Consider the following 127,485-nt stretch of genomic DNA (forward strand, 5'->3'; position numbering starts at 1 on the left):
ATATGTATTTAAGAATATATGTATATATTTTATTTTATTTCTGTTGATGTGTTTTGAACATTAGTATTGGAAAATATGAACGTGTCTGCTTTTAGGTAACAGCAAGTACTGTTTAGAATGTAACAGCAAATACTGTTTAGAAAGATGCCACCACTAGAACTTATGGATATTTATTTGTTGACCTGAAAGCACAAACATCAGAAGAGCTCCATCTCCGGTCAGAGCTGTTTCCAAAAGAAAATCCGTTTGTGTATGTTCCGAAGAAAAAAAAAAACAAACCTTAAAGTATTGAAAAAAAAAGTCTATTTGAGTGAAAAAACCCTCACATTGTGTATGTTCCGAAGAAAGAAAAAAAAAACTCATTCATTATACCAGTCTCCACCCCAAAGGAGAAATTACGTGATGCACCCCAGATCTCACACTGAGCATATGTGAACTATAGCTTTAAATGTGCTCAGAGGGAACATGCAATTGACAACAAAACAGTACTGGGTTTAAAAAACAGATAAAATGGATTGAACTATTTGCAGATAAAAGAACATCTGCTCTTGCATCTGCTGAGCATCTGTTCTGAAAAAGAGGAAAGCTCTTAATCAATTTGGAGGAGTACCCATTCCTTTTATAAGCAGCTTAATTACATCCAGTAACAATGGAGACTGCAGAGGAAATCTATTTAGTCCCTCAACATCAGCTTGATAAACTTAGAAACATCACCGCAGAGAATGAAAGCTTAAGAAAGACTGTTGAAAACATCTTAGATGAGGCAATACAGTGCATTTTGTCAAGGACTGATCTGAATGATTATGAGAAGGCAAAATTCTACACATCAGCCCTGGAAAAATTTTTAAACTTGGTTAAACTAGGGGATCAGGAAACTGCTCAACTGACCCTGTCCCTACCTAAAATCCCAGAAAGCAAAACAGAAGCAGCGGTGATCGGTCCACAACCTCCCAAAGACAAAATCGTACAAGAGGTGCTTGCTAACATTTCTGCGAGGAACAAAAGAAATGCTTCGTACATTATGGAAAAAAATTCTAAATCCAGCAAAGTTACTTTGTGACAGTGAATTTATTTTTAAAGGAAACACTATCAAAGGATCTCACATGGTGGATTTGATTAAGAATCTCATGGCTCCTCATAAAGTATCTGATGATTAGAGACCTTTAGGATGGAAAGAATTATTACAGACAGTAGCTAGCCTAAATACACCCTTTTCAGCAATACCTAATGTGGGTGTTTGATGCAAAATATCTGACATAAAAAGATCTAAAGATCCATATCCTCTGACATACCCCTCTCAACTTGTTTCCCCTTCTTCACCTCCTAAAAGAGAAGGCTATGGTTGTTTTACCCATGAGCCCATTTTTAAATCTCCCACTCTTAGCTGTTCTGTGTGGTCTGATATTTGAAATAACTGATGAGGGACTACGATTGCTGTGTTGTATTTTGTTACCATATATTTCAGTTAAATAACATTGTATCATTAGTTATCTTGTGAAGCATTGTAATTAACTTTCCACTACACATGCAATTGAAACATATCTAGAGACTTAAACACATTGGACACAAGTAACTGATTGCTTTTTATTTACTCTAGGGATTTTTTTTTAAACAAAAGACACAACCACATTATCATTTCTAGTTAAATCTTTGCTATACATAGACATAATTATAGTTAAACAAATAACCTTTAGCTCTGTGACACAGATAAAACTCATTGTGTTGACCGCAGCAAACTGAAGTAAAATTTTGACCTTGTAAAGGGTTATATTTTATTTTGCAACAGTTCTTTGTCAAAAAATAATTAATTGAGTGAGGAAAGAGTTTGTAGTCTGGTGAGCTATATGAGTCAAAAAAACTCTCCGGAGGTTTCGTCAATAAGATTCAAGATTCAAAGTGTTTATTGTCATGTGCACAGTGAGGAAAACCAAGTTTCCCTGTACAATGAAATTCTTTCTTTGCTGTCCACATTGAATGCCAGGACAAATGCAAACTATGTTAAAAAATAAAAACAGACATACGCATACATACAAACAAACATAATAAAGTATAGCTATGTTGCAGAAGTAGAAATATAGATTATGTATATAGAAATATAGACTATGTACATCTGTGTGTGTGTGCAATACTGACTTGTGCAAAACAATAGTATAGTAACATGTGCAATATTGACATGTGCAAAACAATATTACAGTACATGTAGTAACAGTAATGTGAACACATTAGTCTCTATGTATTAATAAGTCTCTATGTGCAATATTGACTTATGTACAAAACAATAACATTAACAAATACAAAAACAATAGTACAGTAGCCTGTAGCAAAATGTGTGCAACTACACAACAATAATAGCAGCTGTCACATTTAACAATGTGCAAATTGAAAAGAAGCTACTTGATAAGAAATAGCAGCAGTAACATTTACAAATGTGCAAACTGAGCTGTAGCAGTTCAGTCCACCTATTCTATGAGATATGTGAGACTAGTCTGTGTCTACTGGCCACCTATTTAAAAGTCTAATGGCTGAGGGGAAGAAGGAGTTCCTTAGTCTGGAAGTCCTGCATTTCACACTCCTGTACCTCCGTCTTGAGGGTAGAAGTATGAACAGTCCATATTGTGGGTGGGTTGGGTCCTTAAGGATGGAAGCAGCTCTCCTGTAGACTCTGCGGTGGTAAATAGTCTGCAGAGAGGGCAGTGGAGTCCTGATAATCTTCTCAGCAGTCTTCACCACTCTCTGCAGACGTTTGCGATCCCTCACTGTAGTGCTGCCATACAGTGATGCACGCACAGTAAGGCATAAATCTAACCAGTGCTCGACTGGCATGTGTCTTGGATATGTATTCACAATGAACAAAGAAGGAAACTGTCTCACTGTATTCATAGGTAGCAGCATCCATGAGATATTTCATGGTATGGTTGCAGCATCCATGAGATATTTCATGGCATGGTATCACACCATGAAATATTTTAATCTATTTCAGGACAACTTTTCATAACCTCCATTAGTTGTCTGGTATCCATGTGTTACTGGTAATCAATGAGCATGGACCAAATTACCAGACTGAAAAACAGGTTGAAACTGGTTTGCAGGATATTAAGTACCATCCACATAGAATACAATAAACTCTGCATCGTAATGTTTAAAATTAAAAGGGTTTTTATTGTATAATCCACTGAAGACATCGTTGTCTACTACCCCAAAGATAATGGTTTTAGGTAACGGTCCGAGGAAAAGATTCTCTTGTGAACAAATGCAGCTCCCTGCAGCTAGACTGAGGACAGAGTGCTTGCGCATGACTGAGTTTTAGTGATGGAGAGACGGTTATTTTCTTTGCGAAAAGAGAATCGTTGAGCATTTTCAGAATGAAATTTGCGTTTCTGGCCCTTTGTTTAAGACCTTCATTTCAACCTTCTGGATCAGTGGCATCCATATGCCCTGCTTTGTAGAACAGCCCAGTCAAAATTATGTTTCCAGGGTCTCTTTTCCACAGTTGAGAAGACATTCAAAGGTAGCTTGGTACAGGTATGTACTGCTAGATTGAGAAATAAGGTGATCCCTGAGCATCACATCCGTTTGTGAAAAAACTTATGCTATAGGATAGTTAATGACCCCCATCTTTGCCTCATTGCATCATGTTAGAACCATTAGTGTTCATGATTTTAAATGCTAGATGTAAAAAAAAAAAAAAGTGTTGTTCAAGTCGAGGTAATCCTCACTGTTTCCAGCCACGTAGAACTCCGGGGGCCCATCAGAGCAAAAAGTGGAGGTATTTTGATATATGTGTATTTTTCCATACTCGTTTGGGTATAAGGTAATGAGAAAATATTCAATTCCGACTTAGTACACTCTGAGGATAGACTGTGTAAGAAAGCCAAGACGTTGGAAAATGTTCAGCTGCTTTCCTTTGTGAGAGACTGGGGGATGTTTGTCGCCTATCTGCTTGGTCTTTTTCACACTGGTCTTGATTTTAGTTACCTTATGTGTTTTATTTGGAATCATGTGTTGATGCCCTGGGGGTCCTTTTTTTTTTTTTTTTACATGTAATCAATGTAAGACTTGATCTGTCTTGATTCTGAGTCTTGGTCTTGGTCATAAAGTTACTCACTATGTCACTTACAATACCTTTGACCTTTTTTTTTTTTTTTTTTACATGTAATCAATGTAAGACTTGATCTGTCTTGATTCTGAGTCTTGGTCTTAGTCATAAAGTTACTCACTATGTCACTTACAATACCTCTGCCCGGTATTTTTAAATGAGGCTTTGCTATAGCAAAACCCCTTTTGATGAATGGAAATGCCATTCTAAAAAGACCCTTGAACTGTGATAACTTGGAAGATCATTTCCAGCATGGTGAAAATAATAATCTACATAGGACTGCAGATCAGTGTACCCCCATCAATCATTTTTTATAGACAGAACAAATATTTAGCAGGTCTAAAGTGTAGTTTAGCTATAAATTTCCCATAACTAAAGGGTATAAGCTTGTTATAATCCGATTTGACTCCAAATACTATATGAGTAATGTGGTTCTTGGTGAGAGGTACGTAATGTGGCTTATCATAAGTTGTAGTGATGACTTTGTTGTTTTCCCCCATCATATGTACGCATCTCAGTAAAGGGATAAAGCTGTCACCAACCCTTTGATACTCAATAATGTCTGTATCATACATACATTGTGTAAAAGCCTGCATGAATATCAGCAGGATTAGGCTCTTCTAGTTCGTGGTACATTAACAGACCATTAGCATATATGCTAAGTTTCCATTAACCTTGAGCGTATAAGTTTTTTGAGTCAGCATGCGTATTTTATTTTTCATAGGGTTATAGGTTATCTCCATTTCAATATCCAGTTTTTTCATTGCTTTGTTTTCACTAACCAGTTTTTGAATACTTTTTCAAAACTTTATAATATCCTTGAGTGAGTTGACAGAGGTAGTATTCTTTTCTGTTAACACCATCCATCAGACTCAAGTGAAATATACATTCATGCTGGGTTAATGAGTAACAACTATGCACATATTGGACCTCTGAACGGGAAACTTCCCATTCTCCTTTCAAATCGATTGGTTTGGCAAATTTAGTAGTATAGTTCTCAATCTTAATCACCAGATAAACTTTTTTCCAGTTTCGGATCTTTTCAGACAAGATTTTCTCTATTTTGAATGCTACGATGGTGAAAAATTTCAGGGAACAGTTTATGAACCTGAGCTACAAAAGATTATTATTGGGAAGGACCCAATAATACCCATTGTCCTTCCCAATAATAATCTTTTGTAGCTCAGGTTCATAAACTGTTCCCTGAAATTTTTCACCATCGTACTCTTGCAATTTATATACTGGAGGATCTCTTAGTATCTGCTCAGAAATTGTAAAATATTCATCCATAAAGTTTTGCTTGTAGTCTTTTTCAAACTGTCTTTTTAAACTGAAAATTCTAACAATATCACAGACTATAAACTTGAATTTTAGATTCTTTATTTTAGGTGAAAATAGTCCACAGAAGATTTTTAAATACTACTTGGCTTCGTTGACCTCAACAGGCTTCATTTTGATGCTGGAATGGTAATTGTGATTGTACACTTGAACCAAATCCTGTTCTATATCAGTGTATTTTCTCATGTTAAAAGCCTTAAAATATCTCCACATCCTGGTCTTTAGCGTTCTGTTGAACCTTTCACACACAATGCTTTTTGCCCTGTACCCGCAGCAAAGTGAACAATGTCATGTTTTTTCATTAAAGTTTGAAAATCTTTGTAAAAACCCTTTCCCTTGGTCAGTTTGTACTTTGTTGGGGACTCTACCTTCCTTTAGAATGGAATCAAAAGCTTTAGTTACCTCAGTTACAGTCTTGTTTTGTAACACATGTACCCAGGCATATTTGGAAAAATACCTATACACGTTAACATAAATTTCTTGTTCCTTGTCACTGTCATCTCTGATTTTTCTGTGTTCAGGCAAACAATAGTGGTGGCTGTGAACCACCACCCCTGGGGCCATCTCAATATCGTACTCTCTGAGATTAGTGTGACCAGAAAGAGGCGAAAACACATCGGAAAATTCTGTTTGCAACTTGGCAACCTCCATGATTTTGGACGGTGAGAGGCAGTCTCCACAAGGGACTGGGGTGGATTGAGCTGCCCATTTTAGATTCACCTCTGGTCCTAACTCCTATCTCTCTGGAACAACCATCGCCAAATCCATGGGGACCACCTCTCTGCATGGTTTAATAAGATTGGCATATGTGCATATTGGTATACGTAGTGGTATATGTGCTGCGCCCCACCTCTATCTGTTTACTTTACCTCATAGTCGTAGTCCCCGACTCACCATGTGACCTTGAAGGGCCCTTGCCACTTGGCGAGCACTTTATCTCCCTGTAGCAAATTCTCCTTTGTTAATTGCCCCAATGTGTGGAGTTTTTTCTCAGGTCAAGAATGTATTGCATTTCTCTCTTGCTCTCTGAAGGTCCGACCTCCAAATTTTCTCTGATCACATATAAGATGCCACGAAGCTTGCGCCCATATAGTAAATCAAATAGAGAACCCTGTGGAGGCTTGCAGGACCTCTTGTACTGCGAATACTAGGGTTTCGAGCCACTTATCCCAATTCTGAGTGTCCTCATGTACGAACTTCCAAATCATATTTTTAAGGGTTTGATTAAACCGCTCAACCAGGCCATCCGGCTGGTACAAATTGATTTAATCCCTAAGAGTTTGTATAGTTCTTAAAGGTGTGTGAAATAAACATGGTGCTTGGATCAGTCAGGATCTCTTTTGGGACCCCAACCCGGGAGATAATAATGCCATCATGCAGCATTGGTCCTGGAAATGCCCAGGTTCCCCGCAACGCCAGCACACCAACCTAGGTCTTACACCTGTGGCCCCGGTGTCACTGATGTGAGGGGGGAAAGACAGAAACAGGAGAGAGAGAGGGGTCTGAGCTTGAAGAAGGGCGCAGAAGTGCTGCTTTTGCTCCGTGCACAGCTCGAGGAGGGCCTGATGTTGCGTTTGGTGGATGTCGGCAAGGGTCTTGATGATCTTGGCAAGTGGCGAGGACTCCATGGTGGCGGATCTTCCTCTTCCTATACATATGTATGTGTGTGTGTATATATATATATATATATATATATATATATATATATATATATATATACATATATATACACACACACACACACACACACGCGCGCGCACACACACACAGCTCAGTGTTGCTCAGCTCTCTCTTCCTCATAATGCAATCCATTTCTTTGTACATTTGGGTAGTAGACAGAAAAACACCATCTGGAGACGAAAAGTAGGCTTTCTAATTTACAAAACAATAACTGAGCAGATTAAAATGGAGATTTAGAGATATATTAAGGAAAACCTAATATTTTATGCAATGCTCTGAAAGTCATTATATGGGGGAAATCAATAGCTCTTACCACTCAACAAAAGAAACTTAAATGGGCTATTTCTCTTAATCTGACTAAGAATCTAAGAAACTTAGAAACAAAGTATCAAAATAATCACACACAGATTTTACAGCAAATCATGACCATTCAGGGAGAAATAGATACCATTTTAAATAGAGGGGTAGAGAGGACTTTAAGATTTCTAAAACTGACATATTATGAGTCAGGTCCCAAAGCCACCAAGCTACTAGCAAGATGAATAGGTAAACTACAAGCCTCAAGTACAATGCACAAGATCAGAGATCCCTGCACTGGTCAAGATTATTATAAAACTCTCTATACACAGCTACTTGCTTCTGAGCAAGATAGTGTAAGACATTTCCTCAGATCCCTTGACCTACCATCTATCGGATAAACATAAAACAAGAATCTTGTAGTCACTATTATGCCCGAGGAGGTGTCTGAAGCCATATCTATATTGAAGGCTAATAAGTCTCAAGAAAAATTTATAAATTTAAAATTTATTATATCTCTGTAAAGCTGCTTTGTGACAATGTCCATCATTAAAAGCACTATACAAATAAAATTGCACTGAACTGAATTGAAGTCTCCAGGTGATGATGGTTTCCCAGCAGAATGGTAAAGGACCTTTAAAGAAGAATTAACTCCCCTACTTATTTCATCTTTTAACTGGACCCATAAGGACGGACAGTTACTCCCTTCATGGAACAATGCAATAATATCACTAATTCCCAAAGATGGCAAAGACCTAGAACACTGTAGTAATTATCATCCTATATCAGTACTCAGTGTAGATTATATGACACTAAATACACCCTTATTGGAGATATAGTCAGGTCATTAAGTATTTGGAGGGTAACACAATGTTTGTAATTTTGCCTCTGTACACCACCACATTGGATTTGAAATGAAGCAATTAAGATGTGACCGAAGTGTAGACTTTAAGCTTTAATTCAAGGGGTTTAACAATAATATTTAGGAATTACAGCCATTTTTTACACAGTCCCTCCATTTTCACAGGCTCAAAAGTAATTGGACAATTGACTGATCATGGCCAGGTCTGGCCTGTTTCCTCCTTATTTCATGACAAATTAAGGAGAAAAAAGGTCTGGAGTTGATTCCAAGTGTTGAATTTGCATTTGGTAGCTGTTCATAGGAACTGTCAATATATGGTCCAAAGAGGTGTTGATGCAAATGAAGGAGGCCATTATTAGGCTGAAAACAGAACAGCCCTGTCAGAGAGATAGCAGAAACTTTAGGAATGGTCAAATCACTCCTAAAAAGAAGGACTGTAATGGTGAGCTCAACAACACCAAGTTCAAGTTGAGTTTTTTGTCATTTCAGCCACATACAAGTACATAGTGAAACGAAACAACATTTCTCCAGGACCAAGGTGCTACATAAGATGACACAGAACAACACAGAACTACAAGGAACTACATAATTTATACATAAAGTGCACAAATGTAAACATGTGCAGACAGCACAAGACAGTACAATGACTACTGGGACAGACAATGGGCATAGTAAGTCCCAGTGAGTGTAGTGCCGACCAGTACACAGTTCTGTTTAAAAGTGAACCTAGTGACAATAGTGCAAAGAGAACAAGAGTACAATACAAGTAGCTGAAATAGTGTAAACATAAGTGTAAACATAAGAGTAGCCTACATAGAGTAATAAGTATTGTAGCAGCATAAACATGTGCAAAAAAACTGGAAAAAAAAATTTCACAGAGGATGGAGGATGCTCAGTTGTGTGTGTGTGTTCCTTCAGTCCAGTTTCTGAGTACTGAGGAGTCTAATGGCATGGGGGAAGAAACTATTGCACAGTCTGGTCGTGAGGGCCTGAATGCTTCAGTACCGTTTGCCAGACGGCAGGAGGGTAAAGAGTGTGTGAGAGGGGTGTGTGGGGTCATCCACAACGCTGGTGGCTTTGCGGATGCAGCGTGAGGTGTAAATGTCTGTGATGGAGGGAAGAGAGACCCTGATGATCTTCTCAGCTGTCCTCACTATCCGCTGCAGGGAAGACCTGGAAGACAACTAAATGGGATGATCGCAGAATTCTTTCCTTGGTCAAGAAAAACATCTTTACAACATCTAAACAAGTCAACAGCACTCTCGATGAGGTAGGCATATCATTGTCACAGTCTACACTCAAGAGATGCCTTCATGAATGTAAATACGGAGGGTTTACCTCAAGATGCAAACCACTTGTAACACTCAAGAACAGAAAGGCCAGATTAGACTTTGCTTGAATTAGAAAACATAAAAAAAAAAACCTGCCCATTTCTGGAACAAGATACTTTGGACAGATGAAACCAAGATTAACTTGTACCAGAATAATGGGAAGAGAAGAGTATGGAGAAGGAAAGGAAGGGCTCATGATCCAAAGCATATCACATCATCTGTCAAACATGGTGGAGGAAGTGTTACGGCACAGGCATGTATCCTATGGAACTGGGTCACTGATTAATGTCACTGCTGAAATAGTATCAGGATGAATTCTTAAGTGTATAGAGCTATACCTTCTGCTCAGATTCAGTCAAATGCTGCACAACTGACAGGACATTGCTTCACAATACAGATGGACGATGATCCAAAACATACCACAAAAGCAAGCCAAGAGCTTCTTAAGGCAAAGAAATTGAAAGTTCTTAAATGGCCAAGTCAGTCACCTGACCTCAACTCAACTGAGCAGGCTTTTCACTTAAAGACAAAACTGAAGGCAGAAAGACCCAAAAACAAGAAGCAACTGATAATAAAGGACTGGCAAAGCATCTCAAGGGAGGAAACACAGCATTTGGTAATGTCCTTTGCGTTCCAGACTTGAGGCAGTCATTGACTGAAAAAGATCTTCATCCAAGTATTAAAAATAATCCTCATATTTATAATTAGGTTAGTTTGTCCAACTACTTTTGAGCCTGTGGAAATGGAGGGACTATGTAAAAAAAAATGGCTGTAATTCCTAAACGTTTAATGCAATATATATTTCTTAAAAACTTTTAATTAAAGCTGAACGTCTACACTTCAATCACATCTTGATTTCTTCATTTCAAATCCATTGTGGTAGTGTACAAAGGCAAAATTACAAAAATTGTGTCACAGTCCAAGTTCTTATGGACCCGACTGTATAGCAGTTTCATGCCAGAATTAATTGATAAAGATCAAACATGTTTCATCATAACACAAGACAACACAACACAAGATCAAACATGTTTCATCATAACACAAGACAATATTAGGAGAACTCTACGTTACAAACACAGAACAAAAGAAATTTACAAGCTTTATTTTGATTAGTCTGGATGCAGATAAGGCTTTTGATGGTGTGAATTGGAAATGCTTATATTTAGTGTTGAGAGATTCAGTTTTAATATTCAATTACTTGTATCAACTTGTATCAACTTGTATCAAAACTATAAAATATCTGGGGGTAACTTTAACAAAGCAACTATTAGTTAAACTTTACAATACAAACTATAATTGGATCCATTCACAGATTAAAAGAGACATTGAGAACTGGTCTTCGTTACCATTGGATTTTAGCTCAAAAATTGAAGTCATTAAAATGAAAGTTGTCCCTAGACTTATGTGCCAGTTTCATTCTCATCCTATTAAAATACCTCAAGAAAGGTTCCAAACATGGGACAAGATGATTTTCCAATTCATATGGAGTGGTAGGAAACCAAGAATTTAGTACTCTCCAGTTATCCAAAAACACTGGTGGGACGTCACTGCCAAACCTGAAAGATTACTTCCAGGCAGCTCAACTAGGGCCAATTAAATGGTGTGATGAAAAGTATAGTGCAATGTGGAAAGACACTGAGAAGACAGTAGAAGTTCCAATTCAATCCCTTATTTGCAATATAATTCAATCAATTCAATTTTATTTGTATAGCGCTTTTAACAATGAACATTGTCACAATGTCCTAGTTCACCAAAACACTCATGTGAGCCCTCCAGATCTGCTCCTTCACCTAAGAAAAAAACTATTAACAAAAGGCTTGAATAAACAAATATGTTTTTCAGCCTAGACTTAAACACTGAGTCTGTGTCTGAGTCCCACTAATTAGAAGGCTGTTCCATAACTGTGGGGCTTTGTAAGTGAAAGCTCTGCCCACCTGTTTGAGGTACCAGCCTGCACCTTTTGATTGAAGTAGGCATGGTGGATCATAATAGACCAGAAGTTTGCGCAGGTAATGTGGTGCAAGACCAGTCAGTGCTTTAAGGGACAATAGTAGTATTTTATAATCAATGCGATATTTGATTGGGATCCAATGCAGTGTAGATAAGAGAGGGGTGATGTGGTCATCTTCTGGGTCTAGTAAGGACTCTGTCAGGATATACTGGACTTTGAACGCCACTACCAAGGACAATATAATTAGAACACGATGGGAGACTACATTTGGGGACTACTCTTCTGTTTGTTATAGGCCTTCTGGGATAGGTCCTGTAGCGGGTGGATGGTCATTGTGCAAGGGCAGGCCAAGACACCTAGGTGATGGCTTACACCAGGATGTAGATTACTTAGGAAGAGGGTTTTGAACTTCATGTCCTCTTCAAGTTCAGGTTCATTATGTGCCCCAAAGTAGGCTCGTCGGAGCCGGTTGTAGTAGGCTTGGGGATTCTCCTGCTGATCCTGTTTGGTTTTCAGGGCAGCTAACAGTCCAGGTTCAGACTCTGGGTCTGCAAACTCTTTAATCAGGAGTAGCTGATAATCCAACTTGATGTGGATGGGCTGTCGGTCAAGGAAACTTTGCACCTCAAGACTGGATGTTGTTCTGATCAAATAGTCTGTCCCTGTTGGTCGTGTGAGGCCTCATTTCCAAGTGAAAGTCAATGTCTTGCAGGTAGGCCTGTACATTGTAGCGTCTGGTGGCATTCAGAGTGAATTTGTTAATGTTCCTGGCCAGAGTATATTTCTTATACACTTGAGATTCAGTTAAGGGAAACAACAAAACAAACAAACAAACAAAAAAAAACAAATAAAAATGACAGCAGCTATAATGACAATAACTCTCAGGTAAGAGATCCAGTGACACACCTAATCAATCTCAATCAACTGTCCTTGATGGAATTGACTGAATAAAACAGGAACTTAGCTCAGTTCAGTATCCACCATACTCCTGTTTTATTGCTCAGTCATAGAACACAGATACTGCATGCAACTTAGATAGTGGAAAATGTAGTTCTTGTCCACAGTTGGGATAATATCCAAAACAAAAACAACAAAAAAAATAAATTCTATACATGTGGTCCTACCACTTAAATGGTTATGAGTTGCTGTCCAAGTTCATTAATTACAATAAATTCCTATTTAAACATCCTTAACATTTCAAATGATCATTTTCAACATAATGAAGCCTTTTTTCCCCAAAATACACCAATACACATTTACAAGCACTTATTTCCCTCTTTAACACATTTCCTTAACAGAAACTAAAATAATGAAGAATAACTTCTTCAGTTAACCTGTGTGCACTCGATTAGTGTATAGCTCATAGCACGTGAGATTGCATGGTTAGCTACGCTCCAGCAGTTTTCCAAGCTCTTGTCAATGATGTACTCTGGGACTTCCCAAACCGCTTTGTCTTTGTTTACCTGGACAACATCCTGATTTTCTCCTGAACTCACCCACCATCTTCATCAAGTCCTACAGTGACTCCTGGAGAACCGCCTGTTCGTCAAAGCAGAAAAATGTGAGTTCCATGCCTGCTCAGTCACTTACCTGGGATGCGTCATTGACAGCAGATGAGTCAAGGCCGATCCTGAGAATAACCGTGCCATGGTCGAGTGGCCCAGACCAGTAGGTCTGGGCCACTCGACCATGGCACGGATATTCAGTCGCACCCTGAAGAAGCAAATTTCTACTGCTGCTGAAGAAGCAAATTTCTACCGCCGCTTCATCCGGGACTACAGCCCTTCCCACAAGGCTCACTTCCACTTCCTTCGTGTGGACCCCTGAGGCAGAGACCACCATCACTAAGCTCAAAGAGCTATTCACCTCCGCCCCTGTACTTGTTCAGCTGGATCCCTCGCTGCAATTCAGGGGGTGGACGCCTCCGATTTGGGTGTGGGTACGGTGCTCTCCCAGTGTTCAGTCCCTGACCAGAAACTTCACCCCTGCGCCTTCTTTTCTCATCACCTATCCCCTGTGGAATGCAAACTATGATGTGGGGAATCATGAGTTGCTTTCGTGAAACTGGAGGCATTGCCTTGAGGGGAATGAGCAGCCTTTTATCATCTGGACCAATCACAAAAAACTGGCCTACATCCAGACCGCCAGGCACCTCAACTCTCGCCAGGCTCGCTGGGCCCTGTTCTTTGGGCAGTTTAACTTCACCTACTATCCCAGCTCCAAGAACACTAAGCCCTCTCCCGCCAATTCGCCCCAGATGAAGACACCTTGGACCCTGATACCATCCTCCCTCCTGCCTGTGTCATGAGTCTGTGGTCCGGAGCGCTCAATGCACCCAACCTGACCCAGGTAATGGGCCTCCAATCGCTTGTTCATCCCCGAATCTGTGCATTCCCAGGTCCTACAGTGGGCTCACTGTTCCCGATTCGCCTGTCACCCCAGCTTCAGTCGCACCCTAGGCCTGTTGAAGTGGCATTTCTGGTGGCCGAAGGTGGACACTGACACCTGGGCCTTTGTTGCTGCCTGTACCGTGTGCACCCGAAGTAAGGCCTCTCACTGCGGACCCCTGCCTGTTCCTAGCCCTGGTCACACATCTCCTTGGACTTCGTCACCGGTCTACCCCCTCACAAGGTAACACCTGACTGTTGTTGACTGCTTTTCCAATGCTATATGTTTGTGGCCCTTCCCAAACTCCCCACAGCCTGCGAAACTGCCAACCACCTAGTCAGCCATGTCTTCCAGCTGCACAGGATCCCCCAAGACATTGTCTCTGACCTCAGTTTATTTCCCAGGTGTGGAAATCACTTTGTAATTCTCTTGGGGCCACAGTGAGTGCCCCAAGCTATCAACCTCTGGGTTTCACCCCCAGATCAATGGTCAGGTGGAGCAGGCCAATCAGGAGTTGGAAGCAGCACTGTGGTGTGTCATGGCCAACAACCCCTCCACCTAGAGGACCCTGTTCTTTGGGTTATCAGCCTCCCTTGTTCTTGATCCAGGAAGCATTGCAGTCCCCTAAATGCAAGCCCACCTCCGCCTTTGCCGCAAGGTATGGAGAGAGGCCCGTTCCACCCTGCTCCATTCCACCAATTACAACCATCACCTGGCTGACTGTCATTGGATTCCAGCAACCAACTATCAGCTGGGTCAAAAGGTGTGCCTTTCAGCCAAAGACATTCTACTGAAGACTAAGCCAAGAAACTCTCCCTGGTACCCAGGCCTCTTCACCATAAAAAGCATTATCAATCTCTCTGTTGTCAAGCTCAAACTCCCCAGATCCTTACACATCCACCTGTCCTTCCATGTCTCCCAACTAATACCTGGCAGGTCACCTGGAGGCTCCTGTTGAGTGCTACTGTCATGGTCTGGGCCGGTGCTCCTGTGTAATTTCCAGTGTTTCCCTGTTTTTCCCCTTCCTTGTCTTTCCAGTGTTTTCTCTCCCTCGTTTCTGTTTGTGTGTATGTGTGTGTCTAAGTGTAGCACTCCACTTCACGCATCGCCTGATCACACCTGTTCCTCATAGATTCACCCAATCTGCCGCATATATAAACCCTGGTTCTTCAGCCACTTATCGCCAGAGCGTTCGGGATTCCAGTGCGGTACACTTCCAGCTTTTCTTGCATTTTCTTTATATGTTATTGTCTAGTGGTTTTCCCGTTGCATTATGCCCTGTTCACTCTCTGCTCTCTCCTCATGTTCCAGGTTCACTGCTCACCCACCCTGTCAGCACTCTGTCTGCTCACGTCCTGCTACACCCAGCCCTGCCTTGCCTTCCTTGTGGTGCTTTGACGGAGCATCCGCCTCTCATGCGGGCACCCTGAGTTTGAATCCTGATCTTGTCTGAGACAAATTCCATGCTCCTTTCTCACCTCTTCAAGCTATCAATAAAACCTGTTTAACCTGCTTCTGGGTCCCCTGTTCCATAACAATGATATTTTTTTTATATTTTTATTTTAATCTTTGTTGTTCTTTTTTAAAAGAAAAATAATCGAAATTCTATAAGTCTTTGACTGTAGACAAATGTATTATGATAACATCTACTATTGCTATCAACTACAGCAAATAGATTTTAAAAACTCAGTTTTTAATTTTTTTATTTAAATTTTTTTTGTTCTTTTTTAAAAGAAAAATAATCAAAATTCAATATTTTTTACTGTAGGAGTCACATATGTAAAACCAAATACAATATGACACCATTCATTGTTGTTATAAACTACAGTAAACAGATTTTAAAAACTCATTTTTTTGTTTCTTTTATTTTCTTAAAGAATAATCAAAATTAAATAACATTTTGAATTTAGAAGTTACACATGTGAAGCTAAATGCACTATGATACAGTCTGTTATTGTTATCAACTACAGCAAATAGATTTTAAAAGCTGTTTTTTTTTATTTTTATTTTTGTTTTTTTATTTTGCAAAAAAGAAAAAACAATTAAAATTCAATAACTTTTATCTTCTAGGTGTTATACATAAACTAAATGCACTACAATACAATTTATTATTGCTACCAACTACATCAAATTGATTTTTAAAACTCAGTCTTTTATTTTTTATTTTAATTTTTTTAAAGAAAAATAATCAAAATTCAATAAATCTTTGAGTGTAGGAGTTACACATGTAAAACCAAATGCGCAATATCATTCATTATTGCTACCAACTACAGCAAATAGATTTTAAAAATTCAGTAAATTCAATAAAAAGTTATTGAATTTTGATTATTTTTCTTTTAAAAAAGAACAACAAAAATTAAAATAAAAAAAATAAAAAAAACTGAGTTATTAAAATCTATTTGCTGTAGTCAGATTAGCTGAAAGTTTAGATTCAGTGAGCTTTAACGGGAGAAAATATAAGAATATATTCAGTTGTACTTGGTTGTCCACTCTAGAGTAAGAAAATACCCTTTTTGTTTGTTTATTTCTTGAGAAATAGAAGAGACAACTTTGAATGTGCAGCGAATGTCCAACCGCGTACTCTCAAAGGTATCAATGCCGTCTGACTTGCTCAGTGCACATGCCAATTTTAATGTCACAGGTCAAGCACCACATCAATGTGACTTCCCCAAATGTGACTGTAAATATGAGCAACAAGGTGTGTTTTCATTTTATTATTTTTTTTCCCGATTTTTGTTTTTATTTCTTTTTACAAAAACATTTAACAGAAATGTTTTCACTTTTAATATGATAAATATAAATGAATAAATAATAACAATAAAAAAAAATATCAAAGTTACAGGGCTAGGCCTGGTGGAGGGGCATGGCCCGCAAAAAAGCTCACTCATCGGTTCCCAGCATCGGCGACGCGGACATGTCCGAGTCCGAGACAGTACTCAGTTCAGTGTACCGGTGACTCGAGAACTGTTGCAGCCATTGGGTGTAACCGACTCTTGACTCGAGAACTACTGTCACAGTATCGGTGTACTGTTGACTCGAGACCTACTGCCACTGGATCACTGCTACGTGAGCTGGACCAAACACTGACAAAGTGTAATCAAGCTATAAATATATTTTTAGTACGTTTTATTAGTTGTACTTTCTGCTCTTCAGCAAAAGACATCAGAAACATAGCTACAAAATCTTCAAATGGCATCCTGGGGTTGGTTGCAAAATCTTCAAATGGCATCCTGGGGTTGGTCAGGCCCTCAGCAGAGTATGCGTCAAAGACTTTCTTGGAGCAGTAGAAGTATTTAACGTCACCAGCCTGATAAAAGAAATGCACAGAGGAGCCATCACCTAGGTAACGAGACTTTGGCTGGCCACAAGCTAAACAGGATCTAATTTGTTTTTTTTGTGTCTGCTGTTGTTGTTGCAGTGCTGCCTGGTGCTTCTCTAGGATGTCTTTAACCATCTTCTCAACTGCTGCCTGGGTCAGAGGGACATCTTCAGGAGTGCTCTTTGCAGGTGGATTGAATGGAACAGGTGGCAGTATTGTCACTGGGACACTGATGGTTTCGCTGCCTGAGTTAAGACGCTTCCATAACTGTTGTGTCTCTAGGAGCTTTTCTGGGCTGGTGTTGAGAGAGGCATTTGTGTTGTTGTTGTTGTTTTTTTTTTAGCAAGGTGTTTTATGTACATGCTTATGTGTTGTTTTGTGATTGAGTGCAGGAGGCTGTTGGGGTCAGTGCAGGCACTCTGTACCATAGCAGCATAATCAGCATCCACCCTTTTAAGGAGATCCTTGCTCCCGTGGTGCTTGGCCAGGAGACCATCAATGGCATTTTTCATTGGATCCGTCCATCTGTTGTGTTCCAAGACAAAGACTCGACCACCTGTCTTAATGGGTCCAATGCGAGCTGCACGGGGAGAAGCAGCTATAGGCAGTGGTGGGGTGCTCAGCAGTTCTAAAGGAGATTCACAAAATTACTAAAGTATTTGTGCCTTTGTATGCATATATGAGACAGACAGGTTACACACATTAGTGTCTGTATTAATAATTTAATTACCTGCATCTAACAGAAATTCCTCAGACCTTTGTTCCTTTACTGTCACAGGACTTGGAGTGGAAACCTGGTGAAACAAGACAATCTGTGGGGTGGCCTCTGTTTCTGCAGCAAGAGGGGTCTCAGCAGAAGAGTAATCATCTAACCATTCCTGAAATTGAGCAAAATGAGTGCATGCAAGTGAGGAAAAACTATCAGTTATGAAGTGATACAAATCTTTTTCTATATTATCAAATAAAAACAAAATGTAAAGGAGTACCTTAGATGGAATTGAGGACTCAAAGCCAGATGAAGACTCCTCTTCAATCTCCACATCTCCTAGGACAGACTTCTTGCACTTATGTTTGTCAAAGTCAAGAGGCACTGGTCGACAGCCTGGCTCCACATACTGTAGGCCAAACCTCTCTCCTGTGTCCCTGTTGCAGATATGCAAGGCTGGATATTTGGGCTGCCCTGTCACTCTCACAGAGGCCCTGTTTAACTCTATCATTAACACAGGGCCAAACACTGCAGGCAGGATGACCCCCGGCTGCTTCAGGTCCACCAGCCACTGATAATTACAGCGTGACACCTCAATCATTCCCTGTGCCTGGAACAGCTCAGGAGAGACACGTTTGCCTGTTACCCACTGAGTTGGGTGGAAATGAAACCCCTCCTGCTGTGAGGTGCCTCTGACAGGGATCCAAATGGGCACACCAGCTCCTTCACCCTTTACATGATTGAGCTGTAAGGTTCCCCCATATCTGTAGAGGATTCCTCCCTCCACTTCAGGGTCACTAAGACAGCCTCATGTGTATATGCTGAATCCACCAGACCTTTAGCATTGAGGGTTTAAAAAGGAGGATGTTGTTGGGATCCTTTGCCAGATGGAAATGTTGAAGCACCTCTTCCACCTCTCTGGACCAGTTCTCTGGGATGTCTTTTGTCCTGCAGTGCTCTCTGATATGCTGCTTGGTGGGATTAGCAGGCTCAATACCACAGAATTTGTATGCATTTTTCAATTTCTCCAGGTCACTCTGATCCACTACAGAGAAGGCAGCAGAGAGGAGAAGGCAGAAGGAGCTATACAGAGGATGGTGCTCTGACACACACTCCCCGGTGAACCGCCGCATACAGTGAAATAAGTCCAGTTTAACAATGATGTCCTCATTGTACTTCAGGCAAGAGGCACATAAATTCTTGAGGTTCCCTGCAGTAACCTCTGCCACGATAGCTTCAGTGGTCCTCCAGGCATCCCACTGCAGGTGCTCATAAGGTGCTGGGTCCATGACTCTGAAAGCAGCACAGCAGCCCCTAAGTACACAAAAGGGAAATAAAAAATTTCAGTTAAATATAATTCATTACCTTCAGCTACACTACTTGATGTGATGTGTGATGTGATGTGATGATTCATACCTGTCTACCCACTGGTACTTGGCCTTGGGGATACCAGCAGCACTATAGCGATTGGCCAGCCCACAGTACATTGACACTAAGGACTGCTCACTCTCAGACTGCAGCATCACCCAGGACAGGATCAACCAGTTCTCATTAATCACAGTGTAGGATGACATTGTGCCAGATGAGACATGTGTGATCAGACCTGAACACCTGTCCAAAGGTGCGTTGTAGGACCTGAGTGAGAGCTGCCTCCTGCCGCTGATATTCTTGAAGAAGGCACTCCACCAGATAGTGTGCAGTCACAGACACCCCATGCCACCAATCAGTGTCCTCGTAACCCCCAAACGGTGCTGGTGTGTCATTCTTCCTCAGTGCTCCAGTGATAGTCCTCTGTCCATACAGCCCTGCCTCAACATCCCTGATGTTCTGCACGCTGAGCAGGTAGGCTAGGTAGGCCTTCTTATGGGTGAGGAAGGCTGGCAAGAGGTTACGGAAATGCTTTGGCAGCATGTCTAGCCACTGGGGTTTATCAGTGAACCAGTATTTTTTGCATGCTTTACAGCACAGTCAAGAGGAAAAGATGTAATATTACCCGCTGGGACCAAGAATCACTCTTTCTACACCAGAGTAAACAACCTAAGGGTTTGGACAGCTGTAGAGACAAGGCAGGATGTAATTGTTTCTGAGCCTTTCCATTATACTGTGCTCCAGTTTCCAGATGAAGAAGGGATGGAGCTGAAAGTATTTTGCTGATGGCAGGCCTGTGTTGGTTTCTACAAGCTCAGGCTGAGGAGGATAATGCCACAAGGAAACCATGTTCATAGGATGTCTCACTGGTCGTGATCGTGGCCAGAGCCCCACGGCTTCCATCTCTGTTTTCATCCAGATTTTTTGATGGCAGGAGCAGTTCCAGTGGCTAATATCTTGCATGTCACTGTACACAGGGGCTCCTGTCTGTATGGAGGGCACTGGTGCATGTTCAGCAGGTACTGACTGCACAGCTGGTAAGAGGTGCTGCGGGTACTGACTGCACAGCTGGTGGTGGTACTCCGGACAGTGATGCAGGGGCTTTACACTGAGACGAAGTGCTAGGCACACGAGGTGGTGGTATGTGAGGATGGCAGACCGTATGTGGTGTTGGTGGTGGCTGCGGCAGAACTGCATGGAACAACAAGTTAAAAAATGTATGAAACATTCATGTAAATGACATGTATGAGACATCTTTACCTGTCTTTTCTGTCAACTAGAAGTTATATCAATAGAATATTTATTTAAAAATTCCATTAATGCAAGTTCTAATAATGTTCACTTATATGACTGAGATGTACAGACTATTCAAACACTTAAAATGACCACCAATTGATCCTAATTTGAAAGTGTAAAATAAAATAAAAAAAACAAAAAAACAAACAAACAAAAAAAAAACAGGTAAAGCCCAATTTTGAGGAGACCCTACACACATTAAACAGCATGCATACAATTCATGAAGTGCACTCACCCTCATCACCAGTATGTTCAACCTTTAACATTAGTTAGTAGAACAAAAGAACACAATGTTTAGAGCAGGCAAGAACACTGCCAAAACAATAAATAAAACTGTGGATAATAGAATAAGCCTGCAAAACTGATGTGGAAAGTAATCTCCTGCTGCAGAGAAGACTGGACACCCAGTGACTGCAGGTGACCCTGAAATATACAATATAATTTGATTAGTATCACTCTAGTATGTGCAATTTAATATGACATAAACAGGGTGAACTTGATAATTCTGGACATAACAAACATGACATTAATCCAGACTCTTGGTTCACATACTCTGCTGTGTAGGACATTTGGGTGGAGACAGACTCAGCATCATCTTCTCCAGTTCCTCATCCTCCTCCATTACTGTGAAATGAAACAAATGTCTCAGTAGACTGTAAGAATCAATATAAATGTTGTTTATCAGAGGAAAGGCATGGATGATCAGAGGAAAGGCATAAAGTGGAAGGTGCAGAGGGAGTTGATGGTGAGGGTGAAGGTGTAGCAGAAGGGGCTGTGGTCACCTGTCTTTGCTACTTTGAAAGATATTGCTGCAAGCGGTACATTTTACTTCCTGGAAACAGCTCTACCCCATTATAAAGGCAGCATACCCATCAGCCCTGGTATTCCAGATCTTCCCCCAGGTGTCTTGTGCTCGTGCCCCAAATCCAACAACACTGTCATCTCTGACAAAACTGGTACTGGGTCTGGCCTCTCTGAAAGGTATTGTCGGAGATCCTCAATTTCCTTAAAGCATCTTGAGTATTCAAGAAAGGAAAGGAGGCTATCCTTGCAAGGACCCTCTAGGTTGAAATGCCCAGCGTGTTCTTCCTCCTCAACCTTACTGGACAAGTACACCAATAGCACTGGAAGGACTTCCCTTTGTACTTCCCAAACTGAAGAATGTATTCTCCTAACACTTCTTGCTTGTCTGAAACATCCCATCCCCTCTGTAATACAATGGAACAGGCATTGTTCCTGACCACATCTTCTCTTTGAGGTCTTGACTTGTCTTGCAAAGAAGGATTGTCTTTAATCCTTCTTGCCTCTTCAGATGTGTCCTGACGTAAATGACCCGATCGGCCACTCCTGAAGGACACTTTGATTCTCCCAGGGAAAATAAAAATGGTTTCTTCATGCTGATAGCCTGAGTAGTACCCATAGATATGCAAAATTTACATAAATAAATACATAAAGCATTTGCATAATTATGCATAATGTTCTGTAAAGTAAAAATAGGGTAATTGATTCTTTAAGAATGATTAGATAAATTTCATGTTAAAGATGACCTAACATATAATTATGCAACTATTGAAAAGATGATACGTATCTAGTTAAATCTAATCTAATTGTGTGATGTGCTCACTTGTTGCCAAAAGACCTTATTTTACTTTGTGTTTGACTACTGAACAAACAATTGACACGATTTGTCACTCAGTTTGGCTTACAAACTCATCATAATGCTTTTACATTGATGAGTAAGCCAAACTGAGTGACAAATCGTGTCAATTGTTTGTTCAGTAGTCAAACAGTTATCTTTACAAACCATTCAAATGATATTCATAATATGTTGATGTTTTGTACCATTTTTCTTTTCGATAAATAAGTATAGTTTACTTTATGTGTTGCGTTTGCCGCCTTATCGTGGTTTTTCAGGTTAAATGACGGAGGTTACCCGGGGCCAGTAGTCAAACAGTTATCTTTACAAACCATTCAAATGATATTCATAATATATTGATGTTTTGTACCATTTTTCTTTTCGATAAATAAGTGTAGTTTACTTTATGTGTTGCGTTTGCCGCCTTATCGCGGTTTTTCAGGTTAAATGACGGAGGTTACCCGGGGCCACCCGACGTCTGACAAAAATAAACAAATAAATAAATAAATAAATAAGAAGGATCAAAGGCAATACAATAATAATTGATTGATAACTCACCTAGATGGTAGGCAGCTGAGGCAATTCAAAATGTATGTTTTAAAAACAAAACAAATCTCGGAACAGCGCTATGGAATCTTTCTTTCTTTGTTTTTTGGGTTTTATCGCGGGTGGCAAACCAGCTTTTGGTGCATCGTCAACAATCAACGTGTGGCCAAAAATATATTACATCATATACTACATCATATATATTACATATATTACATATTACAGTAGTGGTAAGAACTACCATTGAGAATGAACGGGAAAAGGTAAGGGAAGTTAAGATTAACTATATTCCCCGTGCGAATAGCTGGCAGGCAGTGCCAGCCAATCAAACTGAAGCTTTTCTCCTGTTGTACCAGGCGCTGAAATGATGTCACAGCCAATCAGATTTTTTCACATTATATTTTAATGTTTGTCTGGACCGGGGTTCGAATCCTACTCATTGAGACTCTGAAACATTGTTTCACACAAATTTGTGCATTATAATCACAAAGACAGACATGTACTACACAATTCTGAAATAATAACAATGCATTAGTATTGCAGTGTGGTTTAAAATGTTTTCTGTGTTTGATGGCCAATGTATTATAGATATATATACAATGCATATAGAGTTATAAATAATTATTCATCAAACGTGCAACGAAGAATAAATCTTTGACCACATTGTCAACATTGACCCATTACAAATATCACAACAGTTTTATACTGTTATTACTTCTTCATTTTTACAAAATGTCAATAAGTGAAATAAAACATTAGTAAAAATAAGAAAATAATTGTATACTATTATTACTATGTTGTATCTGCAATGTAAATGATAAAATTAAATGAGGTTTTATTCTAATATAATAAATTCCACTGTTGAATGCATATGGTTTATTGAGCGAAGGGACTCTTAAGTTAACATACCAGTGAAAAGTGTGCAATATAACAGAGTAAATAATGAATCCTGCAAACAGAGACACACTACACCAAGCAATTAGTGTTTACCTTTTTTTCTATTATTATTTGCATTTTAAATAGTTCAATAGAGCAGTGAATACCAAAAGCAATAACAGTGAAGAAACACATACACACACAAGTATATACATATTAATGTAAACATAAGGGCTGATGCGCCTGAATGTGATTGAAATAAAACGACAAGAGAGTAAAGATTTTCTAATTACAGCTACAGACATGGACTACGATCATCACTCTTGCCTGGTAACAAAGCCACAAATTAATCATTCTTACTTTGACCTGTCTGTTGCAGAGGCGGTGGGCTGCACACTGAAGAACCAAGGGGAGAATGGCTCTGGAAATACACAGACAAATTATAACTAAAAAGCTGTTTTAAAGTCTTGATAAGAAAAGACATTAAACAACTACATTCATGATACAGATAAGTGCACAACTACAACCTTACCATGTGATGCCTCAGCTATGCGTGGGACACTATGTGAAGTGGTCTCTGAAAATGAGAGATTTTCTAAAAAGATGGATAAACAATCCATTCTAAAATTAGAACAGATTCAACACAACATAATGCTTTCATTATTCCAGTCAAGTGCAATACACCCTTACCATCTTTGCCACATTCCCCAAAAGTAAGTGTCCTGCACACTGGAGAGCTGTCTATGATGCTGCTGTCTCCTGAACAGAGTACCATTTCTCTATTAGCAATTATCTATGTAAGAGGTGAGGGATTATATAAATATTAAATGTAATTTTTAATGCTAAACAGTTATGATGCACAATGTAAATTTAGGTGAACATAAAAAACCTGATATAAAACACACCTGTAGTTGAAACCGTTCTCTCAGTGTGTGTGGAACGTGATTGTTCTGGCACAAGAAACATCAGCTCTTTAGGAAGGGGCACAGGCGATTTCAGAGCTGGCAAGACTGGTGTTAAAAGGAAAAGACACAAAAACAAAGAACAAAAAAAACAGTACCACAGTAATCGAGACAGATGTTTGAATAGATGGGCACAATTATAATATATTTACCATCAACTGGTTTCTTTTTAGTGTCAGCAGGTGGTATGGAGAGGGCAGCAGATGGTATTTCAGGATACAAACTCTTGTCATTTGTGTTAATAAAAGGTTCAAATTACCCTACTCTTACTTCACCTGCTTATCTTAGTACTACAAATTAAAAGGATACATTATGCCTGCTCAAGGAATGTCCACAATCATTTCAGACTGAAGCAAGGGATGTTAAAAGGCAAAATGCAAGTACATACATTTCATCATGTGTTAGTAGACAGAAATATTTAAAACTTAACAATAAATATAAAAAATAATAATAATATTAATTAAAAAAAAAGAGTACTTATCCTAATTGTGGCTGGTATCAGTTCATCATGGTTGAGGAATCAATTCATAGGCAACTAATATATTGCCAACGGCACACACATTTGTTAGTGAAACATGGCCAAAACACTGACAAAAGAAAGGATTTTTGTTCAGACTTGGAGAACATGTCATCTCAGAATTCAATAGAACTGTGCTCCAGTGCTGAGCTTAATGCGTAAAAACCTTTTCCTGTTTCCGTAGACTGTCTCAGTTCAGCAGCTTAGGATGATGATGGTGGTGATGGTGGAGCTAGTTGGAACACACAAAACATAAAAAAATGCAAAACGTATGACAGAAAATGATTTGGAACACAATCAATTCCCTACCTGCAGTCAGTACAGACAGAAATACTTACACTGCTCCCGTAGCTTGGAGGGGGAGATGTTCAGCATTGCACTCTCCAATTCATCATCTTCATCCATCTCTGTGTTGGTGAAAGACAAGAATTAATGGGTTGTATTTTCACTGTACTTGGATTTCTTAAAATATACCTCTGCGTTAACTGAAGCATAATATACGTGGAAAATAATACAATTGCAAGCTATGTTGTTGTTTATACTAATTGACACAATGGCAAACATTTCCTTCAGAAAAGCAAATGCAAAAAATAAACAACTGACCCTTGGGCTCAGATGTGGCACTTGAGGCAAGCACAGGCAGACGGGCTGACTGCTGCCGATTCCACAGGTACTGCTGCATTTTGTACGTCTGTGTCCCTGGGACACAGGCTGCCCCCGTTATGAAGGAAGCATAACCATCAGCCCAGCTGTTCCAACTCTCCCGCCATGTACTCTTTGCACGAGTTCCGAATCCAACCAGCTGGTCATCCTCCGATGAGGATGTTGGTGCAGCTGGAATTTTGGACACATACCTAACAAGAGACTGGATTTACTCAAAGCTGTGAGCATAATTGACAAAGGACAACAGACTGTTCTTGCTGTGCCCCTCTGCCATGAAGACTCTCGCAGCCTCTTCCTGCTCAAAGTTTTTCATCAGGTAGATGGTACCCCATATCATTTTCAAGGAGCCACCAGAAGGACTTCCCCTTGTATTTGCCAAACTGCAGGATGTATTCACCATAAATTTCTCTCCTGTCCGAGATGTCACCTTCTTTCTGACGGACCACAGTCAGAGCATTTTGTCTGACAAGCTCCTCCTTCACTGGTGCTGACTTGTCCTGCAGACACGGGTTATTTTTGATCAGCCTGGCCTCCTCAGTTGGCTCCTGAAGGAGATCTCCCAGTGGCCCCTTATGGAACACAACCTTAACTGTTCCTGAAAAAAACACAACTTTTTTTTTGTGCATGATGACCTGCAAGACAGAAAAAGCATTATTTATTCGATGTTAGTATGTCTATTTTAACATAAAACATTAGAATAACCAAATTCAATGTGTTTTCTGGAATGCAACTGTACACTTTGTTTTCTGACATTCAGAAAACATTACACATAAACACAGTCATGCAATCAATCAATCAATCAATCAATATACAAAAATCACAGTCATTCATAGTTTAGCTTTTAAATCATCCAACTGTATGTTAGAGAGCAAACACTCCAACAGGGCTGAAACTAATGCAATTTTAGAATAGTGTAATAGATGTAAACTGATAAACACTATAATAAATTAAAACAATGGTCATGTTCATTCACAGTTCAGCTTGAAATTAACCAGCAACATGTTAAAGAGAACAAACAAACACTCTCTCATAGGAGGGGCATTGTATTTAACACAAAAAGCATTACACAAAAACTAAAATTACAGTCATGTTCATTTATACTTTAGCGTTTAAATCACCCAAACATGCGTTAGAGAGAAAAGCTGGTAGGGTAAAGTTTAGTAAAAGTAAGTAATTTCCCGGCGTGTTGGCAGAGAAACTAATATGATTTCAGCATTAATGGAGATAAAACACATGCTGATGTGATATAAAGTAACTTACCTTTGATCGCCGAGCTAAAAAGCGTAGAATAATAATTACAATAATGATGAACAACAGTAATTCAGCAACCTGCGATCTCTCTCCTACTCGGATGGAAGTAAAATAGCGATTTCTAATTTACCGGCGGCGCAAAAGCTCGGAACAGCGCCACAAAGCGTCAGTGGCCAAAAGTATATCGCATCCGTAGTGGTTTAGCACTACCATAGGAAATGAATGGGAATCGGTTTAGGGCCGTTTAGCAAAACAATCGGTACACGCATGCTCAGTTTCAGCAGCTCGTCAGTTCTCAGCGTGCCGCGCGTTCTCCGAAAGAGACTGTTCTCAGGTCAGTTAGTGTACTGTTGGAGTAACTGGAGGGCTGCTACGAAGAGTTGGCAAAATCCGACATTATTATTAGGCATCACAGGATCATATACTCCGGGATATTGGCTCATTTCGAGTCGGAGTGACTATCAGGCACGTCGGAAAGTGAGTTTTGATTGAGTAACTCGTGGATCAGTGTTGACTCGAGACGCGAACTGTTTCAAATGATTCAGTCCGGTTTGGTTAACTGCTTCAACCACTTCACTAAAAAGAACCGGTTCAAAAGAACGATTCATTCACGAACCGGACATCACTACTTGTTTCCTCCCTATGAGTGTCGCACAATCTGAAACGTCAAATCCATGCGACAATGTTATTTAGCTAAGTAGCTAGATAAGAGAAAGTGTTTAATGGTCGCACTACGATAAATTGCGGAAATAATGTAAGTAACAGTAATATGTTGAGTTGCATATAAGATTATTTTTCTCAAACTCGTTTAATGTATCGTCTCTGGGCATTCTGTTCTGTCGCATTTGAATGAACTCACGTACTTAAGAGAGCTTATGCATGTGTGTAACCATGTTGTCGTTTGTAATAAATGAAGGGCTGACTACTGGAAATCCCAACCCAAAAAATTCTGCCAATATTGCAAGTGCTGGATTGCAGACAACAAGCCTGTGAGTAGTCCATATACCTGATGCCAATTCCCCAAATCTAGAAATAGTATTAGTAGTATTGTTGTTGCTGCTGTAACGTAGTTGTTGTTCTGTCTTAACATATTTAATAAGTTTCTTTTTGTTGTATCGAAACAGAGTATAGAATTTCACGAGAGAGGAAAAAATCACAAACAAAATGTTGAAGCCAAAATCGAAGAGGTAAGTTTCAAAGCCTTTTGGCACATTGAAGAAGCCCTAAATAGGCTCTTATACAGCAATAAACCAATAAAAAAAGACAAATTATTCCTTCTAAAGCTATTATAGCTATTATAACTCTTCTCTACATGTAAAGACCTGCAGGGGGTGCTATAATGGGGGGGGGGATTCAGGCAAAAAAAAAAAAAAAATGGTATCATCATAAGCCATGGTTCATTTGTGTAGAGATAAGAGGTGACTGTGTGGTGATCGCGCATATGACCAAATATTTCTCACCCCTCCTCTCATGTTTCATTACAGATTAAAAAGAACAGCACTGACAAAGCCAAGAAGGTAGAAAAAATGTCCAAGGAGTTTGCAGCAATGGAAGAGGCTGCTATGAAAGCATACAAAGAAGACATGAAAAGACTAAAAGCAGAAGCAGGTAACATGTCACTTTACAGTTTTACCCAGTAACAAAAACAATGTTTTATCTTCACATTCCTCTGTTGCTTTTTCTGCTGAGTTATTATAATTTTTGCACCAGTTTAAATTTCTTTGCATCATTTTGCATGTTAATTCTTGACTTAATATTTTTTCCTTGATGTATATTGTCAATTTTTGACTGAGTGGTGAACCCATAAAGTTGTGACAGAAGTTAGGTTATCTGTGTATGTGCACACCTTTTCCACAGTATGCAGAATCCTCAAAGAATTACAGCTTACAACAAATAAATAATTTTTTTATGTTTTATTGGATGTAGAAACTCCAGTTCAGGCTCAGACAAAAGCTCAAATATTTGAGGTTGAAGATACTGCAGAACCTGACAGCAAGAGTGAATCTGATGACTGGGTGCAGGGAACAACTGACAATGGACAAATTTACTACTACAACACAACAACTGGAGGTCAGTTTCTACTTTAAACCTGATGTTTTACTACACAGAATGTTACCAAAACAAGTCAACAGTTGTTGTTCAGATCATTTGTCGTGAAATTTGACATGTGCCTACACACAAATGACTTAAGTATGTCATTGATTTTAGAGTCTCAGTGGGAGAAACCAGAAGGGTTTCAAGGTCAGAGTGAGTCATCAGCTACAGACCAAAATGAGGTGAATATTTTATGCAATACTTTATTCAGCTGTGAAAGTTATATAAATCTTTCACAGTTGAAAAAAATATTCGATAATTCATAAATAATAAATAAGTTAATAATTAATTTTGAATAGTCATTCAAAATTAGCATTTATATACTGGGCACATTTTATTTTTTATACAGACAGGGAGTGTATGGATGGAAGCTATGAGCCCAGAGGGATATATGTACTACTATAACACAGAGACTGGAGGTGAGTTCAGGTTTACATCTAAGACATCATCGTAGACCCCATTTATATCTGGTAGTTTTAATTCATCCTGAGTATCAGAATTTTATCTGGATAAAGATGATCTTCATAAAATAACAGGTATAACTGCACCCAAAACAGGTTTTAATCCAGTTAATATCTGATTGCTTAAACCACTTAAGGAGGGCTGATGTGCATTTGAGCCAAACTATATATACACATAAATGCATTCATCTCTCCATGTCATATCTGACAATCCAAACTTCTAATACATTGTCATAGTGCAAATTTTCAAAACCTATCATCTTTAAAAACAGCCTGCAAAATCGGAGCTTTGAATGTGGCAAATATCTTTTGCAACAACTGGAAATAAGAATAATGACAGAAGGTCAGATATTATTATCTGAGTTTCATATTTTGAGAAATACTGGTGAATTGGACATATTTGACTACCAAGCGTAAATGCTTGTAGATATAACCACATGAAGCAACAGTGTGTAGACTGTTGCTTCATGTGGTTATATCTACATTTGTAGCATTTGTTATTCACAGCACTGTATAATCAAATATATATTTAACTTTTCATGTAAAACTACTAAATAAATTTTGTCTACAGTAGTTTTATTATTATGTCTGTGTATTTGGTTCTTATAATACAAACAATTCTAACACTGAAAGTTTCTTTCTAGAGCTGTTTGTTAGGAGACACAGAGATATGTGTAATTTTTTTGTGTGTTTTCAGAGTCTACATGGGAAAAGCCATCTTTGTTCCCTCCTAAACAGGGAAGCCCATCTGAAACAAACACGGAACACGAGGTTCAACTTATGTCTCAGCCAGAATCCCTCTCTGGCAAAGAGCCTCCAAATTCCAAACAGTCCCGAGCTCCCAAAATTAGCTTCAGGGTAAGAGACAGTATAGGTGTATATATGTTCATTGGATGCACTGTGTTTAGAAGCATCATATATACACAGTTCTTATTAGAAGTAATCATTATCAGAAATAATAATTGTGTGTTGCTTTTTAAGCAATATTTTAACAATTACCTTTGAATTGTTTAGATTACCTTAAATAATTTAATATTTTTAATATAAGTAGCTGGTCAGTAGTGAAATAGTTTCAATTGGAAATTTCAATGGTCAGCATACGTAAAGGGATTTTAGTCTCAAGCCCCAATTCATCTAATGGTCTAGAAACATGCTATGCCCTGATAAAACAGAAATATATTATATAAAAATTAACTGGTTAGAAAATACGTTTACAGCCATTTTCAAACTATTGGCAGTAATGTCTGCATACTAACCAGTCTGTAATGCTTAATGATAATAAAAATAGTGTCTATATAATGGTAGATTTTAGAATAAAGAGTACACTCTTTCCAGAAAAGAAAGGAAGAAGTAGCAGATCTACCAGGGAATGATGAAAAAGAAACTAAAGTGGAAGATTTGCAAGAAGAAGAAGATGAAACGAATGTAAAATCATCTGCACCCACAGAAAAGAAAGAACCTCCTGTAAAGAAACCCAGAAAGGCAAACCCATATGGAGACTGGGAACAGATTCAGGAGGATGAGGACCCATAGTAAGTACATTGTTGCCTTATTTGACACTGAGGCATTGTATGCTACAGCACTGTGCTGTTAAAATATCATTGTACATACCTTATCAAATCTGTAGTGATAACATGTAGAAGATGTGTCATTTGATGTGTCTGGTTGAAAATAAGGATATATCTAAAACTCCCAATGTCCATGAAATATAGTACTATAAATGACATAGTAATTACCTTTTTATCCGATTATTTGTTTGTACTGATAAATTTGTTGCCTCCATCTGCAGTGAAAATGTGGATTTGCAGCTGCCACAGAAAGAAAGTGGCTGTTCTACGTCTACGTCCTCTGATGTCCCCCCAGAGCCCAAAACTAAGTTTAAGGAACGCACCATCACCTCTCTGGGAGATGAAAGTAACTTGGGAGCCATATTCAAAAAGAGGAGGGCAGAGAATGGAAAACCCAGGAGCCTTCGGCAAAGAGAGAAGGATGATTGAGAATTTGATGCCTTGGCATCAGTTCCCACAAATATTTGAATAGACTATGATCAGAACATAATTTAGACTTCTTTACTGCTCTCATCACTTGTGGAAACCTTTTAGATTTTGTATTTGTTACCAGTTTGTGGTATGTTACCAGTTTGTGTTTTTTTCTCAAACTGACAAGCAGAACTTCTGTAGGGATATTTGTATATTCTTTCATAATTCTTTCATCAGTTTTCTTATTCCAGTTCATGAAACCATAGTTAAGTAGTAACATGTTGAAACTACAAACATACTCATAACTGCTTTCACAGTTCCCACACAGGTTTGTACATTTCAAATGGCATATATGTCTTGGAAAGAGATACATTTAAAAAAAAAAAAAGAATGTAACCTGTTTGTGTGTAGGTATGCTGTTTGTATGAGATAGGCTGTGTTTGTGTGTGCATAGTAATAAAGATGTTAGCCACTACTATTGTAATAACATTCATTCTGCAGTGGCACATCATAATGTCAAATAGCTTGTAATTACACTTGTAGTGAAGGAAACAAGCATGCTTGAGGCATGTTAATTTTTTTTCCATTGATCTACTTTATCCTTTAATCTGGAGGCTAAAACCTGCAATTTTCGTCTGCATTTTAATTGTTCTGTTCTACACAAGTAGTAAACATTTCCTGAACTTACAGAATCATTAATCATTAGTATAGTTCAAGACACTTTATAACCCTGAAAGGAAAAAGCCAGCAGATTCTAAAAATGTTTGCTATTCTGTGCCTTAATAGTGGTATAAACTATTTATTGTATGGACATTGATTAAAATGTTTTTTGGCTGTTCAAAGAATTGAGTGTCCAATTTTGCATAAACTCTTCCACAGTATACATTTCACAGGCAAGATGGATGGATGGATGGATGGATAGAGGTCATTTGTAGATAATATATATTTAATATATACAGATTAAAATTGTGCTTCACTTGAGAATGTCGAATGAGTCATTAACTACAATGCCAGAGCAACAACTGATGCAAAGCAGTTAATGCTTAGCTAGTGGAAAATTAACAATTAAAAATAAGCAGGCTTGCAAGTTCACAGAATGCTACATTATTAGGCAAGAAAAGAGGACTATCCCCTACTATTGTACAAAAGATAGAGAAAGAGTCCTCTACATCTTTCTTCAGTTCTGCAAGTGGACAATGTCTCACTGTAAGTCTATCCATTAGCACAACCCGACTCAAAGCTGTTCTTTACCAATGCTGCTTCTCTCTTGGCATTCTCCTGTAGCTCTGATATCAGCTCCTCCAGCTGCTCACCACCCCTTATAAACGCCTAGCAGAGAGAGATATTTAACATTGCCTTTTATGACATGAATTTGTGTCTCAATCCCACATACATGTGGATTTTCGAAATGATACCTTCACCTTTGTCACATAGCCAATCCTGTGATCGGTTACCCTATCCTGAATGAAGTTATAGGTTCGAATTCACTCTGCCCACTTAAAAAGAAAAGCATTTACATGTAAATAAACTGTATAAGGACTCAATATAAACCCCCTCAAAAACAACCACATTTTTGTTTTGCAAAAAAAAAAAAAATCAGTCATAGAATATGTTGTAACTTGTTTATATGCTGTGTGTTTTTTCTCTGGCTGCTGGCCCAAGGTGCTTTGGTATAGCTGTGCTTTAAGGACATGCATTGTAGTGTCACAGTTCTGTAGATGACAGTGTTATTGCTGACATTCTGCTACTGTGCCTGCAACAGGTCAGGAACAACTGCATAATGTCAAAACCTAGTACTTTCTGGGCATGATATTTTCTATATATCTCAGAAATGTGCTGCTCTCCTCTGACTTAGTAAGTTTTAGTTTGTCAGGTCCCAGACAATGAGACAGACAGACTGGCTATACGAACAGTCAGTTGGCTGCCTTGAGAAGTCACAGATCTTCCCACATATAAAGACTGAAATCACTGCCTCTCTCACTCAGACATTATTTACTACATAAACTGTTTTATTTAGAGCACTGTATAAAGCAGCAGTGAGGGAGACACCGGATTGAATTTAGACAACCCTAATGACTGGGTTTTTACAGACCTTATCAAATCTGTAAACATGCCATGCTGTAATTTGACATGTTTAACCCTGCGAAAATACTGTTCTTTTTAACTAACCGTAATGACCTGTTTACCTTTGTCTATTAATTTTTTTTTTTACTATTAACCATTTATAATGGCTAATATTAGCCATTTACAAGATAAGTAGTTACTCTAGACTCTATATAATTGTTTTGATTCTTGTCGTTTAGTGAGAAAATATGATTCTAAGTTAAGATAGCAACAAACGCGACAAAAGCATGATGCTTTGCAGACTGCATATTGCACACCACATGCTTACATAACACATTGCAGATTCTCCACGGATTGAACAGGCTGATCGATTTAGGCTGCTGTTTCAACATCAGCATCCCGTGTTCTGCATGTGCAATAATTGCATTGCAAAGGCTGCCATAGCCAATTTTCACAACAACTAAGAGAAAATATTAAGCTCATGTAAAAACTAAATTTAACAGAAATTTTACTGAGTTTAGTCTAATTGAATGAGTTTATCATTACTGGTTTTGAACCAACTGTGCATGCGCGTTTCACATGCGCTCACATTCATGCACCAGTGTTCGTGAAACGAATCTTTTAAGTGAACGAATCGTTCTCGTTCACTTTCATGTACTGACTCATATTTTTCATTCACTAAAGTCCCGCCCGTGTGATACACGTGACTGCTATGGCAGCTTTTTTCTGCTTTTTAAAGACTGAATTAGAGTGTGGGCTGTGAAGGAGCATGTCATTGGTCGGACGTATTGAACGAATACGCCCCTTACTTTGAGTCTGGACGAGAGTGGTAGACCTACTGATTCTGAGCGAGCTGGTAATTGTCGTTCGTAAACGAAATGAACTAACTACGTGAACAAACGAGGATCTGCTGACTCACTGATGTCGGCTCGGCTGATGTATGTTCGTTCAGTTCGCCACCCTTTCAGCAAAAGGAGAAAAGAGGGCGGAACAGTGTGCGGCACTAAGACAAGCCTTATGTGTTGTTCATAGCTTAATCTGCTATACATGAATGTGTTATTCATAGCATAATTTGCTATAAATGAATGTATAAAAATGACTGATGGCTTTTTTTTATTTTAGCATTGAAAACTACTTCATACACGCATGTCACCAATATCAAACCTCCCCTTTATTTCCAAGGTCCTAGAAAAGGTTGTAGCACAGCAGCTATGCTCATACTTACATAGGAATAACATTCATGAAATGTATCAGTCAGGATTTAGGCCTCATCATAGCACAGAGACAGCACTGGTAAAAGTTGTAAATGACTTACTGCTGGCCTTTGATCAGGGTTGTGTCTCCTTGCTGGTGCTGCTTGACCTTAGTGCAGCTTTTGATACCATTGATCATGCTATTCTCCTCGATGGACTAAAAAATGTAGTAGGCATTAAGGGAATAGCCCTTTCCTGTCTCAGGTCTTATTTGACTGATCGTTATCAGTTTGTAAACATAAACGGTGACTTCTCTTCTCATACTAAGGTAAAGTTTGGTGTCCCGCAAGGCTCTGTTTTAGGCCCACTGCTCTTTTCTCTATATATGCTACCTCTGGGTAAAATTATCCGTAAGCATGGCATTAGCTTCCACCGTTACGCTGATGACACACAGTTGTATGTTTCAGCAAAGCCAGATGACAGACACCAGCTTAATAAAGTTGAGGAATGTGTAAAAGACATTAGAAACTGGATGCTTATTAACTTTCTCTTACTTAATTCTGACAAGACAAAAGTACTTGTACTAGGACCACATGCAGCTAGAAGTAAGCTTTCTGATTACATAATAACTCTGGATGACCTTTCTGTTTCAGCATGTGCAACAGTAAAAGACCTTGGTGTGATTATCGACTCTAGTCTTTCTTCTGAAGCTCATGTAGATAATATAACTAGGATTGCTTTCTTTCATCTCAGAAATATTGCTAAAATAAGAAATATATTGTCACTACATGATGCAGAAAAATTAGTTCATGCTTATGTTACCTCTAGTTTGGATTATTGTAATGCCTTACTGTCTGGATGTTCCAGTAGATGCATAAACAAGCTCCAGTTAGTCCAGAATGCAGCAGCGAGAGTCCTTACTAGAACCAGAAGATATGACCACATCACCCCTATCTTATCCACACTGCATTGGCTCCCAATCAAATTTCATATTGATTATAAAATACTACTATTGACCTATAAAGCACTAAATGGTCTCGCGCCACAGTACCTGAGCGAACTTTTGGTCTTTTATGATCCGTCACACCTACTCAGATCAAAAGGTGCAGGCTATTTGTTGGTACCTCGAATAATGCGGGCTACAGCTGGGGGTAGAGCTTTCTCTTACAAAGCCCCACAGTTATGGAACAGCCTTCCACTTAGTGTTCGGGGCTCAGACACAGTCTCAGTGTTTAAGTCTAGGCTGAAAACATATTTGTTTAGTCAAGCCTTTTGTGAATAGTTTTTTTAGGTACAGGGGCAGGTCTGGAGGGTTTCACAGGCATAGAGTGTTGTGGTGAACTGGGATGTTTGGATGCTGTTGCCCCCCCACTCTCACGCATTCACTCAGGTTTGTCGACAGTGGAGTGGCTGGCTGCCTTATGTCCCAGGGTGCCCTCATGTCTGTGTTAGCTTCTGGCTCTCCCTTTTAGTTATGCTGTCATAGCTAGTCTTGCCGGAGTCCTCTGCAAGCAAAGTACATCATGCTTAACCATTAGAGGACAAAAGCTCACCTAACAATCTCTTCCTTTCTCTCCATCTCTCTCTCTCCCTCACTCTCTGTCGAGCTACACATGCTACTTCTGAGATGCCAGTGATCCTGACCCCTTCTGCTCCTCCTCGCTGCCTGACCCATCCTGATGCCCTACTTCTGGTTGGCGTTCTCATCGGTTGAGTTCGCTCGCTGCTGCTGGGGGTGGCCCCATATGGACGGCCTGAAGAACTGTTTGGTTTGCTGGGGATGGTGCCACCTGGGGGCTGTGGAGATGGCATGGGGATCACATATGGGGAGCTGTATTGTAATGGCTTGGGACTGTGATTGCTATAGTGGCTTTGGGGCTGCAGTTGCCACGAGCAGCTTCGTACTCAGGACTCCATCAGTGGACAGTGGATAGATTTTAACCAGCCAAACTTCTTGCAAAAACTGTGATGAATTTATTGGTTGCACAATAGCACTATTTGTCCATATAGTACACAATAATAGAAGGGATTTATTTATAATCGCACTATCCGTTGCACCCAGATGAGGATGGGTTCCCTTTTGAGCCTGGTTTCTCTCAAGGTTTCTTCCTCATATCATCTCGGGGAGTTTTTCCTTGCCACCGTCGCCACTGGCTTGCTCATTAGGGATAAATTCACAGTGATAAATTCAAATATTTACAATATATTTTTGTGAATCCATTTATTTCTGTAAAGCTGCTTTGTGACAATGTCCATTGTTAAAAGCGCTATACAAATAAAATTGAATTGAATTGAATGTAAAAATATATGTATTTTTTATTTATTTATTTTTTTAATTACATTCATATTCATATAATCATAATCTTAAGCCATGAAAGTAGGCTTTATATAGCGTTCATCACACAGTATATATACACATACGTTGTCTAATATACGGGGCAATTAAATGTTTGCAGTGTAACAATAGGCCTGTAGGTGGCATACTCCCACATTTTTGAAAGTTGTAAGTTAGTAATAATAATAATAATGCATTTTATTTAATGACGCCTTTCAAAACACCAAAGGTCACCTCGCAAGCAGGCAAAAATAAAAACTAAAAATACAAATCACTACACAAGACAAAAGCACACAACAAACACTCCGCATATACAAATAAAATACAGTAAAGACTCAATAAAACATATTATAAAAAAGCCTGAATAAAAAGATATGTCTTAAGATGCTTTTTAAAAGTCCGCAGGCAATTGCTGTTATGAATATCAAGGGGAAGGGAGCTCCATAGGCGAGGGGCAGCATAGCTAAAAGATCTGGCAACCATAGTAGTTAGTCGAATCCGAGGTACCACAAGAGAAATTGGAGATGAGGATCTTAGAGCACGTGGAGGGGTGTAAACATGAAGAAGTTGAGTAAGGTATTGGGGTGCAAGATTATGAAGTGCCTTGTAAGTAAGTAACAGGATCTTGAATTCAACTCGATACCTTACTGGAAGCCAATGCAATTGCTGAAGAACTGGAGAAATGTGCTCAGTAGAAGATGTTCTAGAAAGAACACGAGCTGCAGAATTCTGAACCAACTGAAGCTTATATAGCAATTTAGATGGAACATCAGTGAGAAGGGCATTACAATAGTCTATACGTGATATGACTAGTGCATGAACAAGAACTGCTGTGTTATTGATTGAGAGAAAAGAAGGGAGACGGTTAATATTACGCAGGTGAAAGTATGCAGTCCGTGTGATATTACTAATTTGAGTTTCAAAGGATAGTGTACTATCCAAGATAACACCCAAACTTTTAACCTGTGAGGAAGGACAGATTGCATTATCGTCAATGTACAAGGAAAAACAATTCAATTTAGACAAAACTAATCTAGTGCCAACAAGTAAGGCCTCAGTTTTGTTGCCATTTAGCTTCAGGAAGTTAGCTGAAAGCCAATCTTTAATTTCAGCTAAACAACTGGACAAAAATGGTGGAGGAAAAGAACCAGTGGGTTTGGCAGACAGGTAAAGTTGGGTGTCATCCGCATAACAATGAAAATGAATACCATGCTTCCTCAAAATGTAACCAAGAGGGAGTATATAAATAATGAACAGAAGTGGGCTCAAAACAGAACCCTGGGGAACACCAGTGGTGACTGTAGATGTTCTTGATCTGAAACTTTTCAATTGAATACGCTTGAGTGCGATCAGAAAGATCCGACCTAAACCAAGACAGAGGAGTGCCAGTCATCCCAATAGAAGCTAACCTGTCCAGGAGTATCTTATGTGAGACAGTATCAAAGGCCGTATAACCAAATCTAATGGTTAATAGCCCAGAATCAGCTGCCAGAAACAGATCATTGGTTATTCTAACAAGAGCAGTCTCAGTGCTATGGTGGGGACGAAAACCAGATTGAAATTGTTCAAACAAATTATTATTGGAGAGATGTTCATGAATTTGAATTGCAATACACTTTTCCACGATCTTAGAGATAAACGGTAAATTTGAAATTGGACGAAAATTATCAAAGTTAAATGGATCAGATGCTGGTTTCTTAAGTATGGGAGTAATAATAGCAGATTTAAGAGATGGAGGTACAGAACCAGAAACAAGCGAGGTGTGAACAATTTTAGTAATCAGTGGCAACAGGGCTGGTAAACAAGCTTTCACTAAAGGAGTTGGTAGAGGGTCTAGCTGACAAGTCGAAGATTTAGATTTACTTATCAGACACACTATCTCTGAAGTAGTTGGTAATGTAAAGGTAGAGAAAGCAGAGTGAGGAGGTGCGTGAGAGATAGATTGACAGGGGCCATGGTGAAAAGTACTAATAAGTAATTGCTGATGAACATTTTTAACCTTAGACTCAAAAAATGTTATAAAACAATCACATAAGTCAGTGGAATACATATCAAATCAGGTCGCAAAATATTGTTAACCACTGAGAAAAGAAATCTGGAGTTCCCATTGCTGACTCCAATTATGTTGGAATAATAATCAGATTTAGTTTTGGACAGTGCATTTTTGTAGTATTGAATATGTTCAGCATACATTTCTTTATGAACAGTAAGGCCAGACCTGACATACAAACAATCTAATCTACGGCCTTTAATTAAGTTCACGCAATTCAGGTGTAAACCAAGGAGCTGAATGTACAAATGACACAGTTCCAGTTTTCACAGGTGCAATATCATCTAAATCCATCGTCGTAATATGAAACCAGTTCATCAACAGTAGAGAAATCAGATTTGCTGGAAAAGATGGCAAGTTCATCAGCAAGAGTAGACACAATGTTCTTAATATTCCGAAATGTGATCGGGCGACACGGGTTTACCTTAAAAACTGCCAGTTGGGCACAAAAAGACACCAGCAGATGATCTGATTGGGACAGGTCAGAAACAGTACAATTATAAGGTGTTATACCAGAACAGCAAACAAGATCAAGAATATGCCCCTTGGAATGAGTGGGCAGTGTGTTAAATTGCTGCATACCAAAACAATCCAAGCATGATAAAAATTCACTTGTAAATGCATTACTGACATTGTCTATATGTATGTTAAAATCACCCAGCATAATAACATTTGGAGATATAGAACATAGATAAGTCAAGAATTCAGAAAGTTGTCAATGTTTAATTACATCTTAAAAACAGAAATAAACCAAATTATTAGTCACATCAGTGATGATTAACCCTTAAAAAGACAAGGATGTAAAGAAACCTCAGATTTTTTATTCTAAACTCATCGCTATTTTCCAACATCATTAGGGTCCAAAAAAAGCATATTTTCTTTTTTTTTTCAGTTTTACATATTGTATAGCTAATGAACCTATGACTGAAATAACAGGAACAACTGCTTTGAGGTCTGCTGCTGTATGTGTGTGTTTTTTTGTTTTTTTTTTACCTGCTGCCATGTTACTTAAAGAGATAAACATTGATGAGTTCATTCCAGGGTTTAATACAAATCCACATGACTTCAGTATGTGCCTATTCAATTAGTTTTTGACAGACACACCACATTTATGCTGCTGACACATCTTGTTATGGAGGCTGTCCTCAAAAGTATTGGACTGTAGCTTCAATAGGATGGGTTTTCCAGGGTAGAAATGAGTAGATAATCAAAGACTTCTTCTATCACATCTCTCCCTTTCTTGTTTGTGTTTCTTTTCTGTCTATCTGTCTAGCCAACATTACAGAGAGGCCTGATTTAGCCTTGATGGAAACAGCCCCTCAGTTTGTTCTACATATCGATGCGATTGTAGGGTTTGTTTGGAGCTATGACAGTCTTGCCACTAAGCCAAAAGAACTGGACCCTAAGATAATTGAATAATTGACAGATTATATGTATTTTTAATTATGTTTAGTCAGATGCATTTATGTTTATGTTACTCAATTGCATCTGTGTCCGGGTAAAAAAATTTTGGGTGCCCCTATAAGGTCAAAGGGACAGTGCGATCAAAGGCACCCTCAGGCATTACAGTGATCATAAACTTGAATAACAAAATTATATTGTCGGGGAAAACCATTGGCTGGTCTTAAGAGTACTGTATATATTGTTTGTGACATATTTTTATTCAGGTTTAAAGGTTTGTTCCACAGACAGACTTTTGGGTTAAGGTTTTTAGAAGGCTGACACATTACCATCGATGCTGAGAAATGGAGTGTAAGTGGTAGTTCTGGCATGAAGACCTGTAGTCCATTCATCATTCATCCAAAAAATTCTACCAAATCAATGGGTTGCTTTGGCTTTAAAAGTCCATGAGAGCCTATCATTTCGCTGCATTCATCAAGCTGTAGTGGCAACCTCCACCTCCCCTCCCACACCAGTCTCTCCCCATGCTGCTGCAGGGGGAATTGCCGTCAAATTCTCTCGGCGGGATCTGATGGTTCCCTGGGATTCTATCAATGGGATTCTATCGAGCCATTGTGCAGGAGACACACCAAAGAATCTATACATGTATCCGAGTCTTTCTGGTAGAACTGTGCTACACTGCTACATTCAGTTTCTTCTTCTCCACACAAGAACTTTGGTCAAGCATACTTATTTTATGTTTTAGACAAAAACCAATACAATGGTGAGTCACCCAAAGACTGCTCAGTCAAATGCAAGAAAATTTAACATAATTAAACAACAAATTAATCAAGTCTTTCATTAAAACTATATATGAAAATGTCATTTTATAACATTTGTGCACTCATAAACTTCTACATTATTGATTAAGTACAAAAACTTTTTAGATTTCCAAACATTAGTTTTCCAGCACAAAATTAAATGTTTTATATATATATATATATATATATATATATATATATATATATATATATATATATATATATATATATATATAGTCAACAGTCAGGTCCGGAAGTATTTGGACAATGACAGAGTTTTTGTGATTTTGCCTTTATACACCACCACAATGGATTTGAAATAAAGTTCAAGTTCAAAGATCAAGGTGTGATGAAGTGTGGACTTTGAGCTTTATTTTAAGAGGTTCCACAAAAATATGGCATTTACCATTTTGGAATTACAGCCATCTTCAGCATAGTACCTCCATTTTCAGGGGCTCAAAGGTATTTGGACAATTGACTGACAAGAAGTTATTTGACCAGGCATGGTACATTCCCTCGTTACTTCAAGACAAATGAAGCAGATAAAAGGTCTGGAGTTGATATCAGGTATTGAGTTGGCATTTGGCAGCTGTTTGACTGGAGCTACCAATATGAAGTCCAAGGAGATCTCAATGCAACTGAAGGAGGCCATCATTAGGCTGAAAAAAAAAAAAAATATATATATATATATATATATATGTTATTCTTTAAAAAGAATTTTCCTCTTGTTGAAACTGTTGGATGTATTATTGATGAGAAGGATAGAATAACATATCAGTATTTTGCCATCACTGCTACAGATATTAAGCAAGAAGGAAATTCAGGAGAAACTTTCTAACTCTTCACAGGCAAGTTATCAGTCTGACCTCTCATCATTTTATGATGGAACCCATTTCAAAGAGAATGAATGTTTATCCAAATATGAAGTAACACTGTCTCTGCTTCTCTGTTGATGACTTCGAAATTGGTAGTCCACTTAGAATGTCACACAAAAAACACAAAATCACCGGCGTGTATTGGGTATTAGCAAATATCAAATCACAATTTCATGCTACACTAATGAGTATTTACTTGGCTGTTCTTTTACTTGGCTCTGCAAGGCTAATGATGTCAAGAAGTATGGTTATGGGACAGTGCTTGAGCCATTACTGAAGGACCTTGCAAAATTGGAAGATGAAGAACTTTTTGTTCCTGCATTGGGGAAGAACATTAGACTTACTTCATTTAGTGTGGTAGCAGATAGTTTAGGGGCTCATTCCATTGGAGGCTTTGTGGAAGGTTTTTCAGCATCACATATCTGCAGATTCTGCTTGGGGCATGTTGCAGATATCCAGGTAAAAGAGGTATGAACTGGCTCATTTGAGCCCAGAACAAAAGAGAAGCACTCTGCACATGTTGAAAAAGTTTTGGAAAATCCAAGTCTATGACATTGCTTTGGTGTATAAGATAAAAAAAATAAAAATAAAAAAAAGTGTGCTCTGACAAAATATTTTGTCTGGCTGGATATTTGATGGATATCCACCCTTTTCATAGAGAAGAGACAATTTCGTACATGGATTCCAAGATATCAGACCATAAACACAGGTTCTTGAATATTTTCCCAAATGAATGGCTTATTCCAAAACACCATTACCATTATCATTAGCATTATCCAGAGTTGATAAAATCCTTCGGACCACTTGCAGCTTTGTGGACTATGCGTTTTGAAGCAAAACATCGATTTTTTAAGCTTGTAGTCAGACAAAAACAACATATTCCACAACATTTTACGATCTCTTGCTGTTAAGCATCAGCTGATGCTTGCCTACTGTCTCTGTGGCACAGATATTTTCAAACCTGCCCTCTCGGTCACAAAAGTGACTACAGTTCCCTTGGAAGTATTAAAGGAGGATATAAAAAAAAGCAGTCTTAAAGAAGTATCCAGATCAGACAAGCATTCATTTAGCAAATACAGTGTCCTGTTATGGTACAAATTACTCTGTTGGAATGATCTTACCATATGGGTTCACTAGTGGACTACCCGAATTTGTTGAAATAAGACTGATGATCATTTTGTAGTGCAAACCTGTTTTTGTTGTGAATCGTTTCAATGCATGGTACATTGAGCACCTTAGAGGTTTTGAACTGGAAACCACAGAGATGATTATGGTACATTATGGTACTCGAGCATCAGGTATTGCAAGATCGTCTAGCAGCATACAGTGTTGGGATAAAACGGATGGTAACCCTGAAGCATCACATTGTTTTAACATAAGAGGTATACGCTGACAAGCTGTTCAGAAATAATTTTAATTGAAACACTAGATCAGTGGTTCTCAGTTCCGGTCTTGGGGACCCACTGTCTCATTTTGTATATCTCTTTTATCTTACCCAGTTCACTTAATAGAGCTCTCTGCTAATGAGCTGTTGATTTGGAATCATTTAATCAGTTGTGCCTTTGCACACGAGGGTTTAAATACACAAACTAATCAAAGGGCAAAAGGAAAACAGGTGAGACTAATCGAGAAACGCGAGGGGAGGAGACAGGACATAAACAAAAACAAAACACACGTGGCAAAGTAAACAAAACCCATGATAACATGGAAGCGCCATAGCTTTAATTGGTGATGACAATGCAAATAAATATGAACATGTTTATGGCATATCAGACAAATCTCAGAATTAGCACTTTGTACTTTTAATACTAAACTGTAATACAGTATTTTGCGCGATTCTCTTATTTCTCTTTTCACATGCATGTAAGATTCACTGCTCTACATCTGCCCACAGATAAACTCTATAAACAGCCTACTTTCATGACAAAAATGGTCATGAAATAAATAAATAAATAAATAATAATAATAATAAAGCACGTAATATAAGGCAGGTTTTTATTATAAGAAAAAGTATGATGAATAAATAATTATCATTAATTTATCAATTGCACGTTCATGAGCTGAACCCGTAGGAAATCAGCCAATCAGAACATGACTTCCACATGATTTACATGATTTCCATATAATATATTTCCATGCTGAAGTCATGTGGCCTTGTATTAAACCCTGGAATGAACTCATCAATCTTTATCTCTTTAAGTAACATTGCAGCAGTTTTTTTTTTTCTTTTTTTTTTTCAAACAGCAGCAGCTGACCTCAAAGCAATTGTTCCTGTTATTTCAATTGTAGGTTCATTAGCTATACAATATGTAAAATTGGGGGAAAAAAAATGAAGAAAAACATGACAATTCTTTTTGGGCCCTAATGTGTTGGAAAATAGCGATGAGTTTAGAAAAAAAATCTGAGGTTTCTTTACATCCTTGTCTTTTTAAGGGTTAATCATCACTGATGTGACTAATAATTTGCTTTATTTCTGTTTTTTAAGATGTAATTAGCCTACTTTCATGAAAATAATGGTTTATAAGATTATGATTATATATGATTAAATATCAGTATGTCTAATGACATACATAGTGCAAGTGCAATGGGAAGAGTACTTTACTACGAAACACTGCGTGAACTAATAAGAAACGTCAACAGCACAAGTGTGTTGGATGTGAAGTTCAGGCAGAAGGACATTCATTTCAATGTGAAACGAACAGTTTTGATTTGGCAGCTGCTACCTTTACTCCTAACGCTGTCGTTTCCCAGCTGATTGGATCTGCCATGTTTTTTTTGTTTTGTTTTTCATCCTTTATCCAAACTAATTCAGTTTCTGCTTATTAATTTAAGTTTAGACAACGATTCCATGGACTAATAATAATAATAATAATAATAATAATAAACCAAAAACATGCAAAGTTTGGTGGTTCTAATGAATGAATGAATTAGATTGTTCTGGATGTTCATTTGGACACAGATCCCCACACCTCACTGCATTGTCCGTTCCATTACATGACTCGCGCGCTTACTCTTCGGTCCAAAATAACAGCTACCTTATAGCTAGTCAGACAGCTAACTATGTCCAGCAAGAAAAGATCCTTCAGGTACACAGTAAAACTTTCTATAAGCATCTATAAGCATTACAATTCATAGACAAAACCAAATATTACCAAGACATTAGTTTATTCGTTAAAATAATTATAACTCTGCCCGTTAAATGTACCAGAATTATCTGACCCTAGCTATCTTTAGGTAGCTGCATTTTTTTAAAAGGCAGTCCTTGCTAGCAATTAGCTAATAAGTATGAAGTATTACAGCTTCGTTGCAAACAAGATAAGACACAGATATGCCCTGTAGCTTTTACATCTATTATGCTCATTCACACTCACTCGTTTTTTTTTGTTTTCTCCTTTGACAGTGAGCAGGAGTTCACACTCTGCAGTGCACTTGTAGAGGCTACACAACAGGGGGAGTCTGAAGCTGCAGAGCTAAAGGAGAAACAGCACATCCTAAACTCACTTCAGGTTTCAGCAATTTACCTTTTACTTGTCGGGTTTTTTTGTGAATGAAAATGAGTGCAGGGTCGCTATAAATGGTTCAGAATCTTAAACATTGTTCATTTCTCAAGTTACATTTCATTTTTTTTTGTCATTTGGTAGACAGCAAAGACTACCGAGTGTTATAAATTTGTGTAATAGAATCATAATAGTGTCATAATTTTGCTTCTTGTTAGGTTTCCCTTTTGTCTAAGTTGGTTTTTCGAGCCCTTATTTCATTATGTTGTCTAATACAGGGATTCTCAAACGTTTTACAACCAGTGACCCCTTTAACTGTAAAATAAATATCATGGACCGCTCTGAACGTAATCCAACTATTCAAATATTAGTCTTAAATATGTACATTCGTTGGAGCCAGAAAGCTTTTATTCCTGAACTTTCCATCATCCAGTTGACATTATTATTATTATTATTATTATTATTATTATTATTATTATTATTTATTTTGACTTTATATTATTTATAGGCTTCTCATCAATCTGGAAAAATTCTCCCTAAAGAAACAAAAAGAATAATCTGATTTTCTCAGTTTGGTATATGTATTAAAAATGAAAATCCTGACTATCATATTTACACAAGTTTTCAAGCCCACTGGCAATGATTACAGCCTTAAGTATATTTGAGTATGATGCTACAATCTTGGCACACCTGGATTTGGAGATCTTTTTGTATTCCTCTCTGCAGAACCTCTCAAGCTCTGTCAGGGTGGATAAGAAGCATTGCTGTACTGCTTCAGGAACAATACCTCTGGCCTATATTGTTCACTATTTTTAGCTAACTGAATTGAAGTTAACTGAAAGAACACACCAACAAGGATTCTTGTATGAGATGTTGCGGAGAAATGTGAAATAAGAAGGTTTGGTCTAGGTTTAAAGTAATATTATTTGAGTTATTAAAGCATGAGTCACATGAGTTGTGCTTACTTAAAATGTCACACACAAATTAAGTAATTCAGTCAGATTGAGTTCTTCAAACAGTGTTCAGTTACTGAGTTCTGATAATTCAGATAAGTAAATATGACATTTAAAGAAATTTGAGTAGTGATGATTCATTTCATTTAGTCATTTCCATTGTTAATTTTTACAGTGTGGTTCTGAACTTCTATCATTTAAAAATAATTGAAGCCACTGTGTTCTTTGAGAACCTCAAAGCTGCATAAATATGAAGGTCCTGCAGAAAATGTTTGTCCTCTTCCCTAGATCTCAAAACAATCCTGTCTCAGGGGAGTACAGACACTTTCTTTGGCTTCTTGGATAGTTTTTTTTTTTTTTGACACGCAGTCAGATGTGAGGCTTTATATAAGCAGAAGTATGCCTTTCCTGAAATTAATTACTAGTGTTATAGCAAAGGGTCTCAATACTTATGTGAATGGTTTACATACATATTTATATATATATATGTATGTAAACCAGGATATATATATATTATCGGTATATATATATATATATATATATATATATATATATATATATATATATATATATATACATACATATATATATATATATATATATATATATATATATATATATATATATATATATACCGATCAGCCATAACATTATGACCACCTGCCTAATATTGTGTTGGTCCCCCTTTTGCTGCCAAAACAGCCCTGACCCGTCAAGGCATGGACTCCACACCTCCCTGAAGGTGTGCTGTGGTATCTGGCACAAAGACAGCAACAGCAGATCCTTTAAGTCCTGTAAGTTGCGAAGTGGGGCCTCCATGGATCAGACTTGATGGCCAGCACACCCCACAGATGTTCGACTGGATTGAGATCTGGGGAATTTGGAGGCCAAGTCAACACCTTGAACTCTTTGTCATGTTCCTCAAACCATTCCTGAACAATTTTTACAGTGTGGCAGGGTGCATTATCCTGCCAAAAGAGGTCACTTCCATTAGGGAATACCGTTGCCATGAAGGGGTGTATCTGGTCTGCAACAATGTTTAGGTAGGTGGTATGTGTCAAAAAAGCATACACATAAATCCCACAGTTTCCCAGCAGAACATTGCCCAGAGCATCACACTGTCTCTGGCAGCTTGCGTTCTTCCCATAGTGCATGCTGGTGCCATCACTTCCCCAGGTAAACGATGCACACGCACCCGGCCTTCCACATGATGTAAAAGAAAATGTGATTTAACGGACCAGGCCACATTCTTCCATTGCTCCGTGGTCCAGTTCTGATGCTCACCTGTCCATTGTAGACACTTTTGGCAGTGGACAGGGGTCAGCATGGGCACTCTGACCGGTCTGTGGCTACACAGCCCCATACGCAGCAAGCTGTGATGTACTGTGTGTTCTGACACCATTCTATCATAGCACAAACGTGTGCTACAATAGCTCTTCTGTGGGATCAGACCAGACGGACTAGACCCTGTCGCTAGTTCACCGGTTGTCCTTCCTTGCACCACTTTTGGTAGGTACTAACCACTGCATACTGGGAACACTCCACAAGGCCTGCCATTTTAAAGATGCTCTGACCCAGTCATCTAGCCATCACAATTTGGCCATTGTCAAAGTCTCTCTAATCCTTACGCTTGACCATTTTTCCTGTTTCCAACACATCAACTTTGAGAACCGACTGGTCACTTGCTGCCTAATATATCTCAACCCTTGACAGGTGCTATTGTAATGAGATAATCAATATTATTCACTTCACCTGTCAATGGTCATAATGTTGTGGCTGATCGGTGTGATCTTTGCTTGAAGGCAAAGAAATGGAATCTTCTTCAATGGCCGGGTTAGTCGCCTGATCTCAACCCAATAGAGCATGCTTTTCACTTACTGAAGACAAGACTGAAGGCAGAAAAACCCACAAACAAGCAGCAACTGAAGGTGGCTGCAGTGAAGGCCTGGCAAAGCATCTCCAGGGAGGAAACTCAGTGGAAACTTGGTGATGTCCATGGGCTCCAGACTTCAAGCAGTCACTGACTGCAAATGATTTTCATCCATGTATTAAAATTATGGTTATATTTACAATTATGTCACTTTGTCCAAATACCTTTGAGCCCCTGAAAATGGAAGTACTTTGCTTAAAATGGCTGTAATTCCTAAATGGTAAATGCCATATTTTTGTGGAACGTCTTAAAATAAAGCTGAAAGTCTACACTTTGATCACATCTTGGTGTATAAAGGCAAAATCACAAAAACTCCATCATTGTCCAAATATTTCTGGACCTAACTGTATATATATATATGTATATATATACACATACACAACTTTGTAAAACCCTGATTATGCTTTTTCATTGTGGAGTATTTTTACAGATTGATCAATTTTAAGAATAAAAATGGAATAAGTTTGAATACCTTCAGGAATGCCCTGTATGTGAATGATTTCTGTTACCGAGTGACAGTTATTGTAGATAAAAGAAACATCATGCGAGCCTTCTTGCCTAATAAAACTCATCACTCTTTCCAAATGCACAATTACAGGCATTTTCATCCCTCCCTGCCTTTCTTAAACTGGAAAAAACTTTGATTATCTACCTTGAACCCTGTGTGTGAAATTTTGTGGCCAATGCAACCCTGTCATGGTTGGTTTATCTTACATAGGTTTTTCACAACTCTGCAGGATACACTATCAAAGATAGTAAAGAGCTATGACACTGTTTCCAGTAACATTAAACTGAAGGAGCAACAAATCAGTGGCATCACTAATGAGATTGAACAGATACACAGGCAAAATGAGAGACAGCAAACAGAGATACAGGTGATCCAGTTGGAAAACATGAAACTCAGCTACAGCATTGAAGAGCAGTTGGAGAGCTCACATTTCTTGCTGGCTTGGTACAACACTTACCATAATAAAATGGAGAGCTACAAAATGTCTATCTCTGCACTGGAGAGCCATGCAACTATTCATAAGGAGTTGACTGAAAAAAGGGAAGAGGTGAAGAGACTCAAGGAGTACAGAGATAAACTGAAGGTGGACTTACAGAATCCAGAGGGAAATGCTATACGACAGTCTCAGGTACAGTAACATAAAACTTATTTTTCATGGGTCATTGACGTATAAGGAAGGGAAAATAAAAAAAAAAAATCAAGCATATATCTTGCAATTTTTGAGACATTTGGAATACTGTGTACTAGGGTTGTAAACCTCAGGCTTCCACACAATATGATATGAATTTGATACCAATATGATATTTGACATTACTACCAAATCTGCTATCCAATACAATACAATTCGATTTTGTAGCCTCTGATTGATATGTGACCAACTTTGTTCAGAATCTGGGATAGGCCTACTGTTAATCCATGAATGATGACATAGAGAAGGACTATGTTAAGTATCAAAGTTGCAGGCATATAATCTTGCTAGCCTATTAAATTATTTAAACATCAATTTACACCCCAGTCTGTGCTTTTTTGATAATCAATTTATAATCAATCATAATTGATTTATAATTAGTTATAATCAGTACTAATTGACTTATGATTGTTGTCTCAATTAATTTCAATCTTTTAAACTGATGCATTGATCCAAATCATCCAATTGTTACACCCATACTCTGTATACAATTATTAATATAGAAACATGCAATTATGTGAATTTAGCACTTTTTTATCAAAATGAATTGGCCATGGTGTTTAAAATCATCATGTGGTGCAAACATTATTTACCCTAATAATACACTCACTGACCACTTTATTAGGAAGCAATGATTGTTAAAGTGACCGTGCAGAATGTCCTGGCCAATGAAGTGTCAGCAGGCCCTATTTGTGTTATGGGAGAGAGTCTTATGGCTTTGGTATAGGAGTTGTGTCTGAGTATTGAGGTGCATGTGCTGATGGATCTGAGTCTTTTTTACCTGAGGGCAGAAAGGAGAAAGGTGGATATGCAGGATGGCAGGAGTTGCCTTTCATTATGCGACCTGCCTTTCTGACACAGTGTGTGGAGTAAATGTCTTGTATGGTTGAGAATTGTGTGCTTGTGATTTTTTTTGTGCTGTCTTCACCACCCATTACAGAGCTCTCTGCTGTACCAGGATGTGAGGCCCCTGGTGAGGATGGATTCTACAGCACACCTGTAGAAATTGACAAGAAGTGGACAGCTGAGCTTTCTTCATGCACCTCAGAAAGTGTAGTAATTGGTGGGCCTTTTTAATGGCTGTTGTAGTGTGCTCTGTCTACTTGAGAGTAGAGCTGAGGGTGAACCCAAGAAATTTAAAGCTGTGACACTCTTCACAGCAGCTCTCCTGAAGTAGATGGGTGTGTGCGCTGCTCTCTGTTTACTGTAGTCAGTGATCACGCCCTAAGATTTGCTGACATTGAGAGAGAGGTTGTTGTCCTGGCACCACTCTGCCAGGAGTATCACCTCCTCCCTGTAGGTTGCCTCATCATTATTTGTAATCAGGCCCACTACAGTATTGTGGTCAGTAAATTTTCGCAGTCATCTGTGAAAGGGGGTACAGCAAGGGGCTCAGCACACTGCCCTGCGGGGTACCCGTGTTGAGAGTCAGAGAGCAGTAGGTGTTCTTGCCTATCTGCACATTGGTTGTCTGTCACTGAGGAAGTCTAGAATACAGTTGCATTGAGTGGGAGTCCTAAATCCAGTAGCTTCTGTATCAGTTTGGAATGGTATGGTTTGAATGACCATGTTAAACGCTTTGTATAGTCCACAAATAGCAGTTTCTGTTTTCCATGTGAGCCAGTGTGGTGTTTAGTGTAAAAGATATGGCACTCGCAGTAGACCTACAGTATTTTGGCAGTAGGCAAACTGCAATGGGCTCAGGCTCATTGCTAAGGGAGTTAGAGCTACTGAGTGGTAGTCATTAAGACAGCTGACTTTTTTGGCACAGGGATTATAATGGTCTTTTTAAAACACTTAGGTTCTATTACTACTTTGGTACTATAAACTGCTTAGAGACAGATTAAAAATGTCTGTGAAAACAGCCGCTAGTTAGTCAATACAGATTTTCAATACTCATCCTGAAATTCTGTCTGGCCCAGCAGCTTCCCTTATGTTGATTCTGTTAAAAGACCTCCTCATGTTGTTCAGAGAAACCACAGGTATTCATTATTCTAAGTACTAAAAAAGAGCCTGCACCTTTTGTTCGAAGCAGGCGTGGTGGATAAAAAAAGACCAAAGTTTGTTCACCTAATGGAACAGCCTTGTTTATATGTTTATTCACCAAATGGAACATCCTGACAGCAGTGCATTACAATAGTCTAACCTAAAGGTAACAAAAAAGGTTAAATAAAGAATTTCCTGTCTTAGTAATATTTCTGAGATGAAAATAAGCTATTCTAGTAATATTATCTACATCAGCTTCAAATCAGAGACTGTAGTCAATACCAAAACCAAAGTCTTTCACTGCTGCACATGATGTACCTGAAAGGCCATCCATGGTTACTACATAATCAGAAGGCTTATATCTAGCTACCAGTGGTCCTAGTAGAAGTACTTCTGTCTTGGTTGAAGTGAGTACAAGGAAGTTCTCAGCATCCAGTGTCCTTTAAACATTCCTCAACATTATTAAGCTGGTGTCTGCTGTCTGGCATTGCTGAAACATATACACTATATGGCTGAACATACGTGGACACCTGAACTTCACACCCATATGTAGGCCTTTCCCAAACTGTTGCCACAAGATTTGAAGCACACAATTGTCTAGAATGCTGAAACATTGAGATTTACTTTCCCTGGAACTTAGGGGAAAAATTTGTTCCAGCATGACAATGCCCCTGCCACAAAGTGAGGTCCATAAAGACATGGTTTGCCAAGGTTGGTGTGGAAGAAATCAAGTGGCCTGCACAGAGCCCCAACCCCTTTGAATAACTTTGGGATGAACTGGGACTCTGACTGCTAACCAAGACTTTTTGCCCAACAACAGTGCCCCACCTCAGTAGAAGAGTAGAGGCTATTATAGCAGCAAAGGGATGGGGATGCAATGCCATATTAATGCCCATGGTTTTGGAATGGGATGTTCATGAAGCACATATGGGTGTGATAGTAAGGTGTCCACATACTATTGGCCATAAAGTGTAGCTGTGTCATTGGCATTGCAGTGGAACCTAATACCATGTGTATGAATAATTGTACCCAGATTTAACACATGTAGCGCAAAGTGCAATAGGCCTAGAACAGAACCTTGTGGAACACCAAACCTTGGTATGGAGTTAGGAACTAATAGTGCCACTGAAGAGTAGTGAAACTAGAATACCCAGCATGCATTGTGCAAATACATAATTCACCATAGGTAATCCCTACTTCATCAACCAGTGCAGACCTCTGAGTGAGACACGTCACTCTGGCATGTCACTCTGACACTCTTAAAACAGGAAGAGCCTGCCAAATTTTGATGGCTAGATGACTGGGTCAGAGCATCTCCAAAATGGCAGGTCTTGTGGGGTATTCCCAGTATGCAGTGTTTAGTACCTACCAAAAGTGGTCCAAGAAAGGACAACCAGTGAACCGGCAACAGGATAATAGGTGCCCAATGCTCACTGATGCTCATGGGGAGTGAAGGCTAGCCTGTCTGGTCCAATCCCGCAGAGGTACTGGAGCACAAATTGCTGAAAAAGTTAATGCTAGCTATGATAGAAAAGTGACAGAACTCATTGCATCGCAGCTTGCTGCGTATGGGGTTGCGTAGCCACAGACCGGTCAGAGTGCCCATGGTGACCCCTGTCCACCACCAAAAGTGCCTACAATGGGCACGTAAACATCAGAACACTGATGCTTGCCTACAAAGCCAAAAACAGACCAGCACCCACTTATCTCAAAGTACTTATCACACCTCGCGCGGCACCACGCTCCCTCCGATCCTCTAGCACTGCTCGACTGGTCCCACCATCTCTCAGGGTACAAGAAAGGCATGCATCGAGACTCTTCTCTGTTCTGGCACCAAGGTGGTGGAATGAACTTCCCCTAGATGTCCGAACAGCTGAGTCACTGGCAGTCTTCAAACGACGTCTAAAGACTTACCTCTTCATAAAGTACTTAAGTTAGCACTTACACACACACACACAAAAAACAGAGATTTGGACTGATGGTATTCCTAGTTTGTGACCTAGTGAGCCAATATCAGAATGTATTTTTGATAGACTTCAAAGCACTATTGTAAGTCGCTCTGGATAAGGGCGTCTGCCAAATGCCATAAATGTAAATGTAAATGTAGAACTGGACCATGGAGCAATTGAAGAAAGTGGGCTGGTCTGATGAATCACATTTTCTTTTACATCATGTGGACGGCCCGAGTGCGTGTGTGTCGCTTACCTGGGGAAGAGACGGCACCATGATGCACTATGGGAAGAAGGCAAGCTGGCGGAGGCAGGGTGGTCCAGGTCCTGGCATTCACGTGGATGTTACTTTGATACGTACCACCTACCTAAACATTGTTGCAGACAAAGTACACCCCTTCCTTATGGCAGTGGCCTTTTTCAGCAGGTTAATGCACCCTGCTACACAGCCAAAATTGTTCAGGAATGGTTTGCGGAACATGACAAAGAGTTCAAGGTGTTGACTTGGCCTCCAAATTCCCCAGATCTCAATCCGGTCGAGCATCTGTGGGATGTGCTGGACAAACAAGTCGGATCCATGGAGGCCCCACTTCGCAACTTACAGGACTTAAAGGATCTGCTGCTAACATCTTGTGCTAGATACAACAGCACATGTTCAGAGGTCTTGTGGAGTCTATGCCTCGACAGGTCAGAGCTGTTTTGACAGCAAAAAGGGGACCAACACTATATTAGGCAAGTGGTTTTATTGTTATGGCTGATCAGTGTATATATATTTTTCTACAAACGTGCAGCCAGTGCTTCAAGCTTGAGGAATATAAAAGACATTTGAAAGCGAAGTTATTGGGTATTCCACTGAAGAAGATGCTAAACAGAGATTCTGTCTGTATTTAGTATAACAGAGCAGAGAGAGTTATGTGCACGCTCAACCTGACAAAAGGAGCCAAACTGAGGTAGGACATGTAGTTTATATGCCACTGTATAGGGGAAATTGTACTGTTTATACAGGAAGCACTGGAAATGCAAGGTACATACCAGCAATATAGGTGCTTCACTGTAAATTTAATGAATCAGTCTCATTAAATCAATCGTAATCAGTCTCAGAGAATATCCACTTTTTAAGTTTAGAATTTTATTAGAAATTAAAATTAGCAACCTTTTAATAAGTAAAAACTATTAAAACTTCAATTTTAATTGAAACAATAATAATCAATGACTTTCTGAAGGCTTACTAAATAGTTCGACTTCTTGCGATATCAAGGTAATACCCACACCAAGGCAATAAGATGTTCAATAATGTAATTTATTAAAAAAGAAAAGAATAAACACTAATTAACTATTAATGATGAACCTAATACTAAATAGGGACAGACAAGGAAGAGTTGTATGTGGGAAAGGAATGTGTATATGTAATTAATGGAGATCACTGACTGAGTGAATGTGTTAGTAAGCACAGAGTGAGATCACATGCAAAGATAAAAGAGAGACCAAAGAGAGAAGAATTATTATGCTTATTATGCTTCAAATTACTCAACTCAGTAAAACATTGAAAGAAGTAATAGTGAACATTATCTTTCTTGCCAGGATGTGCAGTCTTACTTGGAGTTGTTTTTCATTCTTCATGAGCACAAGAAGAATGCCGTTCACGCCTTTGAATTAGTGCTGATATGGCTTTTGAAGGTGTTGTCCTTGTGTAGTGTTCACTGTTGATGAATGGCGATGCAGCATGTTTTAGTTTGTCTTTGTGCACGCGTACAATTTGCAGATCGATCTGTCCGTGGATTCACTGCCTGATGAAGTTCAGTTGGCTTAATAACTCATGCCAGTATGGCCATCCTATGCAGTTGAAAGCAGCTGTTTCACTTACTGTTAAAAGTGAGAGAAAACATGCACGATGCTACTGGGTAGCATTGCTTGTTCTTATGCCTTGGGAAGAGGTGAGCATTTCTCTCAGAATGATCTTATGATCTCAGATGAGATCAGATGAGATCGCACATGTCATTCAGTCTAAGAGAGAGCACTTTTATTGTCCATCCGGTTGCCCGTTGGATGCAGAGAGACCAGACAAAGGCTGGTGAAGTCCTTCTGATGGTTCACTGTGTGGGGTATACTTGTTTTACATACTTCTGTCTGCTGTAAAAATACTTCAAAAGTGCACCCCCTATCTGTGGATGCATGGTATCTACACCACCAAAAAATTAGATATTTAAATAGCACTTTAAATCAGAGGACTGTGAAAGGGTTTTGAAAGCAGAATGCTGAATAGCAATTCTGTCTCTATTTAGTACAAAATGGAGAGTAGGGAAGCTCCATGCCCAGAAAAACAGAACCAAATGGTAGAAGAACTAGTTTATGTCTGTTAGCAAATGCTTGTCTTCACCCATGTAACTAGTAGTAAGATGGCTTTTAAGTTTGTTAACCCAAAAGTAAATAATCATGCAATATTTCTAGCTACAATTATGGTAGCAACTTGTGTTGTTGCTTGAGTAGTCCATTCGCTCCAATCGCAATAATTTATTTACAAAGCAAAGTGATAGCTTATTAGCAGTAAGTAGCCAGCTAGATATCTGGCTTCTCTGAATGAACTATTATCTAGTGAGCACTGCTCCCCATTCCCCCCTCTTTCCCCTTTCCCCTCCCACCCAAATATCCACCATAACCATTGTCAAAAGTCTACCAAGACATTGTAATCATTGTAGTCAAACTTGAGCCCACTCCATCAGCGCTTTAAGACGCAAGTACGCATGTTTACAACAGATGTATAAATGGTTAAATTTTAGATTTTGGTTGGCGTATATCTTTAACTCCAGCAAGATTTTCTAGTCTATCTTAAAGGAATATCTGTGGTATCAAAATGCACTAAGGTCAAGCAACACAAGCAAGGAGACACAGCCCTGATTGGAAGCCAACAGTAGGTCATTTACCACTTTAACTAGTGCTGTCTCAGTTGTGTGGTGAGGCCTAAATCCTGACTGAAAGATTTCATGAATATTATTTCTATGCAAGTATCATCCTAACTGATGTGTTACAACTTTTTTGGGGGGATTTTTAATAGAGCACCTATTGCTTTTGGTAGTATCTGTTTGATGAAATGTGTAGGTAAGGGATCTAGTACACAGGTTGACTTGAAACGGAAATTACTGATATTAGTTTGGTCTGTTGGATGGGAGTAAAAGATTCTAATGACATGGTTATATTGTTTTATACATATTAATCATAACTTAATAATCTCAATTGTGCGATAAATATTTTCAGTTTTGTCACTGAACAAATTCATCGCTACTACATACTGTTGGTATTTGTGCTTCTATGGTGGTCTTGTTCCTAGTTTGCTACTGTATTGAATAAGAATGTAGGGTTGTTTTTGCTATCTTCAATTAAGGTGGAGAAATATGTTGATTTAGCAGCACAAAAATTCATACAATTACCCAATCATGTAGCAGCAATGCAATGCATAACTCCATGCAGATACAGGTCAATACCTTCAGGTTATTTTCACCTTAAACTTCAGAATGGTGATCTCAGTGAAAAACATCCAGTGAAGGGTGGCTCTGCAGGTGGATCGCCTTGTCGATGAGAGAGGTCAGAGGAGAATGGCCAGACTGATTCAAGCTGACAGGAAGGCTACAGTAACTCAAACAACCACTATTTACAATGTTGGTGAGCAGAAAAGCATCTCACAACACACGGAACCTTGAGGTGGATCGGTTACAGCAGCAGAAGACAACATCGGGTTCCACTCTTGTCAGCCAAGAAGGCTACAGTGGACACAGGGTCATCAAAACTTGACAGTTTGGAAAAAGACCAGGCAATGTTTTTCTAGTAGATAGAATTTAATTTTCATTGCTTTCTTGAGCTCTACAGGACAACTACATGTAGTGAAAACCTCCTAGATGGTTCCAAGTATCCTTGCTGTATGATTGTTGCTTTTTATCAAATATAATTAAAAGTCTCAAAAAGTCTCAAAATGGTCTTTTCTTGATGATTGTACCAGATTATATTTTGTAAAATGAACAGCTTTGCACAACTTTGTTAGTATTATGAAAGGTATGTACATGCACAGTAATGCAAAACACTAATAAAAAAAGGATTTCAAATAAATTTTCAGAATTGCATGGTCAGACGGTTGCACCACATGATATTTTGACTCTCGTAATTAATGAAAAATGAAAGTGAGTCCATATATATAATTACCTTATACGTATTATGTCTTTTTTGCATTTTATTTATTTTTTATAATACTTTATACAGTATATGTTTACATATATTTGGCCGCTGTGTTAAATATAACAATGGTATGTGTTATGTTGTTTTTAGAAAGAAACTGACAACTTTAAGGCCCAGATACATAACACAAAAGAGCTTGTAAGAAGAAAAGGGATACTATTGGAGAAAGAGAAAAAGAACCATTCACAACTGAGAAAGGATATAGCAGTAAGCTGAACTCAATGCTATTATCTTTAAATTAAAATGAAAGAAATATTTTCTGGAGATATCCTGCCTGAAGGATAAATACTTAATTTGCTTTCATAATAAAATACACCAAGATCATGTGAAGAATTACATAATTGCCACCTAGTCTGGTAAAAGGTGATAAAACATGTGCAAGGCTTGTAACTTTCTAATGTTACAATCAAACCAAAATTGTAAGCTACTGGAGCTGGCTAGAACGTTGACTGGATTTGGAATCTATGGCCATGAGGCCAAAATATAATTAAGCTTCTGCAATGGCAATACCAGTACCAAGACACACTGAAAAGTTGTGGGAAGACTTGGTCTTATTATGTTTTATGTGTTATGGGGGAACAAATAAAATTCAACTTTTACACAAGTAAAGTAAGAAACCATTAAATAAAATATAGTATGTTTATGTTATTCCTCCCACTTATTTTATTATTACATATTAATAATTTTAATAGGAAACAAATATCACATATATGATAAATAATGAGCTTTTGTAACTTTGTATCACTTCAAATCTTTTCTGTACTTGCTTTATGTTTTTATTACTTTATTAACATAAAGTCTCTGTGGTGCGACTCTCCAAATAAGTGGTGGTGCAAAAAAACAAACAAAAAAACAAGATGTTCTAGACATTATTGTAGATTTGAACAATTCATCCAGCACTGGTCACATTTTTTCTTGAGGAAAATTTTAGCAATCTTGATAAGGATGAAAATGACTTGTAATGTAAGGATAAAACACTCTTTTTCTGTGTAGATTCACAACAGAAGATGCGAGGCCAACGTGAAACGGCTTTGCTGCCAGCTGGACAAGGCTCAATCCAGTCACGGAGAGCTGAGCAGTGACATCTTCCATATGGAGAAAGAGGTGGAACATCTCAAGAAGCAGCTAGGTACCTCATACAATGTAGAATGAATCAGTGTGCAAATGCACTCTCTGGTATTAATCCAGTTTGTCCATACAGTGCATGGTACAATATGACAATATGATTTGTGTTCTCTGACAGATTTTCATTCATGATTGTTATTTTGTTTTATTACAATCTGAATAACAAATGATAAATACAAATAGTCTTCCTATCAGTATGTTTATTGCAAACTCATTGTAGTACTTGGTATGTGTGAAGGTGAGTGGGAAAGAGGTGGGAAAGAGACAGGTGGATTTGAGTTCAGGGCTCACTTTATTGTTCCACAAGGCACTTTTCAGCACTCTCTCAACAACTCAACAGGAAAAAACAAAATAAGACACAGTCCCAATATTTTGGGGCTTTCACCTCGGTCCAGCTCACCAACACATTCCAAGCTCACACACCGGGCGTGTGTGTATTATGTGCAAGCTCCAACTGGTCTGTCCCTCTCTCTCAGGTTCACAAAGTTGTCCCTGAAAGGACATACAAATCGCACATACTTAAAAAAAACCCACAGTTCTGGCTGAGGAAAAGGAGCCCTAAAGCATGATGCTGCCACCACCATGCTTCACTGTGGGTATGGTGTTCTTTTGGTGATGTGCTTTTTTTTTTTTTGCACCAAACATACTTTTTGGAATTATGGAATTATTACACCTTTTGGAATTGGTCTCATCAGATCATAACACATTTTGCCACATAGTTTGAGGTGATTTAGTTGAGCTTGGATGTTTTTTTTTGTGCGTGTGAGAAAGGGCTTCCATCTAGCCACCCTACCCCATAGCCTAGACATGTGAAGAATATGAGAGATTGTTGTCACATGCAGAGAGTAATCAGTATTGTCAGATATTCCTGCAGCTCCTTTAATGTTGCTATAGATCTCTTGGCAGCCTCACTACTAAGTTTTTGTCTTGTCCTTTTATAAATTGTGGAGGGATGTCCTGTTCTTGTTGATGTCACTGTGCTGCTCCATTTTCTCCACTTGTTGATCAAGTCAAGTGGCTTTATTGTCATTTCAACCATATACAGCTAATACAGTACAGAGTGAAACGAAACAACGTTCCTCCAGGACCATGGTGCTACATAAAACAACACAGAAATACAAGAGATTACACATTACTACATAAAGTGCATGTGCAAACAGCACAAGACAGTACACTATCTACTAAAACAGGACAATAGACAGAGTAAGAGACAGTGAAGCACCGACCAGTACAAAGTTCTAGTATGAAAGCATCAGATATAACAGGTAGTGCAAAAGAATAACAATATAATAGATTCCTGTGAATGTATACGTAACAACTATGACATAGTATTCAGCAGATAAGCTTATACCATATATCGACATAGCGGTGATTGGGGTAGCAGCCAGGTAGAGAGTATAGTAATGACAAGAATTATATACAGTATTTTATAAATAGAGTAGCAAAAATGCAGGTAGTAAATACAGAAATGTGCAAAAAATGGCAAAGGGAGTGGGATGGTGTTCAGTTGAGTGTGTGTGTGTGTGTGTGTGTGTGTGTGTGTGTGTGTGTTGCACAGTCTGGTTGTGAGGGCCTGAATGCTCCGGTACCTTTTGCCAGAGGGCAGGAGGGTGAAGAGTTTGTGTGAGGGGTGTGTGAGGTCATCCACACTGCTGGTGGCTTTACGGATGCAGCGTGTGGTGTAAATGTCTATGATAGAGGGAAGAGAGACCCTGATGATGATCTAAGCTGTCCTCGCTATCCGTGCAGGGTCTTGTGATCCGAGCCAGTGCAATTTCCAAACCAGGCAGTGATGCAGCCCCTCGGGATGCTCTCGATAGTCCCTCTGTAGAATATGGTGAGGATGGAGGGTGAGGATGGAGGGTGGGAGATGGGCTTTCCTCAGCCTTCACAGAAAGTAGAGACACTGTTGGGCTTTCTTGGTTATGGAGCTGCTGTTGAGGGACAAGGTGAGGTTCTCTGCCAGGTGAACACCAAGGAATTTGGTGCTCTTGACGATCTCCACAGAGGAGCCGTTGATGTTGAGCAGAGACTGGTCGCTCCATGCTTTCCTGAAGTCAACAACCATCTCTAATTTTGTCCACATTCAGAGACAGGTTGTTGGCTCTTCGCCAGTCTGTTAGCCACTGCACTTTCTCTCTGTATGCTAACTCGTTGTTCTTGCTGATGAGACCCACTACGGTCATGTCATCTGTGAACTTGATGATGTGATTTGAGCTGTTGCTACACAGTCGTGAGTCAGCAGAGTGAACAGCAGTGAACTGAGCACACAGCCCTGGGGGGCTCCAGTGCTCAGTGTGGTAGTGTTGGAGATGCTGTTCCTGATCTGGCCCAGTCAGGAAGTCCAGGATCCAGTTGCAGAGGAAGGTGTTCAGGCCCAGCAGGTTCAGCTTTCTAATCAGGTGCTGAGGAATGACTGTGTTGATGCTGAACTGAAGTCTATGAACAGCATTCGAGCGTATGTGTCTTTTTGTCCAGGTGGGTGAGGACCAGATGGATGGCGTCATCTGTTGAGTGGTTGGGATGATACACGAATTGCAGGGGGTCCAGTGAGAGGGGCAGCAGGGTCTTGATGTACCTCATGACGAGCTTCTCAAAGCAGTACATTGTATGGTCCAGCAGCCTTCCATGGGTTTACTCTGTGTGGAGTTTTCCTCACAGTGGTTAGACACAGCACCTGGTTGTTGGGGGGGGTGGTGTTCCTCGCCATTACGTCATTCTGTGCCTCAAACCAAGCATAGAAGTTGTTCAGCGCATCTGGAAGGGAGGCATCATTGCCACAGGCAGGTGATGTTGGTGATGGCCTGGATACTCTGCCACATGCGCCCTGTGTTGCTGCTGTACTTGAAGTGGCTGTGGATTCTCTGGTCGTATGCACACTTTGCCTCTCTGATGGCCCGGGACAGTATGGCCCTCTCTGTTCTTAGGGCCACCTTGTCGCCTGCTTTGAAGTCTCGGGTCCTCAGCAGCACATGCACCTCTGCTGTCATCCACTGCTTCTGATTGGAGTGTGTGGTAATGGTCTTGGAGACAATGACATCATCAAAGCATTTGCTGATGTAGCTGGTCACTGATGCCATGTATTCTTCCAAGTTGGTGCAGTCGCCATCGTTTGCAGACTCCCTGAACATGTGCCAATCAGTGTGCTCAAAACGTCCCGAAGAGCAGAGATACTCCTGCTGGCCAGGTTTTCACCTGCTTCAGAACTGGTTTGGAGTGTCTGACGAGTGGTCTGTATGTGGGATTAGCATAACAGAGATGTGGTCTGAATAGCCGAGGTGGGGGCGGGGCTCTGCCCGGTACGCACCAGGGATATTTGTGTAAAAAAGATCCAGCGCATTCTATCCTCTCATTGCAATCCAGCACATTCTCTCCTCCCATTGCAAAGTCCATATGCTGATGGAATGTAGGGAGCACAGACTTGAGATTTGGATGGTTGAAACCTCCGGCAATAATAACAGTCCGTCAGGGTGTGCGTTCTGCAGTTCGCTCATAGCCCCATACAGTTCACAGTGCGCCTCCTTAGCAGTAGCACTGGGGGAAATGTACACTCCAACTATAAGGACAGTGGTGAATTCCTGTGGTAAATAAAATGGTCTGCATCTAACAGTCACAAGCTCCACCAGCAATGAGCAGTAACTAGAAACTAGCACTGAGTTCTTGCACCATACCATGTTGATGTAAACACACAAGCCACCTCCGCAAGCCTTACCAGACAGGGCAGCATTCTGTCAGCACGAAACAAGGCAAGCCCATCTAGCTAACCTAAATAGCACCCTTCTGGATCTGGAGCATCCGCTGCGTGCTATCGCTGTGCTGCCATCTTTGGCCTTGATGATGGCCTTCATGGTGTTCTATGGTACATCTAATGTTCTGGAAATTTTTTGTACCTTTGTACTTCTCTCCTGATTGATACCTTTCGACAGTGTGACCCTGTACAATAAAAGGGTGTGCACACTTATGCAACCAGGTTATTGTAAGTTTTTTATTTTTCCTATTTTTCCTTAAAATGTTTCTGATGGTTTTTCACTTAATTTTTATACGTTTATAATTTCACATTGAGGGTGGAAAAAGTTCTGACATGATTTATCTTGGTTTCATTTTTTTTACATCACAAAAACCTGCCATTTTAACAGGGATGTGTAGCCTTTTTATATCCACTGTAAGTAAACTCACAGTGATCATACACAGGTGAGAATTATCACATGTTGCCTGATGGTTCAACCCACCGCCTCTATGCCTGCAGCCGCCCACAACCCCCCCGACAGTGGTGATTCCTGAGAGATAGGAGCTGGGACTGGAGGTAACTCTAGTGGTGGTGTTTGTGGGTGGCTTTTTCCACCCTCAATGTGAAATTACAACATATAAAAATTAAGCGAACCATCTTTCACACGTAGTTTGTTTAATAAATAAAAAATGAAATACAATTTAAAAATACAGTCATGGGAAAAAGAAAGTACAACCTCCTTCAATTCTATTTTTTTTTTATTTATCAGGGCCTAAATAACAATTGTGTGGTCTTCACCAACTTCTACAAACAAACAACTAACCTCAGGGGACAAGAAAAAACACAACAGATTTCAATATGTAGTCATTTTTTCCCCAAAGTTCACCAACCAGGTGGGAAAAAATACACAAACAACAATAATTTGAAGTAAACGTTTTCTGTAGGTGTTTATCAGTCTCTCACATTGTTTTGGAGAAATTATGTTCAACTCTTCTTTACAACATTGCTTCAGTTCATTGATGTTTGAGGGCATTTGTTTATGCAACAGCATCCCAGTGGGTTGAGGACTTTGACTTGGCTGTTACAACACCTTGATTTTTTTTCTTCTTTAGCCAGTCACATGTTGATTGGCTGATATACTTGGGATCCTTTTGCATGACCCAATTTCTGAACAGATGGCCTCCCATTTGTTTCAAGAATATTCTGGTATAAAGTGTGTTTGTGATGGTATGCTGTTTGGTTTTTGCCAAACATGGCATTGTGCATGATGACCAGACATCTCCACCGCCATCTCATCAGTCCAAAGGATATAGTTCCAGAACATTTGTGGTTTGTTTAGTTGCAATTTTGCAAGCCTAAGTCATGCTTCCATATACTTTTTGGAAAGAAGGAGCTTTTTCCTAGCCACCCTTCCATCAAAGCCATACTTGTTCAGTCTGTTCCTGATTGTGCTGTCATGAACATAAACATTTAATGTGTTTACAGAGGCCTGAAGTTCACATGTAGTTCTTGGGTTTTTCTTTATATCTGTGAACATTAAATGGTCTGAACTTAGACTGAATTTGCTGGGACGCTCACTTCTGGGAAGATTGGCAACTGCCTTGAAGACTCTCCATTTGTTAAATCCTTCTCACTGCAGAATGGTGAATTTCAAATTGTTTGAAGATGGCCTCATAACACTTCCCAGAGTGATGAGCAGCAACAGTTGCTTGTCTGAGGTCATGGCTGATGTCCTTTCTTCTTGGCATGATGTAGACACACACCTGAGTGCTCCAGAGCACCAAACCCCAAAAATTCCTCTTTTATAGAGGTAGTCACACTTCTTGATGCTTAACTAATCTTGTGCATTTCATTAGTAACACCTGGCTGCTAATTACTCTCTTTCTCTACTGGTTTCTGAATATTGGTTTACTTTTTGGGAAAAATGACTACATATTGAAATCTGTTGTATTTTTTTGTTGTCATTGAGATTATTTGTTTGTATATAGAAGTTGGTGAAGACCACACAAGTGTTATTTGGTCCCTGAAAACTAAAAATATAGAACTGAAGGAGGGTGTACTTTCTTTTCCCATGGATCTCTATATACCTTTTATGACTATAGGTGTGGATTCTATTTCCCCAAGTACATTTAGAAACTCAGCAATTGCATGAAACTTCATAATTTTTGCTGATTTTTCTACTCCTGGTTTTGGAAATGTAATGTACTGCAGTGTGAGCAATATGAATGAAGGTAAGATGTGTTATTATTCAACTCATAGCTGTTGGGAAATGCCAGGACCATCTTTAGTTTCTCTTCAAAATGTACTCATAGCTAAAAACCATAGAATAAAGATCAAATAAAACTTAAACAAAGAGAAAACACTGGGCAAAGGGAATCAACTGATGATCCACTCCTCACTCTCATCATAGAGTTTCCAGTGGTGCTAAAAACACATTCCCTCTGCAAAGCTGCATGAGCCAAATTTTCAAACAAGGCAAAATCGCAATCGAACTTTAAATGTTTCTTTTATGCATTTTTTTTCTTTAGATTCCATCTATCATCTGTCTGCTTCTTGTGAACACTGAAATCTGTAATTATTCTCTCAATTATGCTGATATGAAAGACTGTACGTGATATACAGTAGAAGCTCCGCATAATCAGTTTACCTGCTATTACACTTTTCTACCACTGGGGGTTCTTGCATAAGCATGGTCAGGAGAAATAAAATTATATTCAATATTTCTTTATGCAGAAATAAAGAAAGCCACGTGACAAATTGCTCCAGCACCACCAAATAAAAAACAAACGGGCAGCCAGCCTCGATGTTCAGCTCCTCAGCCAGCACCCACTGCTGACAGGAGTCTTTGAGCTGCTGTGCAAAAACTAATAGGCGGCCGACCCCCGTGAATTTCAGGAACCGGAAACGTTATTGATGTTCCTCCACATACTGGGTTCTACAGTGGTGTTGAAACCCAGGAGGATTTACGGCCTTCCTGGAGCTGGAAGTGTGGCTGTTTGCAGCAGCATCTGGAGCACCTATCTGTTCTCGGCCTGCTCCTGATGGATACCCTCAAATCGCTGCTGTTGTTCATGACATAGGTCAAGGAGAGCCAGATGTTGCATCTGACGAGGAACTTAACAATCTTGCTAAGCAGAGAATTATCAGTGACGGCGTCTGGTACATTCAGCTCTGTCTCAACAACTCAAATGGAAAGAAAAAAAAATACACAGTCCCAATACAGGTTAACCAACACTTTCCAACACTTTTCAGCTCATGACTGCTTACATGAAAATTGAAAGCCATGTACAGGACAAGATTCCAAGTTCATGTGCAAAGTTTGGGGTGTGGTGATACAAAGTAGGCTGGGCTAAGTTAGCCTAAGATAGCTGTTTCTCAGGAACTATCATCATGAAACTTGAATGGAAGGTGTCATGTTATCTAGGGTTTAGCCTCAGCTTTTGCTCAAACTTGAAAACCATCTTTGTCTGATCACTGTGGGTGCTTATCCTAGTTCCTCCTGAATAATGAAGTCTTTTTCTTCAACAGGAGTTTTTATTTTCAGTTAGTTTAGGTTGATAACCTTAAAGGAAATATATGAGTGTGTATAATTATAATATAAATGTATATAAACTAGTATAAATGTTAAAAAAAACACCATTACTCATTCACAATATGTGATATGTTAATAGTCATATATCAGCTTGAATTAACCAAAAGTAAAACATCAAGGTTATTAGTTTCTTACATTTTAGGACCACAGGTTAACAAATAATGGGTCCTTTTAATATTACCATATCCACAAATCATCCAAATTGCAAAATGTGGAGAAATTAATCTCCTACCAGTAGCATTTGCAATCAAAAAAAGTGCTTATGCATCCACTATGCTTCCTCTCATGTGTTTAAGCATGGAGTCTTTGATTTATTGCAAAATCATAGAGTGCAGTCGCCCTCATACGTTGCAGATGCACTCATGAAGAGAAGAAAACTCTCCTTTTCCCACATGCTTCACTTTTTTCCCCACGCTTATCTAACCTGGAACTCTTTTCCCCCCACTGGTCTCGCAATAGGTCAAGGTGACGTTCTCCAGGTAGGTCACAAGTTCAAGTAATTTTTTTTCCTATTCATTCTCCTAGCATTGATTAAAAAAAAAAAAAAAAGCAAAATCAGGTTTCACAGCTTAAAGTCACTTAAATGCATTTTACTTTCATTTTACCAAATTATAATAAGTTTGACTTAACAGTAGTTCAGTAGTTTCAGGTAGGGACCTTCTACTCTCTGATGTGATCTCATTCAAATTGGCCACTGGGGGTGCTATTCATGTTTGTACACACAAAATTCTTTATTAGGGTAATCTGTTTCCTCACACTCTAAAAATTGTTTTTTGGAATATTTAGCTCCACCTACTTAAATCTGTGTTGACATTTGTAAACAATATGGCCACCACATCAATCAGTCCTATTGAAGCTGGGCCTAATTTACTTAAGTAGCTATAAGACAAGCTTATCATTGAAATATTGCCACCAAATTTGGTAGTTAGGTTCGTATCCCACCCCCTACTCAGGGAATCGAAATGACCCATACCCACCAGGAGGGGGTGCTATAATAAACAAATTAACCTTTTGGTTTCTATTTTCACAGCTGTCGGGAATAGAGTAAAACTTGTTATATCACCAAAATTCCTGAGTCCTCCTGCATCTTTTTTCCATATGGTTTAATTACCTTTGGCTGACATCCTTTCTGCTACTTTTAATTTTCTGAAAAACTTTCTTTTTCAACCTAGTCCTAGGCCATTCATCTGATCAGCATAAAATATTAAATGTAGCAAGCAGAGAGAAAAATACTAAAACAATTTGATTGGCCAAACCATTTGGCCACTACAGGTCAATGAAATTTTAAGCCATTGCACGTACGTACTAAAAGAGCCATATCTTCTGAATGCAACAACTTTCTACAAACTTTACAATACATAGTTAGTACAACACTCTCTGGGCACCCCTCAAATTCCATAACAATTTGCCCATAGGGGTGCTATAACTAAAAAGAACGCATGTATCTCCTCAACCAAAAACATACAAAGATGAAATTTGCTCTGCTTTTTATTGGTCAAAATTGAAAACTTGATGTCAAGCTATTTTTTATTGTAATATATTTGAGGAAGAAATATAGCCTACCAAATATACATACTAAGAAATTGGCAGACCTTTGTACCCTGGTGTATGTACATCACCAGGACAAGAGAGAGAGGGGAGTCTACGGACATGCTTGTTCTTAGTAGGACAGAATTTAACAGCCCTGGTTTATATCGATCCTAATCTAGACATTCTCTCTAAAAATCTGTGTCATTTGTATGTAAAGCTATCCAAAATTATGTACATATGTAGAGCAAGGTTTAGGGACATTTTACCTGAATCGATTAATGCCAGTAACCCACTCTGAAAGTCAAATAGGTGTCAACCAGTAACCCACTCTGAAAGTCAAATTTCCTAGATGATTCTAGGAAAAAGAACTGCAAATAGTGCCTATTCCGCATGAGCTTTTAAACCATACCAGTGTTTGAACAAGTTTCAAATTAATTACCCATCTCATGAAATATGATCCTACTGTGATTATTAAACAGACAGGCATGTAATACTGCATCAGATTCTTTTCACAGTCCCAATCATCAGGTGTGTCCTGCCCATGTGTGTTTGAGTCATAATAGACTTCTTAAATACAGTGGTTGTATAAGAAAACACAGTTCATCTTATTGATTTTAATAGGGGGGTGCGATTAGATTCAAATAACTAGTCCAATCAAGTCCAGTCAATTCAAATAACTAGTCCAATCAAGTCCAATCAAGCTAAAATCTGTTGTACTGCGTAGTTGTGCTATCTGTACAAGGATTTTTACTGTTGACTAGGTTACTTTAAAAACATAGCAGCCATCAGCCAATTACATTGCAGCACATACTTCACAGTTTTAGCATTAACCTCCCATCACGAAATTTAGTATGTTCATCTGTGATCTAGCTAACTGTGGAAAAGTTTGCACAATGGTGCTTGGCTGCCGCAGATTGCTGCTTGCAGCTACGTTTAGGGGTCCAAACACGAAGTGCTTGTAATCCATTTGGAACTGTTAGGATTAGGGGTCTGCCTTATTGTTATTGCTAAGATTTTTCTTATTATTAGGGGTCCAAGCACTAAGTGCTGGTAACCCTATTGGAATTATTAGGATTTTTCTTCTTTTTATTATTCTGATTTCTTCACTAAATTACAAAGGGCAGCCCAAACCATAAGTAATAAACTCTATATTGTCACTTGGTGCAAAATTCCCAACAATACTCAGGGAAGTAAAGCATTTACGTTTTGTCCTATATCTCAAGAACCGTAAGTCATACACACAAAACTCTTTTTTTCCTCATATTCCTTGGATTCTGCTGAATTTAGCTAGCCCTATCTACTAATTTCCACCCTAATTTGTATAATATGCAAAACCTTTTTGCAAACTAGTCCTAGGATTTTTGACAGATCTTCACAATCCTTGTCCTAATTTCCACCCTAAAAGATTTTTTGCTAATTTACATAATATGCAAAACCTTTTTGCAAACTAGTCCTAGGATTTTTGACAGATCTTCACAATCCTTGTGCCAAACTATTCAGGAGAGTGTGAAACTCAATAATTATCAAAAACATTGGTAAACAATATGGCCACCACATGTCAATCAATTCTAATGAGGTGGAGCATAATTTACTCAAAGAGCTGTAAATTATGAATGTTTGTGTGCATAAAGACAAAACCTAAAAGGCATATCCATATACACGACAAGATCGTGAGGTCATGTGCAAAGTTTGGGGCGTGGTCATGCACCATGGTAATGCAATGCTCAGGAACCGTAAGTCTGATCGAGCTGAAATTTGGTTATGGTGCAACATTATGCTAATCTGTAGTTTTAATTTTGATGATGACCTAATTACTTAAAAACCATGGCTGCCATCAACCAATTAGGTTTCAGCAGGAATTTGAGAGGGTTAGCACTGAGCTTTTGTCACAGAACTTGAATAGTAGGTTCGATTACTGACCCACTATCTGATGCAGTTGTACTCAAAATGGCCACTGGGAGGGACTGTTTGTTTGTGCACACAAAAACAAGCATATCTCTTGGAAAATAAGGTATACAGTGAATTATCTTTTTTTAAAAAAGCTCAAACTGTCAAAGAATGCCTTTTTGATCATTTAGCTCTGCTAAATAGGTCCTTTTCTTAGTAATGTCACTGTGGTGCCCCATTTTCTCCACTTGTTGATGATGGCCTTCAGTGTGCCATGGTACATCTAATGTTTTGGAAATTCTTTTGTTCCCCTCTCCTGATCAAAACATTTTGACACTGAGATCCAGCATAAGCTTTGGTAGCTCTTGCACCAGGATGTTGTCGAGAAAATCCTACAGAATGAGCTGCTCTTTATTTGGGGTTACTCAGAATCACTTCATTGATGACAAGTGTATGATAATTAGTTGTGAATGTGATTGGTTAATTCTGCGCATAGTCACATGCACCATTATAAAATGGTGTGCACACTTGTGCAACCAAGTTATTGTTTATAAAGTTTTTTCTTCTCCCCCTAAAATGTTTAGTTGATTTTCACTTGAACTTTTTGGTTGCTATAGCACATCAAAGTTGGAAAATGATCCGACATGATTTATCTTGGGTTCCTTTTTTTTACTTCACAAAAAGCTGCAGTTTTAACAGGGGTGTGTAGACTTTTTATAGCCACTGTATACTTGAGTTGGATTGTCCCCATAGTGCTGAAAGATCTTGCTAAGCCCTGAATCTGGCCCAAGCCCCTCAATCTAAACTAGTGGTTCTCAAAGTGGGGTCCTGGGAGTCTGTGGTGGAAATCACAACCCACTATTATTAAAGTTGATATATTTTTTAGTTATAGCCCATTTATAATCATAACCTATTGTCGATTCTACGTTATAGTTATTAGTCTGTTTCGCTTGTCACCAGTATTGCATGGGTTTAATCCAAACCTCAAAAACATTTAGGCCTATAAGTAATATGAACTATGGCCTTTATTCTATAGCAACTGATCCAATAGCCTGAATATTATTGTACACATACATAAATAAATAATGATTTGAATAGTTGGATTGTGTATATAAAATAAATAGGCTATATGCTAGGGAGGTCCATGGAATTTATTTTACAGGTTAAAGTGGTTCCTGGCTGCAAAACCTTTGGGATCCTCTGGCTAAAATAACTTTCTGGTCACAAACACCCAGATCAGATGACAACCAACAAACATTTCAAGAAGCGCAGAAACGGTTCTCACAGTAACCTGTTTCTCATTGATCATATTTCCTATTTTACTGTCCCAACTCTCATTCTTATCCCCCACACATTGCAAAAGTTGTGCCCAAATATTAAAACACTATTTATAAGCTTTGTCGGCTTTAATGCTATAAACTCCTTATAACAATGATGGACAAAACTATTTGTAGTATTGAGTTTCACTTCACTTCACTTTAATCTTTTCACCTTTCTTTTCTTGATTACCAGGCAACAGCTATCCAGCAGCTATACCTCCCACCTATTCAGGAATATGAGCTTTTCTCCTGTAACAGAAAAACCTTTGTTGTTACTGTGCATAATAAAAAGGGCATATTGTGTAAAGTGGGTTTAGCTACTAACTATGATCTGTTAACAAAGAGCTTGAGAAAACCCAGTTTTCTGTTCCATAAACCAAGATAAGAGTGATTCCAGATCACACTACGCAGATATCCATAATACACGGAATTGTGATGAATGCAATGGCATGTAAGATACTACATGGAAAAAAGTTTTTTTTTTTTTTTCTTTTTATTAAACTTGAGGTGCAGCTGTTTAGTGCAATTGTATTGCGTCACATTTTCATGTGGTTTTTCAAGGGAACATGCATGCACATGGAATTCAAGGCAAGATTTGACACTTAAAGGTCATTAACAATTGTGATGACCAAACTGCTTGTATTACATCTAAAGTCCATTACTGTAAGGTAGAAAAAAAATCTCAATGAATCAATGATATTGACTGAAATAACTTAAGGGATCTGTTATCAGGATTTTTAACCTGTGGAAACAGAATACAGTTTTCATCATAGTGTGCAGTGCTCCTTATTTAAGATGTTGGAGGCAAATCTGGTGTGCTCAGTCCAAGCTGCGATATATTCAGTTTGAACTTGATCTGTAAAAAGTGCGGCATTAACAACTCATTTTATTTTAATTTTCCCTGCTACGTATATTACAGTCATTTTACATACACAAACATTTATTTTACAAAAAAATTAATTCAAAAATATTCAGTAACCCTTGGTGGACATCCACCTCTAGGTCTGCATCAGACAAACACCTATGTCCCACTACTGAAACACTTTGTATCCTTGCTTAAGAATACATGAATCACAAGTTTTAAAAGGGCAGAAATGACAAGATTAAAGTCTGAACACTGAGGCATAGCTATTCAATTTAAAGACTGAAAACTACCCAAATGAAAAGGGAATTTACTGTTAAAAATGCAAAAAAAAGATAATTCATCTAAGCCTCACTAATACGCATTAAATCTCCATTCCAGACTTATGAAATGGTCCATTTTTTCCTTTTCTTCGTTCTAGTCACTGTAAAGTGCTTTTTCTTTTTCATTAAAAAAAATGAAAAAGACAAATAAGACAAAAAGAAAAGCATTGGCCACAAAAGAGGGACTATGTTTCAATAACAGCACAATTCCCACTCGCTGCTGATATGAACAATATAAAATAGACTTGAGCATGCGAAGGTGTGATTCATTAGACCCAAATTCCAAAGATCGTTATCCTCCTTCCCCATGATTGGCTTTTCTTAGTCCATTTCAAGTCATTTTTCTCAGTATTGATTGTCTGAAGCATGTAAAGCTCTCTAGGGGTTGGCTTTTAGCAAGCAGCGCGTAGACGTCTTATGACAGTTTACTATGTGCAAATGACAAAAAGTTTAGAAGTTATATCCTCAAGGCTCAGCAACTGTGGCATGTTTAGCAATCTTGCTGCCATTCTTGAAAGTGTTCACAGTATTAACTTCTGTTATATTTTGGTGAGAGTGTAGGTCAGTAAGCCCTCCATTTCTCTATTTGAAGGTAGTTACACTGGAGGACCCAGACCCTGGGTCTGTGAGGTTGGTGGACCTCCCAGAGTTCCTGATTGAGTGCCCAAGGTTGGGGAGGTGCTCTGCACCTGAGCCTGGAACTGAGCTAGCTGCTCAGGACTGGCCAGGTTCTTTAGTAGGTTGTTTTCCTGCTCCAGCTGGGAATTTCTCTCAATCAGCTCTTTTATTTGTTCTTTCAGCACCTCCACTTCTTCACGTACTGCATACATTAGGTGGCTTTTCACCAAGTCCTGAAAGATGGAGAGATAAGAAGTGAGAATGAGAAACTTGTTCAAAACAGAGAATGGTCATCGATAGCACTTTCAGGGTATACAGTTGAGTGCAAGATTTTGCATACCTGTACGTATGACACCAGAACAAAAACAAACAACAAAACATAGTAACAAAAGCTCTATAAATGTACCAAATATCATACACCGCCTTACTCATATCACCCTACGAATTCCTAAACAAAAAATTAAGTGCATGTTTAGTCATTTCTTTCCTAATATTGGTCCCCTTGCCTTAGTAACAGCACCAATTCTGTCAGGTAAGGATGCCACCAGTAGAACAGCATTCCATCATTTTTGTTGAACATTACACAGACATTTGACCCTGTTGTTGTGTTTGGCTTGGAGATAGCACAAAATGGAACCTTAGATTGGACAACTGACAATTTCAGTTTTATGCTAACAATTATGCATGTAAGGAAACCATAGATATTCCACAGCACTGGTATTGCTTGTTATGTAACTATTTTTTTGTCAAGGATCTTGTAAATTAAATCAAAGTCCATACTGTGAAGGATCATCTTTGATGGCCTTAAAACAGAAGGAATAAATGGCACACACAGACCTAAATAACAGAGAACAGATGAGTTAACTACCATGTCCATATACACTATATGGCCAAAGAATGATTTTGTATAATGTAGCATTAAGAGTTCCCTTTCCTTCCCTGAAATTAAGGGGCCTAGTTCCCTTATTCATGTTCCAGTATGACAATGCCCCTGTGCACAAAGAAAGCTCAATAAAAACATGGTTTTCCAAGGTCAGTCCATAAGTGGCCTGCACAGAGCCCTCACCTCACCCCAACTGAGCACTTTTAAGATGAAATGGAACTCTGTGCACCATGCCTTCTTGCCTGACATCAGAGCCTTCCCGTAGTAATGTTCTTGTTGCTGAATGGACACAAATCCCCTTAGCCACATTACAAAATCTAGTAGAAAGCCTTCCCAAGAGAGTGGAGACTGTTATAGTAGCAAAGGTAGGACAGATTGGGGTGTGATAGTCAGGTGTCCACAAACTTCTGGCCATATAGTACATAGGTAGGACTTCTTATTTGCAACTGAACTGTTGCACAGTTCAACAATAAACAAACAAACAAACAAAACAAACAAAAAAACAATAAAAAAAATTACAGGAAATATAGAACAAAACAAAAAACAAACAAAAAACAATAAAAAAAATTACAGGAAATATAGACACATGGTACTCATTCAAAAAAAAAAAAAAAAAAAAAACCCCAAAAACAAGCAGCATTGTGTTTTGACACACTGACATTATGTTATCTGTTTGAAGATTAAACCATAGTCTGTGGCTTGAACAATGGACAGGGTTGTATAGTATATATGATTTATAGTAAATGCTAGAATTTTTGTCACATTTTTATTAGAATGTCACACTTAAAGGAAAAAAACATAGGAGAAAGGAAGTAAGGAAAAAGAAAACAACAATAATAAATATTGCCACAAGTAGCTAACTGTGGGGTCCAAGCAAGCTTCATAAATTTTGTCCCAAGAGGTCAGTTGTTGCAAAGTTACACAGAACAATAGAGAGACCATAGATGACAATACTTATCAAGTTTTGTGATGGTAGCTCAATGCTAATCGTGTGAAACACCTGCTGAAACCTGATGCATGTTGTTGTGTTAATCCACTTACAGATTAACACAAAATTTTGTGTTGTAGTTTCATTGTGATCAGACGTTCCTTAAAAATAAAATAGATTTTTTTAACTTAACTCTTCCCCTATCAATGACCATGCCCCAAACTTTGCAGATCTCCTCAGAGCCTTGTACTGAACAAACCTTTTAAAGATTTGTTCAAAACCATGCAGCCAGTCCTGAGTTACAGCTGTTTAAGTAAATCAAGCGCCACCCCACAGATTGATTGACATGTGGCAGCCATATTGTTAACAAATCTCAATGGGTTTTTGATCATTATTGAGGCTCTTACTCTGATGAGTAATATGACACTAATTTTGAGAAGACACGGCAAACGCTACAGGACTATTTTACAAAAACAGCTTTTGCATATTATGCAAATTACTGTAAATTTGCAAATTGTTATGGTTTGAGCAAGAGAATCAGCAGAAAAATAAAATTTCATTGCACACATTATTCTACAAGTTATTAACTTGTTTTTGTTTGCAAAAACACAAATAGTACTCCCCAGTGGCCAATTTGAGTGAGACTATATTAGTCGCTAGTGGTACTACAGTAACTAATAACATTCCTGATTTGTGACAATAGATTAATGCCTGCTGAAAGCTGATTGGCCAATGGCAGTCATTTTTTTAAGTAATCAGGTCATCATCAAAAATTCACTTACAGATTAGCACAGAGATATAGTCTACCAAATTTCAGCTCAATCAGACTTATGATTACTGAGTAAGTTCTACAGGGCGTCGCAAAAGTCTCCATACATGGAGAAATTAACATTTTTTAGCAAAATGTCTTCCAAAATTTTTCATACTTAGTTTTTTTCATACAGTCTTTAAGAATGCCTTTAACAAAAGAAGAACATATTGAAATCATTCTCATGGTTGGATTAGGAAGCTGTCACAAGGACTTTAACAGGAAACATGGCAAGCACATCACACGGCAAGCACATCACACACTGCCAAACTTATTAACAAATTCAAAAAGACTAGTAGCGTTGTGGACCAACCGAGAAATGGACATCCACGAACATCCATTGACGAAGGCACAACTGACATGGTGCTGGCATACGTAGTCCCCTATGCATGGAGAATTTTGGGACATCCTGTAGACTTTGCTTGCCACTATGTACTACCACACCCCAAACCTTAAAATCTTGCCCTGTATATGCCTTTCAATTTTCTATGCAATTAGCCATTAGTTCCAGCTGTTTGAGTAAATTTGACTCTGCCCTGCTAGAATTGATTGGCATGTGGTGGCCATACTGTTTACAAATGTCAAAATGTTCTTGATAATTATTGAGTTTCAGATTCTGCTAAGTCTTTTCACACCAATTTTGTTAAAATACGGTAAAATTCCCAAGAATTTAGGTTGTCGGACATATGGCTCATGAGATATGGGCCAAAAAGTAAAACCCTGTGCTACAGCTCCACCATTGGGCCAATCTCTCTTGCCTGAGGGAGGGAGTACTTTCCTTGGCCAAGTTTCTCTATGACTTGCCGTTTGGTCAATGTCATTTGTTTTAGGAGAGACAAGGATAACTTGATGCCAACGGCACTGGCGGGGACCCGTATCGTCCTTCTTATTACTAATTTGTATGCCTCAAATAACATTAAAATATACCTCAAATAAAGCTATTGAAGAAAACATCCCAACATCACCAAATGCTGAGTTTCCTCCCTTGAGATGCTTTGCCAGGCCTTTACTGCAGCCGCCCTTCAGTTGCTGCTCGTTTGTGGGTCTTTTTGCCTTCAGTTTTGTCTTCAGTAAGTGAAAAGCATGCTCAGTTGGGCTGAGGTCAGGTGGCTGACTCAGCCATTTAAGAACATTCCATTTCCAAGCTCTTGGGTTGTAAAAACTACTTTTGAGAACTTGTCCTAGGATTTTTGTCCTATCTTCACAATTTTGGCGTAAAACTACTCAGCAATCTATTCAGTGTGAGCCTCAATAATTATCAAAAACATGCTGACATTTGTAAATAATAAATTCTAATTAGGCACAGCCTAATTTTCTTAAACAGCTATAAGACAGGGTTATCATGGAAATATTGCCACCAAATTTGGTAGTTAGGTCTCATATCCCACCCCCTACTCAGGGAAAAGAAATGACCCATACCCACCAGAAGGAGGCACTATAATAAATGTATAAACCTCTTGCTTAATATCTTCACAACTATATATAACCTACTTTTGCAAACTAGTCCTAGGATTTTTGGCCAATCAAAGTTTCTCCCATTCTAAAAAAATGCCTTTTGGACCTTTTAGCCTTGCTCACTGAAATTTGTGATAATTTGCGTAGCATGCAAAACCAACTTTTGGCCCATCTCCACAATTGTGATGTCCAGGGTAAGAAATGAACTTTTTATTAAGGGGCAATATTTGCCCTCTGCAGTTGATTTTCAGGGGCATTTATTATCTTTATGAAGACACTTTTTTCTAACCATATCAAATAGTTTTTGAATGAACCTCAGCATCTATCGTGAGCACTGACTCTACTATGGGCTCCCTGCACTCCTGCCTGTTCCTCAATGCCTCTGTAAAAACACAGGCTCAGTTGTAAATTCACTTTTCTATGACATAAGTAATTATTTGATTAAACTAAAAGATTTAACTTAACAGAGATATGTAACTTGCTACTGCAAGTCTAACTTATCTAGAACAACTTTGTTTGCTAAGTAGCTAAATGCTAATGGTATAGCAGGCTTCTTACCATATGCAACTTTGTGAGATCAACTCTCCAGATGTCTCTCCTTATTTTTTTTTTTGACAGTCACCATGCCCGAGACAAAGCTGCTGAAGCTCAGAGAGAAGTTTTGTGCTTCAACTCTGAGTTTAAAATATTTTACTCTATAAATAAAATAATATACTGTATATATCTCCTTATGGGAGTTTGTTCTGGGAGACCTGTGTTATGGGAGACCTGTAAAGCTTGCACAAGGGGCAAATCTCTAGAATCCTAAAGAAAACTAGAATCTGTGCATGCTGACCTAGGGAAAGAGTATTACAAGGATCCAACAAAGGCAAATCTCAAGGTAGTGTTAGCTACAAGAAGATTTCTTAACTCTCTTCTTCTCATAAAGCTGTACAAAATATTTTTTTTGCTAGACAAAGGCTATATGGATTTGGTAATAAACCCAATACATATCTAGCACAATTAGTTAAAAGGAAAGCAGACTCTCTATTTAACTTTTTAAATTTAATAAAGACTCGAAGGGACATAGTATGAATTAATAAAGTCTTTAAGAATTTCTTTAGGCATCTATATATACAAGTAAGTATCCTTTGGAGATACAGAAATTGCTATGCACATTTTTGTCCAAGCTTAACCTCCCTAAACCTATTGAGGAACAGGAACAAGTTGTTAAAAAAACCAATTATGGAGCAAGAGGTTCTGAAGGCACTACAGTCTTTACAGGCGGGAAAGGCTCCTGTGCCTGACAGCTTTAGCTGTGAGTTCTATAAAGCATTTAGTTAGTTACTTTTAGAGGTTTTAGACCTTTTTTTGGAAATATTTAATGAGTATTATGGACTGGAGTCCTTACTTCCAACCTTTACTAAAGCCAATATAAGCCTAATACATAAAAAAAGGGAAGCCAGCTGAAGAGTGTTCATCATATCCTCCTATAAGTCTTTTAAACTGATTTCATACTACTATCTGAAACATTCCTGAACTGCCTTGAGAAAATCCTGCCTCATATCATCAGTACAGACCAGACAGGATTCATTCTTGGTAGAAACTCTAGCAATAACATAAGCTTATTAACTATAATTCATCTAGTACACCAATAAAAAGTTAAGTAGTATGGTTATAAGTCATGATGTGGAAAGACCAGGTTGAATGGACATTTGGGCTAGAAGATGCATTCAGTACATGGGTTTTATATAATCGACCACTGGCAGCAGTTCAAACAAATGAGACACGCTCCTCATATTGTCCCGAGTAGGGGAAGTAGGCAGGGATGCCCTTTATATTCACTCTTGTTTGCACTGGCCATTGAAACCCTTGCAGAAGCTACAAGAGGCAACCTGCATATTACTGGAGACTTAGTGGGAAGGAAAGATCACAGAATTGCTCTCTATGCTGATGATGTCCTGCTCTTTGTAACAAGGCTGAAGACGTCCATGCTGGCTATTTTTGAGAAATGAATTTAGTAAATTCTCAGGATATAAAATTAATTTTGGCAAATCAGAGGCCATGTCCTTGGGTGATCTTCATTCAAATTGTCAATGAAAGGCTTTACGTATTTGGGTATTGAAGGTAGCCAACTGAAGGTGGCTGCAGTGAAGGCCTGGCAAAACATCTCCAGGGAGGAAACTCAGAATTTGAGTTTTGAGAACATGGGCTCCAGATTTCAGGCAGTCATTGACTGCAAAGGATTTTCATAGAAGTATTAAAATTATGGTTATATTTACAATTATGTCACTTTGTCCAAATACCTTTGAGCCCCTGAAAATGGAGGTAGTTTGCTTAAAATGGCTGAAATTCCTAAATGGTAAATGCCATATTTTTGTGGAACCTCTTAAAATAAAGCTGAAAGTCTACACTTCGATTACATCTTGATTGTTTTATTTCAAATCCATTGTGGTGTATAAAGGCAAAATCACAAAAAACTCTGTCATTGTCCAAATACTTCTGGACCTGACTGTATGTGTGTGTGTGTGTATATATATATATATATATCAAAAATGAGACATGCTCGGATGCAGTGGTGTAAAGCACGCCGCCACATATATACAGTGTATATATATATATATATATATATATATATATATATATATATATATATATATATATATATATATATATATACATACATACACACACACACACACACACACACACATACATACACACATTCATACCAAATTTGAAGAGTATGATATCAAAATATTCATGATGCCACACAAGCAGGAAGTGAGGCACAATTCCACTGTACATGTGTGATGTTCAATGATGAGGCAAAATCACATGTACATGCCAAGAGTGATTCACTGTAGCACCACCAACTGGAAACAAGAAGTAGGGCCTATGAAAAATCTGTTAAATACTCCTCCTAGACAGTTCATGAGATTCACACCAAATCTGGACAGCATGATGTCAACATATCCATGATGTTACATTAATATTTCTGTTTTATATTATTATTATATTAATATTAATACTACATTATGAAGGAATTTAGTACGCCATTGTCATAGTGTTACCAACAAGCAAAGGAAAGTGAAAATCCACAAGTTCTAAATTTTTTTTTAGAACTTGCAACCACCCACTCCCCTCCTCCCCCACCCTGCCCAACCTCCAGAAAAACCTTGTAAAATTATTGCCTATTGTTGACTGGAAAACAAAATTAAATAAAATAAAACAGCATGAAAATAAGTCTCATAATACACCAGTAGCGGGTAGTAAACACAATGAACAGTAGGAAACATAACAGTTCATTTTCCATATAATCCTTTTACAAATTGCTTGTCTAATGTCCCTCCTGGAACCAAGAACTGTCTTATGAGAGGTAAGCAAAGAAACAGCATTTAAATCACTGTCCAATTATAATCACCATTAAAATTATACTTCAAGTGTTACATGCAGTAGATTTGCCTTTGTGGTAGGCCTATTTAGTCGTTCCCACCCCACCCCTAGTCAAAACTTTAGGCTTTTTTTTTTTTTTTTTTTTTTTTTTTTCCCCTCTTTTGGCCCAAAGAATGACAGTGAAGTATTTGACTATTTTTGACCAAAATTTTTAGGTAGCATCCCTAATAAATATTAATGTAAATGTAATTATAAATATTTTATACTGGCTCCCCACCTGCACTTTCTTCACAGTTTGAATACCTCTAATCTAAAGCAACATGCTGGGCTGTTACAAAAAACTAAACTACCCAAAATGTGTAACCCCGCAGTTGGGTTAAAATAATTTTTTGTCTTTTACATTGTTTTCCTACATATATTTAAGGAAGCAAAGCAGAAGACATTTAGTCCACCATACTCAGTACTATTCAAAATATTAGACGTTTTAACATTATGCCTCTTATGTTGAGTTTGTACTGCAGGGTCTGCATTTGTGTTATATTCGTTGGCATGCTAGTTTCATATGATGTTTTTTCCGCAGCTGTTTCAGAGGCTCTCAGACTGTTAAGAGTATGAAAAGGTGACAGCATTGATCCAGAAAAGATGCATGCTAATTTTTGCCAGCTAAAGAATGAACTGCAATTCTTCAGAGGCTCTCAGACTGTTAAGAGTACGGAAAGGTGACAGCACTGAGACAGAAAAGATGCACAGTAATTTTTGCCTGCTAAAGAATGAATTGCAATCAACGTAGAGTGCATGAATGCGTTATATTTTTTTAAACCACAGAAATATAGTTAAACCTTAGTAGCCATATAACATACCATAGTAATCATTTTACTGTTATATCACAAGGTTTACATAGACAAAAAATAAATAAAATAAAATAAAAAAAGATAATGTCTTCATGAGCTAGTCAATTACAATAAATCTTTAAATGGGTGATTTCTCTGCACACACTTCCCATCCCCCATGTGCATAATGGTCATGCAATGATCATTTGTTAATATTTTCTAAGCCACTCTCAAAACAATACATGAATTAGGGTATGAATGACTGATTTATTATGTTCCTGATGTACATTTTTATGATTTTTTTCCACAGCATTTTTATGAGTGGTATTATAGTTGACCCACATTGCATCCTTTCGGTTTCAGTCAAATTGTACAGCACTCACTGATGATACAACCCCTGGCAAAATTTAGGCAACCACCACACTTAGAGGATGTTAACTCATTTTTTTTTCCAGATCAAGCAGAGGAAGAAATTATGAAATCAGTCAATGTTGAAGAAAAAATATGGAAACCCCTTGTAATTTAACATTGCTATTGGCTAATTAAAAGGAAACAAGGCCTGTACAAGAGAGTTGTCATTCATTATTCAATTCATTAATTTCCTCAAAACTCTACAAACAATACCCCATGATGTCAATGTGAAAGAAGTTTGTTTGAAATTTTTGCAAATTTATTAAAAATAAAAAATGAAAAAAATCACATGTACACAAGTATTCACAGCCTTTGCTCAATACTTTGTTGAAGTACCTTTGGCAGCAATTACAGCCTCAAGTCTTTTTGAGTATGATGCTACAAGCTTGACACACCTATTTTTGGGCAGTTTCTCCAATTCTTCTTTGCAGGACCTCTCAAGCTCCATCAGGTTGGATGGGGAGCATCTGTGCACAGCCATTTTCAGATCTCTCCAGAGATGTTCAATCGGGTTCAAGTCTGGGCTTTGGCTGGGCCACTCAAGGACATTCACAGAGTTGTCCCGTAGCCACTCCTTTGTTATCTTGGCTGTGTGCTTAGGGTCATTGTCCTGTTGGAAGATGAACCTTCGCCCCAGTCTGAGGTCCAGAGCGCTCTGGAGCAGGTTTTCATCAAGGATGTCTCTGTGCATTGCTGCATTCATCTTTCCCTCAATCCTGACTAGTCTCCCAGTTCCTGCCACTGAAAAACATCCCCACAGCATGATGCTGCCACCACCATACTTCACTGTAGGGATGGTATTGGCCAGGTGATGAGCGGTGCCTGGTTACCTCCAGACATGACACTTGCTATTCAGGCCAAAGAGTTCAATCTTTGTTTCAGCAGACCAGAGAATTTTGTTTCTCATGGTCTGAGAGTCCTTCAGGTGCCTTTTGGCAAACTCCAGGCGGGCCGTCTTGTGCCTTTTACTGAGGAGTGGCTTCCGTCTGGCCACTCTACCATACAGGCCTGATTGGTGGAGTGCTGCAGAGATGGTTGTTCTTCTGGAAGGTTCTCCTCTCTCCACAGATAAACGCTGAAGCTCTGTCAGAGTGACCATCCGGTTCTTGGTCACTTCCCTGACTAAGGCCCTTCTCCCTCGATCGCTCAGTTTGGCCGGGCGGCCCGTTCTAGGAAGAGTCCTGGTGGTTCCAAACTTCTTCCATTTACGGATGATGGAGGCCACTGTGCTCACTGGGACCTTCAATGCTGCAGAAAGTTTTTTGTACCCTTCCCCAGATCTGTGCCTCGATACAATCCTGTCTTGGAGGTCTACAGACAATTGCTTGGACTTCATGGCTTGGTTTGTGCTCTGACATGCACTGTTAACTGTGGGACCTTATATAGACAGGTGTGTGCCTTTCCAAATCATGTCCAATCAACTGAATTTACCACAAGTGGACTCCAATCAAGTTGTAGAAACATCTCAAGGATGATCAGTAGAAACAGGATGCTCCTGAGCTAAATTTTGAGTGTCATGGCAAAGGCTGTGAATACTTATGTACATGTGATTTTTTTTTATTTTTTATTTTTAATAAATTTGCAAAGATTTCAAACAAACTTCTTTCACATTGTCATTATGGGGTATTGTTTGTAGAATTTTGAGGAAAATAATGAATTTAATCCATTTTGGAATAAGGCTGTAACATAACAAAATGTGGAAAAAGTGAAGCGCTGTGAATACTTTCCGGATGCACTGTACATATAGAAAAGCCAAAAGAAAACCAGCACTAACATCTAAACAGAAGAAAACAAGGTTACAGTGGGTTACAGAGAAGCAGTCACGGAGTATGGAATGCATTGGATGAGTGTGGATGATTGGATGAAAGTGATATTCAGTGATGAATCACAAATCTGCACTGGCCAAGGAGATGATGCTGGAACATTTGTCTGGTGCCATTCTAATGAAAGATATAAAGATGACTACCTGAATATAACAATTAAATTTCCCTACTCATTTATGATATGGGGTTGCATGTCAGGTAAAGGACCAGGAAGATGGCTATCATTACCTCAACAGTCAATGCACAAGTGTACATTGGAATTTTGGACACTTTCTCATTCCATCGATAGAAAATAGGTTTGTGGTGATGAATTCATTTTTCAAAATGATAAGGCATCTTGCCACAGAGCAAAGAATGTTAAAGCTTTTCTTCAGGAAAGGTATGTCAAATCAACGACATGGCCAGCAAACAGTCTGGATCTCAAAAAATTTAGGGTGGGGGGAAAAAAAAAAACAAAAAAAAAAACAATTGGTCCATGACAAGGCTCCATCCTTCAAAGCTGATCTGTCAACCACTCGAGAAAGTTGGAACCAGCTTTATGGAGAATATTCTTTTTCCATTAGTAAAGTCCATGCCTCAAAGAATTCAGGCCATCATAAATCCCAGAGGAGGAGCAACAAAGTACTAATTGTGATTTCTTTTGTTAATGATTCTATAATTTTTCCTCTGCTTGATCTGGAAAAAATGCTATTAATTAATATAATTTATTTTAACTTGAGGTATGTTTCACAAAGCCACAATGTTCAGCTATTAAAGAAATTGATCTGTGTCATATCTATGATTTTTTTATTTGCTATGAAGCAAAAAATCTGGGTGAACATCCTCTGGGTGTGGTGATTCCATAATTTTTGTCAGGGGTTGTATGGGGAAACTTGCACATGATAAAAAGAGTAAACATCTGCATGATGTTATGTGGGAAGTATGACACCAATGGGAAGCATGACAGGTGGGAACTCTGTAATTTAAATCGTTGAGTAATTTAACTCAAACCAAAAAAAGTCACAGTTGTGCCAGCTCTCCCCCATCATGACACCCTGGCTTGGATTGTTTTACAACATGGCCTTTTATGTTACTTTTTTCTTTAAATTGATCATTCATGCTGTATTTCCATTCCTTTGAGTTCCTGTTTTTGCATTAAACCTTCCTTTTGCTTCAAGTGTTTGGATTTTGCAGTTATCAGTCTTATTAAAATCGGGGTTTTTTTGCACCAAGTGTGTGAACGCAGTGGGATGGCACTGTGTGGAGGAAGTTTTTACATTTTTAACTGATGGCATAAAGCCAATATTTTTCTACAGGTCATTTGTAATTCTTGTACAGTTTCTTTTAGGCCTAGTGTCTTATTTTCTTTTTGTCCATTCCTCCAGATAATATTTGTGCAGTTGAATGTAGTGCGTTTCCATTTCTTCGTGTCAATTTCTACTTGGCTGTTTTTTGTTTTTTTGTTTTTTTTGCAATACTTGCATCTCTTTACGGATTGAGACTTTAGTTTCCTGTTGATAGGCTGTAGTAAACTTATATGAACTGAGGTTGTAGTGAGATCATCTGTGTCAATAAAACATTGTCTGGGGCTAGCTGAATGTTCGGGTTTACAATTCACCACAATTATATATTACACAGATCAACCATCCTCGAATTCCTAAAGTTCCTCAACTTTGAGAGATTCAAAGATATTTGTTTTTAATAAGCCAAAGTTTTTAGTGGTATCCAAAAACATTTCAGCAGCAGGGACTCTGAATCAAATTTAAGATAACTAACAGCACAGAGGGATCTGGATGTTACAGTTTGGCAATCATTCTACTTCGGGCACCAACTCAATTTAGAAGCACAAGAAGGACCAAAACGGTCCAGCCTCCTGTGGATGGAGGCAATCTACTTCCAAGTTATTTAGAATGGGGTGTCCATGGCACGTTCTTTGCCTAGCAACAAGCAAAAAGCCCCAAGCTGCTAAATACATAAATACCTGGTGTTTTTTTCATCAGTTTCTATAAGCAATCATAGTCCTTAGTAAAAGGGAAAGTATATTAGGTTTAACTATCATTAAAATAATTAAATAAATTAAAATCCTCACCATTGCTTGCTCAATCTTGTTGTCTATGGCCACCACACTGGCACCTGAAGAGCTGTAGAGAGACAGACAGACAAACCATTAAGAAATGACAGTAGTTTATCTGATATATTCATATGATATAAAATGAAATAAGCATATTACTGCGAAGACAGTAAATATAGGCTAATTATGTGGCACAGTAGCAGCATTCTGATATGTTAGAAAATAAAATTCCTCACAATGGCGCTAATCTCCCTTCCCCCAACCCACCAATTGCTCTTTGCAGATGGACTAATGCTGCATTTGTTGTGCCTTCTAAGTGGTAATTTGTTGTAATGATGCCATTTCCCACCATGCTCTACGTGTGAAGTGGGAAAAAAACCACCTCCACGAAAGCGTGTCTTTTGTTTGCTCTGTCAGAGTACATAAAGCTCATAATAAGCTACTTTAACCACACTTACAGTTACAGGCCTGATTGCCTATTGGTACTATACTACTATAGTGAATTTCAAAAATTCTTGGACCATTTTGGACTAAAATTGCAGTACAGCGACAACAGCGGACCACAGCAAGTGGCGTTAGCAACAAGCTAGCCCGCAGACAATAAAGAGATGTGTTAGCAACAAGCTAGCTGGCTATTTATTAGTATGGTCAATGTTACAGTACTGTACCTGTATATTAGCTGATCTAAATCCAATACTGTAAACTAATTTAAAAGTAGAGAAGGGGTAATTTATTGTGTTCACAGTGTGCGCAGCTATGTTTATTTGATGTCACTCCAACTGACCTGGTAGTTGAGAAGACTACCCGAAGTTGACGAGTTGAAATTTCAAGTTGAGGGGGCGTTTCCTGTGGTTGTTACCAGTTGTGGGCTGGAAATAAGTTGCAACTTTGCCTTGAATGCAGCATAACTATATACAGTTTGCAGAGTTTTGCACATTCTTCTACTTGCACCTTACTTTCAGTTGTGCTGTAGTGTCTTTAGATTCCACTTACTCATCTGACTGGATCCCTGTCTACTGAATATACCATTCCATTTGCACCACAGATGACTGCTTTAAGACTATATAGGAATTTCATTAAAATGGGGTAATAAAATGTTTACCAAAAAGTGTTTATATTATTCATCACTCATGAAATCTGATATTTTAGCAAATCAAAAATGTCATACAATATCGTGCTGTTTGTTCATTTAATGCAACCTGTTTTAGGTGGACAGCGCAGCCTGTGTGGAAAATATCCTTTGAATTCCCCGACATAGCTCCAACAGAAACCCAGTGAAGCCATGATTCTATGGCAGATTCAAGTACAGTGTGTTTTAATGGGAGCAAAGATTAATGCTTATTGGACAACAGGCTTTTAATACGTCAAGTTCTACCCAGAAGCCGTGTGTCTCTGGGAGTGTGGGTTTGCATAGAAAACAAAAAATATAAGTTTATATGACAGTGGATTCCTCACTTGTCCCACCTTGATGCATGGCTTCTCCAAATAATGATTAGGAGATATCTCAAAGGCGCTGAAACTTGCAAACAAATGACAATCACTATATCACTATAAGGGTAATAAACATGACATCTCAAACTTATACATATCGGAGCCAGTCAATCACTTGGAGATACAGTAGTGGTTAGTTGAGTAGCCTAATCCACAAATTTCACAGGGATTTTTTTCATGAAATGGCAGACACTGCTAATGATGTCAACCAGATCTTAGAAAAGTCTTTTGATGTTCATACTTATGTGGAGAGACTGAAAATTAAACAAGTTGGCAGACCTGCTGCTAATGTCTTGGTGCCAGATACCACATTACACCTTCAGAGGTCGTGTGGAGTCCATGCCTCAACAGGTCAGAGCTGTTTTGGCAGCACAAGGGGCACCTACACAATATTAGGCAGATGGTTTTAATGTTATGGCTGATTGGTGTATATCATGCCATTTGCACTGTGTGTCACTTGCACTTTACTGCCATCCTGCCTCATTTGATGTATGTATGTATGTATGTACCAAGGAGCACCTTAAAAACCACAACAAATTCCTTGTGTGTCTGCGCACACATTTGGCGAATAAAGCTGATTCTGATTCTGATTGCACATCACTCAATGCTACTTTGCTACATGCACTTCTGGTTAGATGCTAACTGTATTTTGCATTACTTGTACTTTACACAATGACAATACAGTTGAATCTAATCTAATTTAATTTCAACACTAAAAGAAGATGAAGCCATAACAAAGAGCCAAATCACCATCAATTAGAAATTTAGGAATTCAAGAAAAGAGATAAATGTCATCACTGCTATCTGCCTATAGCCTTTAACTGTGCAGGTTAATGGCTCATATTGTCTACTTTCTGAGAACTGCACCATGTGCTTTATCACCCGTTACAATTTTATAAGATTGTAGAGCCGGCAGTACAGCATGGACAGGTGTATCCACAAATGTACTTTTGGGGGGGAAGCATGGCACATATTAATGCGACCCCAACTCATTCATCCATCAATTCATTAATTTGATGCAGAGATCTATCACAGTATATGGGCCTAATGAGCCTATCTATGGTCAAGTGTGACAGGCAAAGAGCTCCCTGTGGCCAAAACAGCAGACAAAAGCAAGACAGAAAAATTCCTTAGGTGACAAATACCAAGGTCCTTTGGCACCATATAGCATGCAGAATTCATTCTAATCCATTCATCCTATAAAAACCATATACAGGTAAAAAATATACACCAATTCAATTAAATTTTATTTGTATAGTCCTTTTAACAATGGACATTGTCACAAAGCAGCTTTACAGAAAATAAATGGATTAAAAAATATATTGTAAATATGTGAATATAAACTGTCAGATTCTCAAAAGTAGGGCTATTGTGGTAGGCGGGGTGGAAAAGTGTTATTCTTTGCCTGCATCAACTGTGCTGTAATGATGTTCATAAAAGGAAATCGTAGTTATATTGACGATTACATATTTACCATCCCCAAACCTCAAATGAGCAAATGAACACGTCCCTTGGTTTGTGTAATTACATTTTATTGGTTACCAGCTGGTGAAGAACAAGATTAACCAGAATCATTCTTTTTCCACCATTTCAGTTTGAAAGCCAGCTTGCTACACTCTGAGCTCAGGGATATGGCGGTGAAGGGTGATGAAGCACCACTGATTTACTGCCAGAGGAGAAAATGCTAACATCTTATTTCTTATTTTAATCAATCATTCCAGTGTAACTGTCAAACATATTTTATGAAAAAGTTATTTGACACTACGGGATGCTATGGAGATGGCATGGCACTCAGAGATGGTAAAGGCATAAAACGCTGAGGGCACAGGCACAGCAGCAGTGTGTGTGTGGAGGAGGTGAGAGCACCATTTAAGAAAAAGGGGGCACTGCTATCAGAGCAACTCAAGCCAGCATCAACAGCACAGTGACAAATGCATCAACTATGGGCACAGCCATTCCAGGACTGATGAATGTCCAGAAAAGTTCAAAGATTCTTGAAATGTAAAAGTATAGGCCATTTTGCTGTTGTCTGCCAATTGAAATTAATACAGGAAGTGAGTGAAAGTTATGATGATGGAGATTCATTGTTTTTGGGCTCATTCACTGAAGAGGAATGTGTTGATGCAGTGATGATGAGACAAAGTGATGTACAAGTATTTTTGTTAATGGAAGCCTAGTATTGTTTAAGATACATTCAGATACATTCATACATCACGTCATGCACATTAAGGAAGTCAATGTGTATGGAGTTGTTGGCACACTAAAAAGAGAACTGGTGAAAACTGTCCTCAAAGACAATGCAAAGCCCCACAGTGTACTACACACAGACACATTCCTGTGCCCCTACTTCCTAAGCTGGAGGAGGAGCTAAAGAGAATAGTCAATGGGCATTATAGAGAAAGTGACTGAACCAACATAATGGAGTGGCTTTCTGGTTCGAACTGTGAAACAGAATGGAAAAATCTGTGTGGATCTGAAAAAATTTAATTAGACTGTGAAAAGAAGGTGGTCATCTATTGTCAGTAGGGTGAACTGGACAGAGGTTCATCCTAATGGCAATAGATGACCTCCTTCCAAAGCTAGTATGTAGCACAGTGTTTTCTAGTCTTGTTGCAGCAAGTGGATTTTGGCAGCTGGTCCTAGACACAGAAAGCTTTTGTCTGACCACCATCATAACACCAAAGGCCAGGCACGCTTAAAAAGACTTGTTATAACCTCAGCACCAGAAATTGTTCAGAGAAAGACCACCACAGCAAATGTATATTCACAAAAACAAAAACTAGCATCCTGGTATAACAATCACACATGCACCTTAAAACAGACCACTTGAAAATTAGAACGTAAATGACGTCAAACTAACTTGGTAGTATTACAGATTGCATGGAAGGAGAGCCTTGTGAGCTATAGAAAGGCTCTTAGTACTACTAGATCAGCATCTCTCTCTCTCCATAACAAAAATAATCCTAGGTTCTTATTTAATACTGTAGCAAAATTAACTAGAAATAAGACCATTACAGAAGCATACATACATAGTACTAATGAAATTTTTCAATGACAAAATTGAAAATATTAGACAAAATAATTCAGAAGATTAAGCCAGACAATTTGATAACTGACCATGTAAATGACAAGATAACCACATCAGATCAGCAGTTAGAATGGTTTACTCGCCTTTAAGAGACCAAATTAATTTCACTAATTTCCTCATCAAAATGATCAAATTGTGTACTAGCTCCCTACTACTACTACGTAAACTCTGTTCCCCATGTCAATATTGGCGCAAGGTTTGCATTGTGTCCAGCATTGCTGGGTTAAATAAACAAATGATAAATTGAGAGTGATAATCAAGTCAACTGTAATGTTAGCAATAAAATATGTGAACATTTTACTGTTCAGGCTAGAATTTGGTACGATATTTAAAGGGGCAGAATAAACCCCCTTTCATCCCAATGGGATTGGCAGTCTACCCAAAAACCTAGGTTATTGTTATTGTTGATGATTAAATGACAAAATAGTGAAAAGAGACTTTGCTTTGTTATTACATTTTGACAAAAGAGTACAGTGCTTCAGTTTGACATATCACCTTAAGACACAGTAAAAATGGGAACCATTTATCTTTATAAAAAAAAAAAAAAAAAAAAAAATAGGGGGAGACATCACATGATTATGTGTACATGGAGACGATGTCATGTGTTGTGCACATGTGAACTACGTATATTCAATATAAAACGCTACTGTGCATGTGCCCCATACTTTTGGTGGTCACTCTGATGGCGAAGTAAAGCATTGAAGCTGATATCTGCTCTCTGTGTCATGACTGACTAATGTACAAGAAAATGTGAGTATCACCACAATATCAGAATTGAAAATGGATCACGCCTTAAATGATTAAAATAACAACTTTGTGCCATCATTGCTCATACTATGGTCTAATGTGCACCCAAAATACAAGAGTGCATCACACATCAATATAATGTAGTGCAGATGGTGACTTTATTTAGCACATTTTCTCAACCCCCCAAAATTAATTCCTGGCTATACTACTGATGAGCTGTCCTAGCAAATGAGAGCAATGAAACCTGAAGTCTGAAAAAATCCCCTCAAAAATAAAATCTTAAGACACAAATATGTTAGAAATGGCACTGGTGAATCTACTGTTTGTTCTACTGTTCTTCAGTTGAAGGCATGCAACATTTGCTAATGGAACAATTTTGAAAATTGTGCCTTGCACTTTTATCCATTTATGCACTTTTAGTAAGTAAGTAAGAAAGAAAGTAACCTTTATTTAACCAGGATAAAAACTCATTGAGATAAAATCTCTTTTACAAGAGTGACCTGGCCAAGAAAGACAGCGAAAGACACAATTAACACAACAACAATTAAGCAAACAAACAACAACAACAAAATAATAAATAAATAAAAAGACCAGATGGGAAGAATTAGTGTAAAAATAGAAATCAATCAAAATAAATAGAAAAATACATAGTAAAACAGTGTAGTATCGCAGAAGCAACTTCCTATATGGCTGTACTCAAAATTATTTACAAGTGCCATAAATTCGACCAGCGAAGGGAGCACAGTAAGCTTTAAGTGTTCCTGTAAGTTGTGCCATGTTGGAGAGGCATTAAATTTAAAACCTTTTTCCCCAGCTCAGTACTAACACGGGGAACAAGTTGAAAAATGTCCTCTGTGCAAAGATTGTAATGTCCGATTTTTACAGAAATGATGGATGACAAATAATTAGGTAACAAACCACACAGATTTATAAATAAAACAGTACCAGTGTGAGTACCGTCGTAAGTCCAGAGGTGGCAGTTCAGCCTTAACATAAAGAGAGCAGTGATGGGTTTTATAATCACAACCAGTAACAAAACATAAAGCACTGTGATAAAGGGTGTTTAATTTTCTCAAGTTTTGCACTGGGGCATGCATATATAATATAGCATCAATGTTGAAGATACCAAATACTTTCTGGCACTGATAGGAAAAGATGATTTATTTCTAAAATAAAAACCTAATTTTAATTTAAGTTTAAGAACAATATGATCAATATGTGGCTTGAATGTTGACTGGTTATCAAGGACAATTCCCAGGTTGTAAGCAGTTCAATTTTGGTGCCTTTAAAAGTTACTTTATCAATAAAGTTTGGTAACAGAACTTTTCGTAAAGAGCATTAGTTTGGTTTTATCTGCGTTTAAAACCAATTTAAGTTTTTGTAACCGTAACTGGACCAAGTCAAAAGCAGACTGTAAATACTGTAATGCCTGTGAGGCAGAAGATGCAGTACAATAAATAATTGGATCAGTTGCATAGAGATGATACTGAGCATTAGGAATATTGTCACAAATGTCATTTATATATAGTGAGAATAAAATTGAACCTATTCTCCCTTGAGGAACTCCCTTGATAACTGGTAACACAGATGACTTTAAACCCTCGATCTGTACACACTGGGTTCTGTCGGAAAGATAATTAGCAAACCAACCAACAGCTTGATTGGATAACCCAATACCACAATACTATTTTAAGAAGATGCTGTGGTCAACTGTGTCAAAAGCTTTAGAAAGATCAAGGAAAAGTGCTGAACAAGTCTTTTTACTGTCTATGGCTTCTATAATGTCACTGGTCACCTCAGTTGCAGCAGTAATAGTAAATGTTGTTTTCTGAAACCAGATGGAAAATCAGATAACATGCCGTTCCTTTCCAGAAATCGCTTCAGTTGTTCATTTATAAGCTTTTCTAAAATTTTGGATAAAGCACAAAGTCTTGATTATAGGCCTATAGTTATTCATAATAGAAGAATCCCCACCTTTAAAGAGTGGGAGCACATAGGCAGATTTCCAAATCGTGGGGCTACTATTATTACTGAGAGTAAGGTTAAAAAGATAAGCCACAGGTTCAGCAATAAATTCTGCTGCAAGTTTTAAATAGTAAGGCTTAAGGTTATCTGGGCCTGCAGACTTTTTTGGTCAAGTTGACTCAGAGCTGTCCTGACAACAGACACTGTAAATGGGACAAAATCAAATGAAGGAGTAGTAAAATCAGAAACCACATCTTCTACTGTTTCGAACGGGACTAGCAAATTTCCACAGACAGTAGACCGGGAGTCAAAGAGAGAACTAGCAGAAATAAAATGTTCATTTAAACTATCTAAAATAACAGACTTCTCTGTCAAAATATGATTTTCTTTAGTAATAAAATTCTGAATTTCTGTTCCATCAGATGATGATGACTTAATAACGTTCCAAAATTTTGCCGGATTATTTAAGTTTCTTGATATTTCCGAAAGAAAGAAATCTGCTTTAGCTTTTTTAATTTCAGACGTACAATGATTTCATAGCTTCCTAAAAAGAACCCAGTCGATCTCTGAGTTGGTCTTTCTGGCTTTTACCCAGGCTGCATTTCTTTCTTGCAGTAGTTTGGCCAACCCTGCAGTGTACCATGGGTTGTTTCGAGCCTTAACTCTGTATCTACGAATATCTGTATCTCTGTGGAAAAAATTCCAAGCTATTTCTATATCATCTATAACATTAATCCGATTCCAGTCAAACTGATGAAGATAATGATGGAAGGCTTGTTATACAAAGTGTTTTCTGTCTCGTTTTAAAAGAATTTGTGGTCGAAACTTAGGCCGTTTGGTATTCCTCACAACAGCAATGACATAGTGATCACTTACATCATTGGCAAATATTCCTACATGTGAGTATTTACGAGGAGGATTTGTCAAAATTAAATCGAGTAATGTTGACCTTTCATCGCATTTTGAATTTAAACGAGTAGGACTATCAATCAACTGAGTTAAATTACAAGAATCACATACAGATTTAAAAGAATAAGAGACAGTAGACAGCCAGTCCCAGTTAAGATCACCCACTAAAAGAATCTCCTTAAAATTCAGTCTTGATAATTGTTGAGTTAATGAAATTAAAGATTCAGAACTTGCTGAAGAGGGGGTGTAACAACCAATCACTGTCAAAATTGCTTCCTTTGAGATCTCAATATTCAAAGCTAAGAATTCAAACTGTTTACTGAATGATGATGTAGCTATCACTCTGGAATGAAATTTATTGCTTATATAAATTGCAATGCCACCATCCTTCTTAGGGTGGTCACATCTAAAGACAGTGTAGCCCTTAAGAGCAATATCCTTATCAGAAATAGATTTCTTTAACCAACTGACCTGAATAGCACAGTAGTAGTTGCTTTTGCAACTCGGAAACCACATATATGATGAGTAGAGAAAGCTAAAACCCAACCATCTATGTCACTGAAGACAGTGAGGCAGGCAGTAATAAGCTATTAAAGACCAATGCGTGTGCTCAACTAGATTAGTTTCCCCGGACGTACCCTCAGTATCCAAGAATAAGTACATAAAACCATAATGCCACTTCTTATTTTCTCTCTCAGAGAAACTCATGCCTGTTAATAAAAACAAGAAAAAAAAAAGCAGACGTGACATTTTCAAAAGTTCAAAACAGTTCTCTAAAGTCCAGTTGTATCAGTCTTGATGCGCTTCCAGATCAGATCACACTGACCAATCCCAACGAGATGATTCCTGAAGTCATGATGTAAACAGGAAGCCGGCTTGGTGTTCTGCTTCAGAGGAAGTATGCTGTGGATAAAAACATTGCGTTCAGAAATACACAATGCTGTTCACACTTGGCAATAGATTTCTAGAAGATGATGCCAGTATAAAGGAACAAGCACTTTCCTTCAACACAGAATAGCTGTATCCAAATGACGTGAACGCACCAGATAATCCCCCGTCTTATCGAACGGAGGATGCATCAGTACAGACACAATGCTCCTGCAGAATCAACCTCAAAAGCCCATCATAAGGACAACTGAGAGTCCCACACAAAGTCCACAGTTTAAGATAAACACAATCTGAGGATAGTAGTGATGGTAAAAAAAATAAATAAATAAAAGCATGACTACAGAGCAAAATAACGCTCATAAAAAAACTCACAAAAAGTTAAGAACGCTAAAAAATGTATACTGTATCCCCGTAATTGAATAAATATTAACAAAACTCAATTTAACACAGAAACAGAAACTTAATTAGACTAAGTTACACACAAACACTAACATGCTGCCATCTTGGATCATGTGGAGTTTTAGAATGCCATTATCCATAGGAAAATGAAACTGAAAGAGCCAAAAATTGATGTGCACACACATACTTGGGCATAGTTCATAGAGGTAAGTCAGTGGGTTAATTATTATAACCTTAAAACAGTACAGAGTTTTAAGTCTTAAAACACTACACTCGGCCAGTTGATTTCTTAAGCTTAAGCCTAGTTCATACTTCTGTGTTAATGTGTAATTTCTTATTTTCATCACGACAGAGGGGGGGAGGATCATGGGTAATATTGTTATCAGTGACTATATATACGGGTGGACATTGTAAGTGTTTTTTTTTTTTTTTTAAATAAGGTTGGAAAGTGAAGCCAAAATGTCTCTGAGGCCCTGTAGTGGCTGACTGCAGTACCATTTTTAACCCCATCCATTCCCATGTTAGTGAATGGAGATCTAGCCAAATATACATTTTAAGTTACAGCTCCACAATTTTTTTTTCAGGAATAGTGTTCCATCAAATCCAGTCAAAAGTGATTAAACCAAAAGCAATAGTCTCATATATACCTGCCTGCTATAGTATGTGCTACATTAAACCAATAAAATTGTGAAGAGAAATGACTTATTGTTTATTTTACCAAGATAATCTAAAACAGCCTGGACAGATTTCTTGGTGCCCCTAAAACAAGATTAGAAATCATTGCATTCTACTCATGTTTCGAACTAAGTGTTTAACCTTATTTAGTGTTACATGTGTCTCCAATCTTTTCAACAGCCATTCAGCCTATTTAAAGAGAGAAAACGTGCCACTGTGCAGGTTGGTATCATTGTGTGCACCACACTGAATATGGACCAGAGAAAGCAAAGGAGAGAGTTGTCTGAGGAGCTCAGAAAGAAAACTGTAGATAGCCATCTTAAAGGTAAATGCTATAAAACCATCTCAAAGCAGTTTGATGTTCCTGTGACTACAGTTGCAAATATTATTAAAAAGTATAAGGTCCATGGGATTGTAGCCAACCTCCCAGGACGTGGCCGCAAGAAGAAATGCAACCCCAGGTTGATCAGAAGGATTGTGCGGATCGTAGACAAAGAGCCAACGGAATCATCCAAAGCCATTCGAGCTGAACACAATGGGCTCCATGGAAGAAGACCCAGGAGAACACCATTATTGTAAGAAAAACAAAAAATCCAGACTGGAATTTGCAAAAATGCATGTTGACATGCCACAAAGTTTCTGGGAGAATGTCCTTTGGACCGATGAAACAAAACAAGTTTTTGACTTTTGGCAAGTCACACCAGCTGAATGTTCACAGACAGAAAAATGAAGCTTTCAAAGAAAAGAACACCATACCTACTGTGAAACATGGAGGGGGCTCAGTCATGTTTTGGGGTTGCTTTGCTGCGTCTAGCCCAGGGGGCCTTAAATCTGTGCAGGGCACAATGAAGGCTCAAGACTATCAAGGCATCCTGGAGAGAAACATACTGCCCAGTGTCAGAAAGCTCTCCCTCAGTCGCAGGTCATGGGTCCTCCAAAAGGACAATGACCTAAAACATACAGCTAAAAGCACTCAAGAATGGCTGGGAAAAAACATTGGACTATTCTTAAATGCCCCTCTATGAGCCCTGATCTTAAACCTATTGAGCATCTGTGGAAAGATCTGAAAAATGCAGTGTGCAGAAGGCACCCTTCAAAATCCCCCCCCAAAAAAGACTGCTTCAACTTCATGATGCCATTTTTAATTTCGTAATGAAACATTTATTTTTATTCTGATATAATCTGTCAGGCAATGCCAGTGGGGGTTCAGAGAAGATCAGTGGTAACTCAAACTTTAAGACCAAAGCAACAGCACACCAAATACAATCATTACATAGCCTTCATTTGTTTTGAATGGAATTGCATGGAAATTGAGTGCTGCTTGAGTACATGGCTGAGAAGATAATTTCTGAACTTCTCAGTGAGGCTGCCAACGGTTTGGCTTTCCTTTGCCTCAGCCTCAAAGACTGTCTTAAAAGCAGCCTGTCGCTGCAGAGGTCTTTCATAACTTCAATACAAACATCAGCCTAAGCAGTGGCAGCTGGTGGGGTTTTTAGATGAGGTGCTAAAATGAAATATCTATCAATATCCTGACAATGAATATTAGTTGAGTAATACATTATGTCACAAGGTCACTTTAATAGCATAATAATAATAGTCATGGGGCAAAGTATTATACTATCTTTCTCTCTCTCTCTCTCTCTCTCTCTCTCTCACACTCACACACACACACACACACACACACACACACACACACAGGGAGCTGCATTATTTATTTATATATATTTTTAGTGTTTAAATTCTGTAATGCTGTCCTGGCTTCATGTTGTTTTTTCTCCAAATACCAAACAAAATAAACAGAAAAAAGCTGAAAAAATTATGATAAAGTAAATAATCCACATTGTTCATGTTCGTTACAACCACAACTGAGTCTGTAACACGATTGGTGATGATAGTGACAGACACTTCATGCTACTCTGTGTATTTTTATTACAACTAATAATCTGATGTGGATGCCAAAAATGAAACCTTATATTGATTTTTTTTTTAATCTTTGAAAGATGGCAGGCTTAGCCCAGCTAGCACATTTATACCAGCTGCCCCTGGCCCTGAGCATTTCTAACAAATGTTTATAACAAATGCAGGTCACAATAGCATCAGCTATTACATCACGTGTATTGATTTGATAAGATAAAGAAAGTGTCACATTTCTGATTTTACTGATGTCTTCCAAGATGTTCCACCTGCCTGAAAGCTAGCATAACTTTGCTACACACTTCTCTAGTAGGTAGTCTTGTACTAGAAACTTACTGCCCGCGCTATGTATAATAAACAACAGCAAAAAAATTAGCCAATCATTGAATAGGTTCAGCCCCATTTGTGTTGACTGCCACATTACAACAGAATGAAACAAATGTGCCATTATGAGATATATGTGTCAATATGAGATAAAGGATGCTCTGTTGGATGAAGGCAAGCAGGCAGAGGCAGTGTGAAGCAGTGGGCAATGTTCTGCTGGGAAACTGTGGGTCCTGGCATATCACGTACCTAAACATTGTTGCAAGTACTCCCCTTCAAGGCAACGTTATTCCCTAATGGCAGTGGCGTCTTCCAGATAACGCACCCTGTCACACTGCAAAAACTGTTCAGGAATGGTTTGAGGAACATGACAAAGAGTTGAAGGTGTTGACCTGGCCTCCAAATTCCTCAGATCTCAAGCCAATCAAGCATCTGTGGGGTGTGCTGGACAAACAAGTAGGATCCAATGGAGGCCTCACCTCACAACTTACTGGACTTAAAGGATCTGCTGCTAACGTCTTGGTGCCAGATAACACAGCACACCTTCAGAGGTCGTGTGGAGTCCATGCCTCAACGGGTCAGAGCTGTTCTGGCAGCAGAAGGGGGACCTACACAATATTAGGCAGGTGGTTTTAATGTTATGGCTGATCAGTGTATGTATACATACACACTCACTGTCCACTTTTTTTGGAACACCTGCTCATTTATGCAGTTATCCAATCAACCAATAATGTGGCAGCATCACAATGCATAAAATCAGCAGTTACAAGTCAAGCAATGATAAAGAGAGCTATGATGAGAGATACAATGTTCACATTCAAACATTAGAATGAAGAAATGGTTGTTGATGCCAGATGGGCTGGTTTGAGTATTTCAGAAACTGTTTATCTCCTGAAAATTTCACACACAACAGTCTATAGAGTTTTCACAGAATGGTGCGAAAAACAAAAAACATTCTGTATACTGAGGGTCTTAAGTTTTAAACACCTTGCTGATGAGAGAGATCAGAGGACAATGACCAGACTGGCCTGAGCTGACAGGAAGACTATAGTAACTCAAATAAGCACTTTTTACAATCATGGTGAGCAGAAAACCATCTCCATATGCACATCAAACATTGAGGTGGATGGGCTACAACCGCAAAAGACCACATCAGGTTCCACTCCTGACAGCCAAGAACAAAAATCTGAGGCTATCATGAGCACAGACTCACCAAAACTGGACAGTTTTGATTCTGTGTAAGCAGCATGATTGAGGTATTAGAGCTGGTGTATTGTACATATTTGGCAGAGTCAGCAATGTTTCTGTCCAGCACTCACTGGCTATCTATGTCATAACTTACCGGGAAGCCGAAATGCTCCAATTGTACACCAACCCTTAAATATTTTGGGGGAACTTCTAGTTCCTGCTGAACATAGAAGGTAGTACACTAGTTATTTATTTACCCTTGGACCAAAATCATACTTTTTAAAATCACTATCTCCTAGCACAATGCACCACGATACACATTCTGTATGGCATCCTGTAGGGGACATGAGCAAACGCTTTCACACAATATTGTTATCATTTATAAAAGTTTGGTCTGTTGAGTATCTGGGTCACATGAATTGGTTTAAGCTATCTGAGATCATTTAGTCAGCCTGACTAGAAACCATCCTGGCCACCCAAGCAGCAGAAGATGCTGAGCTTGTGGTAAGTAATTATACAATCAGATTTATTTTCTGTAAAACAATACTATATACTTACATCAATTATGAACATTGTCTGTACATGCTGATGAAGAGAAGTAGTTCACACGTTGTTCCTAATGTTATTTAGCAAATTTGAAGTGTACGTATTTTGAAGATACATTATCTTAGTATGCATTTAAGGGGATACATACACTTCAAAATTTGTTAAATAACAATGAACAACAATTGAACTACTTCTCTTACCAATGTTCATCACTGATAGTATGAATTTTATATTATTGTTTTAACTGAAAATGAATAGGATGAATGTATAATTAGTTACCACAGTAAGTGGTAAAGAAGTAACATGAAGTGATTTTTTATTTTTAATTTTCCAATTCTGCCTGTTTAAGGGTTAAGAGAAAGTTACTTTTTCAGAGCTGGGAGTGTGGGCTTGATTAAAGTTAAATGTTTATTACACCTCATAATATAAGCACTATTTCATGATGAATAGCCTACTTTATTATGCTGTGGTGAATGTATTGTTGGATATACTGATGGAATGGAGAGCCTCCTATCCAGTGAAATTAAAGAATATTTCGTGTCGTTACTGCCCTAATAAATAATGCACTAAACAAGTCACTGCACAATCACAATTACCTGATTCCTGATACCTGAAAAATTTTAAACCAAAGCCACTATTGTACGTAGCTGCTGGTCAGGTAAAAACATCAATGGACATACATCATTGGAAATTCTCCATATGCACCACCTGTTTCTGAATCAACATACACACAAATACAATGCAAAAGAAATTTGCACACAAACTATAGTCAGCACGTTTAAACAACTATGGAGCATAATACTGTCGCATTTTGCTGTGTCAGGATAAAAATCCTCTTATCCTTACTCAGAATTGGCACCAGTAGGCTACCATGAGCTTGTGAAGGACAGGACTGAAACGGGGCAATGTCAGCTGTGTTTAAGGAGTGCACTAACAAATTAGGCAAAATGACTAATCAGGTTTCTAACAGGTGACAACAGTTTTACAATACGCGACTACCCTTACTTGAGTGCCAATTTAGGCATTTGCCAAGTTCCCAAAATGAAAATGCTGCCCTGTTTCTTATACTTGTGGGATGTACCTACCCTGTTTTGCCCTTATACTTTAGTATGACATTCAGATATCCAGAGATAAATACTCTTGGGATTAATATAAACACTGCAATCACATAAATCACCATATAAAGACTAAACATGCTTACCAAATGAGCATGTTAACATATGTCTAACAAAGTCCTGAGCTAGAACAGAGCCAAATATGGCAGGCATGAATTGATTCAAAACAAAAGAAACCTATGACTATACATTCCATTGTTGATTTAGAACGTCAAAACCTTCACTGCAGTCAATACAATAGATAAATGATTTTACAAGGCTTTGTGGGCCTTAACCTAATGTCAAACTGATTAGGAAACTATGATTCAATTATCTCTACAATAAGATCTTATTTCTGTCTTTAGGAAATCTAAATACACTCAGCGTCCACTTTATTCAGAGCACCTGTACACCTCAATATTCATGCAGTGATCTAACCAGCCAATCATGTACAATTATTCTGTGTAAACTCTAGAGACTGTTGTGTGTCAAATTTCCAGGAGATCAGAAGTTTCTGAAATCAGCCCATCTGGCACCAACAAGGATGCCACGATCAAAGTCACGGAGATCGCACATTTTCTTCATTCTGATGTTTGACGTGAACATTAACTGAAGTTCTTGACCTGTATCTGCATGACGTTTTGCACTGCGCTGCTGGCACATGATTGGTTGATTGGATAACTGCATGAATGTGCAGATGTACAGGTGTTCCTAATAAAGTGGACAGTGAGTGTATAACGTTTCATAATTAAGTAAGGGCTTAGACTGTAATGGTTTAGGATTGGGATAAAACTAAAACTAAATTTCCTGAAAGCCACAGGGTAATGTCAAAATGGTACAATAGAGTGGATGAGTGATACTGGCAGCAAACAAAAACAGAACCTCCCGTAAAAACCTGTTATTAGTGAACCAACTGCACACATTCAGCATGTCTTTCTCAAAGACCATCACTCATTCTCTTATTCAAGCACATCACACGATAGGATTGGGGTGTTTCCACAGAGCCCAGAGCTACAACAGAGCCAAACACAGCAGCCACCTTAGTATTGTCCAGCTAAAACCAGTCAAGAGAGGCAAAATGGGCTGCTGAATGACAGCAGTGATGACATTTGTAGGATTGCCTGCAGAACTGTACTTACTTGATTCTATAGCCAAAACCACATACAATAACTGCCATGACTGAAGTGGGGAAAAAAGTAAATGGAAAAATGACAAAAAATGGCAGGTAAATTGCCCTGTGATTAGCAGTCAGTAAGTGTCTTAATTGAAAGTGCAATTGAAGCTGATATTAAATGAGTGGGCAGTTACATGAAAACATCATTAATATAAACAATTAAAAAATCTTATGTAATTGTGAAGAATCAAGTATTTCCTAACATGAACATTCATAATACATCAATATGTACATATATTTATAGCACAAACATCATTATATCTACTACATGAGACTTAAAGGAGAAGAAAAAAGCCACTGATGTCTGCATCACTGCCCCTGGCTGTCTCATGCAGAGTGCTAGCATTGTTTAGATGTCAAGCTTGGAGTGATTCAGCGTTTCCAAGGTGACTAAGTTCTAGCTGACAAGGCGAGGGCTAAGAGAGAGAATGAGCAGGCAAAGGCTGAAGGACACACAGCATTTTTATGTCTGCCCTGCTGATTGTACATAGAACTGTGGAGATGTAGCACCAGAATTTGACATGTGATTAGCAGATAGTATTCAATGTACATTTAAAGAGAGTTACATGATGTAAATGAATGGTCCTAGAGTGAAAAAGAGGTGGTGCTATATTTAGAAGCAGAAAACTAGCCCAAGCACATACACAAAGCAGAGAATGTGTCAGTAAAGATCACTGTGCTATACAGACCAAAAATGGGAGACTTTATTATTTTTGGCAAAACAATCCTACATCTGACAATCCTAACACTTTTAGTGCTTCTGTAAAACCACAAGTTAGCACAAGGTGTTTGTCTCTGTATGAGCAATACTTATAAATATGTTCGCGTTTCAGTCTCAGGCATTTATATTTGAGGTCACAATAACTCTTACCTGTCCTCATCTGTGCCTGCAGATGTGGCTAAAGCACCGGCATCTCCACTGGCACTGCCCTCTTGTCCAATACTGGCACTTGCTTCAGAGCCACACTGTCCAGCAAGCCCCAACACACCGCCTGTTGCTAGCCGAGGCAGAGAAAGTAGGGACTGGTGTTGGAAAAGTAGACGCCCAGCATCTTCGAGCTGGGAGGCAGTCAGACGAGTTACACCACTGTAAGGGCCTCTTGCTATGGGAAGCTGGGAGGACTGGCTTCCCTGGTGATTCAAGGTCAGATCTAGCCCACCAGAGTGACCACCAACAGGACCTCCATGCGGGAGGGAAGGAGGAATGCCTGGTTGAATACTGCTCTGAAGAGAAGACGAAGGTATACTAGATGCAGTCTTGCCTGTAGTCGAGGATGTTGGTTGGGGTGGCTGATTAGCAGTGGCCTGCTGTTGCTGCTCTGGAGGCATTTGTGTTTGATGTTGCTGGACCTGATTTATTGTGCTTCCTTGGGCCAACACCATTTGTGGAACTGGAACTTGGGGCCTTGGAGATACAGACGGTGGGACAGCCATTGTGGGAGTCCCAACTGGAAGGCTAGGTCCTGGGGTAGCCCTAGGTGTTATACTGCTCTGAACTGGCAGCATCTGATGAGACTGAGCTGGGGCTTGGATGCCCTGTGAAATCTGGGCATAATCTACTGACTGCAAACCCTGGTTCATGAGCATAGAGGGCTGTTGATTTACAGGGTAGCCACTCTTCAAATGGCCTGTGTGGCCCTCTACGATGTAGGAGATCTGCTGTTGGGCCCTGGGAGGGGGAGGCTGACCCTCAGTTCCTAATAGACTTGGGACTGAAACAACCTGTGGGTTGTTAGGGGAGGCTACAGGTGGTGAAGCAAGAGTGTGCATTCCAGTATCTTGCGAATGTGTATGAAGTTGGGGGGTTGTTTGAGGAAGACTTGGGTGAACAGGGACAGCAGGCTGTACAAATGTCTGCTGGGTAGGCTGTATTCCTTGATCTCCTGCACCACTCATTGTGCTACTAGATGAACCTCCACTTGTGCTTTCACTCTCAGAATGGATTAAGCTCTCCACAGCTCGATAGGTAGGTGCTGCATCTGCAAATGGAGTTGCAGCAGGAGCTTCTTTCTCATAATACTCTGTGCACATCCACCGTCCCTTTCGGAAGGGCTCTGAGCTGGAGTCCAGCTTCACCACCCTGAAACGGGACGCAATTGCTGTGGAAGCCTGATTTTGAGTGGTGCTGGAGGCTGGAGGAGGCTGCACAGCTGTTGCTGTAATTCCTGTTGTACTGTTTCCTGCAGGCACTGTTGCACCAAGGAGGCCTCCTCCAATAGCATTTGACCCAATCCCACCCCCTGGCATCCCAGCTCCACTGGCACCACATGTAGAGCCTGATGCTGACAATATGGTCTGGTTTGCTCTTCCAGTGGCACTAACATCAACAGCAGCAGCTTGGACTGAAGCAGATCTTTGGGTTCTATTCTGGACAGTAGCAACAGATTGCACAGTGGTGCCTGCAGATGGAGCACTGCTGTTTAGTAATGCAGAGCACACAGGTACCCCTTGAAATGGTTGTTGTGGTGAAGCCACTGAGGTCACCCCCTGGTCCTTGTAGTGTCCAGGAGGATGATGGCTATGGTGATGAACATTCCCATTCACCATATATCCTGGCTGAACAGAGTGCAGGTGAGGATTCACTGTTTCATTGGGTGATATAACTCCAGGAGTCTCTCCTCCATGTAGACTATTTAGTGTTTCTTCTGAAGAACTTCTCTCAGGAATCCCTGTGTCAGTGGCCCGTGACACAGACACATCAAGAATGTCAGAAGAGGATAGATCCTCAGTATGTGATTCATCCATATCATCATAGCTCTCTGTATCATCTGCTATACTGTTGTTAGTGCTAGCATTAACCTGTGCCGGTAAAACACTTGTAATCTGGAAGCCACTCTTCTTTTTTACTTGGGCCCCAGCACTTTGGTGAGACTGCGTGTGTACATTCAGGCTGGTGGAAGGATGATGAGGGCTTGGTGAGGATGATCCAGCGGGGGGTGTATGGTGGATTAATAGTGATGATTGGTGGTCATCAGTCGGGATGGCATTACAGTTCATGCTGACTGCGTTCAACGAGGCAGACGTACCACCACTTCCCGTGTTACTGCCCCTACGACTGGTAAAAACAGATGCGTGCGCCATCTTCTTGGCCCCGGGAGAATCCCCAGATGATTCAGCGTGATGCATTTCATAAAACTGTGTCTTCACTAGGTAGAGAGAGGCAAATGTAACTGTGCTTTAGTAAAAAGTGTCGGCTAGCGCACGAGCTCCGGTTTAAGGACTGACGTAGTTAGCAGAACGCTATCTAACAAACAGTACAGCCCGTTTTAGTAATCACAGGTCAAAATAAAATTTGCCAGCTAGTGTGATGACAATGATCAGCTACAATGAAATCGAACTGATTTTGTGTGCAAAGCTTAACAAAAATACTCTAATGCTAACTAGGCAGGTAGGTGCCTACAAGCTAGCTACAATGCTAAAATACTTTCCCAGGTCAGCGATTGCTAGGTTGCCTGCGAACTGACATGTCTGAAATACATGCAGAAGTGCATGTGCGTGTTAAGCACGATTCAACGCATACGTTACCAAAACACATATTTCTATGTTCCAAATTCAGGTCTGATACTGACATTATCATACGACGATAGCAGTTGGCTAGATAATATCATACAAACTACTGTCATACGACATCACCTCCATCATACTGGGACAAACGTTGACAAACGGGAGCGCTTATTAGTCTGCTTGATTGTCTAATAAAGAAAACGCAACTAGAGCATCTTCTACAACAAAATCCTTGTTCTGGTTTTAGTCCTCTTCGATTGTCAATTTGGTAAATCCATTTCGCAACAGTTTCAACTGAAGGTTTGCTGTATCATCCTCTTTCCTATGATCTTCTGCCACCCATTAGCATAGTTGAACGCAGTTAGCTAGCATGCTAACAGACAAGCTAACAATTCCTCCTTTGACGACAGAAGTGGGAGGAGACCGCGCACCAGGCACAGTGGACAAGGATTCACTGCTTAGCTGGTTATGTAGTGAGCTGAAGGTTATTAATGATGACAAAATGAAAATATCACAAATATAAGGCCAATTTAAAAACTGTGGCTTGTGACACATTTTACTTTTTGCGCTATGTTTTTTTCTTTTGGTTTCTCTTTAATTTGCGCTTCAGTTACGTCTCTACGCAGCAATAAGTAGTGTCGCGTTCAAATTACGTCATCAGTCTGAGACTATTGTATAGCGGTAGTGTTTTCTGTTTGTTTGTTTGTTGTATATTTTATTTCAGCCTTTAATATTAACGGCATATGTTTTCACGTTAAAACTGTATCAATGACATGGTCTGTATCAGTGAGCTGTATGGATCAGCTGATCCAGTACTGACGTAGACACGAGCTGTGATTTGATTGGTCAACTGCAGCTCCCATACATTAATTTTTGTATTATTATTAAACAAGAACATAATAGGCTTTATAATTACATTTTTTTTCTTATGACCACAAGACAATTTAGCAGCAACAAAATTATGTGTTATGGAAAATAATAATACTAGTAACAAAATAAACACAATAAATCAGCAAATAGTTATTTAGAGAAGAAACACCTAAATAGATAAATAACATCCAGCCATCGGTGCATCCAATCTCCATACCGCTTATCCTACACATGGTCACGGAGGAGCCTGGAGCCTATCCCATGGAACTTGGGGCACAAGACGGGGGACACCCTGGATGGGGTGCCAACTCATCACAGGATAAATAAAATAAAATGTTTTTAAAAAAAACAGGGGATCAGTTTTGAAGATACACTTTCAATAATGTATGGTAGTTGTGGTTATCCAATCTGTATCTGACCGATTTGCGCACACATTTTTTTTTTTTATGCTTTACAGCCTTACCCGATCTGTACCTTGCATATGTGTCATGACATTACAGCACATTTTGTGACATGTTGAGTTATCTCACACCGTATGTAAAAGTATATTAACTCTGTTAGGAACAGCATCAATTACCACAGCAAATGCTCTTTAAGTAAGTGGAATATATTATTGGTGTGCACGCCACTGTTGCGCATACACAAAGTTTTTCTATGCTTTACTCTGCCCCATGTGTACCATGCATGTGTGTTATTTCACAATATTACAGAAAATTTTGTGCACCAAACTAGGGGTGTAAATTGGATCAATGCATTGATTTCAAAGGCAATGATTGAAATGTATCGTCAACAATCATAAATTGATTATTATCGATTCTAATTTACTATAAGTTAATAAGTTATATTAAGTCTAAGTAACTATAAGTTACTATTATAATTGATTATGGGGCCATGATTGCTACATTCCCAGTTGTAGCCCTTTTAATGAGGAGTTTCTAAGGCAGTCAATCAGATCAACAACTAAGAGTCCAACTAAGAGAACTTGCCTGCATCCCAGTTTTCTACTTTTTTGCTGCTATGCATTAGGGACTACGCACCTTCATCAGGACAAGCATCATGGCTAGTACCAATCCTGAAACTCAGTGTGGAATGTCTGAACAGAGCCAAAAGAAATGTCATTCAACACACTGCTGATCAACACCACACAAACATCATCTTATTCCTGGAATCCCATTCTGAGTCTGAAGACAAGCTCTAGCCCCTCAAGAAACATGGCACTGGCACATATACCAAGTAAGGCTAAAGCTCTCAATCATTCTTCAGAAATCTCCCGCATTCAATGGCCGATAATAGAATCTCTGGGCACCACATTCTGCAGTGTCTACATTCCCCATCCTGTTGAAATGTAAACGCCATCTCTTGCCTGCATTCCTTTGTTTGTAGCAATTTCAACAGTAGAAGCACTAAGTCGAGTTGAATGGTCTTGCAATGAGCAACTGGGTTCAGCCTCAAAACCTCCACTTTATCTTTGACAAGGATCCTTGTACCTTCTATCCTATTAGACATGGTACCTGGACCTGCCCAGACCTATGCTTTGTGTCCAACATCAGGAACTTTGCTCAACACTGGTTCTCCAAGAAGTTTCCAAGATTTGGATACTGCCCAATTGTCATCTCCAGTGACGCTAGGGTTGCCATCTCCAGCTTCCAAAAAGGACAATGGAACTTCAGGAAGGCCAACTGGTACAAGTTCACTGAACTTACCACCAAGCTGACATCACGCTATCTGACACTTCTTCCAATGTGAATAAAGCCTGCTCTGCTTTTTGCTCCATGCTTCATAGATTTCATTGCATGTTTACATAGCCATTTGCCTCACTTCTGAGTATTGTCAGGGAAATTGGGGCTGCCACAAAGCCCCCAAATTCTGATTTGTAATTCCCATTTGGAACTTGAAATAATTTTTTGTCAGTCAGAAGGTGGGAATTATGGTTCTATTTTACTTTTTCTAACCACTAGAGACATTGTGTAACACCAGGATATATTCTAGTGCATACACAAGCCAGGATTACAAGAAATTCACAAAGTGACATTGACCTAATATTTTCTATAAATAGCTTTACAATACAATACAAAGCTTTTCTTGAACTCATCTTGTGTACATGACAGATCACATGTAGATCTTGGAACTGTCCTGTGCAGCTTGTGACTACAACTGGAGCTACAGTTTTTTTTGTCCTCAAAAACTGTGATGGCTCCCAGTTTTTTCTCTCTTCACTTTGGTCAGTGCATTCATTTCATGCTCTGTCAGAGACCTTTGAGACTAGGACTCGATAGCTTAATTGTTTTGTAATTCAAGTCAAGTAGGTTTTTATTGTCATCCCTAGCATAGTGCAATAAATGTAGCAGCAATATTGGCAGCAAAAAGAGTCTCATAAACAAAAAAAATTGTCTGATGTAGTTTGGTGTCTGATGCAGCTTTGAGTCATACTGGGTCAGGTGTTTGAATAGTCTAGATCTCAGGAAAGAAACTGTTGTGGAGTCTGATGGTGGTGGCACAGATGCTCTGGTAATTACAGCATATTGTTGTTTTGCATACAAGAGACAGTGTTTCATACCAGCTATGAAAAAGGCTTATACTGGTCAAGCCGGTATAAGAGAAAAGCTATTAACAAAAAGCTTGACTAAGCAAAAAGGTTTTTAGTCTAGACTTAAAGATTGAGACTTTGTCTGAGTCCTGAACACTGTTCAGGGCTGTTCATGGAAGGCACGTCCATAACTGGGGGCTTTGTAAGAAATGGCTTTGCCCCCCTGCTGTAGTCTACAGCATTCTAGGTACTAATAAAGAGCTTGCACATTTTGATTAAAGCAGGTGTGGCAGATCATAAAAAGACCAAAAGTTCACTCAGCTATTGTAGTGCAAGTGCATTCATTGCTTTATAGGTCATTATTAGTGTAAAATTATCAATGTAAAATTTTACTGGGAGCCATTGCAGTGGAGATAAGATTATGGGATGATGTGGTTAAATCTTCTGGTTCTAGTAAGGACTTTGGCTGCTGCATTCTGGACTAACTGGAGCATGTTTATTCACCTACTGGAACACTCAGACAGCGAGGCATTACAACAGTCCAACCTAGATGTAAAAAAAAGCGTGAACTATTTTTTCTGCATCATGTAGTGACATTAGTAGTGACAAAAGACAAGGTCTTTTACTGCTGCCCATGATGTAACTGAAAGGCCATGCAGAGTACATAATCAGAAAGCTTACTTCTAACTGCCTGTGGTCCTAGTAAAAGTACTGCTGTCTTGTCATAATTATACACTGGATGCTGGATGCTTAATGTTCTCTACACATTCCACACATTTTTAGCAGGTGTGTGTCATCTGGCTTTACTTAAAGGTACAGCTGTGTGTCATCGGTATAGCAATGGAAGCTGTTACCACGTTTATGAATAATTATACCCAGAGTTTGCATATATAGAGAAACAAGCAGTGGGGCTAGAACAGAGCCTTTGGAAGACCAAATATTGCTTTTGTGTGAATAGAGAAGTCACCATCTATATTTACATGTTGATAACAATCAGTTAAATAACCAGTTGATGACAAAAACATTATAAGAACTGTGAAGAGAAACCCAAAAACAACACTCAGTGACAAAATCTTCTAAAGGGCAGGGGTGAAGATATCACTATCCACTGTTTGAAGACTTTGAGAGCAGAAATATAGAGGCCATACCACAAGATGCAAACCACTCATCAGCAGTAAGACTCAGAAGGCCATATTGGGATTCACAAAGAAATACAAAGATGAACCACAAAAGTTCTGGAACAGAGTTTTATATACTGGGGAGACCAATGAAATTCTTGTCTTCTTCTTCTTGTTAAGAAGCTGGGGTTAGAGCGCAGGGTCAGCCATGATCAGGCACCCCTGGAGCAGATAGGGTTAAGGGCCTTGCTCAAGGGCCCAACAGTGGCAGCTTGGCAGTACTGGGGCTTGAACCCCCAACCTTCTGATCCATAACCCAGAGCCGTAACCGCTGAAACCCACCAAACAACAACAACTGAAATAAGCTGTGGTACAAGCCTGGAAAAGCATCACAAAATTAGAATGCAACAGTTTTGTGATGTCAGTGGGTCACCAGCTTGATGCAGTTATTACAGGCAAAGGGTATGCAACCAAATATCATGTTATTCATTCAGTTGCCTTCTGTGGAGTCAGACAGTTAAGCAAGCAAGTCAATGACTGTGGGAGAGTTTCAATAAAATTGTGTACAGTAGTTGATGTGATTGTATACTTAATGCAGGAGCATGACTTGGTGCATGACTAAAACACATTTTAAATGAAATGAGGTAGTGATATGAGATAGTCACATTAACCCAGTCTGAAGCTATGTTCCAAATGGCAATATTAAATCAAGGGTGTGTCCTCCCAAAGGAATAGGTTCTATTATGTTCTGACTGACCCCTACTGAGTCTAGAATGGACACAATCGCTGATCTCAGAGGGTCCTGTGGATTACATAAATGAATATTAAAGTCTCCAACAATTACTGCTTTTTCTCCAGAAACAATCATGTTTAAAAAGTCAGCAAATTCATGTAGAAATTCACTATACAGCCCTGGGGGTCTGTAAATACTAATTAGTGGAAACAAGGGAGTAGACTTCTTTCCTGTGGTTATGTACACTACATGACCAAAAGTATATGGACACCTAACCTTCACACCCAAACTGTTGCCACAAAGCTAGAATCACAGAATTGTCTGTAAGTGTGAAAGAACTTCACTGCCCTGCACAGAGCTCTGACCTCAACCCCACTGATCACTTTTGGGGTAAATTGGATGCACTGACTGCATGCCAGGCCTTCTTGCCCGACATCAGTGCCCGACTTCACTCATGTTCTTGTGGCTAAATGGGCAAATCCAAACAGCAACATTCCAAATTATAGTGAAACGGCTTCCCAGAAGAGTGGAGATTATTAAAACAGCAATGGGGGTGCTGAGTCTGGAATGGGATGTTCAACAAGCTTATATGAGTGTGGTTGGTCAGTTGTCCACATACCTTTGTCCATATAGTGTTTATATTAGTATTAAAAAAAACTTCAAATGAGATAAATTCATATCCAGATTTTTTATTTATTTATTTTTGGTAACAGCTAGAATATTGTTAGACATAACTGTAATGTCTCCACTTCTGCCAGATAAACCAGGGGCTCGCTTCATTTAATGCTACATACATATTAGGTCTAATCCATGTTTCTGTTAAACACAGTACATTAAATCCCTGATCAGTGATAGTTTCATTTACACTAAAGGCTTTAGATATAAGAGATCTAATATGTAGCAGTCCCAGTTTCAGATCAAAGGTGCTGGGTGTGCCTTCGGTATGATCTAATTTTATGTTAATTATGGTTAATAACACACACTGAATATTTTTATATTGTTGTTTCACTTAGGAAACAGACACATTCTGAATATGTTGGAACCTGAGTTACTCAAGGCAGCTAGCAGATGGTCAGTTTAGCCTGCTTTTCTGCTCCTTGGCCCTGGCTTCCTTTTCTGAGACTATGAGCTAAGCTGCAAGAAATGCTCAGCACCATCCTGAGCATCCCCACCCTAAAAGGCCAGCCTTGCCCTCAGAACTACTACAATAGTCTATAAAGCCCACACTAGACATCCAGACTAGAGCACCACCTAGACATCCAGCAATTCAGCAACCATATCCTACTGTAAGCTACAGTGCTATGCTGCATTAGGATGGGCCCGGAGCATATTACATCATCGAACATCACCTTCACTAATTTACACACCTCTACGATGCCTTTGTAACCTCAGCCTGGTGAAAACGTACATCATTAGCTCCTACATGGATAAGCATCTTCAAAAACCTATGCTTATCTTGGACCCTAAGGTAACCTGCAATATCCAGCACCCTGGCTCCTGGTATACAGCTAACTACAGCTGCTGGTGCCCCTAAAGGCCTAGCTAATTTCACGTGACATAGAATAGGGCACTAGTGTCAAATCTTAACCCGGAAAGGGCCGGTGTGGGTGCACGTTTTCATTCCAACTAAGCAGAAGCCACACCTGAATCTGCTGAAAGCAAACATCAACTGATTGAACAGGTGGAATCAGTTGTGGCTCCTGCTTGATTGGAATGAAAACCTACACCCACACTGGCCCTTTGTGGTATAAGATTGGACACCCCTGGAATAGGGTATCCTATAATCAGAGATCTATTAAGAGGGTTTTCAGCAGGTGTCTCACTAAGGAGAGGCAACCTGTTTGGCACATGAAACAGAGAGGAGTGCTTCTGTGGGCGAGCTATGTTAACTGGCTTTGTGACTATGCTGCCGAGTCATCATCCATGCTCCCCTCTGTGCGGGCTCTAATGGGGGTTCACCATCTCTGCCTAAGGCACCCAGATTTTCCCCTACTGAAACTACGCTGCTGGTCCTCTCTTGCTTCTGGATGGACACCTCCAATGCTGCAATCTTCTCCGTCAGCATGCTACTTCCTCACAAATAAAGCTATTACTAATGACAGAAGAAGAATGACTAAACATTCTGCGCTTGACACACTGAACAAGTTCAATATTGTATTCAAATACAACCCCTGGCAAAAATTATGGAATCACCACACTCAGAGGATGTTCACCCAGCTTTTTTACTTTATAGCAAACAAACAAATCACAGATATGACACAAAAAAGGTTTTGTTCAATAGCCTAACATTCTGGCTTTGTGAAATATACATAAAAAAAATTCAAGGACATTTTTTTTTATTAATGGCATGTCTTTTTCCAAATCAAGTAGAGGAAAAAAATTATGGAATCACTCAATGTTGAGGAAAAAATTATGGAATCAATTTTTAATTTCCATTTCTAAAACAAATACTGGAACAAGTCTAAAAATGCTAATAAGTCAGCAGTTAAAAGGGAGTGCTTACACACTTTAATGGGCTGTTGGACTTGGCTAATTGAAAGGAAACATGGCTCCAATGAGAGAGTTGTCAGTTGAAACAATGGAAAGGATTATAAAACTCCTTCAACAAGGAATTTCAACATGGAGTGTGGCCAAAGAGGTTGGTTGCTCCCAGTCAGCTGTGTCTAAAATTTGTTGCAAGTATAAACTTAATGGGAAGGTTATGAAAGGTAGATATACAGGCAGACTAAGGAAGATGTCAAAGCATCAGGATAGAAAACTCAAAGCACTATGCCTTGAAAATAGAAAATGCACAACAAAACAAATGAAAAACAAATGGGCGGAAACAAGAGTCAATGTTTGTGACAGAACTGTAAGAAACCGGCTGAATGAAATGAGATTTATATATAGAAAAGCCAAAAGAAAACCAGCACTAACACCAAAACAGAAGGGCTAAGGAGAAGCAATCATGGAGTGTGGATGATTGGATGAAAGTGAAATTCAGTGATGAATCATGAATTGGCCAAAGAGATGATGCTGGAACTTTTGTCTGGTGCCGTTCTAACAAAACATATAAAGATGACTGCCTGAACCAATCAAATTTCCCAACTCATTTATGATATTGGGTTGCATGTCAGGTAAAGGCTCAGGGGAGATGGCAGTCATTACCTCAGCAGTCAATGCACAGTTGTACAGTGAAATTTTGGACATTTTCTCATTCCATCCATAGAAAATAGGTTTGGTGATGATGAAATAATTTTTCAGGATGACAATGCATCTTGCCACAGAGCAAACAATTTTAAAGCTTTTTTTCAGGAAAGGCATATCAACTCAATGACATGGCCAGCAAACAGTCCGGATCTCAATCCAATTGAAAATTTATGGTGGAAAGTAAAAAAACTGGTCCATGTTAAGGCTCCACCCTGCAAAGCTGATCTGTCAACTGATATTCGAGAACGTTGGAACCAGATTGATGGGGAATATTGTTTTTCATTAGTGAGGTCTATGCCTCAAAGAATAAAAGCCAGAGGAGGAGCAACAAAGTATTAATTGTGTTTTTTTTGTTGATGATTCCATAATTTTTTTCCTCAACATTGAGTGATTCCATACTTTTTTCCTCTACTTGATTTGGAAAAAGACATGCCATTAATAAAAAAAATGTCCTTGAATTTTTTTTATGTATATTTCACAAACGAGAATGTTAAGCTATTGAACAAAACCTTTTTTGTGTCATATCTGTGATTTGTTTGTTTGCTATAAAGTAAAAAATCTGGGTGAACATCCTCTGAGTGTGGTGATTCCATAATTTTTGCCAGGGGTTGTATTACACTCACCTTAGTCATAGTTTTCTGGTGAGGATTTAAGGCAGATCCAAAAGAGATGGCCTCTGTTTGCTGTCTTTTATTTAAAAAAAATTTTAAAAATTAAAAATTAAGCGCAAAAGCTTTAAGAGAAAAATCCAAAAAATGATAACGATAACAGAGATATCACTGATGATAAATCACCAATAAGTTACTGCATCATTGTCCTTTATTGGTGGGTCTTTCTTTAAGGATTGTGGGAAATGTAATACTTGTTCGCACTTTGGCATTTAAATATCACTATAACCATTCAATGGTTTATTTTCCATTTGTACATTTTACAATTTATAAACAAAAAATTAAAAATGTGGTTGTATACTGCAACAATCCAAAACATAAGGCAAAAATCAACAGAAAAATATTTTGAATAGAGTTTGCCATGACCCTGTCAATTGGAGCTGATTTGAAGAAGGCAGTGTATGACATGGGTTTTAACAAATTTAAAATAAAAAAAAAAGGGGGGGGGGGGGGGTGTCAAAGAATAGCCAATCATTCTGGCAGAGCTAAAATATGCAAGGAAGAATAAAATTCAGTTTCTTCCACTATTAATATTTCAAATTTGTGCATTTCTTTTCTTTTATTAATGAATGAAGATCTGCAAAACCTAACACACTAAATATTCTAGCTATAAATTGCAGTTTAGAGCATTACAGCAGTTTATAGCAGTCCTCCATTTATAGCTTTTTGTCCTAAGGCTATGAGCACAATTGTCAAAATTACTAATCTCTGCAACATTTTTTCATTCATAACAGTTAAGCAAGTTCTTTCATCAAGTCTTAAAAATTAATTTTAGATTTAATTTGTTGCTATGAATCAAGTCAACATAAGATTCAAATGCTGGTTCATTGTTGAGAAAAATTTTACTGCAACAAGGAAGTAATAATATTTACCTGAATAAATGCATTACAGTTACACAACTTGATAGACATGTTAACCAGATGTAAAATTAGACTTATTAAAGTAGTCAACTGTGTGCAATATGTGTGTACAAGTAGTGATACAAAATTCAGTCAAATCCTTCAACATGCTGTTCTAACCCTGTAGTATTTGTTTATGTCCACTAAATAAACTGTTAGAAAATTATAATAATTCATATTCACATGGATAAACATGTTTTAATCAAACACAGAAATCATTAATCACTGTTAAATGTAGGTTAAACAAAACACTAATATACTCAAACTGTCTTGGTCTTCATTCTGAGATGTTTGATTTGTCACTTAAAATTAAACAGTATGGCACTGGTAACCACAGAAATCTCCGAGCTAACATTGTCATACTCCTCGTTTGTAAGCTAAGTTCTCCATTCTGCTGTAGTCAACATTCTTGGTGTGATCATTCACTTAAAAAGATTCATGGGACTCATAGTGACTCCTAACAATAATTCGATCTGTTATCAAGTGACAAAATCAGATAAAGCCTGATGGCCTCTGGTAAAAAGTAGCTGAGGTATATTCTGAGTGATAATGATTTACTAGCTTTAAGGGTTGCCTCGGCACATCTCCATCCTGTGGTACCCCCATGGAACAATCACCAGCTACTAAACTAAGCAAATATCAGCAGAAGTGACCTTGGCTGAATGTTTGTGCTCCACACTGAAAAAAAAAAGCTTACTAGTGCAGTGAGCTTTTGTTTAAACACACCTTGGGGGTCAGCTATGTCTTGACAGAGACCAGCAGAATAAATCCATTTCCTTTATGTCTTTTAATGAACAGTATATCCTGTGACACAAAGGAAGTATTCTCTTCCTGAGACTGGATGACCAGGCAACCCTTCATCACAACTGAATGCTCCATTTCGTAGATAATTATGTTGTTATGTCACTTTCACCAACATCATTTCCTGACACAGAACCATTCATAGTTACTGAAGCAACATCAGACATCACCAGGTTGGAGTCTTTACAAGCTAGACCAAAGAATTCCTTATGGATTATATAGCGAACGCACTGAAGCACCACATTCCTTTCATGGCGAATATCTGCAGCCAACAACTGTAAGGAATAAAATACAACACTGTTTAAAATAAATTAATGAATCATCATGCATTATATAACATATTTCATGAGTACACATCTTTTTACCAGTAAGGACATGTGTGAAGAATTAAAAATAAATCAGAATGAGCCCAACAGATCAACTGAAAGTAATGTGTATGCTATACTGTAACATTTCTCACCATCTCTAGTAAAGTAGGACGACATTTCTGTGGTCCACTCCTAGGTTCATTATGTCGCCTTCCCCTTCGTCTACCTCCACGACTCCCTCCTCTCCTCAGAGGATGTGACTCTGAATGAGGATGTGGTACTTGATGGCTGATCTCTAATTCCTCAGTTGTTGGCCTCCTCTCAGGCATTGGTGCACTGTTCTGGTTTGGGTTAGAATGAGCTGCAACCAAAACCTTGTTCTCCTCTAAAGCCAGAGCACTTTTCAGGATTGGGGCATCTGACAAAAATTAATAATAAAAAACAAAACCCACTTGTAAAACAAAGCATTTAGCCTTTGCAATACCTGTCATTTTTAGAAAAAGATACAGGTTGGCATCATCCTAAAGAAATACTGAGTTACTTTTTATTTTGCAGTCAAATGTTTAAAAATGGCAGCTATAATACTTAAGTAATTTATTTACATGTGGAACAGGCCTGAATTTGCTGTCATCATAAAACTGACTTTTTAACAGTGGCAGATGGTGTTATTGGTTAGAGGAATGGTGCTTGTTTCCATGGTGCACATCCAAAACGGTCTCTTCTCCAACATACAATAAGGAAAAAATAAGCTTGAGGTTTTTTTTTTTTTTTTCCCTAAGTCACACCAACATCTGCATACCATGCACCTGCTCATTCAGTATCTGCTACATCAACTGCTTATATCTTGTATAACAAGAGTACTGAAATAGTGAAGCCACCATAGAATGCCAGGCAATTTAACCCTGTCCAAAGCCATATTAATGAACGGAAAGCTGTCTGGTTTGTTTACCAAGTAAAGACTTGTGCTTGTTTAGATAACAGTTGTACATACTGTATACAGTAGCTAATAACTTTCTTTGTTAAGATTGCTAGGATTCATTCTAGTGGTTGATTCTCAAGGTACTTGACAGGTTAGGGTTGTTTCTTGACAAGTACAGCTACCGGTCTTGTAGTATGAACACACAAGCACTTCCTTTTACCGGATATCTTGAAGAAAGCAGACTTCTCCATCGTTTGACTGTTTAAAGGGCACAGGTTGCCCATGTTAAGTTGTATGGTTAGGAGGGATTGACAATTTATGAAACCTAATTTTATGAATATGCCATTTATGCATAACATATTGGAAAGCTGTAACCAAAGCTGGCCTATATAATTATGACAGCTATATATTGGATGTACACCTTTCTACTGAAGTATGATTATAATAATAATAATAAAAATGATAATAATGTAGCCCTAGTTATGGATTTTAGTAGTGCAATTGTCTCCACACTTTGTGCAATCAGTTACAGTTCTTCTCAATCACTTAGACCAGGGGTCTTCAATCATATCAGCAAAGGGCCGGTGTGGCTGCAGGCTTTCATACCAGCTAAAATGGAGGCACACTTGACAATTGATTGGAGACCAAGATGAACTGATTAAACAAGTGGAAACAGGTGTGGCCTGTAGCCTGCAGCCAAATCGGCCCTTTGTGGATAAGATTGAAGACCCCTGACTTAGACATATCACACTCAATAACCACATCCCAAGTGTCTTATCCTGGCATCATTGGCACATGTGGCACATATGAACAAATTTTTACTAGAGTTAACTCCCATTACAAATTCTCCATAGTAAGCTTATGGGGCTCTGCATTCTTCCTCTGGATTTCTGTAATTTTACAGTTATGACTTTCAGCGTACATCACCTATACTTTGTTTGAGCTGTGTATATATAGTTATTAGCATACTAAAATATAAATTTTCTCTTGTATGTGATTACTGTAAATAGGATAGGATTTCATGCATGCTGATGCATCATTCATCTCTGTTGAGGTAATATCTCCTACGCAGAGTGCTTCAGTGGCTTTATTTCATCTATTTCATCCCAAATTTTCTACTTCAAGAATCTACTTCACAAGATGGTGATATTACATTTGTCCAACTTTTGGCTTCACAACAGCACAATGTGAATCAATGACAACATGTTGCCCATCTTTTATACAGCTATCTTTATACTCAGAAACATGTCAGCACTGACCAAGATAGAGTTGTGTGGCAGATGGAGGCTCAGTGAGCGGGGCCGGGGTGTGTGCGTGTGAGAAACAGGAGACTTAAGCCTAACTGCTGGAAAGCAGCTGATTTGCTGCAAGTGAGAGTTGAGCTGGCTGGATTGAACTGAACCAAGATAAGCTGCTGGAATGCTGCCAGTTTTCTGCTGGATTTCTTTTTTTTTTTTTTGGTTTTTGCCTTTTTCCCCTGTGCACGGACAACAAAAATAAACGCTCAGTAATCACAGTAATCCCACCCTGAGTGCACTGTTCCTTTGAGCTGCGTAGCATCACACTGGTGCCAAAACTTGGGTAAATGCTGCTCAGAGAACGTTCTCATGGGGACCAGTCCTTTCGCCCTGGTTAATCCAGTCGCTAGTGCCGATGCAGGAGTGACAGCAGGCTCTTGTGAGTCTATAGCAGCAGCAGGAGAATCTGACCAGAGTGATAGACAGCCAAGCTGTAGGCTAAGCTGACATTCAGAGCCTGCTGGCTACCTCGCCTTCTCCCATGAGCCCTAGAGGCTGTCGAGAACCAGGGCATTACCAGGCAGAGTGCACCAGGATGGATCAGAGTAAGGTGCTCCCAATATTTCCAGTCATTTCCGGGGTCATGGGAGGTGAAGGTGAGGTGTATTCACAGGAATGTGCACACTTATCTGATGGTGTGTCTCATAATTATGTATAAAATGTTCAATTAGGTGTCAGTGACTAACAGGGACAAAGTCCAAGCTGAGCCAGTACTAACCTTTCTCTATTTTTCTATTATCCAAGATTATTATATCGGGTAAGCTGGGCTACTCACACAAGAGAATCCATGACCCATTTTGCGGATACCAAAAAGCCGCAAGGAACCACTCTTCCATTCGGCTCATTATAACCCAATGGCAGGGCACCTTGGGGTAGAGAAAACTCTAGCCAAACTAATGGCTCATTTTTACTGGCCAGGCATTCACAGTAATGTTCGTCAGTGGTGTGCGTCTTGCCGTGAATGTCAGCTGGTGAATCCACTGGCCATCCCAAATGCGCCACTGTGTTGGAGGTGGTAGAACACCTTAGTATTCTCTATTTAGTATTTGAAAGCTTTGTCCATCTTCCGACTCCCTATATAAATGCTCCATGTAGGCAATGAAATAATAGTTTCTCGATCCTAAGTACTGAACTATGTGTTCAAATTGTGAGCCATTTGGATTCACCCAAATGCAGATAACTTCCAAGAAGACTGTGATGGGACATCTCATGCTACTATTGATCAAAGAGACATACAGTCAACATTTAAATAAACATAAAATAGTCAACAGGCCTATGAACACAACAAACAGCTGAGAACAAGAAAACTTTGAGTAAAGTAGGATCTGACTGGGTAAGAGACAATTTTAATTTCGGACTTGAATAGAGTGTATATGACTTCTGTTTATAAGACCAACCAGAGAGTCCGTCCCTCCAACAAACCCTTGTGACCAGCGGCGTTAGCATCCTTTAGCTAAGATGTGTACTTTGCTAGCTGTCTAATTTTCTCATATAAAAATGGATATTAAAGAGAATTGGGAACCATTTCGTAGACTACATGAATCCCATTTTAATTTCTGTCTCTGTCTCTCTCTCTCTCTTTTTTTTTTTTATTATAAACATGACCACTGTAGCTGTGATTTGCAAGAAAACAATGATTCCACAGCAGTGGCTATATGAAATAGAGGTTTTTAACATGTAATGATACAACCCCCATTGGCAGCGAGTTTAAATGTTTACATTGAAACAGCAGCTTTTTTTTCCCTTCAGCGCATCATCTACATTCATTTAAAGAGACATGCATTATTGAATAAAAGGAGGTGTAGAAGAGATCTTTACTTACTTTAAAAATTATATGTACTTTATTTAATTTAAAATTTGTATGCTTTTTAAATTAATATTTTTACCAGACTCTGTGTCTAGCAGGATCTTAATTTGCCAATCACGCAGAGTCTTTACAGTCAAATACTGGTCTTTACCAGCATTTGTTGCATGGATGCATTTTCTATTAACCACAGCTTATTTACTGCACTCACAATCACACATATATTGGCATGTTTTTGACTTTCTGTTTGCATTAAAAAAAAATAGCCACAAAGTCATTTCATATGCTTGGCTGATTTCAGTTCATTTTTGCAGTCACCGGTGTACACTATTAATACGCTGTACCCACCTACTGTATATATTTTGATATGCAGTAACTTGTTTAGATTATTATAAGTACTTTGATACTTCAGAACAGGGATATTCAACTTGGATACAGTTTCATAAAATTCCTTGCTTATAAAGTTATGGATGATCAGCTAACATAACTGAATGGCAACAGTTACATTGCAATGCTTAACCATTATGGATTAGTTTGTGGATTTAAATGTGAAGTGTCATGTTTTGTTTCACACGTTACCACATTTGACTAGTGACATGGACTCTGAACAGACGGGAAGAATAAACACACACACTTCCGCCCAATCAGATTTAAATGTTCTGTTTTTGTTGTTGGCTTTTCCTTGTTTTTCGTATAGCCTACGTCATTATATCACTAATCAGACCAGAGAGGGTAAATGAAAATCTCTGAAAATACTGGATAAACTGCAACAGACAATCTGCTACAGAAACCATGCTGGCTCATGTTTAGAAATCTGGAGTCTCTGAACTATGGTCATTTTTTTTTTTTTGAAACACTGAATGCTCTGCTACAGTATATATGCAGTTTGGTCCACTAAAATACTTTGCTGGGTCCACATCTGGACCTCCAGGACCTAACAAACCCTGCTTTATAAAAGAAATTCCAATGTGAGAGCAAAATAAAATACTAACAAAAGATACATTCTTGAAAGTAAGTTTAAATAATTATAATACTTATTTCATATTTAAGTATTATAAATATTAACCTAAATTTAAACAATGCAGTTATATACAATTACATCCTAGGTAAGAAGTCCACACATGGTTAATATGTCTATGGTCCTGAGCTGGGATAAAAGAATTTATCCAGGAGGTTGCTCACCTTCTGGTTCTTTGTCACTTTCGCTTTCGGTCATATCTTCTCCATAGCTGCACATCAGTGATCCTAGAGCGGAGGTCATATTTTTGGGGGCCACGGAAATGTCAGCCTTCATCTCCTTTGCTGACTCCTCTTTCTCAGAATCTGAGAAAATATACAGACTGAAATAATTTGCTCCCTTTAAAGGAAACACAAAGGACAGCGTTGGATAATTTCAGACAAATGTTTTGATTAGAAAGCAGTGGCTGGTTTTATCCAACCTGGATCACTGGTGGCCAGGGCTCCTAGAGGATCTACATCATGGGGAAGGCATGTGAGAGGTGATACCTGCTCCACCTTTTCACTACCTGGATGGAAGTATTGATGGCCACCATATGCATGCCCTCTGTGAGTCTGGAAACCTTCTGCATGATAGTGCCCACCATGCACTCGGCCATGACTCTTAAAACGGCTGTTTAAAGAAATGCGTTAATAAACACCTGTTATGTCTCAAATAACCAACAGGCATCAATTTACATTCAAAAGCTAACTGCCAGAACTGAATCAAACATCTAAAGCTATACACTAGCAGCATATAAAAGCTGAACTATAAGTACAGTAACAAACCCAAACTGAGAAGTTTCCAGCACATCTCCTCTCTTTTCTCTGACCTCCATTAATTTAATTTTCTTCTCTACATTGCTTTGTGTTGGGTAGTTCCTGCACACAGCATTCAGCATTTATTATTCTCAAACTGAAGACATTACAGTAAGTATAAAACAATTAAATAGCTGACAATTACAAGCTACTCAGTTATACATTCATTTATGTGTAAAGAGTAGAGAATTATACCTTCTCCTTTCCTCTCTCCATTTTGCAATTTCCTCTGGAGTGTCCAACTTGATTCGCTTTGCTCCTGGGGCATGACTCTGAAAGACAATTTGGATCTTAAACTTTCAAAACTTTTTTCCATCCTGAAATGTGAAAAGGCATGTTAAATTTAACCAACAGATAAACTAAAGTGGCTTATCTACATAAAGGTCTACACACAATTAAATAGTATCACTCACATTTTTCCAGTGGATTTTGACAAGCTTCTCATGTGCAGTGTATTTGCAATCGTCAAAAGAACACTGGGGAGGAAGCACAAAAAACTTACCATCTACATTTCTAAAATGATCCAAAATGAATCAAAAATCTTTGAATTTGGGATCCTACAGTTCACATGTATGCGATTCACTGGTGTGATGGATTACCTTTACATGTTGGGTAATATGTTCATTGTATTTGTCATGGTTTTTGAAACCTCTATCACAAGTATCACAGAAATGACTGAATTCTGGTTCTTTCTGTTTTTTCTGCTGGAAAAAAATGCCCAGTCATACACATAAGTTAAAGCACGACAGCACACTGACCTTGGCATTAGCAAGCATTAAACAGAGGTGGACATACTTATACACACATTAATTAATTACAGTAGGTTAAATGATTATCTTAAAATCTGCAAACTAAAAACAAACATTTATAAGCCATGTTACTTTGTTTCTCCACTGTTTTTGGCTATGGTCTTGCCTCCCATACTGATATTCATGAAGATGATAACCTGTAAAGTGTCAAACAATTTATTTATTAAATTATGGAAATATTTGACAATTAAAGCCACAGTCACAGATGTTAGAATACAAAAGTCTCACAATACCACTAGCTGGCAATAGGCATACAGCAATACTGATGGTCAGAAGCCAAAAAATGTCTCAGGTGAGTACTTTCTGAAATCTGAAAGCTGCATCGCATACGATTACTTTCACGGAACAAAAGTTCCATTAGAATTAAAAATGAGATTCTCAGAAATTACACTCCGATTGCTCCAATAGTAGATACGATATTGTGATATCCTTGACGGGGTTTTGGTTTGGTGTGATATTAAAGTGTAATGTTGTCACATGGCTATCTGCAGCATTAGCCATGTGCACTACAGATATCCTCGCCCCAGTACACGCGACTGCGTGGGACCTACCAGGATAGTGGTGTTGTACATAAGCTGGACCACCGTAGCTATTAATAGGACACATGGGGTTGAGACCCCACGGACTTGTCGGCGCAGACTGAAACCAGTTCCAGTCTCTTAATGCCTGAAATTTGTGCGGTTGTTGCTGAGGAGTCTGCTGTACATTCGGCGGTCTCAGCGGTGCTTCCTGAGTCGGCCAGCCTGAGTTGCTGGGTGGACATCCCTCGGGTTCAGCCATGTCCACCGTCAAACACGCGATAATTACTGTCTGGAATTAACACGCTGTGCCGTATGAAAACGTGGTATCAGAGATAGTTCTCACTACGGAAAAACGAAGTGCATCAGTACAGCGTGTTGAAGTATGTATCGAGTTAACACTAGCACGTGACTGATGACGTCAGAGGTCACCGACCCGAAGGAGGGCGTTTCCTTTTGTATTTTAAAGCATACACTACACGCCAAGGGTATGCAGACAATAGGTTAAACAGAAAAACACCAAACTTAACAAAAACGTGCTTTTTAAGCCTTTTTGTTCTAAGAGTGGATAAAACATATATTAAATTCAATTCAATTTCGTTTCTATGGCGCATACGAACGGACATTGTCACAAAGCAGCTTTACAGAATTAAATACAGTCAAGATATAAGTTTTAAATGCATTAATTTATCCCGAATAAGCAAGCCAGAGGCAACGGTGGCAAGGAAAAATTCCCTGAGACGATACAAGGAAGAAACCTTGATAGGAACCAGACTCAAAAGGGAACCCATCCTCATCTGGGTGACAACAGATTTTAAATACATCCCTTCTATAACTGCGTACTACATGGACAAATAGTGCAATTGTGTAACCAGGACAATTCATTACAGTTTTCACATTAAGTCTGTTTGTTGAACTTATCCACTGTTCAACAAACCTGAGTGCAACAGACCTGAGTGCAAAACTGTTCGTGGCAATTGCAGTTCTAAAGCTATCCTAGCAATTGTAGTCCTAAGCCATCATAGCATAACTGTTCATATGAATTGTGGTCCAAAGCCATCTTCATGGTTTTTAAGTGGTACCATCCTCAGCCAGTCTATAATCTCAATGATCTTCAGGCTGTCCATGTAGGGCCATCCTCAGCGGCAGCGAGTGATTTCCAATTGATGAGAACTCCAACCAGAAGCAGGGCATCAGGATGGATCAGGCAGGTCCGGAGAGCAGAAGGGGTCATCATCCAAACATCCCAGTTCACCAAAACATTCTATGCCTGTGAACCCTCCAGGTCTGCTCCTTTACCTAAGAAAAAACTATTCACAAAAGGCTTGATTAAACAAATATGTTTTCAGCCTAGACTTAAACAATAAGACTTTGTCTAAGCCCCAAACACTAACTGGAAGGCTGTTATAATTTTATAAGACAGGTATTTTATAAGACAAAGCTCTACCCCGTGCTGTAGCCTTCACTGTTCGAGGTACGAACAGAAAGCCTGTACCTTTTGATCAAAGTAGGCATGGCAGATCATAAAAGACCAACAGTTCGCTCAGGTACTGTGGCGCAAAACCATTCAGTGTTTTATAGGTCAAGAGTAGTACTTTATAATCAATGCGAAATTTGATTGTGAGCCAGTGCAGTGTGGATAAGATAGGGGTGATGTGGTCATAACTTCTGGTTCTAGTAAGGACTCTTGCAGCTGCATTCTGGACTAACTGAAGCTTGTTTATGCATCTACTGCATAAACTATAGTTCTACTATAGTTTTATATCTTTTTCAAGTTTGGGAAAATTTTTAAGAATTTGAAATTCTGAATAAAGTACTTTAATATAATTAAACTACACAAAAGTATACATATTCACTTTCTTTTTTTAAATGTAGTGACGCTAAACATTCTCAAAGTAAAGTTTAAGGTCTTTGTAAACAAATTTGTCAATGATGCCAGAGGCACCATATAAAAGTCTTTGTGCGTGATCACAATCTCAAAATAAATGCACAACAGTATCTAGGTGTGAATCACAAAAACTTTCAGTTCTCGTCAATGTCCAGTTTAAATCTTGAGGCAATGTAACTGGATAATAACAATGAATAAGTTTAAAAGATACTTCTTTCACTTTGATCAAAAGCAAATATTTATTAGACCGAGTCCAGCTTTTTCTTCAGCAAATGTTCCGAATGGATTTGTTCCACGTTGTGACTACACAGGAAGTAGAGATTAGTTCCCTTTGGAATAAAGCTCAAATGTTCATATTGCTTTTTAAATCAGAGACTTAAAACCTATTTTTCCAGTAGGTGTTTCAGTTGGATCAAGACATCTTTGAAGATGACAAACACTGAAAACCTATATGTAACATTATTGCTCCAGATGGGATGGCATAGAAGATAATAAGATACAAATTCCTATTATGCAAATAAATGACCTTCTTTATTAAACAACTGGCTCACAAAATTGATCCCATACCTGAACCAGTTTTCTAAATACAAAGACCTCTGTTAGTAGAAAATACCACCATTATTTCAGAAGAGATATGTATTTGGAGAAAAAGTACACTTAAACAGTAGGTCAAGCTAAAATTGCTTGTTTATGGAAATTAGAAAGATAAACATGAATCCTATTCATATTATTATTACACAACAGTAGAAATTCTAAGCCAATATGGTGAGAAAAGTTCCAGATAGATGTTGGGTAAAATTGTGTTATTTAAAGTAGTAAAATTTAGAAACATGAAGCCCCCCATTACAATAGCTGTGTATTTTTTTATATAGTGATTTTATTTTTCCAAAGAAAAGTACAGTCCTCTTCAAAAGTATTGAAATAGCAAGGCCAATTCTTTTTCTAACTACTGCGTGTTTTAATATAGGATTATTGAGTTTCCAGTATGTATTATGTAAATTACCCACAGCAAATGGAAGTAAACTAATATTAATTTTACTTTTTTGTGATCAGTTAATGGGGTAGATAAAATAGTAGTATTTAATGAGTTGTGAAACCAGCCAGAAATCTACTCTAGACTGTCTAGTTCCTGAGTTATTGGTCCAGGTAAAAAATCTATCATCAGGTTGTTCATTTCTCAAAGCATCAGTTAGACCAAATCTTTGCATTAACGTTTTAAATTTTAAACTTGCATTAGTTTGACCACTAGGGCCCACCTAATAATTGATTAATAAGAAGTAAGATTGAACTCTCCCCCAATATGTAGATGAGCAGTAGGAAATTTAGCCAAACAATAATGAATTCTTTCTACTATATTGTTAAAAATAGCATTTTCTATCTTAGCAATATAACCATAGATGTTAATCACAATATGTGTAATACTGCAAAGTTCAATAATCTGACAGATATAATAGTCTTTAGTCTAAATTAGTCTAAATTGGAATGAAGAATTCCACCTACACTAGGGTTTTTGAGAGTTGGTCTGCCTTTTTGTTTAAGTATGAGCATCAAAAGACTTTTCTAAAATCAGGTCAACATTAGCAAAGTCTACAATTTTGGGCCAAAAAAGCAGCTGGCTGAAGAAGAAAGTGACAGCTAGCAAGCTAGACTTACAAACAACCAATTTAAGAATTTAAAGCAAATAATCAAATAGAATTTTATTCTTGCAGTTTATAGCATTTACAAATTACACCCCTACTGCAGGGTCTAAGCGATTCCGACTGGTGCCATTATGTTTATGTTTGAGATGTCAATAATGT

General features: G+C 38.7%; 4 protein-coding genes across 11 annotated transcripts; 2 read left to right on the forward strand and 2 right to left on the reverse strand.

Moving 5' to 3' along the window:
- Window positions 1-17,590: 17,590 nt before the first annotated feature.
- On the reverse strand, window positions 17,591-106,184 carry LOC113530384 (TSC22 domain family protein 1-like). Of its 7 annotated transcripts, none has more exons than XR_003403148.3 (15): window positions 102,890-106,184; window positions 25,773-26,464; window positions 25,508-25,576; window positions 25,336-25,401; window positions 24,962-25,239; window positions 24,596-24,691; window positions 24,381-24,449; window positions 24,223-24,285; window positions 24,051-24,111; window positions 21,185-21,256; window positions 20,868-21,055; window positions 19,385-20,527; window positions 18,249-19,282; window positions 17,993-18,140; window positions 17,591-17,890 (listed from the first exon to the last, which is right to left on the reverse strand). XR_003403148.3 is itself a non-coding variant. In XM_026920302.3 (3 exons), exons 1-3 carry the CDS (start codon window positions 105,142-105,144, stop codon window positions 73,032-73,034), a joined length of 2,562 nt encoding a protein of 853 aa, XP_026776103.1. In that variant the 5' UTR covers window positions 105,145-106,178; the 3' UTR covers window positions 70,947-73,031. The 7 variants fall into 7 exon arrangements, 2 of the variants coding, with proteins under 2 accessions (XP_026776103.1, XP_026776113.1); XR_003403147.3 differs by having other exon boundaries at window positions 24,596-24,700; window positions 24,805-25,239; XR_003403149.3 differs by having other exon boundaries at window positions 24,223-24,267; window positions 24,596-25,239.
- On the forward strand, window positions 27,306-32,462 carry wbp4 (WW domain binding protein 4). 2 transcript variants are annotated; one of them, XM_026920338.3, is made up of 10 exons: window positions 27,307-27,837; window positions 28,000-28,072; window positions 28,208-28,270; window positions 28,568-28,691; window positions 29,010-29,153; window positions 29,292-29,359; window positions 29,527-29,596; window positions 30,336-30,496; window positions 30,974-31,170; window positions 31,428-32,462. In XM_026920338.3, coding segments are annotated over exons 1-10 (1,110 nt in total). In that variant the 5' UTR covers window positions 27,307-27,835; the 3' UTR covers window positions 31,636-32,462. The 2 variants fall into 2 exon arrangements, with proteins under 2 accessions (XP_026776149.1, XP_026776139.1); XM_026920348.3 differs by lacking the exons at window positions 29,292-29,359; window positions 29,527-29,596 and having other exon boundaries at window positions 27,306-27,837.
- Window positions 45,014-59,558, forward strand: LOC113530419 (coiled-coil domain-containing protein 122). Its single transcript, XM_026920371.3, has 5 exons — window positions 45,014-45,421; window positions 45,736-45,841; window positions 49,453-49,851; window positions 58,161-58,277; window positions 59,064-59,558. The coding sequence occupies exons 1-5, from the start codon at window positions 45,396-45,398 to the stop codon at window positions 59,220-59,222; spliced, it is 807 nt and encodes a 268-aa protein (XP_026776172.1). The 5' UTR covers window positions 45,014-45,395; the 3' UTR covers window positions 59,223-59,558.
- Window positions 106,185-115,450: 9,266 nt separating the features above from the next.
- Window positions 115,451-124,926, reverse strand: nufip1 (nuclear FMR1 interacting protein 1). The gene is given in 11 exon segments (XM_026925773.3): window positions 115,451-116,468; window positions 116,471-116,602; window positions 116,788-117,053; window positions 121,839-121,979; window positions 122,096-122,286; window positions 122,442-122,534; window positions 122,667-122,743; window positions 122,885-122,947; window positions 123,071-123,175; window positions 123,353-123,417; window positions 123,832-124,926. Coding segments are annotated over 11 exon segments (1,386 nt in total). The 5' UTR covers window positions 124,061-124,926; the 3' UTR covers window positions 115,451-116,444.
- Between the last annotated feature and the right edge of the window lie 2,559 nt (window positions 124,927-127,485).

This window comes from Pangasianodon hypophthalmus, chromosome 2, assembly GCF_027358585.1.
Source record: "Pangasianodon hypophthalmus isolate fPanHyp1 chromosome 2, fPanHyp1.pri, whole genome shotgun sequence".
Lineage (NCBI taxonomy): Eukaryota > Metazoa > Chordata > Actinopteri > Siluriformes > Pangasiidae > Pangasianodon > Pangasianodon hypophthalmus.

Bases quoted from the DNA above. Each gene is read 5' to 3' on its own strand.
- LOC113530384 (XM_026920302.3), bottom strand. From the start codon at position 105,144: ATGCATCACGCTGAATCATCTGGGGATTCTCCCGGGGCCAAGAAGATG. The intron at 85,687-102,889 runs GTAAGAGTTATT...GTCTCTCTACAG, and splicing joins GCAGGCACAGATGAGGACAG to CTCTTCAGGTGCCAGTGTGG. The intron at 73,287-85,634 runs GTGAGGATTTTA...TCCATCTTTCAG, and splicing joins ACAAGATTGAGCAAGCAATG to GACTTGGTGAAAAGCCACCT.
- wbp4 (XM_026920338.3), top strand. The intron at 29,154-29,291 runs GTCAGTTTCTAC...CATTGATTTTAG, and splicing joins CTACAACACAACAACTGGAG to AGTCTCAGTGGGAGAAACCA. The intron at 29,597-30,335 runs GTGAGTTCAGGT...GTGTGTTTTCAG, and splicing joins CTATAACACAGAGACTGGAG to AGTCTACATGGGAAAAGCCA.
- LOC113530419 (XM_026920371.3), top strand. From the start codon at position 45,396: ATGTCCAGCAAGAAAAGATCCTTCAG. The intron at 49,852-58,160 runs GTACAGTAACAT...TGTTGTTTTTAG, and splicing joins ATGCTATACGACAGTCTCAG to AAAGAAACTGACAACTTTAA. The intron at 58,278-59,063 runs GTAAGCTGAACT...TTTTCTGTGTAG, and splicing joins AACTGAGAAAGGATATAGCA to ATTCACAACAGAAGATGCGA.